The sequence below is a fragment of the Poecile atricapillus genome, chromosome 15 (genome assembly GCF_030490865.1).
Source record: "Poecile atricapillus isolate bPoeAtr1 chromosome 15, bPoeAtr1.hap1, whole genome shotgun sequence".
Classification (NCBI taxonomy): domain Eukaryota; kingdom Metazoa; phylum Chordata; class Aves; order Passeriformes; family Paridae; genus Poecile; species Poecile atricapillus.
In genome coordinates, this window is record NC_081263.1 from 15635913 (window position 1) to 15746245 (window position 110333).

At 44.6% G+C, this 110333-nt stretch overlaps 2 protein-coding genes across 6 annotated transcripts; both read left to right on the forward strand.

The window, feature by feature from the left end:
* Positions 1 to 32095: 32095 nt before the first annotated feature.
* Positions 32096 to 95756, forward strand: NDRG3 (NDRG family member 3). 5 transcript variants are annotated; one of them, XM_058850803.1, is made up of 17 exons: positions 32096 to 32252; positions 61598 to 61702; positions 67135 to 67170; positions 83339 to 83444; positions 84120 to 84240; positions 84721 to 84783; positions 85105 to 85165; positions 86728 to 86814; positions 87357 to 87413; positions 88615 to 88718; positions 89107 to 89172; positions 89632 to 89683; positions 91010 to 91057; positions 91703 to 91738; positions 91829 to 91880; positions 93682 to 93720; positions 94217 to 95756. In XM_058850803.1, exons 2-17 carry the CDS (start codon positions 61646 to 61648, stop codon positions 94393 to 94395), a joined length of 1164 nt encoding a protein of 387 aa, XP_058706786.1. In that variant the 5' UTR covers positions 32096 to 32252; positions 61598 to 61645; the 3' UTR covers positions 94396 to 95756. The 5 variants fall into 5 exon arrangements, with proteins under 5 accessions (XP_058706786.1, XP_058706784.1, XP_058706787.1 ...); XM_058850801.1 differs by having other exon boundaries at positions 91703 to 91880; XM_058850804.1 differs by lacking the exon at positions 93682 to 93720 and having other exon boundaries at positions 32097 to 32252.
* A 4624-nt stretch (positions 95757 to 100380) lies between these two features.
* SLA2 (Src like adaptor 2) lies at positions 100381 to 103214 on the forward strand. Its single transcript, XM_058850345.1, is given in 7 exon segments — positions 100381 to 100423; positions 100684 to 100759; positions 101110 to 101145; positions 101273 to 101353; positions 101860 to 101963; positions 102526 to 102670; positions 103109 to 103214. Coding segments are annotated over 7 exon segments (591 nt in total).
* Positions 103215 to 110333: the final 7119 nt, after the last annotated feature.

Sequence of the window (110333 nt, forward strand, 5' to 3'; positions counted from 1 at the left end):
AATCTAATTATGGAAACAACCACAATCACAGTCAGTGTAGAGCCCAGGATTAGTGCTGGATAAACTCTGAACCAGCCTCTATTGTGTGATAAATAGAGACCTTTTGTTCGCCTAAACATGTAGATACGATGCTTTGCAAAATTGCGCTTTGCGAAATCAGGATGAGGTTGAAGGCTGCTGATGCTTGTATAATCATTTACGGCCTTGCGAGCTTTCTTGAATTTCAGAAAGTTACCAAGATAAGCCTTAAAAGGAAACAGCGAAGGAAGGTCAAAAGGATAGGACTGAGGAAGACGCTTGATCTTCATCCCGCGACTACCAGGAGGCAGAAAAAGACCCCCTAGCAACTGGAGACACATGCGCAGAGAGACCTGAGAAAGGACATGTAACCCGGAAGCCGTACCACTTAAAAGGGGGAACACGGAAATTGGAAGCGCGGCAGTTGGCAGAGCGGGGACTCCCCTGTCGCCCAGAGCTGATTTTTGCTTATTGCTTGCTTGCTGTAATTAATAAAATTTTCTATGATTGAATCACATCACTCTCTTGAGTGCATTCATAACAATTTGGTGCCGTGACTCGGATCAAGATGCATGGATAGAGTACTCCTTTGGGGAGGCGCCCCACCGGATGACTCACGGTGGCCCCTCTGGAGGTACCTCTCTCCGTAACCCTCGACCAACGAATCTAAATTTAAGGCAATAAGCAAAAGGGAGACCGGTCGACCCCTTAAAATCTGTGCACAGAGTCCGGACGCGGGACGCGTGAGTATAACGGGGAACCGTTCGGTCGGGGTCGGGATCCTGGAGTGTGGCGAAGTGGTGTGTGTGTGAGAGGGGGACTGGTAGCCAGATTCCCCAAGCGAGTGCGGACCCTCAGTAGTGAGGTTCCCATTAGCCCGCGAGGGCGAACCAGGGGAAGTGAAAGAGGCTGTGTTGTGCCGTGTTTGTTCTCCCTCCTGCAGGGCCCAGCAGGATGTTACAAACACTGTACATTTTTTATTTTTTTCCTAAACCAAAAGGGTGAATTATGGAGGCTAGCTTTGGAGCAAGCTGCAGGCCCCATGGCCTGCCAGGCCTGCCTGAGAAGCTAGCCTGGGAATTTCATGGGAGGATTCCAAACAATCCTCAAAGACAGAAAACAGCCTGCAGGTGCTGTTTGTCTGTTCCCGTGTTTTCCTTGCAGGAGAGGGTCAGGGGGGTGGTGAACCCCACTGACCAATGATGGTAATGTAGCACTTTACTAACCAATAAGAGTTTCCTTTCTGTACTTTCCACAAACTAGTCTATATAACATGGCTGTAGCAATAAACTAGAGATTTCTCCTGTTCTGACTCCCTTGAGAGTCCATGTCGTTCTTCCTGCCGTTCCTAACTAGAACGACACTGTGTGACTTGGAAGGCACTCCGGAAGAATGGGGCAGGGGAAGAGCAAGCCCCCTGTATCTATTAAACTTCCACCGGTACCTAGAGATAGTCCATTGGGTTTTATACTAGATAATTGGAAGCATTTCCCGGGAACAGAAAATAAAGACAAAGCAAAAATGATTCACTATTGTGTAGAAGTATGGGGAGGAAAGGAAATTTCAAAGAATGTATTTTGGCCTATATTTGGATCAACCGAAGATTGGGTTAAACAAAAGTTAAATTCCTGGGTAAACACAAAAATCCCCTTTAGCTCAGAGGAAAGTGCTTATGCAGAGATCTGGGTAGTAAGTCCCGAGGTTTTTATATTTAAACTGACAGAGAATTCGGGGGAGGGGAAGGGGAAGAAAAAGGAACCCCGAAAAGAAGGTACTTTGATAATGCCCCCTCCATATGTACCACCACCACAAGCTCCTCCCCTTCCGAACCCCGAGGAGGAGGATTTAGACATGCCAGATGTGGGGCCTGTTACCAGGAGTAGATCCAGAAGGAAACAGGAGAACCTATTCCCATTAAAAGAGATGCAAATGGGTGGCCCCCAAGCTGGAATAGGGTTTATATCTGTCCCTCTTAGCTCGGGGGATGTCAGAGACTTCAAAAAGGAGATGGGGCATTTGCTGGAAGATCCATTGGGGGTTGCAGAAAGAGTTGATCAATTTTTAGGACCCAATATGTACACATGGGAGGAATTACAATCTATCCTGAATATTTTATTTACGGCAGAAGAGAAAAACATGATTAGAAGGGAAGGAATGCGCATTTGGGATGCTCAGCATGTTCAGGGACCACTGGCAGATGTAAAATGGCCCCTCCAAAATCCCCAATGGGATCACCAAAATCCGGCACACAGAGTACATATGCAGGATTTGAGGACTATTATAATTCAAGGAATTAGGGAGGCAGTCCCGAGGGGTCAGAATATCAATAAAGCATTCAACGAGAGGCAAAAGAAAGACAAGACCCCTACGGAATGGTTGGAAAGGCTAAGAAAGAACTTTCAACTATATTCCGGAATGAATCCAGACACCCAGTTGGGGCAAGCACTGCTTAAAGCACAATTTGTGGGAAAATCCTGGGAGAATATTCGGAGGACGATAGAAAAATTGGATGGGTGGCAAGACAGAGGTTTGGATGAGCTTTTGCGGGAGGCACAAAAAGTGTATATTTGGAGGGAAGAGGAGGCTCAGAAGCGGCAAGTTAAGATGATGGTGGCTGCTGTGAGAGAGAGTAGAGATCAAACCTGGAAGTGGAATGGATTTGAGGAGTAGAAGAAATAATGCCGCTGATCAGGAGGCAAAACGGGCGGCATTACGAAAAATGGTCCTAAAAGAAAAAGGGGAGCATGAAGAAATTTTGAAACACAGGGATAGTGACTTGAGAAGTAGATTTACTGAGGAAGAGAGGTTAAAACTCCCAGAGACAGGAGCAATAGAAAACCCAGAGGGGAGATGGTTTCTCCCAGATGGCCGGGAAGTACTACCAAAAGCCATAGCTCAAAGAATATTAGAAAAAATACATCAAAGGACACATTGGGGAGCACAGGGATTAACAGACTATTTCGCTGCAAGGTATATGAGCGCAGGTATCCAGGACTTAGCTAAACAAATTACTAGAAGCTGTCTCCCATGCTTACAAACTAATAGGAAAAATATCAGAAAATTACCGTATGGAGGGAGACCCCTGGCAAAAAGACCCTTTGCAATTATTCAGATTGACTTCACAGAACTACCGAAGGTAGGGAGACTCAAATATCTCTTAGTCCTAGTAGATCATCTCACCCATTACGTAGAAGCTTTCCCAACATCTAGGGAAACTTCACAAACAGTTGCAAAGGTGTTATTGGAAGAAATAATCCCTAGATATGGAGTACCAGAGACAATAGACTCTGACAAAGGTCCCCACTTTACATCAAAAATAACTCAGGATGTGGCAAAAGCATTAGGAATAAAGTGGGAACAACACACCCCTTGGCACCCTCAAAGTTCTGGGAGAGTAGAAAGGATGAATGGGGAAATAAAGAAGCAACTTACCAAACTAGTGATGGAAACGAAACTATCATGGGTCAAGTGTGTTCCGCTAGCCCTTCTGAATATTCAAACCCAGCCAAGGGCAGATTTGGGAATTTCCCCTTTTGAGATGTTATACGGTATGCCCTATAATATAGAGGAAGTTCAAACACATCCAAACGTGAGTGATCAATACATCAATGAGTACTTGATAAAATTAATGAAGCTCAAAAAGGCATTGTGGAAAAAAGGGATGCTAGCCCAAAGACCACCATTGGATTTTATATTACACCAGGTACAACCCGGAGAGTGGGTGCTGATAAGAAGTTGGAAAGAGAATCCCCTAACACCGAAGTGGGAAGGACTGATTCTGTGGTTCAAATAGCAGAGAAAGGCTGAACACATGCGAGTCGAATAAAAGGACCCGTGGAGCCACCAAAGGCTAATAACTGGGAAGTGGTTAGCCCGGCTGGGGACTTGAGACTTAAGATATCCCGAACAAAATGACATCCAAGAACTACCAATCTGCTTAGAAACTTACGAATAATAAACTCAATAAAGGCTTTTATATAGAATGTAGGATACCTCCACCTAGTGTTGAGGAAATATATAATAGAGGTGTTAGAATAGGCTGTACTTTGTGCCGGGATTGTTATCCTTTTGTTTGTTTTAAATGTATAATATGTAAAGAACACTGGTGGACCCACTGTCATAGAGGCTACCCACCAAGAGGGGTGTGTAGATTTTGCTACACTGCCCAGAGGAGACTCACTAATTGAGCCCTAGTAACCAGAATACGAGCAGGAGAATTGGAGACAGGATCAGAGAAGTGGTGGGCCATCTACTCAAAAGGAGTCAATCCCTTGTATTATTGTTACCATCCAAACGAACCTGCACCTTTTGTGGCAAATATAGTAGCTGGGTTGTGCAGAGGGTGGCTCCAGGAATTGGGGTGCAATACCCCTTTAGTAAAGCATAAAAGTTGGGAAAAATACATACAAAGAATCAATAAAAGAAGGAGTAATTCTCCTCCTGAAGAGTACTCTTGCTGCCGAGAAGATGGTACACCCCGTGTCCCGCAGCAACCGGGTCGACGGGAGAGGCAGAGGAGTAATAAACTGTAGAGGAAAGCACTCCGATATACATGGGACCAAAGGGTCATGGTCCTGGAAATGCCACAAGAGTGGGGATGAGACAACCCAGCAAAGTAATTTCCGGGGAATCCAAATTGGCAATTTACAAAAGAAAAGCCTCTATTATAGCGGGGGAAGCCAATGCTCATTAAAGAAGTCAGTAACATTTATAATCTTAGTCAGCACATTTAACATTTGCACAAGCAAGACTCACGAACCCTTCAATTGGTCTTTAATCTGATGGGAAGACCAGGCTATTATCCAATCACGGATCACCTCTGAAGCTCCCAGCTTTCAAGTTACACTAGGCTCTCTCCTTGATTGGAGGGGTTCTAGCCTGTATAGTGTGCTATATATGTGCCCAGCTTCTAATCCAGGCAGAGGATATTGTAATTACCCTGGCGAATTTTACTGTAGATATTGGGGTTGTGAGACAATTTCCGTGGGGTGGAAAGTACAGAACCCAGATAAGTATCTAAAGGTTGAAAGGGGTCCACACGGATGTATAAAGCCCTGGACAGATCCCTCGGGAGTAATAACATATATTGGGACTTGTAAGTTTCACTACATCAATGTCACACAACCCCAAGACCCTGGGTGGTTATTAGGATGAACCTGGGGTATCAGGATATGGGAACCCGGAAAGGATCGGGGAGGGCACATTCTTATAAAGAAGGAGGTGGTTCCCCATGATCCTGGATCTGTTGGACCAAATCCAGTGGTGTGGGGAGCAGTAGACCCCAAAGTAAGGGATCAGAATAATCATTCAGAAGAACTAGAAAATAGCAACGAGTCCCAAGTATCAACCACAGTAGGGACACCCCAAGAATATGGAAACGGGGCTCTTTGGAAAATTTTGCAAGCTACCTTTAAAGTGTTAAATAACACATACCCAAATTTAACTAGGGAATGTTGGTTATGCTATAACATTAACCCACCCTTTGATGAGGCCATAGGCTCCATAGCAAAACTGACAAGGATAAACGGCACCAATCCCGCTGCCTGCCTATGGAAAAAGGGAAGGGAAGACACCCCAGGAATAACATTATCTCGAGTCACTGGAAAAGGAAAATGTGTGGGAAATGTGCCCCCGAATAAGGATCATTTATGTCAAACAAAAATGCAGATTAATGACCCTCGCAAGCCGGCTCAGTGGCTGATTCCAGCACCTAATACTAAATGGGTTTGTAACACTTTAGGAGTAACCCCATGTGTTTCCATAACAACCTTTAATGAAACCCACGAATTTTGCATACAGGTTATAATAATTCCCCGGATTATCTACCATTCTGAAGAGTATGTGTATACACAATACCAAAACCCAGAAGACCATTTGGTAAAGCGAGAACCCCTCACGGCACTAACAGTAGCCGTATTGCTAGGCATAGGAGGGGCTGGATTAGGAACAGGTGTAGCGTCCTTAGTGAATCAGCACCAGGGGCTCAGAGAGCTTAGAATTTCAGTAGATGAGGATTTAAGAAGAATTGATAAATCTATAAAAGACCTCACAGACTCCCTAGACTCGCTGGCTGAAGTGGCCTTGCAAAATAGAAGGGGATTAAATCTATTATTTTTACAGCAAGGGGGTTTATGTGCTGCACTCAGAGAAGAATGCTGTGTATATGTAAACAAAAGTGGGGTAGTAAGAGAAACCATGGCCAAATTATGAGAAGGACTGGAAAAGAGAAAGAGGGAACAAGAAATGCAACAAAATTGGTACGAATCCTGGTTTAACTATTCTCCCTGGTTAACAACTCTGCTATCCACCATAGCGGGGCCTCTAATTTTACTAATCTTAGGACTTACTTTTGGCCCTTGCATTTTCAACAAAATCATTAGCATCGTGAAAAGCAGATTAGAAGCAGCTCACCTTATGTTAATACAAGCTAAATATGAAACCTTAAATGGGGAAGGGATAGAAGATTATTTAGAGTTAAGTAAAAGGGAATTACAAAGATTTAGCGAACAAAAGTAAGGAATAGAAAAAGGGGGGATTGTGATAAATAGAGACCTTTTGTTCGGCTAAACATGTAGATACGATGCTTTGCAAAATTGCGCTTTGCGAAATCAGGATGAGGTTGAAGGCTGCTGATGCTTGTATAATCATTTACGGCCTTGTGAGCTTTCTTGAATTTCAGAAAGTTACCAAGATAAGCCTTAAAAGGAAACAGCGAAGGAAGGTCAAAAGGATGGGACTGAGGAAGACGCTTGATCTTCATCCCGCGACCACCAGGAGGCAGAAAAAGACCCCCTAGCAACTGGAGACACATGCGCAGAGAGACCTGAGAAAGGACATGTAACCCGGAAGCCGTACCACTTAAAAGGGGGAACACGGAAATTGGAAGCGCGGCAGTTGGCAGAGCGGGGACTCCCCTGTCGCCCAGAGCTGATTTTTGCTTATTGCTTGCTTGCTGTAATTAATAAAATTTTCTATGATTGAATCGCATCACTCTCTTGAGTGCATTCATAGCATATTGTACTGATTCCCCCAAGTTCACAACTTGTCTTTTGGAGAGCTGTGTTTTATACAGTTTTTACAGCTTGAGGCGATGCAGCTTCAGTTTCTTTCTTTTCCTTGTGTTGTTACATATTCATATTTCTGCTGCTGGACTGTTGATGAGTTTCTGAGAAGGAGATGAAGTTTGAGTGTTTTTTCAGGAAGCAGGCTTTGAGATGTAGAATCATAGTGAGTTTTTTTCTCAGGAGAGGGAGTCTGTGTAGTTTTTTCCAGGAAACCGACATTGAGATGTATGGTCCTGGGGAATCAGATCAGGTTGGTATCAGGCGTTAATCACTGGGTCGTTAGAGCGCTTATCTTGCTTGGGTGGACCCACCTCTTCTTGGTGGTATCTTAATTGCTGGGTCATTCTCTTGCAAATTCCTGGTTTTCCAGCAGCTGCTTTTGCAATCTCAAATTGCTTGTGTTTGTTGTTTTTTTTACATAAAACATGCTTTTATACTTGATTTTATATGTGTACAATAAAACGCAAATTATACTAATGTATATTACAGGGAGTATACAATAGAAGGGGTATTAAGCGTTCGGGAGGTCTGTACCTCTCAAGTACCTCAGCCAGTGGGGAAAGAGAGAGGGAAATGTGGTTGAGAAATTAGGACAAAAAGGAGGCTGCATCCTCTAAAAATTTTGAGAGACTCCATGGGGAATGCCGTATGACCTCTCCCTTTATTTGAATAAAGTTCCAGCACTCCTCTTTCTGCCTTTTGGACATAAACCTATGGTGTTTGAGGATTAATTGTCCTGATATCCATGTATTATCACAAGGCTCTTGCACCTTACCATTGTCATGTAACTTTTATTTATGTATAAAAAAGCTAAGATTACAGTCTCTTTCTTCCCTGTTGTTGTGAACTCATGTTGTAAATATTGGCTTTTCACAATTATTCTGATAAATGTTATATGCTATATGCTTTCGCTATATTCTTTTCTCTCTTAGCAAGTTATAGGCTTAGAAAGGAATTCTGAAGGGTATGGATATGTTTCATCTGGACAAGGCAAGATAACTCCAACAGGCAAGACAATGAGAGGACGTAGCTGTTTTTCCAACAGAAGGACAGTGGAAAACAGGCTATTATCAGCAGCAGGAAATGGAAAGCAAACTGTTATCAAAAAGCCGGGAAGATATGAAGCCCAGCTGCCCTCGAAGGAAGGATGAGGAGCCCGGACTGTTATCAACAATGACCATTTGCAGAAAAAAGGAAACCAAACTCCAAAATAATGCTCATCAGCAAGAATAATGATGACCAGCAAAAAATATGCTGACCAGTAGAAAATAAAATTGTGCAAAAGCATGATCTAAGAAGGCAGAACCAGGGAGGGGACATGCTTTGAATATGCATTAAACCTTCACAGCAGGAGGGGATAAAAAGAGTGTTCCCAAGATACCAGGTGTGTTCCTGGCAACCCGCCAGGGAACCCGGCCGTTTTAACCCTTTGCTTTATTTCCTTTGTCTCCTAATTGTCTTTTTTTGTTTGTTTGTTTATATTAAACTTTTTATAATTTATTAAGTGAATCTCATTTTTAATACTGTCCACTCAGGATTCTCTCTTCAAACCAAGTTGCAGCAGGACTGCTTGTGGAGCACATTGGAAGATCCGCATCCCCAGCAACCGCATGGATCCTGACATGACACTGCTGGGCATTGAGGGGCTAGTGACCCACACAAGCATTGTCCCAAGGAGCGCAGGTCTTGTACCCTGATGGCATTAGGGCATATTCTGTATCCCTGCAGTCCTGTACTCCATGGATCTGATTGACAGGCCATTGAATCCACACAGTGCAGTAACTGTGGTCATCCTTTCACCCTCCCAGCCAGAGTCAGGAGCTCTCTGCTCCAGGTCAGTGTATTCACTCTTAGATTCCTGTGGTTTCAAACCACAGGTCCCCTCACCAAGGTCTGGAGGAGAGATGGTCTCAGCCCTTCTTCTGCATTGTGGAAACTGATCTAGCTGGGATGTACCAAACCCTGGACTGGGTTCCTGAAATGGAGGGAATAAACCTGAAGCCCTTGGGAGGTGGGGTGCTGGGGGGATGCTAACAGAGTCATCCCAGAATAGGTAGGACTATTAGATTTACAAGGTCAAAACCCTGTCCTGTGGCTGCGATTGGACCTTTGCCCTCAGATATCCCTTTACATTGTGAAGCTTGCCACACTCTGGGTCTTTAGTTTGTAGCCCCTCAGGCCATGTGGTCTGTATGAACATTAAAATCTTTATTTTGGGCTCCCCATTGCACCTGTCCCTGTATTTTCACCACGCCACTCGGCTGGACTGACTCCAGGTCGCAGAGAATTGACTGTAATGATGAAGTTATCAGCATAACGAGGCATTCAGGAGGAGCATCAACCTGTTTCTGTGCAGCCTGAGTAAGTTCATGACAAACGGTAAGGCTGTGCTTCCACACCTAGGACAGTAGATTCTGAATGTGTTGGATACCCCTTCACACAACAGCAAACTTGCACTCTGCTGCCACAAGGACTGAGATAAACACAGGGGAAATATCAGCTGTGGCATTCCATTGGGCTGCTTGGACTCTAGTTGGTACTGGAGCTCCAGCACATCTGGGACAACAACACATGGTAGTGCTATGACTGCTGAGGTCATGATAGCCCACTTCTAACTCCCTACTCCAGCAAATTTTAACAGTGGCCATATATAAGAGACACTTTTGGGGTGTGGACGGTCTGAGACATGGCAGAGACCTCTATAGTCGAGTTAGATGTTAGTAGTTTATTTTAGGGCGTGGGAGAGAGAGAGAGCCTGCTAGGAGACAGCAGATTGTTCCCTCTGAGGGAACAATACAAAAGGGGGTAAAATATGAATACATGAGTTCAAGACTTAAGATTGCTAAGAAAGAGAGTAACAGAACAGAAGTGAGAGAGCTGGGAAAAGAGGATAAAGAAGAGCAGGAAAAGTAGCAAGAGTGAATCAAGAGAAACAAGAGTGCAGGAGCGAGCTCTCCTTTACAATTACTTATATAATCTATACATTTGAATATTCAATTCTTTCACTAACCAATTGTCTTGGTTCTAGAAGACAGGTGTCTGCTAGGGAGGGCAGGAGTCTTCCTTGGGATGAAAGAATGTAGACCCCCTCCCTCCAAATTATTATAATTTTGAAATCAAGGGGCTTTCAGGCAGAGATCTGGGGATAGGAATAACAGTTCTTTACTAGTATAACCAGGTAAACAAACAAACAATAACTACAGCATTAACAAGGAAACAGAACCAGGGGCCCCGGGACAGCTTTCTCGGCTGAGACGGGATGGAGGAGAGGCTTTGTTTTCACAAACCCCTCGGGCGGGCAGTCCCGGTGCTCCTGCAGGGCTCTGAGGAACAGTCGGCTGGAAACAGCAGGGATGAGCTGAGATCCTGGGCTGGTGGATGAGGTGGATCAGCAGGGATGAGCTGAGATCCTGGGCTGGTGGATGAGGTGGATCAGCAGGGATGAGCTGAGATCCTGGGCTGGTGGATGAGGTGGATCAGCAGGGACGAGCTGCGATCCTGGGCTGGTGGATGAGGTGGATCAGCAGGGATGAGCTGAGATCCTGGGCTGGTGGATGAGGTGGATCAGCAGGGATGAGCTGAGATCCTGGGCTGGTGGATGAGGTGGATCAGCAGCTCCACGGCGGTGCCTGGCACTGCCACACGTCCCGGCAGGACAGGGGGTGTGAGGCCACCAATGAAGAGGGAAGAAGGAGAAGCAGCAGCAGCTCCATCTGGGTGATGGCGAAATTCCCTTCTCTCCACTGCAGCAGCTCCGCGACCCAGCAAACGAACGTCTATCCCCGAAGCCGAAGAAAGCCAGCTAAAAACTGTCCCCATCCTCCTTTCCTGCCCCCTTCCCCCCCTGGGCCCGGCCACTCTTTGCCCTTTATCAGTCACCCACTAAATACCCACAGTTAGGTTGTCTCCACAGCTAATGGATAAAAATTCCATGGGCAGGCCAGAACAAAAAAAAGGACACCTAACCCCCAACACCAATCTTTCTAAGTATACTAATAGAGTAACATTTGTGTTCAACCTATAGAAATTGCTGCTTTTGCATATTTTTAGTTATCTCAGGGTCCTTTGGACCTTTCCTTATAAGGCTGGGGAGAGGGGTCTCAGCTTAGTTTTATTGGGGGAAAGAATGTATTCTGGCATACCAGACCGGTTTCTTTGAATTATTCAAACTGTGCTGTCATTTGTATTTCTTCCTTAGCCTTTCTGACTAAGGAGTCATATTTATAATTCCTTTCTAATTCTACCTTCCCAACAGCCATATGCAGTGGTTAAAGGTTGAGTGGGTCCTGCTGATCACTCCTTGTGTCTCCAGCTGACAGTCAGCTCATTGCTGTGAACCAGGGAGGGTCAGACAGTGGGTTATTGCTGCCATCAGCACCTGCTGTTCTTCAACCTCACAGCAACCCCACAACAGAGGCATCCTCCAAGAGGCCAGACAAGGGAGACAGCTGCTTAATTTTCTCCGTACCCACAGCAGCTACAACAAAGACAGTAACATTTTGGGTCCTTGAATTACCATCCCTTGATGTAGTCTATGCCAAGGATACATGGGCCTCTGGGCTGGCCGTCATAGGTTGCTTTTGCCACTTGTGCCCTGTCAAGTTCACTTCAGCCTCCAATACAGACAACAGTTGGGGTTCACTGTGTTATAGATAGGCAATATAATGATTTGCTCTTGCAATTAGGGGATGAATATTTTGTGCATGTTAAGAGAAGTTGTATTGATGTTATTATTTGTTGTTTGGATGTCCTCTGTCTCCCTCCCACAGTCCCCTTTTCTCCTCCCTCTGTACTGTCATCATTGGACAGCCTTGGCTGTCTGGGAAGGCCTGTTGCTAGGGATGTACGGTGTGACAACACCTGACCTACAATGAAGTTGCAAGAAAGTCTCCACTAATGGATGACAAAGAAGAAGTTGACTGACAGACTTTGGGAAGAGCCAGGTTTGCCTGATGCAACACCAGGGGTATAAAATGTGGGACAACCATTTTGTCAATGAGCATGTGGTGGACAGTCACAGAGCTCTCAGTGCTGTTATTTTTCCTTGTTATAGATACATATTATATTATTGCTTTTTGTAAATATTAAAATGAATGTTATATGTATAATGTTGGAAAACTTTGATGTATTAATATAGGTTTTTTTTAATTTCTGTTATTGATGAAACTTAGAAATAGTGGTATAATACATAAATATATTTTTTAGGCTGTAGCATATTAAAATAAAGACTGCTTTTGTTCATATAACCCAGAGACTGAAAAGATAGTCAGAAACCCACCCCCCTGCATTCTTAGATTATCTTATCCAGATGAAGACAGCAGTGACCAGAGCTCCAAGGGAGGAATTTATTGAACCTCTGTTATTGGGGAGTGTGAGACTCAATGGAGCCAAGAAGATTGATCTGTTGGGGCGGGGGGAGTTGAAGCTAAACAAAAGAACATCTAGAACTTAAGAGGAATGTTTCAATCATGCATAAGAATTTATGAATATAGAAGAGATTTGTGTTTTTAAGAGACAATCCTTTGTTAGTAAGGCGTGTTCTTGGCTGAATGCTGAGGCACCTGGCTGTATTTGTTCATTTTGCTTTATCTCTGTCTCTTAATTGTCCTTCTATTAAACTTTCTAAATTTTATATAAAAAATGTGAACCTCATTTTTTACATCCGTATTCAGTCCTTTGTTGTATTTGTTAAGGTTTCATAAACCTCTGAAATTTTTAAAGGTGAGTGGTCATTTCTCACAACTGGTTTGTTTCCTTTAGCTTTTATTGCTGAGCTTGACGCCATATGGTCTGGAATATCCCTTTTCAGGTCAGTCAGGGTCAGCCGTTCCCTGTGTCCCCTCCCAGCTGCCTACTCACCTGCAGTCTTCCAGCCCCTGGTAGGGAAGATCCATCTCTGCAGAAACTGTGGCACACAGGCCAGGAGTGTTGTATTTCATCTTGGAAGGACAAGGAGACACCCCTCACATTCCCCAGGGTTTGTGATGTGTGAAATAATTTCTTTGCCTCATACAGAACCTGTGTAGAGGCTTACCCAGGTTTCATCACAGCTTTTGTTTGCTTGGCGTTAAATATTGGCCTGTCGTCCTGAAAACTCAGCTTCTGAGCTTGCTGCCATGGTTTTCTAAGGACTTTCCCAGGACAGTAACTATAAACATAGATATGTGTACATTCTTTCTGTTACATGTCTTGTGATGGACATCTCTCATGGCCAGTGCAGTGAGAAAGTGTAATCCTGACCATCCAATCCCTGGCCGTGGTCAAAAGCCTATAAATCCTGGGAGGAAAAATAAACTCTGCTCTTCTTTTCACCACACCTCGACCTGTGTTAGCATGATCTATTCATCTTCAGTGGTAACATCGGCCCATGTGAATTTCTGGCCTCTGGCCACTCCAAGGATCCTCCATGGCTGCTGGACCACAGACAACTGACTGTGTGGTGGGGTTTACACACCACTGAGATGTGGGGCATGAAACTCGGAGGGGAGCTTGATAACCTCAGGCTGCACTGAGCAGGAAAGGGGGGCTTGGTGATATTCTATGCTTACCAAGAGCCTTTGGTGTAGGATGATAATAAGGAATAAGAGTATATTAGGCACAGCTGAACCCCTGAACTGATAAGTCTACATTTCTTTTATGTGGACCACACATTTTATAACACGACCACTAGATATGTTGGAATCTAGTAAATGTGAATTTTTTCCTTTCCCAGGTGACAGCAAAAATATACTGAGATTCTAGATGCACCAGAATAGGACAAGGGCTTCAAAAAACTCAATTGCTGTAAACCACTTGGCACTAGCCAAAGCAACTTGGCTATCATTGTTGAAGGATCAGGAACTACTGGCTGTGGTACAGTCACCCATTTATTCATTGCTTGCAAATCTTGGACAAATCTATAACCTATTTTTCCATGCAATCCTAATTTAGGATTTTCACAGGCAAGGTTGGAGTATTACAGGGATACTCATGGGGAATTTCCAGAAAAGACCACATGTATTAGGAGAAAAGAGGCCAGAGAATTAGAAAACTGGGGTTGGTATTGGGTGGGAGTTCCCTTTGCCCACGGTTGTGCCCACTAGAGCTTAAAACTGCTGGTAGTCACTACTTTGCAGTAGTAGCCTTTCTGAGCTGTTTTCTCATCCTGTGATCCAGGAGGATTTGATGGTGTGCTGTGAAACTGTCTTCGGGTGATTTTATGGTGGTGCTTTATTTCCTAACTCCCTGCTTTATGCCCAGAAAATGACTGCTGTAGCTTTACAATGGAGCCAGGGGATGGGGTGGAGAGCCTTGGGCTTCTGTGCTGGCTCTGTTCAATCTCTCTCTGGCGTGGCCAGAGAGGGGCTACACAGATTGTTACTTCATTGTCTTTTTTTTGATGGATTAATTTTCTCCAATTTAGGCAAGAAGCTTCTGGTTTTTTGGATTGTTGTTGTTGGGGGGTTTTTTGTTGTTTGTTTGTTTGTTTACCCTTCCCCTGGCCTGGAGGCTTTTCCCTGGAAAATATTTTTGGCAGCTTTTTGTTGTTGTTGTTGTTGTTTTTCTCTCCAGTCCAGGGAGCCTGTGGGATGGCTCTGGCCAGTCCAAACCCCTGAAAGACCAAGCCAGCAAAAGGAGGGATGTTAAACGCCACCAACTTTGCCTGGTGCAAGGAGAACACCCATGCCAGAAATCCAACAGGTTCTCAGCTGCTGTGAACTCTGTTCTCCCCTCCTCACAAAGACAGGCATCTTTTCCTCTTGGCCACACTGCGAGGTGAGGGTGGGGTTTAAGGTTCAATTTTCTTTCTTTCTGGGTATCTTGCTTTGTTAGTAATGTGAAAAATGACATTCACTGTTTTGATAAATTTTAAAAGGTTTGTGAAAAATGGAGATGATTCATGCTAACTAAATTGTAACTATTTGGAAAGTTATTATTATAAAGCAATAAAGGGAATTAGTGTTACAGGGCACATGGACCCTTTGCAGATGTTACATGTTAAAAATAGGATACAGGATGTAGTTTTAAGTAATGTCTCAAAGCAGAATTGAGATGGATAAAGCTGGAACGACATCAAGCATAGGGTCTGAAATGATGGTTTTAACTATGAAATGCAAGGCTAATTCTTGGAATATAATGCTTACTTACATCACACAATGCTTAGTACACACGTGCAACTTGTAAGGTTATTCAGAGGACAACGAGGATGAGTGTAAGCCTTCGTCCAAAGACCACCAAAAGAAGACTGAAGACCCCCTAGCAACAAGTGAGGTATGTGCCATGAAGTATAGTCACACAGAATTTAAGAATTGAAAGTGGGAGGAAATTTACAGGAAATATTAATGAATATGTATAAGCACATAGTGTATAAGCTCAGTTTGAATTGCTTTGTTTTGTATGTGAGGTAGGGTGAGAAACCCTCTCCGTACCCTGGTTGGTTTTGCTTATGTTTTAATCATACTTAATTACTGGCAAATTACATATATAAATTGTATTTTTTTGCTAAATTGTATTATTTTACTAAATTATATTAATTTATACCAAATTGCTATTCAATTCAGTAAATTGTATTCATCTTTAATTAAACTGCTGTTAATTCAATAGACCTAGCTGTCTAGTTCCATTCATAACAATTTTGGTGCTCAAACCCAGGAACTCCAGTCCGGGGGAAGAGCGGCTAGTCTCGGGAGGGAGCTCCCCACCAGTGTTTAAGGTGGTCCTGAGGTTAGATTGTGCTCCCTTGGAGAAGGAGTTCCAATTACAATAATGCATAAGCAAAAGAAGCTAGCTATAGGAAGCTCACAGAAAAGCTCCCGTAAAAAGTGCCGGTAAAATGTCTTGTGCACAAGAACTGAGTGGGAAAACAGACTGTGTGAGTAGCACAGGGCTGGGCAGGGGGGCAGCTGTGTGCCTGTGTGTGTGTGCAGTGTCTGAGACAGGGGATGGGTAACCCGGACCCCCGATGTGAGTGTGAACCTCTGAGTACTGCGGTTTCATCTATCTGTAAGGGGACCAGCCAGGAAAGGAGGGAAGTGAAAGGAAAGAACGAGTGAGGAGCCCTGGGAGGGACTGGCAGGGAGGGTCCCAGTCTGAGAACCCACGGGAAGGTCCTCAGGGAGAAAAGAGCAATCTGCTCGCTGAGTGAAGTGACTCAGGAGGGGAGAGATTGAGTCAGGTTCAACTTTCTTTGAAAAGAGAAATAGTTGGCAACTTCAGTAGGAGACTAAGAGGGATTGCAAAGGGAAGTGGCCAGAAGGAAATAGTCAGGGAAGGCAGATTGAGAGGGAGATAGAATTAGGCAGGAGGCAAGTAGTTGGCAAGAGATGAGGTAGTGCAACAGAATAATATTAAGGGAGGGGGTTGAACCACAACGTGAGTGAGGGAAATCAAGACTCTCCTGCTACCGAAGATTTCTTAATTGCTGCCAAAAATGGGTTCAAGGGAGTGTAAGTCCTTAAACCCAGGGGCTGCGAATTATGAAGGAAATTCGCAAGAGCCCAGTATACCTGAGAACCATGAGGGGGCTTCTCAGAAGGGAAGCATTCCTCAGGACAGTCCACTGGGGATGATGTTACGATTTTGAGATGCATTGGAATCATGGAGAGGAAAAAGCAAGCAGAAAATGATTAATTGTTGTATGTTTGAATGGACAAAGGAAATTATCTGAAAAGCTAACTTACATTGGCCAAAGTTTGGATGAGTTGAAGATTGAATTTGTCAGGCTTTAAGTCAGTATGTAAATTCAAAGGAACCTTTTAATCAGAAAGAGAGCGACTATGCTGCCCTGTGGCTTCCCCGGGGGAAAGATGAATTTATTACTAGAAGACAGGAAAGTGAGGATTATCCATTGTATCCTTTACAAACTAAAAGGCAGCAAAGGAGTAAAACTGCTCCTTCACCCAAAGATATTTTGCTGGAAAAGGAAACAGCAGCACTACCAAAATCCCATCTGACTGAGAAGTGTGCAGTACTGGCTGTACCAAGTGAGCTCTGACATAGAACACGACTGACCATTTGTTAAAGCCTGGCATTGATTTGGTTTAGTTTATTACATTTAGACATTCAAAAGACAAATTCTGCCTTGCTCAGAGTCTGTGAAGCACAAACACATTTTAATAACATGGCATCCCCTTATGAAAACTTTACACCAGCCATGTATGAAAATACAGTATCTAAATACTGCGTTGCAGTTGTGCTATGTACATTATAAGTGTGAATAACATGTAGCAGTTTCTTTTCACAAAACCTTAAATTTCCCTATCTTTTAAATATGTTTGCTTTTCAGTATTTTTTATAGTAAATATAGATGGTTTTGACTAAATGCTTTATTTATTTAACAGCAAAAACTATGCCAAGAGAACCCTCTGTAAATCATTAAAATAAAACCCTGTGAAAGAAAACTTAAAATCTATTTTCTAATTGAGGAAGATAATCTGGAGATTAGCGACACCGTGTGGTATTCCAGTGAAGTAGGAAAATTGAACATTCAGCCCATTAAGAGTTTGTGTTTTGTAATTTTAACTAATTTTAAGCAAAAAGCAACCAACCAATCGGATTGTTAACTGAAGTTGTGTAAAAAGGTAACTTTTATTGTGGTTGGCACATCTCTGGAGCTTTGGTAGTTTAGATTAAAGAAAAAAGTAGCTGACTAACTGAGGGAGAGAGATAAGACAGTGCTGCAAAGTCTGTGCCATCCTTGAAGCAGAGTTAAAGTGGCTCATACGAACCTTATGAGGCCAAGAGTAACAGTGAGACCAAACACGTCAGTGACCAGATCCCAGGATCTCAACTTTGCTACCAAGAAGACTGGCACCTCCGCCCTTGGCTGCAACCCAAGGGGCCTTGAGAAAGGTAGAGAGTTAAAACTCCTGAGGATTATTTTCACTGTGTCTATTATGACACCCTTGGCAACTGGCCAAAACCATAAAGCTGGATGGGACAGAATCCAAGAGATAAGAAAAGAACAAGTGATAATAAAACAAGCAGCACGAAAGTAAACAATGAGAGAACAAACTGTGAAAACAAAGTCCCAATAATTCTGATCCATGTGACAAATGCAATCACTCTGTGTGAGTCAGGGACAAGATGGAATCTGTGTTTGTAGCACATCCATATGCTAGTGCTGCCTGTTACATTCATAGTAATTTTATAGATGTTTGTGTTAAAAATAGAAAAATGTATTAGGTAGGGAAAAATCTAGGATTTAATAGATGAGCTCCTTATCCTTACAGTGATCAAATTTGTCCTCAATATGAAATTTTTTTTGTTTTGAAAAAAACGAGAATGGAAATGAGCCAAGTATAAATATAGCACGAAAGGAGAAAGAAGAAGAAAAACAAAAGGAAATAAAGAAAGTTATGAGAAATATCCCAGCAGAAGAATTAGAGGAACTGAATAAGTTTAATTAAAAAAGACAATAGGAGACAAAGATAATAAAGTAAAGGCTTAAAAGAGCCGGGTGCTTGGCACTCTGCCAAGAGCACACCTGGTGCTTTGGAAACATTCTTTATATACCATTTCTAGTGCATCAACCTGATGTATATTCATAGACTTTATGCAAATTCAAAGTTTTCTATTAACTAGTTCACATTTTCCAGGAGCTGTTCAGCATGGCCACTCCTTGGGTCCACCTTTTTAGAGCATGTGTGTTTCTTGGCTTGTGGTTTTAATCCTCTTCTTATCACCTTTTAATTTGGGCCTTGGCTCCTTCTTTCCACAGACAGTGAGTGTTGATAATCAGCAGGGTCCTCATCATCTGTTCATTGAATTTATCCTAACGAAGCAGACAGTTCAAACATCCTATATGGACTATTACAGCAAAGCCATTTTAACATTATACATATAGCATTCATCTTCATTCTTGTGAAAAGCCAATATTATAATATGTATGTATAACAATAAACAGTTTTAATGGAAAACCGCTCAGAATATTCACAGAGTCCTAAGAGAGGTAAAAGTGAACTTCCCTTTATTTCTATCTTCAGCACATTCTTATAGGGTCCTACAGGGTTTGCGCAGCTTAACAAGCTGCTATTGACTAATACATTTTGTTTATCATTCCTTTTCTTGTACACAACATCATTGTTTTTCTTCATTCTCACTGCTCCAGGAAAGTTCCAAAGACACTGTCCCTGGAATTGTCATCTGGGTTGAACGCTGGGTTGTGCAGACAGGCTTTTACTAAAATATCATGCCCTTGCTCTGTTAAAATGTTTTCCTACACAGTTTAACTTCTTTTTTCTTTTTTTTTTCACTTTCATCCCCTGCTATCGATTTCTCTTATTAGCAGAAGAAAAGGGAGTTATTAAAGCCCTCTCTCTTTAGAGAAAAATACTCATTTTAGAGTGTTTTCCTCCTAGAACTTGTTTCCAAACCAAGACACAAACACAAGCCTGACTGACAAGGTAGAAGACAGCAGTGCTCAACCAACTCTCTTCACCCAGGATTGGAACCACAGCTTTCAAAAAGTAAAGAACAACATCAGAGGGAAGGCCATTGGCATTCAAAGAACCACAGGAAAAGATTTGTTTTGTTGTAAGGTCTTTTTGCAACCTAGAGATTGTCATTTGTTCACTAATTATACTATTGTTACTGCTCTACTAGTTATACTCTCTGACAAGTCCTATTGTGGCTTACACTGCAGACAGCAGCATCTGGGACAAAATATTATATAAACCTAATGGAGAATCGGGAAGTAAAAAGGCAGTTTTCAACTTTCTCTGGAAAACTGCTTTCAAAATTCATGGCTCATTTTCAAATCTCATTTGAGATGCATTGGTCAGGAGTCACTGATACGTCCCTGACATCTGCAGGCGAGAGGCATCACTCCATGCCCCCCACCTCAGCCCCCTCACGCTTCTCCCGAGCAGCACATTGGGGACCCCAGGGTGCCACCACCCATCACTTTTGTGGAGTGGGAAATGGGAGCAGCTGACAGGGAGCAGCAGCCTGGCCTGGTGGAGGGGACAGGGCCCTGTGCCAGGCACTCTCCTGTCTCCTGGCATCCAGCTGGACCCCTGCCCTCACTTATTGGGGACCTCCAGTCTCTCTGCTTCAACACTGAAGCACTTTCCCCTCTATAAAATCATCATGACTCATCCCTATTTCTACCAGATTTTTTTTCCATCTTTCTACCAATCACATTCCCTGGAATACCTTCCATATGTTTGCCTGATAAAGACAGTAAAATCAGTGGTTCCTCAAATCCCTTTTGAAAAGTGGAATGGCATTTGCCACGTCCCAGTCCCGTCCTATCAAGGGCATTTTATCTTGTGGTTGCATAAGCAGGTAGATGATTAATGATTGTTTAGTCTACAACACAGGAGTATGATCTAGTGCAAGCAATTTCTTCTCATGAGCAATTTGTCTCAAGATTTCTTCTACTTACTTCAGTTCGAAACAGATTTTCTGGTTGACTCATTCCACATAAAGAAAAATCTCAGCCAATTAATAGTCTGAAGCTGTTTTGGAGTAAACAGCACTGCAAAGGCTTCATGTCTTCCCGAAAACCTTTCAGATTTTTTCTAGGCATGAACTTCAGTGCTGTTAGCAGACAGAGATGAAGGTTAACTTGACTTTGGGCCTCAGATTTTTCATCACACCCTTCAAATGCTCATCCTGGGGTGTGACTCTCCCCACCCACATTTGGCACCCAGCTGGGCAGAGGGCTGGGAGCTTCATCCCAAGACACCATTGCACACAGCTGCCTGCTTCAGAGCCTGCTCTGAGCCCTGGGAGAACCAGGATGTTTCCTGCCCTGTTGGATCAGGGACAAGATTTGTCACATGGCTCTCCTGTAGAGAAGCAAGTAGGGAGGTGTGACTGAGTCTCAAAAAATTGTATCTAAAGTAGACCTCTTTTTAGTAAGTACTTCATCATTTTCTTATTACACTGCATGGTGCATTTTCTTAGAGGATGTCTTCTGTTATTCATGTTTTAATTCACTAATTATTTTACAAACATTGAGCATATTTCCAGTCTAAAGCTCCAGCCCAAACGACTCAGTCTCCAGGAGAATGCACTGAGTTAAATCTGAATCCATTTACATCAGTTTGATATCTGTTTGTGCTGGTTTTGCATTAATTGATATTTGGTGAAGAGAGAAGAAACCACCCACAGAAATTATTTTCCTGAGAGAAGCTGCAAAGAGCTTGCTCTGTGCCTGGAAAAAAACAATAGCTGGCTAGCTCTGAGAATTGACACCCTATTAAACCATTTAGAAGCTGGGTCTGCCTCTGTGAATTCTACATTTTAAAAACAGGCAAGCCCGGGAAATTTCTCTCTTGCTTCCATCCTCAAAAAGTGACTGACCGCTGGCGGGGCCTGCCCCACTCCACCATGGTCTGTGTGGCCTGGGGGGGCCAAGCTGGGGATGGGAGGCTGCTGGGCCCCGGCTGAAACTGGGCCAGTTCACAGCTGCTGACATCTTGCTAACACCAAGCCTTGCCCCTGCTGTCGGCCCACACTGAGCTGGGGTCCTCTGTGCCCCAGGAGCAGCTCTGGGCTGGGCCAGGCAGCCCCTCCACCCCACCCCCAGCAGCTGCCGGGCAGAGGGAGGGGGGCTCCGTGTGGCCTGAAATCCAACACGGTGACTGCTGCAGCCACTGCCAGCAGAAACCATCATGACCATCTGCAGGCCTGGGTGAGATATTAACCCTCCCAGTGCACAGATGAGACCTACAGACCTTGATCTTCTCTCAAGAGAAAAGGACAGAGTGAAGACACATAGAAGACAACATGAAGATACCAAGGTCAGTAAAGGAGTCAAGTTCCAGATGGAAGGAGAATGAGGAGATGCCTTAGTATTGGGGCTGAAAGTTCTTTTGATAAGGCCATGGATGTGGATTACAATACAATAAAGTATCCCTTTTAACTCATGAGAAAGTATGGGGGGATGGAGTGTCCAAACTGTAGACGTGAGCAGAGGCAGCCATGCAAAGCAAATGTTGAAGTAGCTGTGATCCCATGAAAAGCTTGAACAGAGAGAGAGATGAGAGTGATGATTGTTGCCCTGAGAATCAGACCTTTTGATACTGTTTTCATAATTTCTAGCCATTTTCCCAGGAAAGTAACTATAAACATAGGTGTTTATACTTTCCATTAAAGATATGCCTTTTGATGGACATCTCTCACAGCCAGTGTGGTTGGGAAGGTGGTAACCTGACTATCCAATCCCTGGTTGTTGTCAAAATCCTATAAATACTGAAAAAACAAATAAACTCTCCTTTTTTCACCACACTTTGAGCTGCGTCTGTGTGAATCATTTAATGTCCAACAGTGACAGATGAAGACCCTTTGCCCCCAGGGAGAGAAGACCTCTGCTCTTAGAGATAAAGATGATCACAGAGATAGATGAAGAGAACCTTTGCTTTTGAATAGCTCATCTTTAAAACAGTACCCCATTGTGGTTGGTTTACTGCTGGCTAAAATTACTAGTGCACTTACTTTTTGCTGTGAGATATGGATTAGGAGGAGGGTAAAACAGGCTTAAAACTTTAAAGGTATAAAGAAACTTCATTAACAGGACCACAAGAATAAGAAGCATCAGAATAAAACTTCTGAAACACCTTTCTTCTCTCTGCCTAACTTCTTTTCTTTTCCCAACTGACAGCATAGAGACAAAACCTGGGATGTTAAATCAGTACCAACTATACAGTAGTTTTTTACTAGTTTTTGTAGGGAGAGGCGTTTTCTCTTGTCATGCTATGGAGACTTCTCCTCAAGAAACAATTTTCCTGTGGCTTTTCACTTCCATGAATAGCAGCTGCCCGGGAAAAGTTCTGCATCATGAAATTCCTCCCATTTTCACAGCCCTCCTAGAGGTGTGTCCATGGGCCATGAACTCGTGGGGTATTGTTTTAAGGGTGAGATGTTCAAAGTTAAAGGTTCTCTTCATCTGTCTCTGTGATCATCTCTGGCAACAGAGGTTTTCTTCTTCTCTTCCTGGGGGCAAAGGGTCTTCATCACTCTCATCTCTCTCTCTTTGTTCAAGCTTCTCATGGGATCACAGCTACTCCAACATCTGCTTGGTTTTATCAATGGATGCCTCTGCTCACATCTGCAGTTTGAATGCTTCATCCCCCCCATACTCTCTCATGAATTAAAGGAGATATTCTAGTATATCATTGTCCATCTCTATGGCCTTACTAAAAGAATATTTCAGCCTAACACTAAGGCATCTCCTCATTCACCTTTTGTTTGGGGCTTGACTCTTTCTTTACTGACTTAGGTGTTTTCACATTGTCTTCTAAGTATCCTCACTTTGTCCTTTTCTCTTGAAGGGAGAATCATGGTCTGCAGGCCTCATCTGTGCACTGAAAGGGTTAAATCTTGCCAGGCCTGCAGATGGTTGTAGGCAATAGCCAGGGCAGTCAGGATGATTGATTTCAGACCATGCTGGTGCCTCCCTCAGCCCGGCAGGCGCTCTTGGCTCAGCCTGGAGCCGTCAGTGCAGGCTGGGGTGGGTTTAGTGTTGGTGAGATGTCAGCAGCCGTGGTCCGGCCCAGCCTGGGCTGGGACCCCCCAGCCTCCATCCCCCACCCGGGAGCTGTTGGGGTCCGGCCCGGCCCCCCCAGGCCGCACAGGCTACGGGGGAGCAGGGCCGGCCCCACTAAAGCTCTGGTTACCTTTTGAGGCTGGAAGCAAAGAGAGAGAGTTCCCGGGCTTGTGGCTTTTAAAATGTGGAATTCACAGAGGCAGATCTACTTTCTAAATGGTTCAAAATGCTGTCAGTTCTCAGAACTAGCCAGCTATTGGCCTGTCCTGGGCAGAGAGGAATCTCTCAGCAGCTTCTCTCAAAGAAATCACTTCCGTGGGTGGTTTCTGACTTCTTCCCCAATGTGAAACTACCACACCCATAAACTGACATGGCCCATAAATTCAGCTGTGGGAAGGCTGTGAAAATGGGCGGAGCTTCACAATTGCAGATTTTTTGCCCAGGCAGCTGCTATTTGTGGAAATGAGAGGCTACAAGAGAGCTGTTTCTTGAGGAGAAGTCTCCATGGCGTGGCAAAAGAAAATTCCTCTCCCCACAAGAACTGGTGGAAGGCTATTGTAGAGGTGGAACAGTTTGAAAATCCCAGGTTTTGTCTCCACGTTGTCAGGTGGGAAAGAAAATAAGTCGGGCAGGGGGAGGAAAAGTGTTCTGAAGGTTTTATTCTGATGCTTCTTATTCTTTTAGTTGTTATTAAAGTTTTCTTCATACCTTCTAAGTTTTGAGCCAGTTTTGCCCTCCTCCTAATCCGTATCTCACAGCAAGAAATAAGTAAGTGCACTGTTGATTTTAGCTAGCATTAAACCCACCACAATATTTTACATATTACATATATGTGTCATATATCATTAATATATCATAGATGATATATGTATGTTCTTAACCATTAATTTACATACATACAGTTTTGTATGTTTAGCTTTAATCTGGATATTTTGTCTGCTTCCTCAGCCTGCTCTTCTGATCCTGACAATACCATAAGTGTCTTGTGAAGATTTTCTTCACCTTTAGTGTAACCCTGGTGGCATTGTCCCACATAGAGATTTTTCAGAAAAAGATAAATGAAAAAATGCATTCTGTCAGTCACATTCCCACATTTCCCATTGCTTCCGCTGCACATCTCTAACATGGAGATGTACTTTCAGGCATGCTGAGCTTTCATTGCTTTAGTTTCCATTAATACTTACAAGGAAGTGAACACAGAGAAAGCAACTACTAAACAGGTAAATGCTTACTAATGGAAAGGCATGGATTTGTAATGGAAAAAGGAATCTGATCTCTATTTTCTAGGCTGAGAGTGAGGGAGCTACTCCTATTTTCACACACAGAACCAGTGTTTCCAGCTGCTGTGTCTGGAGCAGGGTCTAGCTTAGGCAGAAATGGACTTTTACTGTGAAGGAGCAGAAGTACCTTTTGTGTTTGGCTGCTGGACAGGTGTACGGTTCCTTCAAACATGGTCTGTGTCCCTCAACCACAAATCAGCCAGCCTATACAAGGACTTCTCTGCCTTGAGAACACTAAGCAGCCAGCCTCAGCCTGGCCCTATTTGCAGTGTGAGCTGCACTGCCCCACAAGTGTCTTTAGTAAATGGCTAACACGACAGATGTGCAGTTGTTGCAGTTTCAGAGACAGACACACAACACAACACACGTAAGTTCATACAGCAACAACCGAGGTTTATTGCTGAGCATCCCCTTTTATAGGGACTTCAAATTTCCTGTGCTTACATACATGATTGGTTGGGGTCTTAGCTCCGCCCAGCTCACTGGCCAATGATATTCAATGGGATTGGCAGGTGTCCTCTGTTTGAATTTGAATCCGACCTATCGTTATCATACCTGGGGATTTGTTTACCTCTATTTCTAATTACATAGGTTGGTCGAGTTGGTGTCTGTTATGGCCAATTTTTCTGTGCAGCTACAGACCAGCTGTGGCTGTCACATACAGTGATGGTGTGGAAGGTGTTTTCAGCATGCCAATGAAACAAGAGTGCTCCTTTCAATTCTTCTGCTTCCATGAAAGCCCCAGAAAGACACAAGTGAACCATGAGTCATGATACAAAGCAATGAAGTTTGTGGAGAACATCTTTGCCCCCTGCTCTCAGCATTACATTCTCTGTCTTATGGGGAGGAACAGCCTTTTTCAGTAGTTCTTTGAGCAGCTGGTGTGAGCCAAGGCACAGCATGCAGGGAGCTTTCTGGATGGAGTAGCACGCTGCTCCATATCCTGGCTGTGACTGAAGGTGAGGAGTCATCATCATTGTAGCCTGGTGAGATGCTGGACAAATGGATCCAGCAGGAGAGATCCATCCCAGCAAAGCAGAGCTGACGGCAGCACCTGCAGGAGTGCAGGCTCCAGCCAGGAGCTGCTGGGGCAGCTTTGCTCTCTGCATGAAACTGGAAAGTCATAGAAAATCAGCCACACTGGCCCAGTAGATCTGAACAAACTTGGTGGGGCCTGGGGATGCAGGGATGGCATAGTTATGCTTGTACCCCACTGTTTCCATGACTACTGCAAGAGAAGGCGGAGGTGTCTGCTCAGGACCAGCCCCAGGATCTTCATGGCCTGTCACCTGATCCTTATTGGCCCTTCCTGGTGCTTGGTGGAAACAATCCATCAACTGGCACAGCCCTCAACAATCAAATGAGTCTCCTGTGGGAAAATCAACAGAATAGGCTCCCTTCATTGTGCACTGAAGCAGCACATATGTTTCTTTCTGTGCTGTCACAAGAACTGTCAGAGAGGAAAAGGTTAGATTTTAAACTCCTTGTAGAATCAGACCAATCCCAGCAGCCTTCCAGCCCTGTTAGATGTTTTGATGGGACCTCAGTTTTGTCAAAGCTGTATCTCTGGCAGATACTCTCTCCTCAGAGGGGGCTGAAGGCAAATATGCAGAGATGTTCCAACATCTCTGATTGCAACAAAAACCAATAGTGTTTTGGAAAGTCTGACTTGGATAAGTTAGAAGAGAGGCTGGCAGAGACAGACAATTCTAGCTGTTATTTTCCAAATGCAGCTTTCCTCTGAATACAAACACTCTGTTTAGCTGCACTAAATGTGCACATTGTGCAAGTGATGGGTTATGTTGGCTTAAGACAGTTTTATCACTTTGTAGTGAACAATTAATTTTTCTGTAAATCTTGTAAAATAATTAATTTAATTAAAATACAATATTATTTCAATCCTGTCTTAGTATTTTGAGCTACAGATATGAATGGAGGGAGTAGTCTCTTCATTGCTACTGATCTCCTAGATCAACTCATGTAAACTGTACACGTGTCTGTTTTGACAAGAAAGAATGTTCAGCCAAAGCTTTGTGAAGGATTTAGGCTGACATGAGAACTTTTACAGATGTATCTTGCTTGTTCAGAAATGAACAGACACCTGTGCTCTCCTGATGTTGATAAGGGCTGTAGAACAGAACAGCATTTACTTTTATCAAGGATAGTAAAACACAATAGCACAGCTTTGGAGAAACAAATAAAGGATGTAAATGAGGCAAACAGAAGTTAAGCAGGCAACAAATTGCAAGCAGGATGCCAGCTCAGGCTGGCTGCCTTCAAGGCTGACAAAACAGAAGTTATGCAAAATGGTATTGTGTTTACTCAAAAGCGAGAGTCAAGGAACACCCAACTAAAATGGACACCAGAAGTTGAAGATGGACCCAAAGAACCATGTGAGGACTTGTCCTGGGGTGACTTTATGATACTGGTATTCCCAATCGCCTGGTTTATATATATTAAGTTCTTTTAATTTTATTAAGCACCTTTAAGGCTTTGAGAGGTAGGGAAGTTAAAACTGCTGGAGGCTGATGAGAGTTTTTCTCCTGGCCAATAACTGGCCATTTCTGAGAACTGACAGTGATTTTGACCATTGAAAAGTGAGATCAACTTGTGAACACCTACCTTAAGATGTAAGCCCGGGAGTTTCTGGCTCTCTTTGGTTTCTGGCTTCTGACGAGGTAGCGGGGCTCTGGTTCAGCCTCCTCCCCCCCACCAGGCCGGACAAGGCCATGGACGGTGGCGGGGGGGAAAAGCGGGGCCGGCCAGGCCAGGCTGGTTCCTGGCTCAGTTGCAGTTTCTGCCAGTGAACTGAAACCTGACACCATGAACATCTGCAGCTTGAGCAAGACTTTAACTCTTTTACTACCTGGATGAGACTTGCAGATTAATCTTTTTTTGAGAGAGAGAGAGGGGAAGAGAGAGAAGGAGTGATCAACATGTAAGGGGACACCATAAAACCATCAAAGACAGTGAAGAAAATAATTAAGTTTTAGAGGAGGAAGAGAAAATAAGGAGATGCTTTAATAAGCTGAAATATTTTTCTGTTAAAGCTAAGGAAGTGGACAGTAGTTCTGAAAAAAAAACCTCCTTTAATTCATGACAGAGTATATTGGGAGGAATGGAGTGTTTCATAGTGTGGATTTTGAGCAAATGGTGAAGTGGTTGTGATCCTGTGAGATGCTAGAACGGGGGGGGAGAAGTAATAGTTGAAGATTTGTGGCCTTTAAGAGGCAAAGAGAAAACTTCTGTTTCCAGAGAGGCTCACAGAGACAGATGAAGAGAACTTTTGCCTTTGAATAACTCATCCTTAAAAATTACATCCCTAGATTCATTTGACCCATAACACACTTCAGAGTGATGTGAAATGGGAGAAGTGAACTGATGGCAGAATTTCTGGGCAGCTGACATCAGAGAAATAGAAAGCTATAACAGAAATAGTTTTCTTGTGAAAAACTCCATAGATTAACAGAAGAAGACTTCCTTTTCTCTACAAAGACTGATGAAAGGACTATAGCAAAAATTGGGACTGTTTTAACCACTAAAGTTTTTTTTGTCTCTATGTTGTCATGTGAACAAGGGAATAGTTGGGTAGTTGGGGGGAAAAAGGGTTTCTGGAGGTTTTATTCTGGTTTCTTATTCTTGTTGTTTTTGTTAATAAACTTTCTTTGTTCCTTTTAAGTTTTAAGCCTGTTTTGCTCTTGTTCTAATCCGTATCTTACAGCAAGAAATAAGTAAGGTTTCTAGTGATTTTTTAGTTACTGCTTTAAAAGCATGACATTTATTTGGTGCATTGGCCAGGAAATGAAACTGGCAAATTAAAACTACTACAGGACTTCTGATAAGATGTGCAACCATGTAAAATAAAGCCAGGGAAGTGGGGAGAGCTAATGAATATGTAATCAGTGTGTATGATAAAATCCCTGTTCACCCAACACTCTTCAAATTGGAAGAAGGATCCCCCCAAGAGACCAGCACACTACAATAAAGAATGACTGCTTCTAATACTCAAAACTGTGTTACACAGTTTCTATCCAGACAATTTCAGTATCAGTGTAAAGTCAGCTGGCCCATCCAGGGCCTCAGCAGCTCCATCCATTTGGAGCCTTGGCCCAGAGCCACACTGAGGACACTTGGCTGAACTGAATAGCTCCAAAAGCACTGAGGAACCCCAGCCCTCACTGCCTGTACACCAGAGAGCCATCTGATTCCCAGCCCTCACCCATGCTCACATGGTGGTTATTGCTACATTGGATGCTCAACACCTCAGTGTATAGTTCTGCACGTCATTGCCAACAGCACCACTTTTCTTCAGTGTCTTCCTCAAGAAAAACAGAAACTAACACTTTCTGGGAGAACTGCAGGAAAAAAAAAAATACACAGGTCAGTCAAAAACACATGGGGAGGAGGTTGTGCTAGTTAGAGCAAATGCTGCTGTCTTTTGTAGGGTCCTGTACTGTTGTTCTGCAGCATGGGCACAGATGAAATAATCACGGAATTATCACAGAATCACTAAGGTTGGAAAGGCCCTCTAACACCATCAAGTCCAGTCATTAAGGCAGCATTGCCTGGGCCACCACTGAACTGTGTCCCCCTGTCAAGGAATCCATTTAGGGCAGCAGCTGGTGGTGCAACTGCAGTGGCAGCTGTAGATTGAGCTCGAACAGCTGACCCTGTGCATAGCAAAGGGCACTGGACCTGTGGCCCAGCCAGGTGCTCAGACACTGCAAGAGCTGAGGGCTAGGGAGGAAGAGCCAAGACTTGCATGAGCTTGGACTGTGAGAGGATAAAAGCCCAGGAGTCTTTTGTTGGGGCTGCTCCTTGGAGGCACCAGCTCAAACTTTTTCTGTGTTACTGTGTTACTGCCAGGAACAAAGGGCTTTATGGAACAAGACATGTGAGACTCCCATGGGAAACCTGGGGTCAAACTGGTGAGGAAAGCTGGTCTGCCTGTGACAGGGGGAAGTGCAGGGAGTCAAGCAGGGCACTCCTTGGCTCACTGGAGCTGCTGCTGCTGCAAAGGGTCTTCAGACCCAGCAGTTAAAAGTCGCTGGTGGTGGAAGAGTGACTGCAAGAGAGTCTTGGGAATGGTCAGACTGGGAAGTTTCCTAAACACCCAACTGCCACATCCACACGTTTTTTGAAAACATCCAGGAGTGGTTACTCCAGCACTGCCCTGGGTAGCCTGTTCCAATGCCTGACTACCCTTTTAGTGAAGAAATTTTCCCCTGATTTCCAATCTTATCTTCCCTTGGTAGAAACTGGAGGCCATTTTCTCTTATCCCGTTGTGGGTTGTCACAGAGAAGACCCTGGCTCCGCCCTCCTGTCAGGGACTTGCAGTCTTACCTGAACCTCCTTTTCTCCAGGCTAACCCTTTACATCTCCCTTAGCCACTCCTCAGGATTTTGTGCTGCAGACCCTTTTCCAGCTGTGTTGCCCTTCTCTGGATATGCTCCAGCATCTAATCCATGTGGACAACAGCAAGGACTGTGGGGACCAGCCACACCAGAGAGTCTAAAAGCAGCTTCCTGGGTGGGAGAGCCAGTGCAATGATTTACAGTCATGTGTCAGGAAATTCACCTCTTTCTACCTCTGTTCAACAGCTCATCAAGTTTACATAATACCCAAAAATGTAAGCAGAAGTATTGATTTTTCCGCTTATAGCGCCTGCACAAGTCCACACTTACCCTTCTTCCTTCCTCTCTAGCTCTTGGTAGCCCAGGCAAGCTCAAAGGTATTATGAAGAGCTGGAATAATGCTTGGTCTCGTGTAAGAAGGGGCAGACAGTACTTGGCATGTTACTCTTTAATAGCTTTTATATGAAAAGTATCTATATGGATCAAAACTTAAAAAGATATAATTAAAAATTAATTGTTCAATTAGGATAAGGTTGGTGGCATGTATTACATATTGTAAGGTTCTGCTCAAGGGACAAGCTACTTAACAGCCAAGGTCCACCCAGAGCAAAGCTGAGAAGGCACAGCTGGAGACAGGCACCTTCCTGTAAGTGAGGCAGGGAGAAGGGCACTGGGCTGAGTGGGAAGGGAACTTGGAGAGGGTGGGGTGGGGCTCCCAGGTGAGGCTGGTCAGGGCCATTCAGGTCTCTATGGGTATGCTCAGGTCCACCACGGGGCCATCTCAGCCAGCATGTTCAGGGGCTGGCTTGTATCCAGTGATCACTTACTGCACTTCAGATCACATTTGAAGAGGGATCTCAAAGAAAATCCTGGTCCCCGTAGGGAGGCACAGTCAGTATAGCTGGTGTCGTCTGCCTGAACTGCTGTCTGCTTCAAGACTTGTTCAAGGGCACCAGGAGGTGCTGTATAAGGAGAATCTGCCAATTCCAGGTGTGAGGACTTTTGGGAGGTACTTCTGAAGTCTATATCTTAGTGGCCCTGATCAGCCACAGCTGAGGCTTTCACCCACCCATATGATCTATTCAGTGCTCCTTCTTTTCTAATTATAGAATAATTACAATTGGAAAATCCCTCTTAGGCCTTCATTAACCCATCCCCATTGTGTTCACTAAACCATGTCCCCAAGTGCCACATCCACATGCCTTTTGAACTCTTCCAATGGTAGTGACTCCACCACTGTCCTGGGCAGCAGGTTCCAATGTCTGACCAGTCTTTCAATAAAGAATTTTTCCCCATTATCCAATCTGAACTTCTCGTGGCACAATTGGAAGCCATTTCTTCTCATCCTGTCACTTGTTCACTGGGATAGGAGCCTGACTCCCATCTCGATCTACTGGGAACACACTCGGGAATGATTTACCTGCACACGCCTCAGTTCTATCTCGACAATTCCATCCTTATTCAGCCTTATTGAAGACCCGAGGTAAAGGCATTTCGCAGAACCACAGGGTGGCACCAGAAACCAGGGCACGGGCACAGGTTTGGGAAATACCTCGATCCTAAATGTTTAGGGTAAGGCCCCACTGAGTGTAAGGCGAGAGGCCCTGGAGATGCCGCACTACTCCGGTAAGTTCGTATTTCCACTTGGAGACGTACGTAGGAAGGGAGAAAGGCAGGAGGAGGCGGAGGGGAGCACGTGCCCTCTGCGGAGGGCTGCCCGAGACGTCAGACAGGGAGCGAGCTTGCCGTGGGACGGGTACGGCTGCGGGCCCCGAGCGGGGCCGGAGGGACAGCCGTGCTCAGAGGAGGTCACCCTACCGAGACACGCCAGCTCCGGCGGCACGGCTCCGCCCGTGCTGCCCTCACGGGACCCGGCGGGCGCCCGCAGGGAAGCGGCGCCATCTGCCGGCGGGAGGGGGAGGCTGCGAGAGGCGCCGCCTGAGGGCGGCGGGGGGCGGCGCCATGTTATTTGTAGTTCCGACCCCGCGCAGAGGTGGCTCCCGCGCAGGCGCAGAGCGCTCCGTGCCGCGGCGGGCGGAGTGCGGAGACACCGCGGTCCAGGTGAGCCCCGGGCCGGCCCCGCTGGGACCCCCCACCCGCCCCGGGATCCCTGCCCTCCGCGGGACCCCGCGGAACCGCCGCGGCTCCGGGACACGGGGCTGCCCCTGGGCAGCAGATGTCACGCGGCAGTGGCGGGCGGGCCGGAGTCAATGGCAGCCGCGCCCCGACGGAGGTGATTTCTGCGCGAGGGGGGGTCGGTGCCGCCGCCGTTCCCCGCCGAGACCGCTGAGGGGGGGGCTCAGCGCAGCCTGGATCCGCTGTGAGGCCCCGGCCGAGAGACCCGCTTCCCCCCGCTGGGAGTGGGAAATGATCCTCGTCACACCGGGCTGCGCTGGGAATGGGGGAAACGCCTCGGAAGTGCCCGAGGTTATTGTGGAGGGCAATGTAAATAACGAACGAGAGTGCTTCGGCCGTTCTGATTTCTTTCATTTATAGATTTTCTTTCTGGTATTCAGATACCAGAATTCTCGTTTGTATTATTTACTTCGGACAACGCCAACTGAGTGTTTATCTTTAATTCAGCACAGCCTTGTTGGAGTATGAATGGGAAGGGAATAGCTTTTAAAGATTTTCGTTGACTTGAAACATCATATCTCTTTTTTACGTTTAATAAATATTTTGTATTTAGTGTAAGTCACAAGGAGCAATTAGAAACATTGTCGCGAAATCAGAGGCTTTTGCTGTCTTAAAGAGCATCATTATAAAGGGCAGTAGAGAAGATGGGGTATTAGAAAACAAGCGAGGCTGTGAGCCGTGTCCCGGCGCTGCCTCGGGGGGTTGCGCTGCTGATTGAGAGCCTGGGCTCTGGACCGTGCTTTGGTGGCTCGCAAGTCCAAGAAGGTTGGAGCTAATGTGCGGTCGTGTCAAGATAAGGTACGGTCATAGCATGAGTTGCTGTGAGGTTGTGACTTGGTCACATGCATGTTTGCTCCAGAGAACAGGAACTGTCTGGTAAGGATCAGGGGGTTGTGTCTGGGAAATCCAGAAGAGTTTTGGTGCTTGAATACTGAGGTGATGAGAAGATGGGGGTTACAAGTGGGGAAGAATGGAATACAAGTATGCAAGGCTGAATTGGACAGGGCTTGGAGCAGCCTGGTCTGGTGGAAGGTGTCCCTGCCCATGGCAGGGGGTTGGAACTGCGGGAGCTTTAAGGTCATTTTATGAAGAAACTGCCTCTGCTGCATGTGTCAGGTGTGCTTGTGAGTCTCCCATGTACAGAGCTCATTGCTTTAGCTTCTGCTTTGCCTTGTCTGTTGAAAGAGCAGTCTTCCAAATGATGGAAGCCTGGCAAACCAGGTTTAGCAGTAGCATATCGGTCTGTGGGAAAATGCAGAAAAGTGGTGTGAAGTTCTTTCTGCATTTAAAATTTTTCTTAATTAAATTTAAATCATGCTAATTTTAAATTAGCATGAAGATTTTCTAGCACAATTTCCTTGGGCTAGGGGAACAGAGCTTACCAGATGTCTTGTGTGAAGTGGTGTAGAATCCTGAAGCGTGATCAGTAGATTTAACTGGACTATTTAACTGGATGGGGATTGTTGAGAGGGCTCAAGATGGGCAATGATTGTTCTAATTTCAATTATTATTTTGGGATTTTGAGCCTTGTGTGGCACACAAAGCACTGTGTCTTAGGGCAGCAGCTTCATGTGCCTATATTTGCCTTGTATCAAGATGTTTGCAAAGGTAGAAGCTGGAAATGTAACACAATGGAAATTAAACAATATTATACAATTAAAATTATACAACTGCTGTAAGCAGCATTATTGAAATCTGTAGCTATATTCCTAGTTACTCATTATGTATCTGAGGTTAAAAATTAATTGAAATAAATAAATGTATTTGATTTGGATTTTTCTAATTTCAGATCACCTTCAGAAACCCTCCAGTATTCCCGTTTGCAGCTGTTCTTTCACATTGGTCATACGCAGTCCTAAATGTTTTTCATTGGAAAGTGTAAAGTGTAGTGATACCTTTAGATTTCAGAGGCTTTATTATGTGCAACATGTATTTTAGTTCCTTGAATATACACTAGAAAATATTTTTAAAGATACTTCTGAGACTTCTTTTTTAAACATTTCTCTGTTTTATGCTCAAGGTAAGCATTACAAAAAAGTAGTAATATATAGGTATTTCAGTGAGAAGCACAAAAAATTATAATCATAGTATAGTTTAATGACAAAAATAAAACCAAAAGAGAAATCAATTCAGCTTTAAATTTTTGTGGGGGTTGTTTTTTATGTGTAAGAAGAGACTAGAGGTTTTAATTTTTAATTACTTCACTGCCATTCTCACAAACGGTAGCTTCGTTTCTTACTGGAAAATGCTGAAACCAAACCCTCAATTTTGTTTCCACAGGCAGTGCTAACACCATAACCCTCCCTAAACAGGGCTTATCTTACACTCGTGTCAGCTGTGTCTTGGATATAAGTAAATATGTCTATGCTGCTTAAGCCCATGTTGGGCACTGTGCAGGGCTGGCTCACGCTATTTGAGTCTGTGAATATTATGGCCTGGTTTAACCTGTGATGGTTCCAGCAGCAGAGGAACAGTTTGGTAGTTTTCCTGTGTAATGTTGAAGACTGTATTCCTGATAGGTGTCTTGTGCTCCTCAGTGGTTTCATGTTTATGTGAATGTGGTTTGGGAGGAATAATAAGATCCTGTATTGCTTTTCCCTCAGAATTCTCAGTGTTTTGGATGGTCAGGCCAGTTATTATGCAGGGCAGTTGTGATTTGGTCCTGCTGTGGAAAAGGTTGGGTGACTATGCAAAGAGAGACTTCAATTACTTCACTTGGTTTTCAGTTCTGTTCTTGTAAATTCTGAATTATAAATGGGATTTGCTGGATTTTTGATGATCTTATTGATCACTCACCATTTACTATATGCTGTTGTATTCTGTGACTGGTATAGCACCATTTATTGCAGTAATCCAACGGGTGCTGTGGGAAGCATGGAAGGAATAGCTGTTTGCATCTGGCTATTGTCCTTTCTAGACTTGGATGCATTTCTGTATTTACAATGGGCCTAGTTCCCCAAAGGGGTTTTCCTTATTTTACATAATATGAAAACAGGATTGGTTATAAATGTAATGTTCAATTTTAAAGAAACCTTTACTATTTGGTCATGTATAAACCAGACTCTTTTTGTAGTTACCAGATGGACTAAAGATGTGAAATGGCACTTTTTTCCTCCCTGCAAGAGCTGGAATTGTGGCTTTTACTTGTGTGTTTGAACAGAGGGGATAGGCAATTAGCTGCTTCCTTTTCATCTCTGTTTTGGTGATTAAACTGTGTGTGACACCTTAAACTGATCTAAAGACTGGCTGCTATGCAAAGGGGTTGGTCATATCCTTGCTCTCTCTTGTACCACCTTCAGCCTTTACTGGAGGTTTTCCTCATCCAGTTCAGTTTGCTGAATAATCAGAGTACTAATCCAGCCCCTCTGTGTCCTCATCTCCCCAGAAGATTAGCTTTTGCCAGGTAAGTAAGCTGAGTGCGTTCAAAAAAGGTGTGAGGGGTACCAGAGATGTAATTGATTTTTGTTGTGTAAGAGCACTGTTCTTTCCTAGCAGTAACCAAAAAGAGAAGAACATAAGGTCAGGATGTATAATAGATATCTTTGCCTGATAGCCTTTGTGTCTCTTGTCTTTTGTAGGCTGTCAAGAGGTAGATGTTGTTTGCTTTTATTTTGTTCATGGTTAATGCATTTTTCTTCTGTGAACTAGCCCGTGTCTCCCATCCACTTAAATGTAAGGCACTGCATCCCAGGGGAGATTTTCCAGTGCACAGAATCACCCTGTAGGTTCTGACTGCCTCTGTTTTTTTTTTTGTTTTGAACTTGACAGCTTCTGGCTTCATTTCCTATCTCTTAGCTGTTGTATTGTTTGGACACAGTGAAGAACTGATGTCATTTTACCTTCTCCATTCAGTTGATGATTTTACAGGTTTCTGTTGTATGTCACTGCAGCAATCTCTGTTTCCAGGCAGAAGAACCCGAGCCTGATTGATTATTCTTCATTCGTATTTTCAAACCTTGTTTCCTTTTAAAAAGTATTTTCCTTTCCATTATGTTCTCTTGAAAGAAAGGAGCAGGCACTGCATTAAGATGCAGTCATTCTATACTTTTATATGGTGGTTTTATTACTAATAATTTTCTAACATTATTTTTCATGTGTTGAATGACTTTGAACTGATGCTTTAATCAATCTGTTGTGACTCTAGCAAGATTTTCTGAATGTTACTGGTCAGTTTGGAGCATACCACTCTATGTGAAATAAGAACCATTAATCTTCAGACTGTAACTTCATTTGCACTGAATTTAATCTGTTATTTTATTTCTCCGTTATTACTCTCAGAGGATTTTTCTGCAGATCTTCAGTCAGCCTTTCTCTTTGCTCTCAGAATAGCTTGTATCCTAAGAAGACTTTCACTCTGCTCCTTGTCCCTTCATCTGGACTTTATGAATACAGTGTTGTAGTAGAGTGCTGCAAAAGTCTCTTTGCAGTCTCTCTCCCTGGGAAAATTGACCACTTGTGCCCACCTTCTGTGGTCTGCTTTCAGCTGCTTGTTAATCCAGGTGGGGGCTTTCTCACTCAGGGTTTTCTGAGGTTCTTTGGATGTTGACTGTGCAGCAGTTCCGTCTGCCGTGAGCGCTGCTCAGGGAGAGCCTCTCATGTCTTGTGCCCCTCTGGCACTCCTGCTGCCCTGCAGTGAGCCCAGTCTGCAAACAGTTTGGGCTGGAAATGAGCCCAACAAATGACAAATTAACGCTGATTTAGTGCTGTTGTACTGGCAGTATACAAATGCAGGGGTTTAATTAGAATCAGTTCAGTCAGGTAAGTGCGTGTGTCTGTGCTTGCTGCTGCTGACTGAAGCTGTGACCTAATGGGCTGAACTGTAGTCTAGACTGAGGCTGTGTGTCTGTGTAGGTACTTCCTATTTTGAATGGTCCCATTTGATGCTGTAGTTAGATTAGCATGGCTTGGTGTATGAATTGCACCTGGGTACTAATTCAGTTGATTTTGTGACAGATCTTGGATGGTTTTCCTGTGCTGGGGCAGATAACAGTCTGACCCTGTGTTAACATCTTGAATTCCTTAAACAAAGAAAGTGATTAAGGAGGGGATTTAGTGCATTTATGTAAATTAACAAGGATCTAGTAATACTTTTTATACTATATATGGACTTGATTCTAATTTATTTATAAGCATCAGAAATATTTAAAAATATAACTAATTTCACAAATTTTGCAACTGATACTCTTACAGTGTTTTGTAAATTCTAATTATTTGGGTGTCTGTGTACATTAAAGTTTTCTAAATACTAATATAGATCTTTAATGAAATTTCCATTCACTAAATTGATTTTTCAGATCTGTTCTTGAAAATTTGCCTGGATTCTCCAGTACTGTTGTCACACATAGTAGTTTTCTGCTGAGGGTTTTTTTTGAGTGTCTTTGTGTGGAAAGGTGCTTATGTTTTCAATAGCTTCTTTGGCTGTGGTCATTTTGAAATTTATTACTTAGCCAATAAAATCTGGAGGCAGGGGGATGGGTTCAGGTTCTGAAGAATATTTCTACCTTTGCACAGGCAGAAAGAAAAACTTGGTTTGTGTGTGTAAGTTTTATGACTCAGATTGGAAAAGGAGAGCTTGTGTTTGGATTTGTGCTTTGTCCAGATGGTAGAAGATGCGACTTGGGGAGTGGTTCAAGTCTGCTTTTCTGTGCTGCCAGCTCACATGCTGTGTGGCTTGTCTCTGCCTTGGTGGAGAACTAATATAACAGTGCTGGGAGTCTTGGGCAAGGACAGACTGCTCAGTTGACAAAGAAGTGTTTTTAATCATTGTATAACTCTACTTTTGTGATTTTGCTTATGTTGTTTATTCTGAGACAGTTTTCCAGAAAGAAATGGCCCTTGTTACAAATTAAACTTCTTTTTTCCTTTAGCTTAAATGCAAAGGTTATCAAATATGTATCATATGGCTCTCAGGAAAGCCAGGGAAGATTTCTTTCTTACTTTACAATGCAATTGAGCTTTATCTGTCGTCTGACCTAAAGAAAGGCACAGGGCTTGGTGAAAATCTTCATGTGGATTAGCTCAGCCACAGAATAAAACTGTTATTTCCTGACATTTTTTAAGTAGTTAATTGAAAACGTTCATTATTTAAAAGAAAAAATAAATCTGCAAGAGATTTTTTTTGTTACTTCTAGCAGTAGGTGGATGGAACTCTCAGCAGGTATTCCTGCCAATTCATGTTTATTAAATAGTCTGTGAGGTTACCTGTCAGTGAGTAGCCTCTCTGCTTCATCTCCACACAGGTGAGCATGGTCACACTGCTGTGAGGTTGCTGGGAGGTCCAGGAGTTGAGAACAGAACTGTGGCAGGGCTGCTGGTTCACAGTGAGGACATTGCTTTAAGAGGATGGATACTATTCACCAGCAATATTGGCTGTGTCCCGTAGAGATCTAGGTGTACCCCAGCCTGGGAACACTGCCATATGGGGGGTCTTGACATAAGAGAGTAAAGGTTTAAAATATTTTTCTGGCCACACTGATCAGAGCCATTGCCCAGGTATTCCATACCTTTTGGACATTTAATTTCTGTATTTGTAAGTGGTTTAAATGGACTTGGAGCTCATGGCTGTCCTGTCCCTGGACTCAGTTGTGGGGCTGACCACATAAGGCAGGACCCAGAGACAAGTTGCCTGTGATTTCAAGGGATCACAAAGTTTTTCTAAGCTTCTGCTAAAATGCCCCAAACAACTGGAAGTCTGTCCTGCTGCCAGGCAGGCTTCAGGAAGTACCTCCACATGTGTGCAAGCTCTGTTGCTTTCCAAAAGCTTTTTCTCTGATCTCTTTAGCGGCAGCTCAAATCTTAAAAAATAGAAACCATGAGCATTTCTCCTGTTTCCAATATGCAAAAGAGTTACTGATGAGGAATTGCAGTGTGATACTTGCAGTTGGAGAAGCTTTTTTAAAAACTTAAATCCAGGTTGGTTTTTGTTGTCCTGGTATTTGAATATGTGCTTGTTTGGCTGTATTGCATGTTGTCAGAGTATCTGTGACCAGACTCTTTTGTGACAGTAATTGTGACAGATTTCTCTGTGGCTCTGCTCCAAGGGAAGGAGCCATCTCAGGTCTGTGATGCTTACTCAGAGGTGTTACTTGCCTTAAATGTGGTTGACTGTACTGCAGCACTCCCTGTCACTCAGCCAGTGTTCCAGTTCCCACCCCAGACCTGCAAGGAAGTTAAAAACCTTTGCTGATCTGATTTCTTTGGGGACTATCCTGGTTCTTCTGAACTTCTGTGGTGGCATTCTGGGAAGCATAGAGGTGGAGGTGCAGGGATAAGGAATGCCATCATCTTTGCTTTCCACCCCCATCCCCCCCCCCCCCCCCCGCCCCCAGTCCTACTTTCTGATATATCTATACTTTGGGTGGTAAATAGAATATTTTTTATAATTTAGTATTTTAATGATTGCACTGAATGATCTTAGAGGTCTTTTCCAGTCTTAATGTCATCCCATCTTTCTGGTCCCTCTCTGGCCTGAGATGGTCGTACCAAAACAGTAACAGAGACTTCTTGTGCCTTTCTTACCAAATGGTTTTCTGATGGTTTTGGTTTAGTTGGTTGGTTTCCTGTTGATGTTGAAAATGTCTTCATTAATTCTTCGTAAATATGTAGGAATGTTGCCAACAATTTCCAAATTTTAGATAGCCTGACAGTCTTGTATCCAGGTTTTCTTGAAATCTGGGAAACTAATGGTGCCAGCACCAGGGTTGCCTGGTCACATGTACTCCAGAAGCTTCACAATGATAATGAACCTATCAAGTCCTTTTTAAAAAGGACTTACACTGTGAGAAATAGCTTTTGTTGTAACATTTGGTAGTAATTGCCTAAATGAAGTGTTTTCAAGGGGAATTCTAGGCCACTATAATTATGTGTATGCTGCACTCACACCGGTATAAAAATGTCTTTAAAACGATTTGCAGAGCTTACCGGGTGATTTCTCGGGAGGGGTGTCCTGTGACTGTCCCACATGAATGCATTCCACTTCTTGCAGTGGTTTCAGGTGTTAGAAAATGATATTTCCTTACTGAACATTGTTTTCCTTGACAGTGCAGTGCCTTCTAAAAATGTCAAAGAAGTCTGTCATTCTGCTTTTTGAATTTTTATATTTTTTTTTATTTTTATTAACTGTGATATCCAGAAGGGAGCAGAATTTCTGTAGGAATTCCAGCATCAGCAGTGAAGAGCAGATGGGAATGTGCAGCGCTGGGAGGCAGAGCAGGAGCAGCTTTGGGGAAGAGACACTGAGCTGAGTGCTTGTGTCTCTTGGGGCTGACCTTCAGCTTCAGACTGTGCTCAAGAGCTGGTTTGATTTGTGAGAAAAAAAAAATTATCTTCTTTTTTCCTTGTTTGAAAAATGTTTTGTTGAGGTTGTGAAACAAAGCCCAAGACAGCCTCCAAATGCCAGCTTTGGAAATTGTGTTGCATAGGACTTCTCAGACAGGTGGAGGAGATGTTCACTGAGCATTATATTATCTTTTTTTGTCAGTACTAGAAGAGTAATGCAGGTTTTTCCTTGGGCCTTACAAAAGATAACTGCTTTTTTTCCCTTGATTTTAATAGTTTCATTTTTCTTTAATAAAGACAGGAGTTTCTTAACAATAAAAGCAATAAAACAGCCAGAGAAGCCTGTGCTCCCTTTAAAAAAAAGGAAGAAATAAGATAAAGTCCATTGTATGGTATAGTAAGCTTTGAAGAAATTCATAGTAGAATAGAAATAAGAATTTAAAACTGTGTATAAATGCAGGAGAAATACTGTCAGTTCTTAATTTTCATAAAATAAGAACTATTTAGGCACATATTATTCAGCTGCTTAGGGAGGTTTCCAGAATATGAATCTCTCTGCTTTCTCTCATTGGTAGGTAGTGGTTGTTGGGGAAAAAAATTGAAATGGTTTGAAACACATTGTACCAGAAATCTTAATTTGTTACCTGAGAGTGTTAGTTGTCTGAACAGGGAGATGTTGTAATGCAGATACCTTGCTTATCAAGAGTTTTATTCCTTGATGTGATGTATTAATATTTTCTCAGATCTCTAGCCTTCAACTGTTCTGGGCTATGCATTGATTATAAACATGGCACTTATGCTGCTATTTTTATCCTGTATCCCTGTTAAAATGAACTGTTTATGTAGAAGCCATCATCAGTCAACTTGTTGGCCTAAAAATGACTTAAGCAAATACAGTCTTTGTATTGTCAAAACATTCAGTAAGGAACAGCTCACGGAGTTTAAATCCTGATCTTTAAACATTTAATTTAGTGAAGTCTAAAGTATTTTTATCCTATCCTAAATCCCTAGACTAAAATTTTCTTTTGTTTTTTTAAGAAAACCCTAAGGTTTCTGAGCAGTAGTGATTCCAGAGTCCAGGACCTCAGCTTTCAAGACTGCCACTCGCCTTTCCATCCATCAAGGGACTTGTTCCATGCTCTTGGTCTCTGCTTCCCTGCAGCAGGGTTCAGTAATCTGCATGGATCAGAGGTATGGGGAAAGCCAGGCTGTGGGGAGCAGAGGTGCCTTCCTCCTAGTGTCTTCTGGTGCCTCCGAACTCCTGGGTGCAGTTGCAGTAGGAGGAGGATCTCTTTCTCTTGCCTGGCCAAACAGACAAAGCCTGCAGTTGTTTCTGGGCAGCTATTAGAAAGTTCCATCCTTATTTTACTGGCATGCCTGTATATTCCTCATTTTTAAGGGATGAATAGTCACATCTTAATATTGACAGCTGCTGCTTCTTCCTCTGAGCACCTGCATTAACACATCACCACTGACCTGGTAAGAAGCTTGGGTGAGTGGTGCTGTGCTGTCTCTCTCATGCCGTGACTGGATGAAGAGTGATGACTTTTATTACTGCTGACTGCGTAGTCGAAGGTAGAAAACAGCTTTCAGTCAGGGATGGTGAGGGTTCTGTTTTCCTCCAAACTGGCTGCAGGGGCATGGCAGCAGAAGTAGCCTTGGAGCTTTTACCTCTTTTTTGGTTTCTCCCGACTGTATCTTCTTTGAAGGAAAATCAAAACATTTCATCTTTAACTGAGGTGAATATTTAACAGGAGTGTATCAGGTGCCAGTGTATTGGGCTGCAGTGGAAAGTGTTGGTCCCTTCATTAAATGCAAAGTTATTCCACGTTGACTCAAAAGATCCCAAGAGAAACAAGACTACTTAATCCCAGTGTGTGGTTTGGTGAAGGAATTGTGAGAAACATTCATGCTCCTGTGCTAAACTGGAGTTTCAGATAGATCAAAGAAACTGACTTCACTGTATTGAGTAATATTGACATAAGAAGCATTGCCTGAAGGGTCCAAGAGGACCAAGAGTACAGCCTAGAAAGAGGTCATGATGAGCTCACTCAACTAAACCAGATCAAGCCATTGTTTTGAAAAGAGTGCCTGAGCCTTTGATGATTCCCTCTGTGTCCTACGTTTCATAAAAGCTCTTGAAAGACGAGTGTAGCATTTCTCTGCAGTGGATGGACACCTTTTCTCTTTGCAGCTCCTAGTGTAGCTCATACACAAATAGAGCAAATGTACATAAAAGGACTAATTTAAAAAAAAAAATCAAAGTTGAAGTCAGTTTGAGGTCAAGAGAGAAGCATGTGGGCATCTTATATTTTAAAATTCTGTAATAAAATAATATTTTTTATGAAATTCCCAACTCTAGGAGTGGTGGAGGAGGCAGGGCGTTATGTCAAAGGTTACATGCACATTTATGAAGGTTTGTGGCAGCATTAAGGCACGCTTCTAAAGAGAAACTCTGATATGACTCCCTGAGGAAGTGTGAAAGTCCTATAAAGCAGTAAAATCATATGAATAATCAACACTGGAGCTCATTATCAGCATAATCTGGCAAACTCTTGAGTATAAGAGAACTAGAAAAGAAAAAGAGGTGATGAGAAGGCAAAAACATGGAGTTAGAGGAGAGGAGACATTAAAAGGTTTAGGACCTTGCACCTTGGAAAGAAGCCACTGGGAGGACAAAGGGAAGTAATAAAGCTTTATGAAAGGGTGACTGGTGAAGGAGGTGAGTGAAGAATAACTGGCATTTCTGAGACCATGAGGTTCTGTTGCAACACCCAATAAAAATACAGCTATAAATCAGACAGATAGAAGATTTATTTTATACAGTGTTTTCACAATATTAACCATTGCCAGAGGATGATGTGGAAGTCAAAAGCACAGAGAAGTCAAAGTTAGAAAAAGAAACTGAAGACAGGTGACATTTATTTGTATCAAAAAACATACATTAGCATAGTTAGCTTTGAGGAAGCATGAAAAAAAATCCTGTGGCACTAAGTGATAAAGTAGCATTTTAAGTTCAGCAGAGTGAAGTAATGCAGCTGGAGAAGAGCCCCCACTGTATGTGTAGAGTGATGAGCTTTGAATTGGTTTTCCAGTCAGAGGCAGAACTGGGGGTTGTATTTGGCAACTCTATCAAAATATTATCTCATTATTTAGAAAAGCAAATTGAAGATTAGATGCTTGTGGAAAAATAATAGTGATCAAACTAGGAAACTGGTGTGTAAGCTCACAGTGCACCTGTGTTGTGAGTGCTGCATGAGTTCTGTTGCTCTCAAAGACCCAGTGAAACTGGGAGAGATTCTGAAAGGGCTGATGTGAATGATCAAATAAGTTCCTTGTAAAGAATGCTTAAACAGATCAAAGCTCTTCAGTTTCAAAAAGATATCTCTGAAGAGGATATGATGGAAGCACGGTCTTAGCAGCACAGTGTGTATGTGAACCCATATTCACTGTCTCTTTTGATAATAGGATTAAGACCACTAAATGGAAATAGTGAGTAGCAGACTCAAAACAAAGTGAGATATTTCTAAAGTGGGAGCAGGACCTCCTCCTTTCTCTTTGGCATTGATTTTTTAATCTGTTGGAACAATTCCCTGGATTTAAGCTGATTTATTTTGCAGTTAACACTTCATCAGAGCGCTGTTCATGAAGCTTTGTAAGCTTAGCTCTAGAGCTCTGTTCACAGCAGAAATCCTTTTGAATGCTGGAGTAGGTATATGCAGCCTGGCAGACTAAAATGGTCCCTCTGATCAATTTTCATTGGGAAAATCAGTGCAACTTATCAGCAAAATATTGTAGTAGAAATACCTGGTAAAGTCAAATACAGTTCCTGCAGCTCAGGACATACAACTTTGTCTTGTGTCTGGTGTTTTCAGGCTGTGATTGGAGTATTAAAACTTCTGTGACAGCAAGACCTAATTTACCCTCTTTGTCTGACCATTAGCTGGGATGGTGGCATTTTCTTAGGCTGTGGTGGTAGTTCTAGCTGCATCTACTACAGAAATAATATGACATTAAAATGCTAACCAGTTGCAATCATGTTCTTTTGGGATTGCCCCACAGGAGTTAGAGAAGCAGGTGGTTTTGGGTTCATGGAAACTGGATATGGTTTCAGTGTACGGGTATTATTTATTTGTGGTTTGTTACCTGTGCTTTGTTGTGTTTGCGTATTTATTGACAGAATTGTTTTCTTACCATTTTAGGCTGATTTAGCAACTTGCTAAACGTTTCTTTACAGACTTCACTAACTTCAACTCATAAACTACTCAAGTGAACTGTGCTTTTGAGTTGTGTTTTAACATCTGCTCCTGACCTACAGAAGGGCTTCTGGTCACAGAAGCATGCCATTATTTCCAGTTCATTAAACAAAAGCTATGACCTTAATCTGCAAATCCTTGAGATATTTGGAGTTTGAAAGAGTAGGGAGTGGAGTGGTAGAGTCTGCTGGTATTGCTGAGCTAACCCCTCATGGTCACTTGCATGAGCACGTGGTCTCAAGGACCTTGTGTCTCCCTGGGGACACCTTGCTCCTGAGCAGGGCACAGCTGTGCCCAAGACTCAGTCGGACTCTAGAGGTGCTGAGGAAGTGTTCGGTGGAAGGTAAGTTGCTATCATTTTAATTTTAAAGTGTTATTATGATCCAGAGTAATTGTATTACTGAGGTTTCACAGATAACGAAATGTCCTGTGATCTGTGAGTGCTCTCAGACCTCTCCACTAGTCAGATAAAACTCATTAGCTGAAATTGCTGTGGACAATGCTGAAAAGAGTATCTATGCTTTGGTTCCCTCATGGTGCCTTAAGTGAATATGATACTCTTTACAATTGGGTTTGATGCCTGATTGTACCACAACTCGCCTGACTAATACTGTCTTTCTTACATCTTGTGGTATGGCTACCCTTCTTCAGAACATATTAAATATTTTCTGAGGATTATTTTAGATACCACAGCTATAACATTGCAATACTGGACATGGAGTATGTAATACAGCTGCCATTTTCCAAAAGGATAAGCTTGGAAAGGGAAGAAAAAAAGAGTAATGTTGGAGTGAATAAAACTTCAACACATAAGTAACTAGGCTTTAATTTTATGTCTGAGATGCCTGCATCAGCTTAAATTCTGCTTAAAGATTAATATGGGAGAAATGTGCAAGTAGTATTACAGAAAGGTAATACTACACCAAGTAGTATTTCATAATTTCTCTCCAGGTGAGTGTTGGCAAGCCAGCCTGTCTTTAGAGAAGGTATTGTCAGTCTTGTGTAGGGTTGAGACTGGTCTTCTAATCCTTGCTGTTTGCTGGGGGCACTGGAAAGTTCTTTCTCTGGACAGCGCATGTGGGCACTGGGAGTTGTGACTGCTCAGAGCTGTTCAAATGGGCTGTCAGAAAGAGTCTTTGCTAAAATCTCCAGGGTGTGTTACTTTATATTGCATATTTGGGGGTTTTTTGTGATGAAGGACTATTCTGTATATAATAGGTCAAGCTCTTGATAATTCTTGTGACTCAAGGAAGGAGAGAGGCACCAAGATTGCATGGGCGAGGCTGCCTTGCTGTTTTTCTGCAGCACAAAGTGTGAGAATAAATAACTTCTGTGTAAACAAGGAACAGCAGTGTTTCAGTGCTCTGGGACAGAAGCTTCTACAGGACTTGGGAGGGACAGATGCTGCCTGAAATACACATGGATGTACAGGCAAAGAGGAATTATTGTTAGGTGTTCTTCTTTTGCCATACCCTAGACATTTGCTCTTGAACTGAATCAGACTGGATGATGCATTATCAGATCTTGCGCAGTTCTTCACGTGTTCTTTTTCTGAAAAATATTTTCAATATTTTTCAACCAATCAATTTACTATTAAGCCTGTTATTTTGATATATTAACATCTGCCCTGAAAAATTTAGCAGGAGTTGAATTTCTGCTCCAACTATGCCTTTAATGTGAAGTATCTGAGTTGACTCCTTATTCATTATAAAACAGCTCTAGAAAGGGAATTTTTAAACAGTTCTGATCTGTTCATTTTCATTTTTCTTTTTATTCTGGCCTGTGATATTTTCAGGTTAAAAATCTCATTGTTTATACCACTTGCAGCAAGGGATATTCCCTTGGATAAAAGGAAACTACTTTTGGTAGGAGCATGGTATGTAGTGCTAGAATCTACATCCTTAGAGATTTTTAAATCTGTAAGGCCCGGAACAGCTGGATCCAGCTTTGAAATTACTCTTGCTTGGAGAGTAATCTCTCCTCCAGAAATCTCTTCCAGCCTACATGGTTTTGCAATTGCATCCAGGTCCCATAAACAGAAACCTTGTCATGTTCCTGCTGTGCTGTTCTTACCTGTGAAAGATGCTGTGAGCAGGCTTCTCAGAAACTACCTCTTAATTCTTGAGTGTCGTGGTTTTAAAGCATTAGCTAAAAAATCACTAGAAAACTTACTTATTTTTTGCTGTGAGATATGGATTAGAACAAGAGCAAAACTGGCTTAAAACTTAAAAGGAACAAAGAAAGTTCATTAACAAAACTACAAGAATGAGAAACCAGAATAAAACTTCCAGAAAACCCTTTTTCTCTACTACCCAGCCATTCTCTTGTTCACATGAAAACATACAGAGACAAAAAACCTAGTGGTTAAAACAGTCCTAATTTTGCTATAGTCTTCTCACCAATCTTTGTAGAGAAAAAGAAGTTGTGTTCTGCTAATTTTATAGAGTTTTCTCACAAGAAAACCATTTTCCTCATGGCTTTCTATTTCTCTGATGCCAGCTGCCTGGAAACTCTGTTGTCAGTTCTCTCCTCCCATTTCACACTACTCTGAGGTAGGTTTTTTGGGCCATGAAGTCAAGGGGTGTCATTTTAAGGATGAGTTATTCAAAGGCAAAAGTTCTCTTCATTTGTCTCTGTGAACATTTCTGGAGACAGAAATTTTCTCTTTGCCTCTTAAGGGCTATAAATCTTCAACAGTGATCACTTCTCCTTTTCTGTTCCAGCATCTACTTCAACTACTTCACTATTTGCTTAAATCAACACTTTGAAATACTCAATTCCTCCCAATATACTCTGTCATAAATTAAAGGAGTTTTTTCAGAACACTATTGTCTATCTCCAAAGCTTTAAGAGAAGAATATTTTAGCTTATTAAAGCATTTCCTTATTTCTCTCTGCTATCTGAAGCTTAATTCCTTTCATCGCTGTCTTTGATAGTTTGTTGTTTCTTTACCTGTTGATCACTCTCTCTTGCCCTCTTCCTGGAAAAAGGATTAAATCTGCAAGTCTCATCTGGGTAGTAAAAGAGTTAAAGTCTTGCTCAAGCCGCAGGTGTTGATGGTGCCAGGTTTCAGTTCAGCGGTGCTTAGAGCCAGGAGCCTCTCGAGAAGAAGTTTCAGCCACCCCAGAGGCTCCTCAGGAAGCTGCAGCAGAGCTCGGCTCTGGCCTGGGCCCGGGGGAAGCCCCGCAGGCCCCATCTCCTGGCCAGGAGCCGCGGCAGGCCCAGCCCAGCCCGGGCTGCATGGGCTGCGCAAGGGACGGGAGCCAGCTAAAGCTCTGTTACCTTTCACAGCCAGGAAACAAAGAGACAAAGAAATTCCCAGGCTTAGGTCTTAAGGTGGTGTTCACAAGTTGATCTCACTTTTTCAATGGTCAACATTACTGTCAATTCTCAGAAATGACCAGTTATTGGGCAGGAGTAAAATTCCCATCAGCTTCCAGCAGCCTAAACTTCTTTAGGTGTTTCCCTTTGGTTTTTTTTTTTTTAAATGCCAATCCAACACACTGAGGGATTAGTTTTAGGCTTTGGTGTAGTCAGCTTTTTCCTTCACTGTTGCTTTGGTGTGGTACATCTTCATCTCATGCTGATTTCTAGGGAATGAAATCAGGAATTGATCTGCTGTAACCAAGTGTCGTGGTTTCAAACCAGTAATTAACAAAAAGGGGAAAAAAGGAATTATTTATTTCTTGCTGTGAGATATGGATTAAAATAAGAGCAAACCAGGCATAAAACTTAAAAGGAATAAAGAAGAGTTTATTGACAAACTACAAGAATAAGAACACCAGAATAAACTTTTAGAAAAACCTTTTCATTTCTCACTGCTCACTATTCTTTTGTTTACATGACAACAGAGACAAAAACTGTATAATTTTGATGGTTTAAACAGTTCTAATTCTTTCCATAGTCTTTTCCTCAGTTTCTGTAGAGAAACAGAAGTTCCTTTCTGTTAATTTATGGAGTTTGTCACAAGAAAACTATTTTTGTTATAGTCTCTCGTTTCTCTGATATCAGCTGCTCAGAGCTACTGTTATTAAAGCCCACCCCTCCCATTCTACATCACTGAAAATGTGTTATGGGTCATGAGTTTGAAGATAGCATTTTTAAGGATAAGTTAGTCAAAGGCAAAAAAAGTATTCTTCATCTGCTTCTGTGAGCTTCACTAAGAAACAGTTTTTCTCATTGCCTCTCAAGGCTTCAAATTTCTCAGCACTTCACTATACCACAATTACTTCACTTATTACTTAAATTTACACTTTGAACACCTTATTCCTCTCCATACTCTATTATGAATTAAAGGGGTTTTTCTCAAGACTTCATTGTCCATTTCCATAGTTTTAACAGAAAGATATTTCAGCTTAATTAAAGCATCTCCTTAATTCTCTACCTTTCTTGAAGTCTCTTTTCTTTCTTGCCACTAGTAGTTTATAAAGTCTCTTTTCATGTTGATCACTCTCCTTTTCTCTCTCTGGATGAAAAGATTAATCCGCAAGTCTCATCTGGATAAGAAAGAGTTAAAATCTTGCCCAAGCTTTTGTAGATGGTTCGGTGATCTCTGCTGAACAGGAGCTAGAGCCGTCTGCGCTGGAAAGTTCTTCATAGCTGCTTTTAGAGAGCGTGGTCTCTGTCTTTGCTTGCTGCAGGCTCAGAGTTCCTTTCCTCTTTCACTCAGCAGTTTTCTAGTGAATGTAGTTACAGCAAAACCTCCAGCTGAACCAGAGATCGGGCCGAGCCCGGCCCAGCCCGACCTAGCTCGGGGCAAGCCTCATCTCCCGGCCGGGAGACGAGAGACGCGGCGGGCCCGGCTCGGCCCCGGCCCGGCCCCTGCCCGGCCACATGGCTTGGGCAGGGAACCGGAGGCCAGCCGGAGCTCCGCCACGCTTCACAGTCAGGAAAACAAAAAGAGCACCACAGACTTCTGGGTGTACACTTTAAGGTGGGGTTCACGAGTTGATTCTACTTTTCAATGGCTAAAACTGCTGTCAATTCTCAGCAATGACCGATAATTGGTCAAGAGAAAAGACTCCCAGGAGACCCCAGCAACTTTAACTTTCTTAAAGGTAAAGGAACTTTATGACACCAAGTCTTTCTAAACACGGAGGGGTTAAACATGAAAACCATGAGATGGTTCAGCTTTATTCAGGACTAGAGTATTAGGACTAAATCAATTGTATTGAGATCTTTAGTTAGTTTTTAAAGAAGTAAAATCGTTGTATTTTAACATCTTCAGGGGTCTGTTTACAATAACTGTGTGTCCTAGTTGACAATTGTCTTTGGGACTGTGGATTTCGATGGTAAGGTATGTGATGTGAAACTGTCTCAATTGTGAATGTTTGCTATATCCCAAATGTACAGAACTCAAAAATGTACAAAATTTCACTTAATACAAACCACCTTAACTTGCACTGTTACTTCTTAATGAAAACTAAACTCTGAGTTGATCTAACCCATGGGCTTTGGCGTGGAAAAGTTTGGGTGAGGAAAAAAGTTATTGCTTTTACCTGATCAATACTGCAAGCAAAAGCTATTTTGATAGAAGCAGATTCAGCTTACCTTTCTAAAACTGCTCATTTTTTTGGTATAAATTGTTAATCTAGTCCAGTTCACACAGTAGATAGCTTCAGTTTCTGATTTTGATCACTCAGATTTTAACAGGAATTGTTGCAGAGGTGAATGAGGAAAGGGAGGGAAAGAAGGATGGAGAAAAAGGGAAACAGAAGTTCTGTTGACATTTTAGGAATGCAAGGGCTTGGATCTTGCAAGTCTAGGAGGATGTGCCTGCTGGACTTTTGCAGATCTCAGGCAGTAATGACCAGAGCTTTTGCAGGAAGAGCTAAACTCACAAACAGCCAGAACCAAGAGCATGCACTGGAAATCTGTAGAGAGCAAATTGGGTTTGGGTGAACATGGAACTTGGTGACTAGGTCAGTTTCCTCAGGCCTATCTGACAAGATTTGGGAAGGTGTGTTTGGTACAGAGCACCATCTGACTTTGGCTTCTAGCTGCTTGCAGAAAAGCATTCCTAATTCTATGAAAAACGTCACTTGCCTTCTAATGGTATTTTAGGTATTTGCTTTATATGCAGTTTTATAACTGACTTCAAACACAAGTCATTCTTATGAGTGATGTTTGGCTTAAGTAGTTGGTGTTTTCTGTCCTAAGTCTCTATGGTATTCATGCAGGTGTTTGCAGGTGTCCTTATAATTTGTAAGGGAGGATGCTTACAGTGGCTGAAAGAAAATGTCTATTGCTGCATCACAGAATCACAGACCGTTTTGGGTTGGAAGGGACCTCAAATATCTCATTTTAACCCCTGTGCCATGGGCAGGAGCACCTTCCACTAGACCAGGTTGTTCAAAGTCCCATCCAATCTGGCCTTGGGCACTTCCAGGGGTGTTTCTACTCTCTCTGAAATAAGACATAATTAATTACCTGTTTTATCAAAAGGCTTCTATCCATTTCAGAAACTTATAACATGGATGTCCATGCTGATATGTACTCAGATATTCATTTATAGCCCGGGTTACTTGCATCCACAGAGCACCATGAAGACTCTAGTGAGTTTGTGAGTATGTTTCCCTATCCTTTTGTATGTGATCGTCAACTTATACTGCAGGATTTGGAGGCAGTGCCAGAGGTCCCTGCAAGTCTGGTCCTCATTACATGAGCTGGTTCTAATGTTTATGTGACTGTCTGATAGATTCCTTAAGCTCACTAAACCAGCAGAAAGCTAGCCTGGCAAAAAGTCTGCGTTACATTTGCTCATATTGCAGTCAAGCATGCCAGACATTGCCCAAGGCAGGGTTTGGGTCCTGGCTGCAGGGGGACGGAGCAAATGAGAGAGCTTAAGGGTCTAGGCTTTCTTTCAGAGGCTGTGATGTGAAACTCTAGTTCCTCTATATGTCCTGAAATAATACCCTAAAACAAGGCAACTCAAATTAGCAAAATCAGAGTTCTGTCCTATGTTCTGTATGTACTCCATCTAGTATGGGATTTATCATACCCGGAAGCTAAGTGCAGGCTCCTGCATATCATCTGGCAGTGTCCTGAGCATGTACATTATCTGCTCCCTGATTCAGCTGAAGAGCTAACACTGCCCAGACACCTGGTTTCTTAAATCCAACCTCAATCGAGATACTTGACAGATTTAGAAAACAGATGGCACACAGGGAGCCTTTTCATCAGTCAGTTCACTGATCCAAGTGAAAGGTAGTCCTGGAAAAAGCACTTGAGGGAGAGGGTAAGGAGATCTGATTTGTCATGTCATTGCATAATCATCAGCCTGGTGTGACGGAAGGAGAGGAAGGAAGTTCTGTCTGGTGTAGGGAGGGAGGACAGGAGCATCCCTTTTTGCAGAAACTCACAATTGTATTAAATGAATAATGAAATTATCTCCTGAATTGGTCCTGAATTGTCTGTCGTGTATCCATTACTGGTTTTAACTATGCAAAGTGGAGTTACCTCTCCTGGCCAGCTGCCGCAGGAGGGATGTTTCAGCCTGATACACACAAGGATGTTTTCTGCTTTGGAAGCAAATTCACCAAATGGAAATCATGGAAGGGACAGCTGTGTGGCAGTTGCCATGGGTCTGAAGTAATGCTACTGATACTTGAGGAGAGGTTGTCCTTCAGTGTCACAGGTTGGGCCAAAATAAAAGACCTTGTTCTGGGAAGCTCAAGGAGCAGTACTACATGCATAAGAGGAATATTTCATTAATGAAGAAGATAAAAATCTTGTTTTAGCAATTTGTTTTTCATACAATGTGTTCTTAAAATTTGTGTCAGTCCTGTGAATGCCCCTTTTGCAAGCAGTCTGCAGTTAGAGCAGATTAAGATAGTGAAACTGCATCCTGAGGCTTATTTCTGTCTTTTGTGTACTTTGATGTTCTTATTAACCATCACTATTTAATATTGAGTAAGATGTACTTGCTATGATAAAACTTACAGACTCTCCCATGTCCACTGTGGTGGATAACTTGGAATTGGAGCTCTTGGAAGTGTTTGATCAGCTTTTGCCTGGAAGTATACTACTTTCTGATGGCCAAAATGCATTTTTTCAAGTTTGAGTTAAGAAGAAAAGCTTGTGGTTGCTCTGTGAAGACAATAGAAGTGATTTAGAGGTATACATATATATATATGCAGCACAATGAAGGGCCCTTCTTTACCTGAATGAGCTGCATGAGAGGCATTTGTGTTTTCTTAGCTGCTGAGGAGCAGAATTATTTATTTGTCCTGAACTTTGCAGATGTCTGTGATGATTTTTAAGTTTGGTTTATCCAGATTACACATATATTTGTGTATATTTATATATATATTCCACTGTACATGCCAAGAGATCACCTTCACCAGTGAATATGTTACTGTGTTGGGTTTTGGTTGTACCATTTATATATTTGAGTGAACACTAAGTTTAAATGCAAGTTACTCTACATATTTTTTCCTATGCATTTGATTTAATTATTTTTCTTCTGTCCCAGTAGCACCCCACACAAATAAACTAAAAAATATCAATCAAAATGGCATTAGAAAATATGAAAACTCAGGTCTGACTAATTCTTTGTTTAGCTGTACAGTAACTTAAATTGTGGTTCCTCACAGACAGCAAGAAGGCTCAGGTAAGTGTAATGGTTATATTATGGAATGGTTTAGGTTGAAAGGGCCCTTAAAGCTCCACCTTCCACTAGACCAGGTTGTTCCAAGCCCTGTCTAACCTGGCCTTGAATGACTGCAATTTAATGTTTAGTAACCAGTGAAAATGTAACTTTTTCAATAAGATATTGAAATGTGATATTTAGTGATAAAAATCATTGTTCAAATCTCATTTAAACAGATTTCCAATTCACCTTGCTGTGGAATGCTTTACTTTGCTCAATGCAATTTGTATTCACATTTGAATAATTTTTTTTTCACTTTAAGTGTGAAAACTCAGTTGGTTAGTAGGAAGCACGGCTGAAATGAAGCAGAAACAAGCTTGAAAATAAAACTTCAGTGGAAACTGAAGGATCTGGTGGAAAGCAGTCAGATTTCATCGTAAGCTGCTTATGTGCGTGTTCCTGCTGAAGACAGCATTTTTCCCAGTTGTCTGGTGTGGCTTGGGTGGGTGTGTGCTGGGGAGCAATTGAGGTCAGCTACACATAGTGCTGAAGGGTGGGGACACAGGACAGAGGGGAGAGGGCAGGAGGAGAAGGTGCTGTGGATGCCTTGATAGCAACAGTGCTGATGAAGAGCTACATATTTTTTCATTTGGACAAGCATCTAGCCAAAACCTTCAAGAGCCCTCACCGGTGGGAGCCTTTAGGTGGGACCTCCTAAACTACAGGGCTAATCCAAGTAAATGACTCAGTAGAAGTGAAAGCATCTTGGAACAGATCCATTTGAACGTGTCTTTCACCATGAAGCTGACGAGAAGGGTTCTGTGGTTTAGTCTGAGCTGTGTGAGCTCTGGCACTGGGTAACACAGATGTTGGTTTAGATGTGATGCCATTGGACACAAAGGGACATAGAACTTCATGAGAGTAACATGACTGGTGGTAACAGTAACTGCTTATTTCATTTGCCTCAGGGAGAAGGGAAATGCTGCAAAGCCGTTTGAAAGAGATACCATGATCAGAAGAGACTCTTTCAAGACAATAATTTGCACAATTTTCATCAGAGAAATTTCTCATTCCAGTTTATATCCTGGGTGTCCCCACTCTAAAACTTCTTGGACTGTCCTGTATAGGGGATCTCAGCATAACTCAGTGTTTTCATGGGCACTGGTCCAGGTAATGTAAAACACTTCAAAGACTTTTACAGCATTCTTGTTTAGTCAGCCCTATAGTTGATGCCTGTTAATTCAGGTGATCGGCAGGGACAGCATCCTGCTTGCTGAGCTCAGTTACACTCATGGCAATATGACACTGCTTTTAATTAAAATTGGATTCATCCAGAATTAATGGAAAGCTGGGCACAGACCTTTTCCTTACAAAACCATTGTTAAATGTAGGTGTTTAAACACCTTAGAAATTATGTGCACCAGCTGACCTTTCTGTCCTAGGTGTAGCTCAGATTTCAGGGATGTAAAATCATGGTAGATTAGGAAGCTGCTGTTGCTTTGCTCAAGTGCAATAATGCCTTAAAGAGCTAGGAGTAAGGCAACACACTTTTGAAACAATATTAGTATAGGAGGTAATATAAAGGCTGGTCTTTATTTGGGCCCTCCAGGGGCAGCTGATAGGGAAAAATGCCCACCCCCATATAGGGTAATACCGTTTGGTAAATTTAGTGAATTAGTGTATTTGACAGAAATCCCCAATTAGAAGCGCAAGTGATGAGGTAATTCCTGGTTCTACCCTTTTCTGAATTCTTGCCCCCTCCCCCTTAGACAAGAATTAAACTTTGTTTATGAAAATGTGTCTCAAAGAGCTGGTTTCAAACTTGGCTCCCAGAGAGCCTAGCCTTGGGCCCCCAGAGCTTGGAACCTCTGGAATGTGTTTTGTCTTTCTGCCTATCAAGGTAGGGAAAAGTACTGGAGTTAGCTAGGAACTATATAACTATGCAACAAAAGTCTAGAGAGCTATGAATATATAGGAAGGAAATAAAAAAGCAAAAATCATTTCGGCAACATCAGAAGCTGGGACTGCACTGGTGAAGCAGAACACAGTTTCTTTCTGTAGGCACACAGTTTGTATTGGAGGTAGAGCACCATGTGGCACATTCCCAAAAATACATGAGCTGGAATGCAAAGTGAGTAACCTTGGAAAATATTTTGAAACTGAATTTGGGTCCTTTGCCTGTTTCTCTGGAAGTTTACCATGTCAGCCAGCATTTTAGTATAGAAAACAGAAAATAGAAACTATAGAAATAGCCTGTGCAGGTTTTGGGAAGGCTTGCACAGGGCAGAGGAGCAACAGAACAGGAATACCCAAGGGTCTCAAGCCCCTTAAATGAAAATTTGCTGAGATCTATATGCCAGGACTGTGGTTTGCTCAGCCATGCTGAGGAGCCCTGCCAGGCAGATGGTTTTCCATCTGTGGGAGAGCAGCACAGGAGGCACAGGAATTAGGAATCCCCTTTTAAAGAAAGGGAGAATTTGCAGTGGAGAGCTACACAGCACGCATGGCTGAAGAAATAAATACCTGAGCAGCAAACCTGCAGATCATGGGTAATGTACTTTGGTTCTGGCATGGGTTGCAAACTGTGGGTTTGTTCCTATCTTCCTTTGTCTGGGAGCAACACTTCTGCTTTCCACCTTACAAGATGTAACTGGCTTGTCAGGGAGTGGTGCTCACAAACCTTACCTGGATTGTCATGGCTGTGAGTCCCTCGAGAGGAATTTCTTCAGCTTGCCTCTGTTGTCTGCCAAATGAGGGAGCATATGTTTAGGTACATTTAATGCCATGTTTTGTAGCATAGCTTGACTGATGGGTGTAATTTTGCCTCAGTGTGGTTAACATATAAAGCAAAAGTGTAAGTGACTATGGAGGTAACAAATTATAAGATGTAGTCAAATTGAGGTGAAAACCCAAGAATTTTTAGCCTCTGAATGCAAGGTTTTGTCGCACTGAGTTCTTAAATTGCGTGGAGAGGTTGTACCTCCATAAGAAAACATTTGAATTCACGATGCAGCTCTTGCAGCTCCTAACCCTGCAGGGAGCAGTTGTGCCAGAGCTTTGATGACCAGAAAGCAGAGCTTCAGAACCTACAGATACTGCAGTTCACACTCCAGGCCTGTAGTACTCATACTCTTGACTTACTGAACTTTACTCCAATTTCTTTCTTTGTATATTGAAATGATGTAAATTGAGAACAGCCTTGTCTTAGAGTGAACATGCAAATGCATATTTAAGACCTTATTTATAGGTAGATGGTTTCTTTCTGGGGCTTGCCTGCCTTGTTTTTTGGTAGCCTTCTGTCTTCTACCCTGATTCTAGTCTCTGTGCTTAATGATTCACCACATCTTTTGTCTTACTGAATTTCCTGGTTTCTTGTCTTACTGGTTTTCAAAGAGCATAGAATCTACTTCAGCCTTTAGGAAACCTTTGAAAAGGAACGGATAGCTTCAGTTGGAGAATTTGAATACATTTATAGTAATATATAATATAGTAATATAGGAAAGAGGAGTACTTGCAAAGCAGGTGGTACTGGTCTATTTATAGAAAAAATGTATTATTTATACAGGGATTGTTTCAGGCAAACCTTTTGCTTTGCCTGTGGCCTGTCTTTTACAAAAATCTTTTGAGTCTTACGAATATTTATGCTGCTCTGTTGTGGCATTTTAAACTTGCTTTCAGCTTATGAAATGGCATGTTTTTCTCTTTAACTAATAGGAGAAATGGAGAGAGAAAATAGTTTCCTGGGCAGACAAGTCTGCAGAGCTTTTACAAGTAGTCTTTAGTATGGTTGGAACAGAGGATAGCCCAGCTCACCAACACCTGTCCCTTTCCTTTGCCTCTGCACTTGAAGATGTGGTCTACAAAGGTCTCTCTACTACAAAGCATCCTCTTTTGAGAATTTTTTGTGGCCTTTTTTACTCAAATGGGCCTGTTTGCCATATTTCAAGCCAAAACATATGTTGCTGTTAGCATAGCAGGGTGCTCAGGTGCAGTTGTGGCAAATAGTCATATAGAGCTAGTAGATTTTATGCTGTAATGACAAATTACACAGATTTAATCTAGGGCAATCACACTGAGCTTGCTAAAACCTAGGGAAGAGAAAGGTACATGCATCTGCCAGTGGAATATCCTCTGACTAGATTAAAATGAGGTCCTTAGGCTGTGTCAGCCATTTTCTGGAGAGCTTGCTAGTGAATGGATTGGGAAGAGCTGGTTCAGCAAGCTAAAAAAGCTGCTTGCAAGCAGTGATGGGAACCCCCTGTGCCTTTTCCTTTAAAAAACTTTCCAAGCTAGGTGAAGAGATATAGAATCAAAATGTTTAGAAAAAAATCCACCATCTGAGGCTGTGCAGGTTTAATCTCTCTGTCTGATTTTGCTCTCAGATGAGCAGTTCTCAGTGACTTCCTGGCTCACCTCAGTATTTGTTTCCCACTGGAGAGATCCTTCATAGGTCTTCTGGGTGAGAATGTGTTAAGAGCTGGGGAGCTTCCCAGGCTGACTGCTGCAGACTTACAGCAGAGCAAGTCTCTTACTGTTCTGTGAACTTCACTACAGAGGTTTTCACAGTTATTTGAACCCAGCTGTTGTTAAGGAAGGTTGTCTCTTCTGTCTCAAGGAAGTTTCACATAATTCTCAGCACTCAAATCAGCAGCCCTTTTTTGTTGCTACCCAGCTTGCTTTAAGGAAAGGGCAGTGCATAGTGCACGTTATGGCTAACAGCAGCTTGCTCTAGAGACCTCCCTTCCTGTGAGACAGCATTTGGAGCAATAGTGGACCAGGAAAATAAACACCCGGTCAATTTCAGAGTTTTTAAAATATTGTTTATTAAGTGCACTGTAGTTGCATCTAGAGACCAAGTATTAAATCAAAGTTGATTAGATAAATGCATTTGATAATCCTTGCTTTGAACCCCTACTATGTTTTTATTTTTCTCATATAATTAATGATTAATTACATTATTATTTTTAATATTATTGGCTATAATATTATTAATTATATTACTTATATTATTATATTAATAATTATTATAATTATTAATGTAGTGCATGGTTATAAAATGTGTCCCCTTCTCTAGACTTTGCACACTTCATGGATGTGCTTGTATTGACAGCAAATGGTATACCTGGGCATGTTTGTGTAGGATGCATCTCAGGCCTCTCTGGGACTTTCTATAGCTCAGGGGAAACTAGAAGAAATATCTGCAAGGCTATAGCAAAAGTTTCTTTGAGCAATCTAATGCAGAACAATTGGTGCTCTGAAGTGTCCTTTGATCAGCCACAACTCAGAAGAGAAGGGTTATTATATTGGTGCCCTCCTTCTCTGTAGGCTCTGGTTTAGGCAAAAATGCAAGGTGTCAACCCAAGACTCAGGAAAACTCCCATGTGTATAAAAACCCACAGAGAAAGGTGGCTGGTGTGTGCACAGTTTTTAATTCCTTTGGGTAGAGTGGACAACTTCCTTGTCTCTTGGGTGACCCCAAGAATAAGCATGACCTTCTTGCCTGCCACCAGTGGGTGTCTTTTCAAGGACCATAAGAGAAGGGTTGCGCTCTCCAACTAATGAGGTGAAGGTGATCGTTCTAGTACGGTGTCACTTGCCTGCACCTTATCTGCAGATAAGCTTTGTGATGCTTGTTTGGAATTTCTTTTGTGTCTGTAACCTCATGTGATGCTGTTTTGGAGAGAACCTGGTAGATGTTGTGCTCTTGATCAGTCCCAGTGTATGTGGAAGTTGTAATTTCTTAGTAGAAATATTTTTTTATTCCATAATATCTTAGTGGTATGACAGTAATGAGCTTTCCTCTGCGGCTTACAGTCCACTATATAATGGCTCTTACTCCTCTTCTGAGTAAAAATTCATTGTGGAGTAAGGGGGTTTATTGCTGTCTATAATGCTCGCTCGCGGTGAGAGACTTCTCCAGGGTCAAGCTGTTCAAGTATAAGCAATTTATTATAAGGGTAAAGAGAGGGGAGACCTGTGTCTGCCACCAGCCTCGGCATCCACATGGTCCGGGGGAGGGGAGAGAGAGCGGGGACATCAGGGGAGGAGAGGTTGGAAAAGGGGAGGGAGGGAGTAAGAGCAACAGAGGGAAAGAGGGAAAAACCAGAGGGAGAGAGCAGGGAAGACTAGAGAGGGGTAGGAGCAGGGAGAGGGGTAGGAGTTAAGAGAGGGGAGCTGAGAGCTGAGAGTTAAGAGAGGGGGAGAGGGGAGCTGAGAGAGGGGTAAGGCTAAGAGGTAAGAGAGAAGGGTTAAGAGAGAGCTAAGAGGTAAAAGAGGGGTAAAGGGGTAAGAGGTAAGTGTGAAGAGAGCAAAGTTCTTGTTACAATCCAATATATCTTTTTCTATAGTGAATATTCTAATTCCCAGTAACCAATCACTACGAGATACACCCACTAAATAATTTACATACAGCGTTTGAGCATCTCCATATTAACATACAGTGTTGCATTTTAAACTCTACAAGCTTTACAAGTTCTTTCCTTGCTTCTTGACCTTTGGACTTCCTATCAGCAGAAGGACATTGTTTTATTGGCAGGGATTCTCCTTTAGCTGGCTAGGCTATTGTTCTTTGGTTATATAGTAACCAGTACTCAGTATCCTATGACTCAAAGCAGGCTTTCATTGCTAATTCGATTCTAGCCTTCATATTTTCAGAATCTTCTGCCAAACAATCATATTCATAAGGTTTCCCTGTTTCACCCTCCCCAACAGGGGTTATTGCCTGTAGATTAATCAATTTCTTGAAAGTCTCACAACTGGTATGTTTTACAGCTAAAAAAAGTCTAAAAAAGAAAAATAATTGAGTTTCTCAAAGCAAAGAAACTAAAACATATGCATGTTCCTATGGCTGATTTTCAGAGGGAAAGGCATTTTGGTTTGATTTGTTTCCTGACAGACTGGCTTCAGCCACACCTGTGTTATTCCTGTCACAAAGGGTGCAGCTTTGTGCAGCACTTGGGGTGCGAGGGATCCCTTCTCCCCAGTGCATATTTGTGTTGAATTAAGGTGGATGGCAAACACAATTGTTCTTTTTCCACTCTTTTTCTTCTGTGCTTAGTTGCCTGTAATATCTTAGACAAAGATATTTGTGACACTATTCAAAAGTATTTTCTTAGCATTCTCATCTGATACTCAGGAAGTCCACCATATGCTTACTTCTGTTCCATCAAATGAAGATGATTACTTTGTTTATTTCATCTGCAGTAATAGGTACAATTTTCCTGAACAATCAGGTAGTCTGCACCATCAGGTGTGATAATCTCTTGACAGAGCACTTTTCATGTTGCTGCAGGTGCTTGCACTAGAAATTCTTCTGTCTAGAAACACAGCTAGAGCATCTAGAATAAAAATTAAATGTGTTGTAAACTCAGCCACATTGTTTCTCTATCTTCATTGCTGTATTTATACTCAAAGATTTCTCCTCTAGTTCCATGGCAGCAGCAATTTCCCACAGACATATGGCAGCTTCTTATACTATTGATTACATTTTTTTTTTCCTTGCTGACTCTGCACCATCTGATAGAACGATGGTTTGGGCTGCCATGCTGTCAGTGTTGTCTGCACATCTTCCACTGGACCAGCACTATCTAGGGCCATTTTTATATCTCATCTTGTACATCAAGGGCTTCCCTGTGTTCTGGACTCTTATGTCCTGCCAGCAAGGAGCATGGATCTCCACACCTCCATCTCCTGTGTGTGGATGTGGTTTTGGCTGTGTGTCTCAGGGAAACAGCACAGCCTTGCCTTGGGTGGCAGGATGATGGGGTTTGAGTATGTAGGGGACAACAGGGGAAGTCAGTATTACTTCATACAAAACAGTTTTTCACTCTGCTGATCAAGTAATTTCCAGTTCATTTCCAGACATGCTATGGCTGAAATACCACCAATGCATGGAAGTAGATGCAGTTTCTCACTTGAAAGGCCTGAGGTTTCAGGGGCAGCTTTCAGTGGGCAGGGCAAGGAGTAACTAGACTGACACAGTGAGAGCAGAGTTTGCCTTCTGCACTTAGAGGTGCTTCGTGTTGCATCAAGAACCAGTTTATTGCAGGCTTAATTTGAAGCACAGACAAGTCTAATGGAAAGTCTCTAAGCGTTCTTTGATTAACATATCTTGTAATGCTGTTTCTAACAATATGCCTTTGTTTCAGAATCCCTATTTGTTGCTTTGAGGATTAATTGGCTCTACTTCCAGCACAATGGATGAACTGCAGGATGTTCAGCTGACAGAGATCAAACCACTCCTGAATGACAAGGTAATGCTGGCTGCTGCTTTGTCCTCACAGGTGTACTTGGGATGACTTTGTGTCTGGCAATGAGTCCTAGCTGCCAGAATCTGTCTACAGATTGAGGTACCTTAAGTACTGAAACTCAGTAAATTCTTCCCCACTCTGATAATCTACCACAGCCACTCTTCCAAAGTCTCAGGTAATTCACAATTCAGGTAATTTTGGAGTTCTGGCCAAACAGTACATTGTGCCTGTACTGAGGATTTGCAAAGGCTGGGCAGCAACTGGAAAAGTGATCACATTCCTTACCTGGTGTAGTTGTAGAACCTCCAAGTTTCTCCTTGTTAGAAAATGCTGGGCTGTGTCCTGGTTTTTGTTTGGCTGGTTTTGGATTGTGGTTGTTTTGTTTTGTTGTTTGTTTTGGGTTTTTTTCTTCTTTTTGTTTAAAATATTCTATCTTAAATGAGCCTTTAGTGTTTTGACCCCTAAAACAGCCCTGTCTCCCTGGATTTAGTAATGGAAAGCAATTTCCTTTTAATGTCTGCAGAGTGCAGTTAGAGCAGTCCAGACTTATGCAATACTGAGACTTTGGAAAATCATTGTATCACAGTAGCTGTTTAAGTCTTTCACTCTGTCTTCTGTGGACTGGGGAAGAGCCATCTGAGCTCAATGGAAGAAGAGTCTTACTGGATTCTGCCACAAACTGTTGTTGAGAGTGCCTAAGTTCATTACAGGCATCCCAACAATATCTAGCATCTTGCATCTACAAACTGATTATGAGCAATGTGGTTTGGTCGCTTTGCATAGCTCTGAGCCAAGTCACATGGTGTGGGAAGGAGTTCCTAAGGCTTTGCTGTTTGATGGCTGATGATCACTAACTGGTTTGTGCTGCCAAAGGGCTGTCTGTGGTGCTTCGTGCACTCACTGTGTGCTTGCAGAAAACTGCATTGTCCTCCACAAAATGGGTGAAATCTCTGGAATTCTGCTATGTTTTAGTCTGTACTGATCAGTTTTTGCTGATTTCTGTAGTGTCCTAGCATATCTGTTTAGTATCTGTGAAATCTAAAAACTCAGCTGAAATCTGCAGTTCAGTTGCCTGTTGTAACAGACTAGTGCTGACTACTAGGCTTCCACCATTTTTAAAAAAAGTGTTTCTTCGAAAGCTGAGTCTTGAAAGTATAAAATCAGTGTAGATCAGCAAATAAAAATGTGGAATAAGGCTCTGAGGGCAGTTTGTAATTTCAAAAGAAAACATTTACAGAAGACAAGCTTCCTAAATGCAGTGGCCTGGATCTTGCTCATGATTCTCCGGGGATTTTCTGTGTTTGAATTCAGCTGGGTAGATTGCCCTTGCTTCAGTCAGCTGACCTAAGTAGGAAGCATTGAAGCATGCCAAATCAAAGTGGTTTTCACTTTAGAAGTTTCCAGTCTTTCTGTCAAGTATTGCCTGTTAGCCCCATCCAGTTCTTGCTGTGGTGTCAATTGTGGTTCAAATGCAGAGTGGTCTCCCAAACAGAGCAGCAAGTGGTGTTAACCACTTGTGCAGAAGGGCACATAGATAGTGATTACTTCTTTGCTTGACTCAGTGTTGAAGTTACAGGAAATATATAGTGTCTCAGTAGGGAGAAATATGAAGGGTAGTTTCAGAACCATCTTCTGTACTGTGTGGGAAGAGAAGTATGTTGTGGCTCTCCTTTTCACACTTTGTTTTAACAAAATGAGGGCCTTAGGGAGCAGCCAACTGGAAGGCTTTCTACCCTTACTAAGGCTTTCAAGCTTGAGATAATACATGTGTACTTTTTAGGCATAGTTTATGGAGTGTGAGGGTGTGGTTCAATAACCTGCCATTCTGTTCAAGGTATCAGAGTCCAAAATCTATTGAGCTGGCAGTACACTAAGGTTTTTATTGACCAACCACTTTAGACATAGGAGTTTGAGTCAGCATGGATTAATGGCCAGAAAAAATTCAGTAACACTCTAAAAGTGCTAATGAATGAGTGCTTATGAACTCAGATACAAAGGCTACTGTACACAGAGAAGGAGCTCTAGTGTCTCAAATTCTGGAACCAGTGGAATTACCAGTGGAAGTGGAAATGGGTTTGTATCTTGTTCACTTGTCTGACCTGTAGGTAATGCCACTGTGGACCACTGGGTCCTGCCTTTGATCCGCCCCAAATCAGTAAAAAGTTACGAGCTTGACTTTTAAAGAATATAAACACTATTTTGTTAGTGTGTAATTTAAGCCGAATATCAAGTTCAGGGAAGTAAAATACATTATGTTTGTTCACCTCATTCAGGTTCACTAAAATGCAGTGACTTTTTACTGGGGAAGCAAAGGAACTTCCAATGTTCCCATTTAGTTGAAAAAAAGATAAAAAGAGAGTATTGCCTGATCAGACAAACTATCCCAGCGACACTTTATTCTTCTGGCACCTTTGATTCCTGTTAATTCAGCCTCAGTGAAAAGTTACTGAAATGCCAGAGCTGGATTCAGGAAATGAAATGGGCAGTCCTTAGGCTGGGTTGATCAGCCCAGCCAGCTCTGTGCTTTGAGGGGCAGCCATGGCATGTTCAAAGGCCTGAAAAACTTGCCTTAAAGTTTCTCAAGTTAAGACAATGAATAAATGGTTTAAAGTCAGGTTTTCAGTGTATTAAAATCAAGTATGTGGGAGTCAGGGCACGTCAGCTTCTTTTGCCTCATGGTATGCCTTGACAGCAAGCAGCTCAATTCAGAGCTCCATTCCTTGCTTTGTGTCATTTCTTCCCCACTCGCTTGGGGAATCTCAGACTTTTCTAAGTACAACTTCAGAGCACCTTCTTTTTTACTTAGCATGCACCATCCAAATCCAGTGTTCTATACAGAAGCTTCTCATTTCTCCATAAAGAAATGGATGACTGAACTGACCTGCTTCACAAGATGGTGGTGATGTCAGAAATCTCAATTAATTTCAGGGTCTTAAACCGAAATGAGAGGAGGCTGCTTTTTATTTTATTTTCCCCAATCCTGAGGATTTAGTGGGTTTTGCTATGTCCTGCTCAAAACATTGCCACAGTTCAACACTTAACACAAAGGAGGAAGGAGGGGAATGGATTCTTAAAACAGATTTACATATATTTCAACTTAAATGTCTCAAAGTACAGAATGTAGGTAACAACCCTTGTTCTTACTAACAAGGCAAGGCTCTGCAGGGAGGAAAACACGGCCGTGCATTTACATGTGGAGACGAATGAGGCTGTTCAGCCAGAAGAAATGTTTGGAGTGCTTCTTTTGTCTATATGTGATCCTAATTTTCTCCTAGTAATTTTAGTACTAAGGTGCTGTGTTGATTTGGTATAGCCTGGTTTTTGGTAATGAGGGAGGGCCACAGGAGTAGCTTCTGTGAGAGGCTGTTAGAAGCTTCCACTATGTCCAACAGAGCCAATCTCTAATGGCTCTGAAGATGGACATGGTGCTGGCCCAATTAGAGAGGTTGGTAATGCCTCTGGATGACATACTTCAGAAGAAAATCAAAACAGTATGCGTGCAGCTTTTTCCAGGGGTTGCGAGGTGCCACAGCTGCTGCCATCCCAGTGCAGCCTGTGGAGAGCCTTGCCTGCCTGGCTGCCTCTAGCCAGCTGTACCACAGGAAGAAGGGCAGGGGCAGTGGCAGCAGCTTCTCCTTCCCAGTGCCCTCCATGAAGAGAGGTGTTAAATAGCACCAGTGCCATGGTGGCCACCACTGCCTGCTCGGTGGTGGCGGAGCCGCACAGCTGGCAGCAGAAATATGGTGAAAGACTCTCCAGTCCGGAACCTAGACATGATCGACCTCTTGGAGCTGTGGGATCCTGTAGGAATCTTTGAATTAGCAGAACTTGTTATCAAAAGCACCTACAAGCAGTGGTTTTTCTTCTAGTCAGAGAAGAGGAAGAAGTGACAGTATGTGAGGGAGAACAACAAGGTGACACCAAGGTCAGTGGAAAAAGGGGGAAGAGGTGCTCCATGTGTCAAAGCCAAGATTCCTCTTCAGGCCATGGTGAACACCATGGTGAAGCAGGAGCATGTACTCCTTCAGCCCATGAAGTCCATGGGGGATGCAGTGATCCACTTGCAGCCTGTGGGAGAAGTGCTTACACTGGAGTGGGTGGATGCCAGAGAAAGCTGTAATCTAGTGGAGACCCAAATGGAGAGCCCCTGCTTCCAGAGGCAGAGAGAGGGTCTTTGCTTCCAAACTAGAGCAGCCTATTCTCAGAGGACAGCACCCCATGGACAAGTGATCCACACCGCAGCAGTATTGGGAAGACTGTTTGCCTGTGGGAGTGACGCACATTGCAGCAGTTTTGGCAGGACTGCTTGAGATTAGAGCCACACTGGAAAAGTTCACAGAGAACTGTCTGCTGTGGGAGTGGCCCCATGGCATAGCAAGAAAAGACTCCTCTCCTTGAATGAACAGAAGATCTCGAGCGATGAGCTGACCAAAACCCCCATGCCCTGTCTCCTTGTACTGTGGGTGGGAAGGAGGAAGGGGTTGGGGGAAAAACAAGGTGTTTTAAAGGCTTATTTTACTTCTAATTATCCTCCTCTGACTCTGTTAATAATAAATTTACTTTATACCTTTAAACTGGTTTTGCCTTTAGGGTGTTTTCTCCCAGTGCTCATTTTAACTCATGAGCCCTTTGTTAATTTTTTCCCCTCTTCTCTGCCCAGCTGAGAGCAAGAGAGAGTAAAAGAATAGTTTTCCTGGGTGCCTGGCATTTGGCCACTATCAAACCACAACAAGTGCTATGCCTAAAACACATAAGCTGGAATGCCATCTCAAGTGGTGTGCTCAGCCTTCTGCTGACAGCTCTCAGTGATGTAACCTACTCTGGGGTTAGAGACAGTGTTTCACAAAGCACATGGGCACACAGGTTCCTGCAGGCCTTCTAACCTGCATGAGATCACCCTCTGGGAAGAATCAGTGGTGAGCTACTGCACGCAGTTCCCATGCACTGGGGTTTCAAGAACTTGCAGGTCACTGTGTCTGTCGTGACAGGATCCCATAACTGAAGTGGTGGCTGCATAGGAGCTGACTTTTTTCTTGCACTCAGTACATGAGATCCCAGGAGTTTTGCATCCAAATTGTTAATGGACACCAAGAGGAGACAAAGCCCAGACCCATATGCAGCCCAGGTGTGGCCAGTGTCTTTCCTGTGTGCATCTGTCCCTGCTTGAACACTCTCAGCTGTGCACACAGGTATTCAGTTCCCTTAGCTGGTAGCCCCCTCACAGCCCAATAACCTTGTTGTATAGGAATGGGCAGATCTTGCATGGAGTTTGCTTGTACAGGTCTTGCATTTCACTGGTTACCTGACTGCAGCCAGTCTTGACTGTGCTATAGCAGAGGTCTCTATGGGAAAGTTTCATGATGTTATTGGGGGTGTTCTGGAGCATTGTGCTGATCTCCTTTTTTCTTTCTTTTTTTCCTGTTTTTTTTAAACAGAATGCAGCTCGCAACTTCCAGGACTTCGACTGTCAGGTAAGACCATGTGCAGGAGACAAGGGTCAGTTGGTAACTCCCCATAGTTCAGCAGAAATGTTGAGAGAGATTAAAAAAAAAAAAATCCATATTTTAATTTTAGCTCCTGTTAAGGTTTAATTAGAACTGGAATATATCCAGTGGCAGAAATTGCCCTTCACCCTTACATGACAAGCAGCATGAAAGTTTTGAGGTGCAAACTGTTCTGCTAAGGCTGCACAACATCTTGCAGGATGGCTGGTCTCCTGAATAACAGTTTATTGGAAAAGTGCAGTATGCTGAAGAACTGGAGCTCTTTCATGTCCTGTCTGGTTCATTGGCTGGGAAAGGAGGAGCTTGCATGTTCTACCTGTTTGTCTTGAGAGGAGATGGAAGTGAGAGAGCTGCCCTAGATACAGCATGCTGCTTTGCTGGGGCTGTTTTGACACAGCCACAGTTGTTTACCAGGATTTTATTGATGATAGAGGTGAGCCCAATGGCTCTGGTTGCCATAGGAATAATCCTTTCATAGAATTGGTTGCTCCACCAGCATCCAAGAGAGAGGACATGCTCTGTGATAGGCAGAGCAGAGCACTGGGATTCTGTGTGGCATTTTGCAGAGCACAGGCTCATTTCCCATATCAGATTATCCTGCTGCCCTCTCACTGAACAGTATGTGGGTATGCAGATAGTGGCTGTTTTTCTCCAGCAGTTGGAAGCTGCTGTGTCTGTAGTGCTCTGCTCAGTATGGGGCAGGTCACACAGCACTGCTGATGCACACCTGGGGCTGGCAACATGTGATAAATTTAATAGAAGTCTGTTGATGTAGGTGATTCCAAAAGACTATTTGCAAGCCTGTGCACACAAAGAACGTAGTAAATACAATCCTATGAAGGTAGTCCCTATTTTTTTCCTTCTCTTAATATCAGACACTGATAGGGCAGCTACACATCTCTATGTTGCTTTAGCTCAGTTAATTGTGAGCTTTGGTGTCTTACAGCATACAAGTATAAAAATCACTAATCTTACCACATTATAACCTTAATGTCTGATCTGGAAATCAGCAATAGTGTTAAGCAATGTTTTTTCTTTAGAAATAAATAATGGGTTTAAAACACTTTCCTGTACTGTCATGTCTCCATCTATATCTTCTCTGTTACTTTTAGAGGTAAAGTGTGCTCCCATGTCAGGTGGGTAAGAATAAGTGCAATGCCTTGAAGTGAGTGTAGACAGCAGAGGCACTTCCTGCTGTGGTCTGTGTGCCAGGATTGGGAAGAATATGAATATATTATGCATTGGCCTCCGCTGCCAGTCCTTTACTGACCCACCAAAGCTCTGGGCATGTCCATGCCTTGCCTGGCTGTGAGCAGCATGGTTGTGGGAGCCGGAACAGAGTGCGAAGATGGGAAAGAGGCCCTGCCACAGAGCTGTGTGTAGCTGCTGCCTTTTGGCTCTATATTTTCCCTCAACAAGCAAAGCCTCTTTGCATTTTTCTTTAAACTAAGCCCCAGATCTGAAACTGAGCAAGCCCCACAGAAACCTGGCACTGCAGCCACCAACCTGCGAATTTGGCGTGTCCTGGAGCTGTTGTTGTCCTTTACAGGCCTGAGCTTTGGGAAAAGCTGAGTGGTCTGCAGCCAGGGAGTGGTGGGGCCGGGAAGGACAGGCTTGTTGCTTCTGTGCTTTGCTGTAGATCACCAGCGAGCTGGTGGCCATGGCAACAGTTGGGCAGGAGGCAAGATGTTCTTTCCATATAATTCATGTAGAATACCTTTTCTTTTTTTAGCAATATGTTAACACAGTGTCTCTTGTGACTGTAAATATTGTCCCAGCCTCACCTTCCTCCAACATTTCTCCCTACAAGGTGTAGTTTCAGGGCACACCTAGCTTGACATTCCCCCACATCATACTTGGAAAGTACTCCAAGGGCTGGTTCAAGTCTCTGAAATCTGCCAGAGAGGATGGATTGTGTGTTGGATCCTTGGGTTTTCTGTCTCAGTTGCTAGTCCCAGGAACTGTACTTACACTTGGAGACTGAGCTTGTGTCCTGTGAAAAATTACTGCTGCTTTTTAATCTAGCAAAGCACATCTGGCTGCCACATCCAGGCCTCTGTGAAACCTGGGTGACTTTACCAGTGTCAGGGGAATTTGAAGTGAAGAAGGTTGCCGGGGCTTTCAAAGGAAGGAAGATCCTCTTGTATAGAGAAATATTTAAAAGCACTTAGGCTGGGGCATTGTTTTAATTTGTCCCGAGTTTCACAGGGAGGAAGAGCCTTGAGGAGGATCTCAGTTTGACAAGACCAGGCACAAACTGGCCACAGACTGATAAAGGCTGATAACTGGAAGATGGTTTCCAGTTACAGTGCAGTGGAGTTCTCAATCACCTTCCAATAACAGCAACATCTGCAAGGGACCTGGTGGGTTTTAAGACAAAAATAAAAGAATTTGTGAGATGAATTTTTATTATCTTACACAGTGTAGTGTTTGCAATATGAGACCATGGTATCAGTGATGCGAGACCTGCATTTCAGACCTTTTTATTTTTCTAATAGTTTAAAAAAGCTGTTTTAAATGGAATTGAAGCTGTAGCTTTGAGTGGCCTGACCACATCTTGAGCTGTGCTTGCTGGGCTGCAGGGAGTATGATGAGGTAAGGGGTTGATGAGGGAAAGGTGAGCCTCTGTCAGGGCTGTTGATGACTGTTGGCAGTGTAGGTCCAGTTTGAGCTCCCCGGTAAAAGATATTGACATATTGGAACAAGTCCTGTTTTATTTCTCTGTGTTATTCTGTTGCCTTGGCCATGAGGTCATTTGCTGTAAGTCCATTCCAGAATGTCACAGGGTAATGCTGAGGTGGAAGGGGACGCACAATGATCGAGTCCAACTCTTAAGTGGCCCCTATTGAACCCATGATCTCTGGTCTTTAGTTCCATGCTCTAACCAACTGAACTAACCTCAGGGTCCTAGCTCCTTCTAGGACTGACTGATGTCCTTGCCCTAGCTTCTCCTTGGATACAGCCAGAGTAACAACCACCCTTAGTGGTAATTCTGTGGTGCCTTTAGACCTCCCTCTGTCTGAGATCTGGAATTTCAAAATATTCTCTGCAGCTGGGCCATGCTTAAAAATGGGAAAAGTGTTTAATCCCATCTCAGAAACATGTCATTAGCACTGTCACTGACTCTAGGAGGTGTGTAGGGCCAGACACACATATTCCCCACACTGTTTTCTCTATATTTGGCATGTGTTACTTTTCAAGGTAACATGTATATTTAAGGTTTGTAAGATCTTTACTTTGGTGAAACAGGGTAATGCCATTGTGAATTTCTATTCATTTCTCTGTATGTTTGGTTTTATTTTTGAGTAACTTGTCAGGATCAGATCTGGGCAAAGTCAACAGGACAAGTTTCTGCTTCTTCCTACTTCTGAAATTTGTTACTCTGGGGTGAATGTATGTGAGGAAGCTTCTAGCTTTTCTGGTACAACTGACTTGCAGATATAGCTGTCCTGGTTTTCCTAAACTGTTTATATGCAGGCAACCAAAGCTAACTCTGATATATAACAGATTGCCTGGGCATTAGTAAAACAACCCGTCTTAATCTTGTAACTGCAGTGGAGAGCTAGCATGGGGTCTTAGTGGTCTTTATCAATATGAATTAGGTTATTCTCAAAACTAAAAAGTATTAACCTAAATCTGAGACCTACATTTTACTTGAATGCAGTTTGAATCCTAATGAAGTCTAGGCTTGGGTTTTCTCAATGTCCATGGGCAGATGGTTGAATAAATGGTCTGGAATGCTGATGGACAGATGGTGTGGTGATCTGCACTGTTAATAGAGCTGTGCCTGTGCTTTTATTATTATCTGCAGGCCCTCTGCAGCTTTCAGAAGTGTTCTGTCTCAGCCTACATCTCTCTCTTCTTTTCCAGATGATTTGCTTTAAATAGAAATGAAGAAATATGCTGATATATTTGTAAAACTATCCAACTAAACCTGTGTTATGTTTCAGTTGGAAATAAGCTGGCATTTGCTCTGATGAGTTGATTTGATCATTTGAGCTGACACTTCCCCTCTTCTGCCTCCCACCAACAGAGGAAGGCAGAGGGGTGTTTGGCTTTCAGCACACACCATGCAGAAGGGGGCTTGGAGTGTGGAGGTGGTCTGGGATTTGGCTAAGTAATTGCAGAAAGCTCTCAAGGAGGAGGAGGTGGGAATAAGTAAGTCCAGGACATGCAGGGTTCATCTGAAACAAAAGGGACAAGGCATGCATAAACCCTTGGAGGAAAGAAATTTTTATACCGGGGTATAAAAATGTGCTGTCTTGCTGGCATTAATGATATGTGGAATTACTCAGTTGCTTGTGCTCAGAGTAAAACACAACACAGTGTTTGCAGAGTTAATGTGAGACCTTGATAAGGATTTTTTTGCCACTTACTTTTACTGAAAAGTGTCACTTTTCAATAAGCCCATGATTGTGCTGATTTAGTTTTGGAGAAGTTTTTTTTGCAAGTATGTATACTTTAAAAGTAGTTTGAAGCTTTTTTAATCTGCATTTTTAAAAGTTTGCTTATCTTTGCCTAGTCTCTTCACTTTATTTTCATTTGCTCTGCTGTCAGAGAGTATGTGCTTCTGAGAGGTTATTGATGTCTTCCATTGTTTGCATTTCCTGATGTTGGAGAGGGTGAATTGAAACTGTGTTCATTTTTTGTAACTGTGTTAATTTTTTATTTAAGACAACTTGTGAGTGCTACCAGTGGCATTGAATACAAAGTGTTTTAAGGCGTCTTCTGTTTACTGTGTTGAAAAAAATGAGCACTTTTGAGGAAGGATTTGCTTTCTGTGTGTGAATAACGGGAGATGTTCTCACCTCTATTGAAACATTTCGTCTGGGATATTCAGGACCATTGTACCTCTGATATGTACAATGAGTTCTTTTGTTTAAAGTCCTAGAGTGAAATTAATTAGAACACATAAGATGTTTTGATCTAGAAAGCACGTCTATTTAATATCTGCTAGATTAATGCTGCTGCTAATCTTATTAAAACTAGCATCACCACTGAAGTACTGGGTTTGACTACTGACATCACAGCATAAAACACTCTAAAGATAACAATTATTAAAATAGAATTTTATTTTAGCCTTCTTTTTTTGCATTATTTATGTTTCTTGGGAAGCTTTTCCTGTGATTCCTCCCATCTGGTTTTCTATCTAAAAGCTCACTTTTTTGTAAAACTGCAATGTTGAGTTCTGGAAAGTTTTAGCTAGCTGGACTTGGACTGGAACATGACTCTTAAATGTATTTGCACAGTACTTCCCTGAGGTTTACTTAAACATTAGTTTTGCTTTCTGTATTCTGTGGCAACAGTGTGCCAAAGGGGTGATTATGCATTTGAGGTACTTGAAGTTCCTGTACTTTTTATGTACTTGTAAGTTTTTAGAGCAAAGCAAATATATGTGCTTTAGGTTGGGCCATTTTCATCCATTATGCAACATCCATTAATGATATTTCACAACAATTAATGAGTAACTGTACTACCAGGTTTAATTCAATGCAATTCTAGTTCCCAGGGATGTGGAAAGTTTTGATACACGGAACACAGCCCTGCATTCTCTTCTTCAAGAGATTTTGAGATGTTCATTGTCTTCAGCAAGGTACTGAAATGCAGCTTGGGACATCATATTAGTAGGAGGACTGTCCTTGGCTGGAAGCATGGCCCTTGGCTTACCTACCAGGTTCCTTGAGGAGTTAAGGTGATCTGGGGTCTAGCAGTCACACAAGCTATTTCAGGCTCACTTGTGTATTAGCACATTCAGATCTCCCTTGAGCGGGCCTCAGGTTTACAAAGGCTGTGTGTCTGCAGGTAGGGGCACCTTTTGTGCACTGCCCAGGGGATGGGAGAGAGTCACAGAGTTTCTCTGTTGTTTGCAGCCCATGGGGAAGGCTTCAGTCTCACACACTGCTGTATCAAAACAACAGTGCAGAGTTGCCCCCCTGCCAGCCTTGGGCAGAGCTGATCTCAGCTGCCATGGTTTAATTCATCCAGAACTATTACAGATCTAGGCAGGTCCAGTTTCCAGCCTTAGGTGATGAAAAGGGGATCTGCTCTCAGAGCATGAGTAAGAAGCACCACTTATTCCTTGGTCTGTGCTGAGTGCCTTGCTCATGATGCTGGATACTTGACTGGAGTGCAAGAAAGTTGTGGTTTTAACTTCTTGTAACACATGGGCAGGGCAGGAGATGGAGAAGTGCATCTTTCTACATCTCAGACACGTTATCATGAACTGCTTACTGGTCTCAGCATTGCATGGTTGTAGGGGTTTGTGATTTCTGCTTTAGGAGCACAAACCCAGCCTGTCAGCTGTGCTCCTGTTGTAGCTCGCTTGACTGAGTTCTTTGACTGCAGAGCCAGTGTCTGTTCTGTGGCAGTATCTGTGTGTAGAAGTGACTTGCCAGTTCCTGCTGGCTGACGCTGAGCATTAACAAGGGTCACAGAGAGGCACTGGATCCATCCTTCACTGTCACCTGCCTTTGGAGCAGGTGCTTGGAACTCTGTCTCCTGTTGCTTTTACGTTTGTGTAAGGAGATTGCATATCTCATTCTTTTGCTGCTCTCAATTCTCACCCAGAAATTCTCTTATTTAAGATTTAATACAATTACACAGAGTACCAGAAACCATTGCTTGCCTGCATAGATCATATTGTGTTTTCTATTAGTAAGTTTCTGCTCTGTATGGAAATTAACAATTTACTTCAAGATGTTGTTTTAAATCTGATCTTCAGTTGCTTCCCATGCAGCCATCTCCTCCAACTCTACTATTTCAGAAATAATTTTGCACTGAGAAGGGGCTGAGAAGCACTCCACTGCTAGCTGCCTTAAGGTTGGCAGTACTGTAATGGGAAGAGTTACCAGCTGGTGATGTTTTACAGTCTCACAATATTTTTTTATCTTACAGTCATAGTTTATGGTATTGTTTTAGTAATGTGTAGAAATTTGAGGGCAGTTGTTACCAAGAGCAAGACAACGGACGGAGTCTCTGCTTTAATCTCTCCGTAGTTAGTAGCTGGGATAGGCTGCCCCAGGGGCATGATGTGGCTGTTTTTCACCTTTGCCAAGACTGGCAAAGATGATGTAAAGTAAATAGCTGTAGTCACAGAGTCAGTGAAAAAGGAGAAAGCCTGCCCTGAGTAATGTGCATCTCTTCCACCTTACAGCAAAGCAGCAGAGGCAGTTTCCTTTGCTTTAGGTGAACCAGGAGCTGAACGTCCTGAAGTTGAAAGGCTTTTTGGGGATGTTTCTAGCCCTATGCTAGTACAGACATTCAGCAAGTTTGAGCAGAGTGCAAGCAACAGATGCCTTGCTGCTCTGTGTTCTCCCAGGTTTTCATGTTAAAAAAAAAAAAATTGAAGGGATTTCACAGATGTGTTTTTTTTTGGCAGTTTCCAAATTAAATAAATTCCCAGTTTTTCTAAGGAATTAATTTTGAACTTTGAGCAGCTTCACATTTAAAGTAAAACTCATCTAGTAATGCCAAAAACTAAGCTTAATAAATTAGTCATTAAAAGCACTGGTAATATGAGTTCTAATCATTAATCATTCCCAGTGTGAAACAAATGGTTGCTTCAGCCTTTAATAACTTTTAAAACTTAAGTACTGGATCACACTGTGACCTGGGTCTGTGGGAGCATGGCTGGAATTTGGACTGCTACCTCTGCTGCCTGTGAGTTTCTGAACTTAAGGCATTAGCACTTCTGAAACTGCCATTGGATGCCTCACTCTTTCACTCAGAATATAGTTTTTCTCAATATAGGAAATTTTTGGTGGTGTAAAGGAAACTTCCCTGTCCAACCCTCCCAGAGCTACTCTGGCAGTCGCTCTCGCACCACCTGCACTGGGACTAAGTCCCTGGAAGCTCATATCCCACAGTTGCAGCAGATTTCTTACTGGCTCTACCCCAGGTTTTCTATAGCAGTCACAGACATCCGGATCCCTAAGGTAATTTAATCATGGTGCAGCAACTAAATAGCAAAGCACCAAAATAAGAGCTTGAGCTAGTGCCTCCAAAGAGGAACCCCAAACAAAGGAGGCCCTGAGGCTTTATCCCCTCACAGCACAGGGAAAGTCTGAGGGTCTTCAGCTGCTGCAGTATCTCTGAGTCTGGGTCCCATCTCTGGGCCTCAAGTTCTCAGGCCCTTTTCTGCAAAGGGTCTTCAGTTCATGGCCTCTTGCTGCAGGCTTAGGCTCCTGCCCCTCTAGAGCTCAACTTGCAGTTCCACTGCAGCTGCACCTCAAGCTTCTGGCACTGAATGGATTCTTTAACAGTTGACGCCTGTCAGTGGCACTGTTATTGTTTCCCTCTCTGGCCAAAGGCAGAGGGTGGCAGTCAGAAATGGCTCCTACATTTGAGGCTTTGGCTATATGCCTACTTCTTTCCATAATCAGTCCCACAGTAGATTTAGGCTTTGGCAGCCATAGTTGGGTGTGGGTTTTCCTCTTTAGTTTCAGAAGCATTCAGAAATGGTATAGGTAAATAGAATAATGTCCCAGCCTTGTCTGACCTTCTGTAAATGCCCAGCAAGGAATGCCTTCCAGCAGTTCTTGTTTGAGTTTGAGCTCAGATATTTTAAAGCTTCTGTTGGGTTGTATTGTATCGCTTTCCAGTATCTGAGCCACTATGATTCACACACTCCTGAAGTGCAGGGCTCCTTGATCAAGAGCAGAGATTCTCAGGAGCTGGCACAATAGAAATCATAGCAAAACTCACAAGAGTGTGAACCCAACCCTACACTCCCACTTACAGGTTTCTGTAAGACCATCAGCTCACTGGACAGGGGCAGGACAGAGGGACAGGAGAAGAAGTCTTTCCAGTGGGACTTCATCAAATCAGCCAATCTAAGTTGTATCCATTATGTAGTAACAACGCTGCATTTTAGCCACAAACTTCTGTGGAGCAGCAGGTTAAGGAGCCCCAGAGCATGAGAAGCCATCATTGACGTGATTCTGAGGTCAAAGAAATTACCATTCTGTGCCTTCCAAGAGCTGTTCTGCAATGGGAACCATAATGTATTCCAGATCAACATTGCTGGGGAAAAGGAAAAAAAACAACCAGCAAACCATAGAAAATTGAAGTAGTTTTGCACTCAAAGTTCAGAGCAAAGCCTGAACAGAATTAGGGAAGATTGTTGAACATAAGCTGAGCAGAGAGCAAATGCCCACCATCCGTCACAGCAGAGACAAGGAATGGTGCCAGAAATCCAGCATGACTAACAGAAGGGCAGGGAGGCTATTGTAAACAAAGCATTTTTAAAAAAGCTAGAGAAAATGGAAGAGATTATAAACTCTAGCAGATTAAATATATGAACAGAACAAAGCAGGCAGAGGGATTTTTGAGAGGTGATTTGCAAAGGGGAAGAACCCAACTGTCCTGTTTCAGATCTGTCAAAATGGAACCTGGAAGGAAGGCTTAGGGCTAGTCATAGCAAAAAAACTAAACATAATTTCTTCTGCATGCAGGCTTGGCACAGAGGAACTCGCAGAGAGTACTGTGCTGGAATGCTCTTTGTGGGGAGTCAGCACAGACCCTGTCTTAACCCACAGTGCCTGCTGCAGAGGCTCTACAAAAATAATATTTATGCATTTGTAGCAGGTTGCCAGACCAGGAAGTATCAACCCAGGAGTTTTAAATAAGTTTAAATAGTTGAGGTGTTAAGTGAGAGGTTATGCTCCTCTGTTGAAGCTGCCATGGTGCCCAAGGATTCATCTGTCAAAAGATGGAACAGAATGCAGAGGAGTTCTGGGAATTCACTGACTAGCTATACCAGACAGACTGGTAAAATTAACAGAGTATAGTGGCTCTATTACACTGATAAATATTAGGAAAGCGTAATGTAAGTTTTTAAATTAAAGAAGTCCTGCTCTGCAGAGCTGTTGCAATTCTTCAAAAGAGTCAATAGTGATATAAATGAAGAGAATTCAGTCAATGCAACCTACCTGGATTTCCAAGAGGAGTCATAAGACATATCTCTTAGGGGATGTAGGAGGCCATGCAGTCAGAGGAGAAGTCCACTGATGGATGAAATACTGATTAAAATAACCCAGTATTTGTTTTCATGGTCAAGATCACTTGAGGAGCACTCTGGAGATCTGTACTGGGACCTGTGCTGCTTAAATATACTCTTCAGTGATATGGTAAAAGTGATGGAATATTCAGTGACAAAATTTACCTGCCTTTGGGTAAACAAAGTGTGCTGCACATTAAGTCAAACCTTCCTAGAGTGGAAAACGAAAGCATGGGCTGAGGGCTAATGATAACCCTGAGGCATAAGACCATAACATTGCAAGGGATGAGTGACAATGTCAGCACAGGGCTTGTGGCTTTCAGCAAAGCAAGTCAATCTGTGTTCATCAGGAACAGAGAACAAAGTACCCCCATTGTGCTGCTTCGTGCATCCACAGCATGAGCCTGCATGCTTTTGACATCCTGCCAGGCCCCTTGGCTCAGCAAGGATGGAGCTCCCTGGGGCAGTTCTGGAGAACAGTAGTATGGTCAGGGTCAGCTGCTGTACCAGGGCTGGCTGGCTAGATAGTCGCAAGCACATCAGCCCAGAAAAGGGCACGTGAGGGTCACAAGCTGTTAGGGTGTCACTTCTGGGGAAAAGTTGGAAAAGTTGCTCCCCAGCTCCCAAACCAAAACAAGGGCCATGAGATCTCATGCAAAATCAGCAGATACAAGATGGTGAATTACATGGTTCTTTACACCACGCATTAATAAAGTTCAGTTGCTCTGGGCACATGTGGAGAGAGCACACAAAGGCACAAGTGGTTGCGGGTTGCAACCCCATCCCCAGAAAAGTGAAAATCACGCCTCCAGTTAAGGAAGTCTCATTTGACCTACAGTTTGTTGGAGGTTGAGAAAGTTATGGGAAACTGTTACAAGATGCAAGTGTTTGAGAACTTGTATCACTTTTTCCACAAGCCCAGGCTCCTGAAGTCAGCCCAGCAGGCTACAGCTGCAGCTAGTCTCAGTGCCTTCTGTTCCTCCTCCATCACTGCTCTTTTCATTCCAAACCTCCAGGCGCTGCTGGTGTTGGAAGCTGTGGTTCCCAGCTGCACTGAGTGGATCAATGGCAGCTGCCTGCCCAGTCTCAGTGCTGTGTCCCAGCAGCAAGTGTGGTATGAGCTGTGCTCACAGCTGCTGAGAGCTGGCTCTGGGAGCCACGCTGCCTCTGCAAACCACCTCCTATTTGCAGCAGGTGGGCTGCAGCTGCTGTATATTTTTACCTACTATACAAGTAAAGGCAAAAGATGAAAATATCTTAAGAAAAACTTCTGATAAAGTTTTCAGTCCCTAAGTGAAAACTGAATTTTATCTAGCTCTTCAAAACACAACCTGTGGATCATGAGCTTCTCTTGTGTTTATTTCCCTTATTTTGAAGACTGCAGGTTTGTAAAAGTCTGTCTTTCTCCTGACCATAGGTTTTCCACCTGCCTTCTCCTATTACTGCTTCCCTGCACTAGACCAGTTAAGTGTTCAGACTTTAGCTGGAATTAGACACCTGCAAAGTTATAACCCTTGAGTCTCTTTTCAAACCACACTGATGTAGTGTGTCATAGCTGGCGTGAGCAGAGAAACCAAGTGTGCCGGAGTCTGGAAGTGTCTGTAACTTTCCAACACAACACTCCCACTCAAGCAAAATGCAAATACCAGGAGAGAACATGCCAGAACTGTGTTTTGGAACTAGGCAGCAGTTACAGAAGGAGGACATCTCACTAGGCAATTGTGAAGTGTGTTTACAAGAAGGACATGAAGAAAGTGTTTGTCAAGGACAGAGGGTGCAGCCTGCAAAGTTCCTGTTCTCTCACTGAATGCTCTGGTACCCACTGTAAGTGGGTTATTCTGCTCTGCATTTGAGAGAGTACTAAGCCAGTAATAATGTAACTAAATAATAACTTTTGGGGAGCAGTTCAAGGTAGCAGTTGTATTGTGTAAGTGCAGAGACTTGTTGTCATCTAAAGCATAATACCTAAGCTCTGGTTTAAGCCTCTATCTCCTGGTGTCCTGTGGCTTTGATACATGGGAGAGCTGTTGCGGAGACAAACAGGTCATGGGGAATCATGTGTGCTCTAATTGTGTGGCATCTGATTTTGTGCTTTGCAATGAGAGATTGAGATAAAAGCCCTAAAATTCTTGGGAAGTTTCAGAGAAAATAAAGATTGCTGGAAAAACTGACTGAATTACCAGTAGGTAAACTGGGGGTAAAACTCAGTCTTATTTCTCCAGAAAATCTTGAAAGAGAGATCAGCATGATAGCTGATGTGGAGTTAAAAAATTAAAGGTAGAAACCCTTATCTAGTTGTAGTGGCTGCTGCTTCCTCTGTAGACAGGAGAAAGCCTTGGAAAGAGGCTTTAAAAAGCACTACACTTTATTCAGAGCAGAGAAGAGCAGCTGCTTCCCAGGAGGAGGATTTCCACTTTGCCAGGGGACTAACAGGAGAAATAAGAAGTAGCCTTAAGTGTTCCCAGTCTGAGGCATTGTTGCTGTACAGGACAGAGTGAGAAGTTTGCAGCTTTAGCATCTTATATTTTTAAGTGCTGCTTGCTGAGATTTGTTAAAGATGGATTTCCTTATGTTGCTGCCATGTTCAGTGTTTGTTGTCCTGGTTTAAAAGACAGGTCTCTGCCAAGGAAGGCAGGAATCTCCCTTGGAATGGAGAATATCACCTCTTTCCCTCCAAATTATTATAACTTTGAAATTACGGGGCTTTCAGGCACAGCTACAGGAAAAGGAATAGCAGTTCTTTCCGTGTGTGTGTGTAAGAAGGCAAACAAACACCAGCCCCGGCAGCAGCAAGGAACAGCCCCAGAGAGCCAGTCCCAGGCTCCTCCCGGCTGCAGGCACCTTCCCCTTTGCTGCAGTTCCGGGCACAGCCGGCAGGGGCGCTGCTGGCTCCCGGCTGGGCAGGGCGGGCGCGATGATTCCCCCGCGCCTGCAGGGGGCGCTGTGGCGCCAGCTCGGCCGCCTCTCTCCACACGGGAATGGCGGGCGGGCTGGCGGAAGGGATGGCCAAGGGGCTTCCTTTGGAAACTCACGGCAAGCAGCCGGGAAGCTGAATGGACTGCAGCAGGAACCTCGGAGCAGCGGGGCTGGAACGGCACAGGCGGGCACAGCCGGGGTGACAAATAAAATGTAAGAGAAAATTCCGCAGCCTTAGCAGGAGCCGCGGGGGTTGGGCGGACACGGGGTTAGGCTGTAGCGAAAAAGCCCGAGGCAGCAGCAGCAGCCGGGTTAATACAAGCAGCTGCCGCTCGCAGCCGGAGAGACGCTCCCTCCGGGAAGGGAGAAGGGTTCGGGGCTCCGGGTTTTTCCCCTGAGGCACCCGAGTAGATGGTGAGGGTCCTTTGCAGTCAGATCGGGTGTTAATAAGGTCCCAGTACACCGGCTGCTCTTATGAGCAGAGGTTCACCCACGGTAAGGAAGAAGCAGTGCCGGGCTGGGCTCCGCGGTGGCAGCAGCTCGACCGTTCCCATCATCCCGAGAGCAGCAGCGAGCGAGTGAGGAGCTGAGCCCAGCCCCTCAGCCCCCAGCCAAAAATGTCGTGGGATCTCTGCCCTTCCCGAGAGAAAACCCCCGACTGAGAGAGTAGGCAGCTGCACCCTTCCCCCCACATTGGCCACTTCTTTGTCTTTCTTAAGTACCTATTGTTATCTATTGTTATCCTATTGTTAGGCAACAAATAGGAGAAAATTCCCTGAAAGAAAGGGGGGAAAAAAAGATCATAACCTCCAACAAATGTACATCCCCTGTATGAGTCACTAATGTCACTGAAGGAGTAGCAGGGTGGTCCCCTTTCCCCCAAATCGCAGTTTACACAGTCTGCAAAGTCAAGTAAGCAGGAGACAAAGAATTGATTATCAGCTCAAGGAAACTTTTCCTTCCCCACTTGAGAGCTGAGATCCAAGCTCAGCTTTGGAAAGCAGAAATGCAGGGTGCTGCAGTGTGAAGCAGTGAGATGTTGCACAGAGGCTCTGAAGGGAAGTGGGTGTTTTTATTTCTAGTACCTTGTTCTGTAGCTTACATAGTAAAAGCATGTGTGGCCTTAGCAGTAAGTTCAAATGTAATTACAGAAAAGACTATGTTGCAGCCATATTTCAGTATCATCAGCTCTTTTGTTGCTTTCTGAGTTTTCTCATTGTTACCTCAGTTTAGTGTTTGTGCTTCTGTTTGATAGTTGGCTTTTTGCTGCTGCCTACAGACCCTCCCTCCTCCCCTGCATGTGTCCCCCCTTCATGAGCCATGTGTCAGTTTAGTTGATCTTGTGTTCAGGGTAAGGTTATTCCTTCTTCCACCCTATGCACTCCCCTTGGGCTCTGAGCCAGAACCAGTATTTGCCAGACCTCTCTGTGAGCTTCTTAACTCACTGACCTGGCAGAATTCTAACAAAGGAAGATTAATTAAAACAACAACAACAACCAAAAACAAAACAAACAAACAAAAAAAACCCACAAAAAACAAAACACCCAAACACAAAAACAACAGAAAATAAAAATGAAACAAAAAAAACCAAACCCACAACAAACCCCACACTGGATAGTTTCCTGCCATCTCAATGAGTTCAAGCTGCTTATGGAAGAGCCTAGCAAGTGCCAGAGCTGGCAGAGAGACCTGCTCTTAGTGGCAGTCCTTAGTTCAGCCCTTGGGGCGTAGGGAAGTGCAGGTGAGGTTCAAAGGCTCCAGCCACTTTGGCACTTTCCATTGATTTCACTGTGTTTCACCCTTCCAGCCACCTGCACTGCTAGTCACCTTCTTTATTTGAAGGACTCTTTAACATCTGCAGGCTTGGAAAGCACTAAACTGGAGTCTAGTGCTGTGGCTGCACAGCACATCCTTCAGAAGTACAGGACAGAGCTTTGCCCAGCTCAGCAGAGCAGCCCTGAGAGCTGAGACATGGGCAAAGGGCACAGCCTGGAGGTTTGCTGGAGGCTGAGGAAGCAGAGACTGCACCCTGGGCTGCCTTGTGCAGCCTTGCTGCGAGGGCAGAAATTCCTGCCATGTGGACACATGCTTGCTTTGCACACACAGACGAATCCTTTCCTACCCCCAGTGCCCTCCTAAGGAAAAGGGAGCCAGGTGAGCCTCAGGTAAGGTAAAGTCATCTGCAGATGGGTCTCTGCTGCTTTGTGGATAAGTACTCCAGCTTCTGCACATGCACAATGCAGCAGCTGTGTGCAGGCAAAACCCAGGCCCTGTTCTGAGGACAAGGACAGCCAGGGGTGTCTTGTCATCATTCACAGGCAAGCTCAAGGTTTCAGGCTACCTCATGTGATTTGGCTGGGCCAGTGTCCTCTTGTTGCTGCACTCCTGGGGCAAGGGGAAAGAGCAGTTTTAGAGTCCTTGCAAAGAAGAACAGCTGGGGGAAGGAGGGTCTTGCCCTGCAAGAGCTAAATCAGTCTGCTCCAGAACCATCCCTCAGAGTACCCAGAAAGTGGGGTGAGTTTGATTTCTGGTGTGCTGCGAGCCAGGTATTCTCACCAGTCCTGTATTTGATATAATGACTTTCAGGTAGGTTAAAATTACTGTTAAGAAAAAAAAATGAAAAACATGTACTTTATGTAAACTAGTAAAGCATATTTTTGAGGTTGTAATGTCCCATCTTTAAGCTGAACCATGAGGCGTTTTCCTAGGCAGATGCTTTCTTAATATCAAGAGAATGGTGCTTTTTACAGTTTCTGTAAGAGCGTGTTTCTCAATATTGATTTCTGTAGATGAGAGAGGGGGCCTACAGGTGATGTTGTGTACCCGGCTTTCCTGACATCTCCACTTTTCCAAAGTCCATAATTATCCCAGCGAGATGCAGCCCCATACCGTTAGCACATCTGTACAAAAGCAAACTGCTTAGGGCAGTGGTTGGACACAGAGATTCGATACAGAGATTTGACAGGGTTGTGAATTGGCCAGGTTGGATGGGTCTTGGAGCAACCTGATATAGTGGGAAGTATCCCCGCACATGGCCAGGGGGTGGAATGAGATGGTGTAAAGGTCCCTTCCAACCCAAACCGTTTTGTGATTTCAAGAGCTGTACTGTGGGTAGGAGAGCAGTGTCAAAGTGGGAGTGTGGCCCTTGCTGCTGGCCCTCAGTTAGGGTTCCCTGTGCAGGCAGCACATGTAACACTGGGGCTCCTTCTTCTCTTTCTGCAGGAACATGACATTGAGACAGCTTTCGGAGTGGTTCATGTCACCATGCGGGGCACACCCAAGGGGAACAGACCTGTCATCCTCACATACCATGACATTGGCCTCAACCGTAAGCCCTTGCATTGCCAGGACCCTGAAAAAGTGATTATTCGTGGTATTTGCTTTTGAGCGTGGGGAGTAGCAGGCCTGGCATGGAGCTGAGATGAGGTCATTCCAGGGTGAAAAGATAAAGGTCTGCAGGAGAGAGCATATGGCATGTCTCTGTCCATTCCAACAGCCCTTGAAAGGTAGGGCCAAGGTGAAAATAGGTCCACCCAACACACCGTAGTGCTCTAGCTGACTTCCTGCACTGTGTGATAGGGCATCCATTCCCTGGGTGCTGGGAAGCTGAACAAGTCCCTTCTATATAGCTGCAGCAATAGTGTAATGTTCTGGTGGGCTCAGTTGCTCTTTTGACATTTCTTCCCACCCAAAATGTACTGTTATGTTCACACAGGTGCTCCTCAGTGAGTGCTTTGAGTACCCAGGTGCTGCAAAGCCTTGCTTTCCAGGGCATTGCAGGCTGACTGTTGTTTGCCTGCCTGCCCTCCAGTCATGGCAGTTCCATTGCTGAGACTCATTGCTGCATTGCAGTTTTGAGGCACAGCACATACATCATCCAGCACCCACTGCCCTGTGGGCTCACTGGGGACTTGAGCTCCTGCAGGTGTATACTGTGATGTTTGGAGGGTGGCTTGCAATAAAACTTAAGGTAGCATCTAATATCTTTTTGTTGTTGTTGCAGACAAGTCCTGTTTTAACGCATTCTTTAACTTCGAAGACATGCAAGAAATCACCCATCATTTTGCTGTGTGCCATGTGGATGCACCAGGCCAACAGGAAGGAGCCCCCCCATTCCCATCTGGGTAAGAGCTCTGCAGGGACCCATGTTCTTCAGTCTGGACTGAGGCAGCACCCAGTTTAAGCCAGCTAGGATTGAGTGTAGTGGTAAGCAGGTGTCAGCAGCAGAGGAAATGGCAAGATGAGGAAGCCTTCCAAGGGGCATTCAGCGAACACTCCAATTACTAAGACATGGGTGAAGCCCTCACTAGTGCTGAGTCTGGTACCACCTTTCTGACTTGAACATGAACCCAGCACACTGCAGTCGAGCTGGCATTTCATCTGTTCATCTTGTCACAGAAGTGTGACTGCCCAAAAGACCACAGCTCTGGGTTAGTCTTGCTCTGAGGGATGGGATCCACACAGTCAGTTGAAATATACAGTACTGTTGCACATTAATAACCTGTGCATATGTTTGCCAGATGTTCCTTGTCCCTCCTACCTTGAGTGGAACTGGAAGGTAACCTCTGTCAGGCTGTATTTGGAGGTGCTCTCTTGCTTTTCAGGTACCAGTATCCCAGTATGGATGAACTGGCTGAAATGTTACCTGCTGTTCTGACGCACCTGAAGTAAGTTTCTGAAAGGAAATAGGGTGAGCCAGCTGGATACCACTATTCCAGCACCTACTTATGTCTCTGCTTGCCATGACTGATATGCTCACTGAGATGTCCCAAGAGGCTAAAAGCATCTCCCAGCCAGTGTGACCCTTTCTAGTTCTATGATGGGGACAATGCTACATGAGGCAATTTATGTCTGCTGCATCATTGCTGTGTTGTTTTGAAAATGAACCATAAATGCATAGCTGGATGCAGAGGGGAAAGGCTTTGCCTCTAAGGATGCTTCAGCTGAGCTAAGTTAGTGGTGCTGACTGTGAAATGTCTGTATTTCAGCCTGAAAAGCTTCATTGGGATTGGCCTAGGAGCTGGTGCTTATGTCCTCAGCAGGTGTGCAGTAAGTATCTCTTCACTGCTTGTGACTCATGTGGGCTGTGGTCATTGTTGATCAGACTGACTGTGTGGGGCATGGGCAAAATAGTATTCAGTAATTACAGCAGAGTTGCAGGGAGCCATGTGAGAGCTACCTCCATCCAGATGTTTATGTTGGAGCAGTCAGGGGGTTACTCTGAAGCTGTGCCAGGCATGGAAAGATCGTAATGTGATGCCTTTGAGTCAGCAGAGCCCATCCTGAGTGCTGGGAATAGCCAGTCTTGAGTATTCACAGAGACCGGCTGCATTACTGTGTGCCGTGTCCACTGTTTGTGGCACCAAAGAATTGACGTGGTGATTTACTGCAAACCAGTGTTGATGAGAAATGTGCTTTGTCACTGGAAGGAAGCCAGTTTTGCTCCACTATTACACAAGAGAGCTGCCTCTATTTCGGTACCTGCTCATACATTTCTCTTTAGTGCAGTGTTCATGTGAAATCAGTGGGTATCTTTTAGCAGCCCAGGAATTTGCCTGAGTCTTTCAGACTTCGTGTTAACACAGAAATCTGGTATTTTATGTAAAATTTGCTTCAGGTTGTTGAGTGCAGAGAGTTGCCAGTTGTTTAGGCCATTATCATTTCTTCAAGCCACTGTGCTGAGCAGATGCCCCTCCTCACACAAAGTTTTGTTTTCTATTCCCTCCAGTCAGGATTGCGCTGGGGCAGTGTGAGGCACTGGTGTTCCACTGTTCCTTGCCTTCTGTCTCTTGGGTAGTTTTCAGCCTTGCTGAAGAGAAGTTTGTGCAAATCAGCCTTAGTCCTCAGCAAAATGCCACAAGGCCCTTGCCACACTCCCTGGGCTGCAGACTGTTTGCTGCTGAGGACAGAGGTGTTTCTTTCTCCTTCACATCAGTGCCATAGAGCAGGCAAGCTGCCTTAGAGTAAGCCCAGAACTCAGTAGAGGCTGGTTGCCTCTGATTTCTGAGTTTGTGTTTGCAAGCAGTTCTTATAAGTGCTTTGTACTTGTGCTGCCCATGTACAGGCTGAGGTACACTGGAGGGTTTTGGGTTGCTGGATGGAACAGGGGAAGGGGTGTTTGCAAGCGAGGGGCAGCGGGGGAGTCAGGGAGTGGGTGCCCCTGTAGCTCAAGCTTTCCATACTGCAGGGGCCTGGGGGCCTGAGCACTAGTTCCCCTGCCATTTGCCCTGTTTCCCCTGGGAAGATTGCCTCTTCCTTGAGGAGAAGGAGATGCTCTCCAGGCACAGGAGCTTGTCCAGGTTCCTCACAGAGATGCTGGATTGGAGCAGAGAAAGTAACACACAGGGTCTGAGCAGCTGTGCCAGGTACACAGGTCACCAGAAGGCACTGTTAATGCTATAGGTGCTGTGCAGCATATCAGTGCTACAACTGAATTGAGTCTGGTCTTGTTGGGAGCCACTGGCTGCCTGGCACAGAGGAGCTCCCTACTTTGTCTGCATTTTACTTTGCCTTACACCTTTTGCAAGAAGCTTTCCAGATGCTGTACCAGCTGTTGACCACTCTGTGGTCTGAATCATCCTTCTGAGTGTGCCTCTGCTCTCTCCCCACAGCTCAGCCACCCTGACCTGGTGGAGGGACTTGTTCTTATTAATGTTGATCCATGTGCAAAGGGATGGATTGACTGGGCAGCATCCAAGGTGAGATTCTGTTTTCCTACATGTGTGCTCTCTACAGCACCTAATGAACGGTGTGTAGAGTAAAAAAAAAAAAAAAGAAAAGGACAGAATACAGGAATTTTTCCATTTTTGGTGAAAACTGTACAATTTCATTTCTGTCCCTGCTGTGTTCTTAGTCTGGATATGGCCTCTGCCATAGGAGCAGGGATGGGTGTGATCATGCGAATGAGAAATGCAGATAAACGGCTTGGAGCACTCAGCTTTCCTCTGGTTTAGTACTTCTGGTTGCAGGCTTCATTTAAGTGATATTGAATGGATCTCTTAATTATTCTCTTATTCTGGTCCCTTGAAATTATTTAAGGTTTCAAGTTTTTTGGAGAGATGTGCTGTGTATACACAATTTCTTTGAAGCTTTGCATGTCCATCCCAAGCTTCATATATTTGCTTCTTATATAATTTGAATAGTTTCTTCATTGTTTTCTCTACTCTGAGTATCTTTTTTGCAATGTGTGATGAAACTGCATTTTCCTGTACTCTCCTCCTTATTCATGGTCACTCTTCAGTTTTCAGGCTGGACAACCAACATAGTGGATATTGTCTTGGCACATCATTTTGGCCATGTAAGTATCCAGCAGATTCTAACGTTGCCTGTGCAACTGTACATAGAGCTATAACTTCTGTATGTGTCTGCTCCCAAATACTTCTGGTCCATCAGATCAGGGTTGCCACAGGTACAGTACCATTTTCTCTGTGTCAAGCTCACATCAAGGTTGGCATGCTGGGGGGCACACACATCCTCACTCTTGCCCAAAGTGTCTCCAGGCCATGCACTAGTGATAGAACTCCTTTGTGGTGCCCAAGACACTGTTCACAGAAACAAGTAGCAGCCAGTTCTCTGTATCCAGTATGGAAGCCTTTGGACAGTGGGTAGAGCACAGGTCAGCTGGGAGCTGGCAGTGAGATCTTGTATCTGTCCAGATGTTGAACTGCTGCATTCTGCTCTTCATCTTACCCTTCAGTTTCAGCAGAGGCAAACCAGCCCCTCCTGAAAACTTTGGATACAGCAATGCCTTCTGTTCAGGATTAGCTGTCTCTCAACCAGCAAGCCTACTGGGCAATGACAGGGATAGTACCTCGTGCACACTATACATGCCACACAGCAGATCAGTTCCTGACCTGGAGTGTTTTTGCAACAACACATCACCACTGAAAGGAATGCTTCCTTCTCCAGCACTGCTTCCTCCTGTGCACATTCTGTTCACTTCCCACTGTCAAGCCCCTTCATTGTGTGTAGTACTTCCTTGCATTCCCTGCTCTCTCTGGTTCACTCAGAATGTAGTTTCTTCTTAGAAAGAACTTAGAACTGGGTGCTGGAATTTAACTTTCCTTTGGTTAGTCTTACAGCTTATGTATTTTTTTACTTTATTACATTTATTAGTATTATTATGTACTTTGCTTCTTAAATATTAAGGTCTTAGGAAGACCTGCCTAATGCAGAGTGATTTGTATCTGTGTAAGCATTACTGAGGCTTGGGAGTTAACTTATCCCATCTCAGGATACCTGTACTCCTGCAGTAGCTTGTGCACTTCCAGTTGTAAAAGTGTAGTCACATTACTAAAGCATGGCATGCACCAGCACATGACAGAAACCCTCATGTCTCTGGGATCCTTATGCAGTCTGGAGTCGCTGCCCTTTGTGTCACTGAAGACAGGGAATGACGTGTATGGTCACGTTTGAATGCTTTGGTATTTTTATGACTGTTGCTTCCTTACTTGTGAAATGTATGTTTCCTGTTTTTCAATTCTTCTGCTTTTGTACAGGAGGAACTACAGGCAAATCTAGATTTGATCCAAACATACAGGCTTCATATTGCACAGGACATTAACCAAGATAATCTTCAGCTGTTCCTCACCTCATACAACAGGTATAGGATACCTTTTTGCCTGACAGACAGCTCCCATAGCTTCCCTGCTCGGTAGATTTGCTGCCATATGTATTAGCCAGTTGGGTACTGTATCAGGGGAACCTTTGTCCTAAGCCTAGTCTTCAGCTGTTACGCAGAGCCAAGCCTAGCTCTTGTGTCTGTCCCCAGACCCTGTCACACCTCAGTAGCTCATCTCTGGGCGCACAGCAACACCATGAGAGGATGGATCCTGTTTTCTGGAGATGACTGCTGGGGCTCCTGCTCGGGGCATGACGCATGGAGTTGCCTGGGTGCTGGAGCCAGCACTCATGGTTGGATTTTGTGTGCCCCCATGATAACCAGTTTCCTCTGCAGATTTAATGGAGAATTGTTCTGTTTTGCCTTTCAGTCGTAAAGACCTGGAAATTGAGAGACCAGTTGTTGGTGTCAATGAAACAACTGCAAAAACACTCAAGTAAGTTGTCTGAATCAGCCTATTTCAGTTGCTGACTGGGCAGTCTCTTCAGCAGAAAAGATATTGCTTCTCAGCAAGAACTGCACCAAGCCCAAGCACTGGGAAGACTGTCCAGGACAGTTTCAGGCTGTGGTACAGGACTGTCAGCTGAATTGGGGCAGAGGTGTCTGGAAGTCCTCTCTTTCAGAATACATTGAGATTCTCCAGAAGGCAGGGTCAGAGGCATATGTATGCAACAGCAGTGGCAGTTGGTGTGCATTGAGGGGACAGTCTGGGTGCATCTGCAAGCCCTGGAGAATGTTTTGGTACAACAAAATGCCAAGGTGTGATGGCAGGCAGGGATTTTGCTGTGCCTTTTTTTGTTAACCTTTTATGCGGGTGTTGGTTCACAGAGCTCAACCTTCTCAGAAACCCGTTTGATGCACTTGGAGTAACACCTCTGTTTTGGCTTTTGACCAGGTGCCCTGCCTTGCTTGTTGTTGGTGATAACTCACCTGCTGTGGAAGCAGTGGTATGTATCCATGAACTTTTTCCTTTTGTGACATTAGCCCCACAAGTCACTGCAGTGCTTTCACCTTGCTCAGAATTTTTACAAAAAATTGCAAACAGTGACTCCTTGTCCCAAGCTCTTTTTCAGTCCTCTGGCTATTCATGGGAGAGCCAAGGCTCCGGGGCCCTGATTGGCCCTCAGAGCAACTCCAAGGTGAGGATGGCAGAATCTGAATGAGCACCTTACTCAACAGTGATGCAGAGGACCCTGTTCAGGATCGTGCGTCCTTCCCCAAGCTCTGCCAGGCTGCTGCCTGCAGTTTGGTTCGAGTCTCGAATTGCTGTTGTTCTGCTGTTACACTGGGGCTACCTGGGGATCAAAAATAACTGAGTGTGACTCCAGTTCTTGTGGTGGGGAGCCATGTAGAGCTCTCTTAGAGCACTGCATCATCAGGAAGGCAGGACTTAGGCACTGTTGTCCTCTGCAGACACCCATAACCCACTCCCTCCCAAGCACAGCTATAAACAGGGCATGGCACAGGGTAGTGTGGTTGTGGTGGATGTTGTTCCTCCCTGTCAGACAGGGATTGTGGGGACACCAGGGGGTTGTGAACAAAAGCCGCTATCTAAAACTGTGGAAGAGGATAGGAGTCTCCTGAAGCAGTAACTTGAACCTAGGAGCCATGCCTGGAGAGCATTTTCTGGCCATGGCCTGTTGCCTTGATCTGTTTAATCTGGAAGTCTGAAATTAAGTCTGGAGGTTTTGACTTTTCTAGGATACTATCCTTGAAGATTCCCATTGCTTACTGGCCACAGCATAGTATGGGATAGGGTCTTTTGCATTTTAGTGTGCCTGTCTGGCTGCCCAGGCTCCCAGCCCAGGATAGCCTCCTCTGCTGAGGTTGCTTTTCCTATAGAGCCCCTGCCTATTCCCTTTTTGCAGCAGTCCTACACAGAAGGGGTGGTCATGGCCTCCTTGTCTGGCCAGGGGACTAAGTGACCTCGTCATGCTGCATTGCACAGAAGTCTTCTTCCCTCCTAGTCGTGCTGTCAGAGCACAGAATGTGCTCCAGGGATTTATAGTGCATCCCAAAATTAGGGGATGATTTCAGTTGAAGGCATGACTTGTCATCACAAGGTCCCTTAGATGGAACACCTGCCATTTCTCCCTGGATCTTTTATTCATTGTTTACTTCCTGCATGATCTCTGCTTTCTTGCTCAGTCCTTCCTGGCTACAGAGAAGCTCCCATTGCTGAACACAGTCACTGCTTCTGGTGCAGCTATCCCACATTTTACATCTGAGTCAAGTTTTCTGTGTGACACCATGTCCCTCTCTCTTTTTTCTAGGTTGAGTGCAATTCACGTCTTGACCCAACCAAAACTACCCTTCTGAAGGCAAGTGCTACTCTAGAATCATTCTGGCCAGCATAAAGACACTATTTTTGCTCTGCTCCACTTAGGTTTTTGCTTTCCATACATCTGGCTTTGAGAAGTTTGTGGACAGTCATTCAGGACCATGCTCTCTACTCCATGGAGCCAGAGCTGAGAGGGAAGAGTTTGTCAGGGGGTCCCCCAGTCCCTGATTTATGGCCACCTTCAACTAGCAGGGAAGACCCCTGAGGGTTAGCGGAGATGCCCTACCTCCACCCTGCTCTCTGCAGCAACAATGTCCTTTTTCCTGGCTTTGTACTGGTCCTTCCGATCCTCACATGTGGCCCTGCAGTGTGCCAGACAGCAGCTGTATGGAAGTGCAGAATGACAGGTTTGGGCAGAGTGGCCGGGGGAGAGGTGGCTGGGAAGGTGCTGGGCTTCTGGAGTGTGGCCTGAGATCATTTGGTGACATGGCCTCCAAGGTGCAGGTTTCTGTCAGCAGCAGGTCTCTGAAGGTGTATCACTTTGTCCTTCCTCTGGCTGTAGAGGTGAGGTGGTGGAAACTGCAGTGTGGTGCTCTCAGCTCTGGTGGGTGGGTGGTGCTGGCGTGGTTTGGGATTGTCCTGGGCAGGAAGGACAGCTCAACCTGCCTTTTGTTTCCTGTTGCAGATGGCCGACTGCGGGGGCTTGCCCCAGGTGGTTCAGGTGAGACACACGTTAGCTCTCCTATGGCATTTGGGTGCTACAGAGCCCTTTGTTCTGCTTGCACTAAAGCCATCCTCTCTGTTTCCACAGCCTGGCAAGCTGACTGAAGCCTTCAAGTACTTTGTGCAGGGAATGGGCTACAGTAAGTGGCAAACACAACTTTGTGGTTTGGAGCAGGGTTGTCATGAGGGGAACTCAAGCTTTCTGGTCCATCTGAGCCCACTGGCATCTGTGTCCCTACTCCTGAGCTAGTGTGGTTGCCAGGAGATCCATCCATGCTGGAAAATCAACTAGTGTGCTGACAGGCCTTAGCAAACTAGTGTTGTTCCCTGACATGTGTTGGTGACTCCTTTCTGGTTGCTGATGTTGGTGAAACCTTTTAAGTCTGTCTTTGTGCTAATGCAGAAAAATGTATTCCCAAAACCAGCAAATCTGTGCATACCTTCTCCAAAGGGGAAGGAGGTAGCAGTGCAGCCTCGTGACTAGTCTGGGTGTGAGAGCTCTTCCCTTTCTCCTCAGATGTTCCTGTTCCTCTCAGACTCACCAGGGTCAAACAATACTCCAGAACAAATCCCTCTAATGGCAGAACAGGTTCCTGGGTGACTTCTGAGGCACTCAGAGAGACCAGAGAGAGCTGTGCTTTGCACCAGTGCATCTCCTGTCTATGGGCTTCCTCCCCATGCTTGGAGGCAGAAGACATTGTCACCTGAGCATGTCAGACTAACAGCTTCTCAGCTCCCCTGCCCTTGGTGTTCCTGAGGAATTGGAGAAGAAGGGCGTCTTTACTTTTTTGTCTCTAAGAAGGGCTTTACTACTCAGGAACATCAGGAGAAGGGCTTCTTCTTCACTACAGCAGCTTTCTTGCCTGCTGGGGCCAGGAGTTCCCTTTTGTGGATAATGAGCCTTCAAAAACTGGAGTCAGGGAAGGGGTTAGTTTGTGTGGCTGGCCAACCACTCAGCATGGCCACTGTGAGAGCTGGGACACTTGCAGTGGTCTCCTCACAGCTTTGCCAGCTCATGATCAGGGCTTAGGAGAACCTGTCCTTTTCCTCAGGGCTCCATAGGTAACACAAACATGTCAGACACTCATGTTTTCCAGTGTTGGCCAAAGGAGCCTGATCGTGCAGAGGAAGATGCTGTGTGAGGAGGGTCCCTCAGCCTCGCTGTTTCAATGTTCATGTCTTTTGTGTTCCTGGTGTCAGTAAAGTCAGTAAGTGCTGTTGTCAGAGCAAGGGCTTCAGCAGCACTTTGGGGGTCAGCTCTCTTGTCAATAGGACATGCAGCACTGGAGAGAGACAGGCCAACATTCTCCTTTCAGAATTAGTAGCTGGTCCCAGAATAGTTTTCCCAGCTTTCATGGGCAAGACTGTGGGACACTGTGGAGCGTGGTCAGTTCTCTTGGGGAGAACAAGATAGAAGCAAAGCACAGCTGGGCACTGCTAGGAATACAGAAACCAATTCTCCAACAGCTGTTCCTGTGCCTGCTGTACCTGGGCTGAAGCAGCTGGATGTACTTCTGCTGACACTGCAGGTGGAAGATAATGGCCTTGAAGGAGACTTTGTAGCAGGAGTCTGATCCCAAAGACATAAATTTCTATCCCATATGTGGAGTTACACAGTATACCCCAGGGAGATAGTATCTCTGTTGAGCAGGTGTGGGGTGTGCAGTGGGGAATTAATGTCACCAGGTACAGTGTGATTTTCAGCTAAAGGCATCAAAGAAATCTGGCCCTGATGGATTTTTAGGTGAACTTGACACCTCCATGAGATGCTCATCAACAGCCATTCTTACAAATCCTGGGAGCTTTCAGTGCAGTGTACAAGCTGGGAATGGAAGGAAAGGTAGCTGGGGGTCCCAGGAGTAGTACAGCCGCTAGTCACACACCACAACTAATTGGCTCTTTCCTGTATTCATCCCTTTCCTTGTCTCATGTTGTTTCCAGTCCCTTATGTGCAGCTCAGCCACCTAAGCACTGAGTCAGGTACCTCCAACCGTGCATCCACCTTGGCCCCTGTCTGTGTGCTGAGTGGAATTGTTCTCTGGATGCTTTGCTCTCAGCATGTCCTGCTGTGGGTGGGCTGATCATTGTACCATGTGTGCTATGGGTTTCCACCTTTCATTTGTATTTTGTTGTTGTTGCATGACTTCAGCCCTGTGGTTTTCTAGAGTGATGAGACTAACTTTCAAAAGGTCATCCATGCCACAACTGCCTTGGTTTGCACAGACACTGGCCACGGCTGCACTTGCAGATGATCAGGTACACTGCTGGCATTTGCTCACCTTGGACCTTTTGAAATTGGGCCTTAAACATCTTGCTTTAGACGTGCAGAGACTTAATTTTGGCAGTGAAGAGTGAGTTTTCTTCCAAAGGGTACACTGCTTTCTGTGCTTACCCAGTGACACAAACATGAGTGACTGTGGTCCTGGCTCCAGGAAGTGCCTCCTTGTCTGAGTCCAACATTTCTTCTCTCTTGCAGTGCCAGCAGCCAGCATGACCCGGTTGATGCGCTCCCGTAGCCACTCCTCCTCCAGCGTGGGCTCTGGTGAGAGCAGCCGCAGCCGGTCTCATGCCAGCACCCATGGGGAAGGGAGTGCTGGAACCCCAGAAGGAATTGACCTCCAGGCTGCACCTCAAACCATGGAAGTATCCTGTTAGGCAGGAGCCCCTCTTCTGGATTCAGACAGCTCCACTCACCCCACTGAACCCACTCAGAATTTAGCATTTCATCCGACATGGCATTAACTGTTCTCTCTAACCTGTGCATGCCCATCTGAGCAGCCACCTCCTTGGTATTCTGTACTTGACATTACTTTGATCTTTTCTGTATCATCTTGGCATCAGAGTCTCTTTAAAACTCATTGACATTCCACAGTCTTAGTAAGTCCCATTACTGTACATGCTGATGCCATCTCCTGTCTGTGCTGTGTATCAGTCCAGATGACAGCCGTTGTCTCCCCTCTCCATTTAAATATAATTTCTGTGGCTTTGTGAGGTTTAGAATTGCTTTCTAGTTGTGCTTCTGCTAAAGGACCCTTGTGGTGCAGTTAGTATGTCATTGGTGGGATGTGGGAAAGTAAGACCACAAGGATGTGGCACTCCAGGCACTGGAGCAGGCAATGTAGTGTAGAGCTGTACCTGGGATGCAGAACCCACTGGAAGATCTGGGTGTCCCTGGAGCTGTTTCACATGCCGCGCAGCCTGAGAAAGACTGAGAAAATGGTCAGAAATATGGTCTTACCTGTGTTTGTGTGTTAAGAAGGAGTAGAGTGATTTTTTACCCAAGCCTCCTGAAAATGCAAAGCAATTAACCAGTAAACTACACTAACAAGGTGCACTATTAACCCAGTACAAGGGATTAAACTCCAGCAGCCCTGGCTCTAGACCACTTCTGCAACCCTCTGCTGACCCAGCAGAAGGGAGGGATGCAGTGACACATGGTCACTGTTCTACTCTGGCACAGGTGAATCCTTAACATTGAGCAGGTTATGAAATGGGAAGCACTGCCTCTTGCTAGGTGGAGATCCCAGAATCTCCTCCACTGCCATCTCTGTGTCCCACTGCTGCTGCCCCAGGCAGGATCTCACAGGGTTGAGTTATGTGGCAGCAGGAAACACCAGTGACAGCCAGCATTCGCATACTCCAGTGAGTCAGGTCAGAAAGATGAGCAGTGAACACCTCTGTGCAGGTAATAGTTACTGTCTTTGTGGGATTCACAATTGTGCTACCTTTTTACACCTGGCTGGGTCACTAAGGGTCACAGCAGATGCCTGCTACAGGCCAGGGTCTGGTGTTAATGGGAGAAAAGGGATGAGTGGTCAGGCTGCTGCAAGTCTCAGTTGATAAGCAGTACATGGTTTCCTCACTGCTGAGCAGCCCTGACCCAATGGGAGCCAGCTCCTCCCAGGGTCATGCTCACGTTCTGCTCCATTTCAGGTAGGGAATAGGATCAGGAGGCTCTGCCTGAGGGGGACTTTGTACCGGTTATTAAATAAAGCTGTAACTGAGTTTCATTGTTACACTGTGTGTTCTTGTTTCTCTTGGCACGACCTGCACCCCTGGGGGTTTTCAGTCGGAGTGTCTTCTGCTGCATGCTGCAAACTTACCCCAGGGCAGGGAGAGGACTGGGCACCCCTGCCCCAGAATAATGTGGTTGGCAACCTTGTGGCCCCTGGCAGAAGGCTGTCCAAGGTCATTGGAAAGCTGGCCTCTGCCAAAATGCAACTAGAAACGTCCAGAATGGAAACAATAACAGGTTTGCAGCAGCACAGTCAAGAACCACCTCCCAGCAGCTAGCAATCAGAGCCACCTGCTGTCCCTGGAGCAGTGCTCTGCACTGGTATGTTGCACAAACATGACACAGCTAACCACTGTCACAGCACAAGAGGACAGAGCAGTTTGGACAGCTGGGGGATGTCTGTTGGCACATCCACCCTACAGCTGGACACAGGGATGTGACATCCAGTAGCCTGTCATGGAACACACCTGGTTCTTCACCTGCTGCTTACCAGGCCCAACTTCTACTCCCACTGTCAGGTGTTACCATAACCTATGGCGAGTCCCCTGGGGCCTGGACTGTCTGAGACCTTGGGGGAGGTCATTGCAGAAATAAGACAGTGTTCTCATGAATTGCAAACAGGATGGAAAGTGAGGATTGAGAAAAAACCAGAAGTCTAAGTCTATAGGAGACAGGAGACCACCAAACCTGCCCCCTGGACACAGTGTGAAGTTCAGCACTGCTGGATGCAAAAGCACCACGTGTAGGAGAGGAGCCGTGTAGGTGCAGCACTTGAGATCTAATGCCAGCTGACTGCACCCAGGAGTGGTCCTGCCTCCAGAAATACAGCCTTAAAGAAAGGAAACACAATATTTAAATGACAGTGAAATGAGTTAGAGGAAATTATCCCACAGCGGGAACTGGCTCAAGTGCTGTTCATGATGATGTGGACAAAGAGAGCTCCAAGCTCCAGACTGCTCCTGGACCAGGAGCCCAGGTTAGTGTGGAGATAAGACTTTAGCAATTTGGAAGAAGAGTGATTTAGCGGAGAGTGCAGTTGTGTGGCTCACAGACAGAAGCAAGGCAAGATCTGTAGTGATGATTGGAAAGGTTTAATTGTGAGATAACTGGGAAAAGTAGACTTGTTTTTATTAAGAAAATGCTTTACTGGTAAAAAGGCAAAAAAATCAAAGGAGAATACAAAGTGAAAAATTAGTTTAGTAAAGGGACCAAGTGTTTGGGTGCCATGAACTACGCCTGAGCTTGACAGCCTTCCATGGGCTTGGATCCTGATCCCTACTGGCTGCTGGAGTGTCAGCTGGGGGCTGCAGGGCATAAATGTGAATTCCCACCCCTCGAGGACAGCCCAGAGGTTGGAGTAAGACCTTGAAAAATTGGTGGAATTTCCTTGAACTTTCCCTGCCCTTGGGAACTGGGTTGCCCAACAGAAGGGGCAGGCAAATGGAGCCACAGCAATTTCCTGTGCTCACCCTTAGGCCTGAATTCCCAATTGCTCAAAACCTTGGGACAAATTCATTCAGTGGCCTATCCAGCCCAAGATCACAGAATTCTGTATTGGTGGCTCCTTCAGCAGTGCAGGGTGAATCTGGCTTAGCTCAGCTCCAGGTTACTGATGGTAAAATGCAACTCACAGCCATGGGCTGAGGTTTCTGCATGGGGGCTGCAGGGCCTGAAGTGCTGGGGGATGGTGGGGGTGGAGGGGAGGGTTCTGGGAGGGTACCTGGAAATCCATAGACCAAGTGCTCTGCTGCCCCCAGCCCTGGGACCAAGCCACTGCCAGCCCCTGCCCCTCACACCTGGACATGTTCCTTGGCAGAAGGTGTTATAGATACATAAATTATTGGCTTTTTGCAAATATTAAAATGAATGTTATATGTATAATATTGGAAAACTTTGCTGTATTGATACAGTTTCTTTTATTTCATCTTATTGATAAAAATAATATTTTATATATATATATATATATATATAAAGCTGTAGCATGGTATTAAAATAAAGACTGCTTTTGTTCATATAACCCAGAGGCTGAAAAGATAGTCATAAACCCTTCCTGCATTCTTAAATTATCTTATCCAAATGAAGACAGCGGTGACCAGAGCTCCAAGGGAGGAATTTATTGAACCTCTGTTATTGGGGAGTGTGAGACTTAATGGGGCCAAGAAGACTGATCTGTTGGTGAGGGGGGAGTTGAAGCTAAACAAAAGAACATCTAAAACTTAAGAGGAATGTTTCAAACATACATAAGCATTTATGAATATGCAAGAGATTTCCCTTTTTAAGAGACAGTCCTTTGTTAGTAAGGCATGCTCTTGGCTGAATGCTGAGGCATTCGACTATGTTTGTTCATTTTCCTTTGTCTCCTAATTGTCTTTCTATTAAACTTTTTAAATTTTATATTAAAAAAAAAAATGTGAACCTCATTTTTCACAAAGGGATGGAGTCAAACTCTGCCAGAAGATGCTGTGAGGAGCAATAGCCAAAGACTGAAAATTGGAAGGCTCAAGATTGATGTTGGGATTTTTCCTTTTTTTTTAAGGCTGAGGGATAGGGGACTGTGGGATGATCACCCACAGTGGGGTGTGATGTCCATCCTGGAGCTGTTCAGGGTGGAGCCACAGCAAAGTTGTGTCAGTCACAACACTGAGGAGGACGAGGACTGGGGCGATCAGGGGCTCCCGCTCCTCCAAGCAACAATTGTTTGGTCTAAACTCGTGAAACAGCAGGTGGCTGTGCCTCACTTTGCCTGAAGCCTTAGTCCTCCCCACCAGATCAGATGGTGCATTTCTGCTGCCCTGGCCAGTGGGCACAGAGGGCTCCACCTCCTATGGCCTGAGCTATCATGCTTTTGTTGTCTGAGCACTATGCTTTTGCATCCCACATCCCCAAGAACCACAGCGGGGCTGCACCAGCACTTCCAAGAGCAAATTAATCGTCTCCCAAACATTATCAACCACTCACAAAACAGCACTGCTGAGCTCAGTGCAGGCTCAGGGGAGTTCTGAACCTCAAGAGCATCATAAGGCCTAAAAGCTCTGTTGAACCTGAGTGTTTCACACTAGGTGATTACGATTGACCAGAAGCTTTCACGTTTCAGCACAAACAGAACAGGATGTGCAGCTGCAGCAGGGCAAGTATCTGTGAGTTCACACTGTGAGGCCACAGCAGGAAATCATGGGGGGACACAGAGGGGCTCAGCTGGGCCATGAGTTCAGAGGCTGCTGAGAACAAATATTGAGGAACTTCCTCAGGGCTGGATTGCAGGGAAGGGGGTACATGTGTACATCAGAGGGTTCTGACCTCAGGCAGCAGGGGTGGGGGAGTGGGCAGTGGTGGGGTGGGGTGAGGGTGGATGGTGCTGGCTGAGACAAGGAGTGTTTGTTTTGAAAGGTGAATGGTACACACACACAGTTTGGGTAATTAATGGTCCCATATCAGCAGCAGCTGATAGGGCTGAGGATGGAGATGGAACAGAGCTGGGGCTGCTCCCACTCATAACCCAGGCCAAGCACAGACAGGCTGGGCAGTGCTGGTGTGAGGCAGAGCTGGTGTGGAGCAGTGTTGGGTGTGAGGCTGTGCTCGTATGGGGTAGTGCTGGATGCAGCACTGTGTTGGGCAGGTCCATGAGCATCACACCTCCCCACCCCTGCTCATCACATCCAACACCATGCACCTGCTGAGGGCCCTGGTGTTGCTACAACTGAGGAGGCACCCTGGGACACTCCCCCTTCACTGAGACCACCCTGGGGATGGTGCCTGTCCAGCCTCAACCTACGAATCCTATCATCTATGCTCCCACTTGCAAATGCTATCCATTGATCCCACTTGTGCACCCATAAATCCCATGTGATGCCCAAAGTGCCTTGAGTGCTCTCAGGGATTTTGCTGGCCCTGGTGCCCAGGGCACCCCAGGGCCCTGAAGGGGCTCAGATGGGTGACCTCTGATTGAGTGAAAAGGAGAAACCCTCTCTAGTGTGTACGTGGAAGCGGCAGCAACTGCAGCCCCATCACCTCGCAGCCCTTCAATGCAACACTGCCAGGAGCAACCCCAGTCCCAGGACCTGAACACAAACACCCACCCCTAGAACAGGGCCAAGGGCAAGCCAGGAGGATCTGGCAAGGGCAGGAATTGCCACCCTGGGTGCTCTGAGGCCCCTCCATGGAAGGGAGGGCAGAGCTGGCCAATGGCCACCTGAGCATGAGAGCATCCAAACAATGGTGACAGCAGTAAGGGGCAGGTAAATAGAGTTCACTTCTCCTGAAGGCAGGAAGGGGTTAGGGCAGGGGAGGAGAGGGGCTCAACCTGGGTCACACATAGCTCTGGTGGCAGCTCTCCATGGTCAAGGAACTGAAAGAGGTGGTCCTGCAGCTGCTCAATCTCCATGGGGACCAGCAGCTTGGGACGTTGGGATGGGTGCCCACTTTCTGGGGATATGGGTCTGGGGTGGGATGGCAGCACTCAGGAAGTCAGCCTGGCTGGGGGCTGTCCACCATGAGGCTGTGGATGCCCTGTCCTGGGGAGTTCCCACACATGTTCTGTGGCAGTGATGGGGCAATGGTTTCTTTGAAGTGCTCCCTGGGGAACAGCCAGCCAGGCTCAGCCAGAGCCCAGAGCCCTGATCTGGACCATGTTAGCACCACCCTGCAACAATGCCCTGCCTGGGACACAGGGTGGGGAATCCTGACCCAAGAACCAAGTCCCTTCCAGAGAGCAGCAGCACAGGCCAAGCCCTTGGGGACTGAACCCCAAGGATGGGGAATCTGCCCAGCCAGGAGAAGCCACTCAGCATTCCAGCAGCATCTACTGACACCTCATGATCTCCACTCCAGGCAGGTGGGTGCCTGGCTGTGAGCTCATCCAATACCCCATGTGCCTGTTTCCAGGCTGGTGCTGCCAAGGGAATGCTGAGCCTTCTCTCCTTTCCCCGCAGCCCCCAGTGGCTTCCAGGCCCTGGCCCTCTGTGACTTCCCCTCCAGGGTGGAGGTGGCCACTGTCCTGAGGATTGCGTGTAGATGATAAATGCAAAAAGCAAGCAGGGAACACAGCCTGTGTGAAACTAAGTCACACAAGCTTCTCACTCTGGCCTGAGAAAGCATGAGGAAAAATCCAAACAACCCTTGGAGAAAGACAACAATCTTTGCAGGTGTTGTTTAGGATCCTTGTTGTTTACTTGGAAGAAACAGTCAAGGGGTGGTGTTCCACTTGACCAATGATAATGATGTGTAAGTTTAATGACCAATGAGAGTTTTACCTCTCGGACCTGCCTATAAATGAAGAACAAAGATAATAAAACTTGCTCTCTTGGACAACGCAGCTAAGAGAGTCTGTGTCGTACTTCTCACCGTTCCTAATAAAGTGTGACAATCGGGGAGCAGCTGTGCATCCTCTCTGAGTAGGTCTCTGCACTCCTGACCAGTGTCCAGCCTGTGAGGCCATGGTGGTGGCACCAATCCTGTGTCTCTTCCCCCCCCATCCTGCAGCCTCAGCCACTCAGGATGGCTCATGTCTCTTCCCCAAAGGGATAGGGAGTGGTGGCTGGTGGCATCCAAGGTTTTTGGCAAGAAGTGCCACATCCCCAGCAGTTGTGTGGCTAAGATCAGTCATGGATATATGTTGCTAAAGGACACGGAATGATTCACATGGGCACGTCTCAATGGTATGACAGGAAAAGAAGTAACTTGATTTTCTGACTCCAGTATTTATAGATACTTGACAATGACCAGGGACTGGATAACTAAGTTACCACCTTCCCAATCACACTGGCCATGTGAAACGTCTATCAAAGACGTTTCTTAGAAGGAATATGTAAACACTTATGTTTATAGTTACTTTCCTGGGAAAGTAACTAAAACTATGAAAACAAGATCAGAAGTTTAATTTTCAGGGCAACAGATATGTGCTGAGAAAAATCTGTCCAAAGGAGGGCCCCAAGGAACATGGCTCCACCACAGAACCTGTCCAACCCTGAGGCCAGATTCTGGCCACTGCTCTGAGCAGTGGCTGGGGCTTGGGGAGATGGCATGGCATGCTGGAGTGTCCCCAGGACATGCCTGGGATGCTGGGTGTCCCTGGAAGCCAGGAGAGGCTCTGCCAGTGCCCAGCGTCTGCACAGGTGGTGGTACAAGGGCATCAGCCAGCAGAAGGAGCTGCTGCTCCATCCAGGCAACCACAGTAGATCCTTCCTGATACAGGAGAGCCAGACCAGGCCAGGTGAGAGCCCTCAGACCCATCTCCATTACTGTCCCAGTCCTCCCCAGTAGGGTACCAAGGAGTGAAAGGGAATGATCTTCCCTTGCCACATGTAATGGCAATGGCCCTGCCTACAGGGCTGCTTCCTGCTGTTGCTGCTCCCCACTCTGTGCTGAGCCCCTTCTGTGGGGCCTCAAAAGAGCAAACCACCATCAGGTTCCTGAAGCTTTGGGTTATGCAGAGAAGTAACAAGACTCAGCCTGCAAAAAGAAACAGGGCCCCATCACACCAAGGGGATCACACTTCTGAGGAGATCCTGCCACTGTGCAGGTGACTTGTGGTACCGATGCCACCTGATGTACCAGCCATTCCCTATCACCTACATTGTTTTGAGGGTGCTCATGGCATGGGGCTGGCACAGAAGTGCTTGCAGGCACAAAGCCCAAGGGGAGAAAGGTGATGCCTGCTGCTTCTGTAGGATGGTTGAACCCCTGCAGTGTGTATGAGTGCATCAGGCATTGGGGCTGAGCATGACAGGGGCCTGGGACAGCTCAGCCAAGTGCCCTTTGCCTGTGCCTGCCAGGCTGCTATTTGGTGTGCCATGGTGTTTGCACTGCCTGGGCCTCAGTGACTCATTACTGCATCCGTTGGCTGGACAATTGATGTCTTTACATCTCACCCCAGCTCACCTTCCCCAGCCTGCACAACCTGGTGGACCACTACTGCTGGTAATGGCCCACCAGCCCCCCGGCACCCTGAGCAGTGTGTGGGGAGATGTTCCATGACCTGAAAAGAGGGAGGGGGGAAAAGGTGGCAGCTGGTCCCCCCCTGCCCAGGTGCACCCAGGTTGGGGGGCAGGGGGTGAACCCCGTTGATGCTGCTGGGTCCCTGCCCAGAGTTCAGTGAGGGGCCCTGCTGCCCCCTCAGCAAACCCTGCTCCATGGAAGGGCCAAGGGTGGCCCCAGCCCCCACAGTACTCACTGTCATCAAGAAGCCATTGCTCCACTGGGACAAGACTGGGAGGTGGGGGCAGCTGGGACAGGGGGCTGGGGGTCTCCCACCTGACCCTTAAGGAGATGTCGGCTGACTGCTGACTGCCCTATCTGCTCTCAAGCAGCTCCTTCCTGTTCTTGGTGACCACATTCCCACTGGAGGACTCCCATCAGGCAGGGCCTGTGGGCAGCCATCAGCTCCTACCTGATCATCTCAGAGACTGACACCCCCGAGCTGGACCCCACAGGAAAGGTGGTGAAGAAGAGTGAGAACAGCTGAGGACAGGGCTCCATTTGGCCACAGCTCTGTGGTGGACACCACAGCTCAGCCTTCTCCTGCTTTCAGCCACAGTCGTCGTTGCTGCTGGGGTCCATTGGCTGTGTGAAAAATGAGGTTCACATAATTTTTATAGAATTTAGAAGTTTAATAAAAAAGACAATTAGGAGAAAAAAATAAAGTATACAGATACGGCCGGGTGTCTCTGCATTCAGCCAAGAGAGCACACCTTACTAACAAAGGATTGTCCCTTAAAAACAGAACCCTACTACATATCCATAAATTCTCACACGTATTCATACATCCTTCTTAGGATCTTTGGTGTTCTTCTGTTTAGTTTTCTCTTGCCCCCTTCCCAATAGATCAATCCTCTTGGTGCCATTGAGATTTACATTCCCTGATACCAGAAATGCAATAAATTCCTCCCCCAGAGTTCTGGTCACTGCTGTCTTCATCTGGATAAGATAGTTTACAAATGCAGGAGTCTCTAGCTATTTTTTTTTTCTCAGTCTTTGGATTATACAAACAAAAGCAGTTTTTATTTTAATACTATGCCATAGCCTAACATATATGTATTATACTACTATTTCTAAATTTCATCAATAACAGAAATAAAGAAAACTATATTAATACAACAAAATTTCTCATTCTTATACACATAACATTAATTTTAATATTTGTGAAAAGCCAACAATATAAAATGTATCTATAACAGCTGGAACTTGGGACAGCCAAGACCAATGTGGAGCCAGGCAGGCAGCGATGCTGGGGGAGGCAGCTGCCTGAGGCTCTGTCCTTCCCTCACTGCACATTTTGGGAAAGGATGCATGAGCACCCTGGGCCTCACCCAACACCCAAGGGGGGAGGAGGCAGAGGCTGCACAGAGGAGCCCTGCCTGCCCCACATGCTACAATGGGACCCCTGGCATCTGTACTTCCACAGAAGCAGAGAGAGGATGGAAATGTTCAACAAACCAAATCTTGGACCAGCTGGAGGAACAGCCCAACCTCATTGGACCTGCCAAGTTCAAACTGTTTTAGTGGCATGGGTGCAGGCCTGCAAGCAGCAGCCATGGACCCTCAGAGTGCTCTCATCCCCATAATTCACCACTCTGCTTGCTGGGACCAGCAGCCGGGGAGAACCAGCCCCTGACCGTGCCCAAAACAGCTGATTTTAAAACCTTTTAATGCATGGATTGTAAGTTACATAAAACAGGATCCTGCTGGACATGCAGGAATAACCACCTGTAATGTCTCAATTAAAAGGCACCTCATTCACAGCTGAGGCTTGGTGAACATATTGTGACTTGCCCATGGAGCTGATTTCACTGCCACAACCTGGGGGGATTTGCTCCTGCCATAGCCCTCGGCCCCAGCTGGAGTGAGCAGGCAGCCACTGGCCAGTGCTGGTCTTCAGCCAACTCTCTTTGGGCAAATTCATGAGCCCAGTAGGTTTGTAATTTAACATGCACAACTGCTGTTCTAGTAACAATGGGGAAAGAAATGGGTCTGTGCCAGAAATAAATTATTCAGAGAAGTAGAATGCAAATACTCATGTACAACCCTGATCCCATCTACACCGCAGGGCTGAGGGGCCTGAACAGCAGCAGAAAGGCCTCAGAACAGCCACACTTCCAAGCCTGTGCTTTCAACAGGCTCTTATCAGCAAAGCTAGACCTTCCTCTGCAGCCAGAGGTGGTGCAGAAGCAATTTTGTTACTTGGCACTATCCCGTTCTTCCTTCCCTCTCTGCACCCTGAGGCCAGTGCAGCAAGACCTCCCCTAAGCCAAAAGGTGCAGGTCTCCTGCTTGGATATGCTCCAATTCCTTCTTCATTTTCCTGACTGATGAGCTCAATCTTGCAACCTACTGAAACAGAGAAATTAAGAATTAGGAATCAAGCATCAAAAAATGCTTTGACTAAAAGGGGTGGAGAGTGGGGCCTGACAAAACCGTGTGAAATGCTTACTGCTCCCACAAGAACAGGGAGAGAGCAAGGCTACAAGGTAAGATAAAGAGCTAGAATGTGCAAACAGGATGCAAGGACAAAGGCACTACAGATAAGGGGGTTCTTTGGACCCCTAAGCCGGGAGAAATGGTATCAAAGTCTGAAAGATGGTTAAAGGACTAAAAGGAGCATGTGCAATGTGAAAAGTTCAGCTGAGAGGAAGATTGCTGACTTCAGCCCCAAAGACCCCCAGACGACCCCCAGAGTGACCAACAACGAACAGAGCGCAGTTGCAAAGAGGCATGGAGATAATTTTAATATGAAGCAGGGGCAGGTGGCATTTAGAAATGAATATGTATTAGGTGTTTTGTGTAGCCCTAGTTTGTAGAGAATAAAAAGAGAGGTGCAAGTCTCCAAGGGGGTGCCTGTTTTTGAAGGAGAGATCCTGTCGCGTTCCAGACCAGCAGGATCAGGTCCAGGAAAGCTACAGTTACCAGCGACCATCATGAGACTCCAGCGAGATGGGCTTCTGCTCAGAAAACCATTTATTCAGCACACCAACAAACTCAAATCCAGAGACAGAGAGCCTCAAACAGAGGCAGGGTGATGGGTTTGGAGGGACAGAACCAGGGTGGAGTTTAAAGTCATGGACCGCTAGGAACACAGCAAGGGAGAAACCCCAGGGGCTCAAACGCAATCAGAACTCCTGGGCTGACACCCCACTAGGGGTCTGGGGTGGGGCAATTCTTCCCAGGCTCACAGGGCACATCCCCTGAGGCAGAGGAATGGAATTCACCCTTTCCAGGCTTTAAAGCCACACTTCCCAGTTTAACAATGCTTATCTGAAACTAAACCTTTGCCTCCCTGGGCGGGTGGCACCTCACAAACTGACCCTTTTTAAAATTAAATTTTGATTAGAGGCTTAGAATGTTTCTAAAACTTACACTATAGAAAACCCAAATCCCCCACAAAGCACCCGTCTTGTTTGTGGGACACCAAAAACACTAGCACCCAACAACAAAGTACATTAAGCAAACAAGCACAAAGAAATTAGTTAAAAACACTTAGATGTCACACAACAGCTGGGCAAATTAAGCAGTGGTGATAGTTAATAAAAACATAAATGATTTTTAGTTCAGTCTCTTCTAGCTCTTGATTTTCTTTTAGGAAGGGTGCAGTTCATTGCATCTCGTACGAGGGGCAGAGTTTTTAGTGTTCAGCCTCGGCTCCTGTCCTGAAGATACAGGCGTCGATGCTTTAGGGGGTGATCATCCCAGAGGGGCTGTTACCCACGATGGAAAAGGCACAACCCCCAGAGGTGGAGCTGCTGGAGAAAGGGGTGGAACCAGAGGAGGAATGAGTTACTGGGGGGAAGAGAAGGCTTAGGGACCAGAAAAGAAGGAGAAAGGCAGGAAAAAGGGATCTCAGACAGCATGGCCAGTGTCATCTTGGGAAGGTGGGGGGTCTGGGACAGCATGATATTTTCATTTTCCCAGATAGGGAATGGGGAATATGGAAAGACAGCGGGTGAAGGAGGAAGTGAGATGATGGGCAGACGGCAGCAGACCCGCACCACTCTGGATGTTCTCTGTCCCTTGCCTGCCTTCAGGAAAACAGGGGATGGGATGGCAGAAAGACACAAGGGTGATGGGGAGTCAGCAGCAGCCCCGAAACATCTTGGCATTTTTCACCCTTTGTTCTGCCCTTAGGAACAGAGGAGAGGGGAAGATATGGCAAGGTATCCACTAAAAAGCTGCTCAGAAGCCAAAAAAACAGTCCACCGAAAGAACCATACTGTCCATACTCATCCATACTGTTAATATTGTTCATGAAAGTCTTTCCCATGTGTAAAAAAAGATAAAACCATCCGTAATATGTCTCATTGGGTGATGTTAGATGTTAGTATTAAAAACGAGATTCACTTAATAAATTATAAAAAGAATTTAATATAAACAAAAAGACAATTAGGAGACAAAAGAAATAAAGCAAAGGGTTAAAACGGCCGGGTGCCCTGGCAGGTTGCCAGGAACACACCTGGTATCTTGGGAACACTCTTTTTATCCCCTCCTGCTGTGAAGGTTTAATGCATATTCAAAACATGTCCCCTCCCTAGTTCCGCTTTCTTAGAATATGCTTTTGCACAATTTTTATTTTCTGCTGGTCAGCACTATTTTTGCTGGTCATCATTATTCTTGCTGACCACCATTATTTTGAGTCTGTTTTCCTTTCTTCTGCAAATGGTCAGTGTAGATAACAGTCCGGGCCTCTCATCCTTCCTTTGAGGGCAGCTGGGCTTCATATCTTCTACTGATAAGTTTGGGCTCTATTGTTCTCCTGATAAGCAGCTTGGGCCCCACTGTCCTTGCCCTCTGGGGTTTCCTTGCCCTGTACCTAGGAAATTCTTTTAAGCTTAAAACTTGTTAGCAAGAAAAAAGTACATACATAGCTAAAAAGTATTTAACATATAATATTCATCTGCGAAAGCCAATATCACAATACAAATTTATAACATTAGTTCCATTGCCTGGTCTTGGCCCACCCCTGTAAGCCCTTTCCCCCCATGCCCCTGAGGCACTCTCAACCTGGCCCTCCTGCCAGGTACTCTCAAGTCCTCCTTTCTAAGGCGGGAGTCTCGCCGGCTCTCAAGCCATCAGCCGGGGATTTACGGAGTGTCCATGGAGCTGGTCCTGCTGTTCTCCTGGTGCCTCACTGGGTTCCATGCATTCTCCACCATTTGTTGTGTTCTGGGGCAGCAGGATCATGTCCAGGCAAGCTGCAGTTACCAGTGGCTGACATGAGACTCCAGTGAGATGGGCTTCTGCTCAGGAAACCATTTATTCAGCACACCAACAAACTCCGCTTAGATCCAGAGACAGTGAGCCCCAGAGGCAGGGTGATGTCTTTGTGGGACAGAACCAGGGTGGAGTTTAAGGTCAGGGACCACTAGGAACACAGCAAGAGAGAAACCCCAAGGGCTCAAACACAATCAGAACTCTCTGGACTGACACCCCACGAGGTGTCTGGAGTGGAGCAGCTCTTCCTGGGGCCCTGTCCCCTGAGGCAGAGGAATGGAATTCGCTCTTTCCAGGATTTAAAGCCACGCCCCTCAGTTTAACAGTGTTTATCTGAAACGAAATCTTTGCCTCCCTGGGTGGGGGGCACCTCACAATTCCCCCATGCACCTCAGCACTGAATACATACCTACTCTTATAACTTACTTTTGTGGGTTATAGAGTTTTCTTTCTGCATATCACTACCATCATTTTCTCATTTCCATCTCCACCCAGAGTTTTACAGACCAGCTCAGCCTCAGCCTCCAGCTCACCTGGCCTCAGCACAGAATAGGCTGGGGTTTGTCCCAGGCCTTGTCCTACTGCTGTCATGCTTGGGGCCCCAAGGCAACTCAGAGGAGTTTGGCATCCTTTAGTTTTGCTATTGACCCACATTGTGTGAACCAACATGGCTCTTGGATTCCTCCCTCCATCACCAACCTGCACCCAGGTTGTTGGATGCATTTACATAGAGGACCACAGTCAAGAGCTTGCTGCTCTGGCATTTGTGACTTGGAGCCAGGTAAAATGAGACAGATATGGTTGTAAAGGCTGTTCAAACCCTTCCCCATCACCAGCAGCCTCTGAGCCCTCCAACTTCCCTGTTCCAAAAATCTCCTTGTCCTGGGCACACGCCACTCATGCTGGGAAATGTCTTCCCAGGGCACTGCCAGACCCATTCCCTGCCTCTCATGGTTGAATGCTGCAGCCTCTGAACACCACGGGCACAAAGAGGATTTTAAGAGGCAGCTGAAGCAAAGAATGGGCTCAACAGCTCCCAAGAGCAGCAGTGCTCTGCCAGCCAGAGGAGAGCAGAGCAGAGTGCTGACCATGGGGCTACTCTCCCAGGGAGTGCAGGACAGGGACAATGAAGGCTCTGGAGGGACAGAACAAGCCCCAGTGAGAATCACAAGTGCTGGGGCAGGGGAGGATCCATCAGCTACCCCAGCCATCCCAGTGTGGGCAACTGTGAAGACACAGCAGGTCTTCCCCAGTGCTGTTCCAAGTACCCAGGATCCTTACAGGGAAAGGAGCTTCCCAGTTGCTCCCCAGTGTTCAGGGCACCTTGTGATTGTGACTCCTGGCCACTTTGGCTAGATCAGCCACACAGTGGGCAGCACAGACCTCCCCAAGAAATGTGTCACCACTTCCTCTGGAGTGACAAGTGCTTCATGTTACAAACTCGTCCCAGGAGATGGGAGAAACCCAGATTCTTGTTAATAGATCCCTTGGGGTGGAGTAGAGTGAAACGATACTGAAATGCTCAGTGTTTATAAATACATGTACACAGGGTTTATTTTTTAACAAATTGGTTGCAAAGGAAAGCAGGTATGTAGCCGTTTTGATTATCCATAGTAATATAACAATATGAAAGCATTGCAAAATTGTCACCAAAACTGCAGGAGTGAAAGAAACTCTTCAATATCATCTTTCAAGTTTTAGAGAATCACGCATTACTTTATTCCAGACAGGATGTGCAACAGAAATCATTCCAGCTCACCTATTTCTTTGCCAGACTTTTCACATATTTATACATTTAAAACCCAAAGAAATTCTCATGCATTGGTTCTACATTATACAGTTCTCAGTACTCAATCTGCTATTGGATCATTTGACCTTCAATGCTAATTTGGTCCTCATTCTTTGGTTCTTTTATTAATCTTTCCCAGGATCAGATGACTCCAATGAAGGCATATTTGTTAATGTCCATTTAGCTTCTCTGTATCTTCTCAATACTCCTGTAGATGTTGATTTTTGTTGATTGAAGCCCATCAGGCCTCACCGAGCAAGATTCAAACCCCCAGTGAATAAAGTCTGTTGAAGAGAAACCTCAATTCCACACTCACCCTTTCCCCTTTGGCAAAGGCAAACAAACACATGACTAAAGTCACTTCTAAAATTTTAAAAGTTACATCATTTCCAACAGCATGAAACCACAAAAATACCCAAGGACATGTATAAGGGAAGAGAGAGAAAAAGGAGGGAGGAAGGGAGGGAGAGAGGAAAGAAGAATGTGAAAATCTCACCACCCAGTCGGCCTTCGATGAGTCTCGACTGCTGCAGCTTAGTCCTTTGGTCAAAGCGATGATCCATCGAGGGTGAGGGAAAGAAGCCCCTGGATTAAG

Coding starts and splice junctions, on each gene's coding strand:
- NDRG3 (XM_058850801.1), top strand. CDS start 61,646: ATGGATGAACTGCAGGATGTTCAGCTGACAGAGATCAAACCACTCCTG. Junction 61,703..67,134: donor AACCACTCCTGAATGACAAG/GTAATGCTGGCT, acceptor TTTTTTAAACAG/AATGCAGCTCGCAACTTCCA. Junction 86,815..87,356: donor TTGACTGGGCAGCATCCAAG/GTGAGATTCTGT, acceptor GTCACTCTTCAG/TTTTCAGGCTGGACAACCAA.